Here is a 141,869-nt window from a genome sequence, read left to right as displayed (position 1 = left end):
TCACTTAAATATGATGTAAACATATCTATTGTGGAAGATGACAAATGAAAAGAAAGAAGTTTGTTTAACAGAATTTGATGATTTAATGTATCGAAAGCTTTCTGAAAATCTATGTACAGTATATAACCTCCAGTAATCTGACCCTTGTTTAGAGACGCACGTATTTGCTCATTGAGAAGCAGCAAGCCGACATAGTTGACCGCAAGTGTCGAAAGCCATGCTGGCAATCACTGAGCAGGTTATTATTTTCAAGGTGGTTAATTAGTTTATTATATAATATTTTTTTCAGGCTACTTGAAATGGTTGGTAGAATTGCAATTGGACGGTAATTGGAAATATTAGTTGGATTATCAGATTTAAACATCGGGGTGATCTGGGCGTTTTCCACATGGCAGGAAATACTGATTGTCTAATACACAAATTAACTAAATGATGAAGGAGTGGTATAAGAGTACTGGCATGAGTTTTAAGAAAAGTTATGTTTACATTATTCATAATTCTTGAACAGATGCAATAAAATACTCATTAAAAGAATTAGCAATTTTATCATGATCAGTAAGAAGAGTACCATTTATGTATATTTGTAAACTATTATTATTTTAAATTTTATTTTCACCAGTTATAGATTTCAATGTTCGGCATAATGTTCTTGGATTGGAAACTGTTCGACTAATTTGATTTTCATAATAAGACTGTTTTGCTTTGTATAATTCAAAATTACACTTATTTATAAACTGCTGTGAAAATGACTTAGCTTCAGGTGTTTTTAATAATCTGAAGGCTTTCAAGGAGAGCCTTCTTTTTTAGGAGCTGTAAAATATCAGGAGTTAACCAAGGTACTGTATTTTGTCTAATATGTATTTTACAGGTAGTTGTATATTTTGACGTATTGTCTCCACTCTCCTATGAAATTTGACAGTACATGATCTGGATTTTGCAAAAACATCTCGTTACTCCAATCATCCCTCCATCCATCCATCTTCTTCCGCTTATCCGGGGCCGGGTCGCGGGGGCAGCAGTCTAAGCAGAGACACCAGACTTCCCTCTCCCTAGACACTTCCTCCAGCTCTTCCGGGGGTACACCGAGGCGTTCCCAGGCCAGCCGGGAGACATAGTCTCTCCAGCGTGTCCCTAGGTCTTCCTCGGGGTCTCCTCCCGGTGGGACGTGCCCGGAACACCTCCAGGAAGGCGTTCGGAGGCATCCGGAACAGATGCCCGAGCCACCTCAGCTAACCCCTCTCGATGTGGAGGAGCAGCGACTCTACTCTGAGCTCCTCCCGAGTGACCGAGCTCCTCACCCTATCTCTAAGGGATCGCCCAGCCACTCTACGGAGAAGCTCATTTCGGCCGCCTGTATCCGGGATCTTGTTCTTTCGGTCATGACCAAAGCTCATGACCATAGGTGAGAGTAGAACGAGATTGACCGGTAAATCGAGAGCTTCGCCTGCGCTCAGCTCTTTCTTTACCACGACAGACCGGTATAACGACCGCATTACTGCAGGGGCTGCACCGATCCGTCTGTCAATCTCCCGTTCCATCCTTCCCTCACTCGTGAACAAGACCCCAAGATACTTAACCCTCTAGAGTCTAAGGTGTTTTTGGGGTCCTTGAGATGTTTTGACATGCCCTGATATTTGTATTTTTTTCAGTTGCTTATAAACATATTAATGGCAAAGGTGTAATTACACTCTATTTAGCACGAACATGACTATCATAATATGTGAGCAACATGTATGTACATGTTTGCATTTTTGAGAGAATATTATTTATGCGTGGTTATTCAAAAAAACTCAAACTTAAATGTTCTGATATAAGACCACAAACGACCAACTTCACATATTCCCACAATACTTTTGACTAAGGATCTTGTCGGCTAGAGTATTTACTTCAAAATGATCTGAAAATCATCCGGGCTAATCGTTCACATTAAACAATAGATTGATTTAAATTTGTAAGACACTTTTTGTTTGGAAAGGCATATGCAGGGGGGCGTGAATGATCCAACAAGGTCATGAATAATGTCCTCATTCACACCTGGAGACAAAGAAGACCTGCTAATGCTGCATACTAATGAGCCTTTCACTGAGTGTGTCACTGAGCCACACAGAATGCAAAGAATGCAAAGACAACACACACACACCACACACACATATATATATATATATATATATATATATATACATACATAATACATACATACACACACACATCTACAGAATTGGTTCAGAGTTGGAAACATCTTGAAAAAAAAGTGATTTTTCCACAAACTGTGTAGGCCTATGCTTGCAAATTGTATAATATCCAAGGTAAACATTTCTAGTAATTGTGCAGTTAATTCTCATTCGTATTTTCAGAAAGTTTTGGATTATGTAGGCTATCCTCTCCCCAAATTTGTCACTAATAAAACACAAAAATAATTTAAAGAGAAGGCTTATATTGACCTTTTAAGATATTGTTTGCACTTGGAAATTAGGTTTTGATGTGGCAGTACAAACTTTATAATCTATCCAGAACGAAATGTTGTCTTTCATATTTCGTCTGTAACATATCGTCTTTTATAATATAGCCTATTTTAGGGCATAAATGTTAATTTGCAGTTTAAAATGTTGCTTATACAAAGACATTTTATTTCAACGTATTCAGTCGATTTTTACTCATCTCAGTAGGCAATAGATATTTCATTCACACACACAGACATGCGTTTGTAACGTTAGTAAACAAACGCATGCACATGTGCCGTTAATTCATTCAAACACAGAAACGCGCGAGCTGGAGTTACAACAGCATGTGCCGTTCATTCATTCAAACACAGAAACGCGATTCAAATTTAAACAGTCTTTTGCGGATTACAGACACCAGTTCATATCGCGATTAGAACAAAGCACTTACTGATGATCTGCAGCTGGATCCGTTGTTCGGCTACTCCAGCACGTTTGAGGTAAAATTTCCAGGATAATCACGATATTATTAGCAGAGCTATTCCTCACAGCGAGTGTGTTGTCCAGCTGTTGTGGGCGTTGACTGGTTTGCATGTGTTGCTCCAGATAATCTGCGTTTGAATAGCGCGCGCTCTCGATGGGCGTGTCACATTAGCGGAGTAATGAGGTGCCAGAACGATAATGAGCACAGCTGATCTCTCGCTCTTTTTATATAGATTACATAAACAGAGAATATTTGTTTTAGATTTGAATTAGATAATTTAAAACTACACACTTAAATGATTATAGAGATATATAGCTCATGTCTGAGTGAATAGTATTCGCTGAGTTTTGTTTGAGTTTAGAGAAGTGCTTCAGAAAAAAAGTTCACGGAGACGGAGAGGCAGAAAGCACTCCCTGTTTACTTTCTTTATTTTACAAAAGCACAATGTTTTATTTCGATTGTAAGTGGACACATAAAAAAGTAGACATTTAACAGCTTATTTTTTCATATTTCTTAAGTCTGTATGACCAAAACCGACGGAGTATTTTAGGTCTATTTTGCTGCTATGTAAAAAAAAACGAGCAAAACGCGCCCGCGCGTTTGCCGACCTCAGGGGGTTAAACTCCTCCACTTGAGGCAGGAACTCTCCACCAACCTGAAGTGAGCAAGCCACCCTTTTCCGACTGAGGACCATGGCCTCGGATTTGGAGGTGCTGATTCTCATCCCAGCCGCTTCACACTCGGCTGCAAACCGTCCCAGTGCATGCTGAAGGTCCTGGTCTGTAGGGGCCAACACGACAACATCATCCGCAAAGAGCAGAGACGAAATTGTGTGGTCCCCGAACCTGACACCCTCCGGCCCCTGGCTGCGCCTAGAAATTCTGTCCATAAATATTATGAACAGAACCGGCGACAAAGGGCAGCCCTGCCGAAGTCCAACATGCACCGGGAACAAGTCTGACTTACTGCCGGCAATACGAACCAAGCTCCTGCTCCGGTCGTATAGGGACCGGACAGCCCTTAGCAAAGGACCCCGGACCCCATACTCCCGGAGCACCCTCCACAGGCCGCCTCGAGGGACACAGTCGAATGCCTTCTCCAAATCCACAAAGCACATGTGGATTGGTTGGGCAAACTCCCATGAACCCTCCAGCACCCTGTAGAGGGTATAGAGCTGGTCCAGAAAACCGCACTGTTCCTCCTGAATCCGAGGTTCTACTATCGGCCGTAATCTCCTCTCCAGTACCCTAGCATAGACTTTCCCGGGGAGGCTGAGAAGTGTGATCCCCCTGTAGTTGGAACACACTCTCCGGTCCCCCTTCTTAAAAAGAGGGACCACCACCCCAGTCTGCCATCCCAGAGGTACTGTCCCCGACCGCCACGCGATGCTGCAGAGGCGTGTCAGCCAAGACAGCCCCGCAACATCCAGAGACTTGAGGTACTCAGGGCGGATCTCATCCACCCCCGGTGCCTTGCCACCGAGGAGTTTCTTGACTACCTCGGGGACTTCAGCTTGGGAGATGGACGAGTCAACCTCCGAGCCCTCAGCCTCTGCTTCCTCAATGGAAGACGTGACGGCGGGATTGAGGAGATCCTCGAAGTATTCCTTCCACCGTCCGACGACATCCCCAGTTGAGGTCAACAGCTGCCCACCTCCACTGTAAACAGCGTTGGTGGGGCACTGCTTCCCTCTCCTGAGTCGCCGGACGGTTTGCCAGAATCTCTTCGAGGCCAGCCGATAGTCATTTTCCATGGCCTCTCCGAACTCCTCCCAGGCCCGAGTTTTTGCCTCCACAACCACCCGGGCTGCAGTTCGCTTGGCCTGCCGGTACCCGTCAGCTGCCTCAGGAGTCCCACAAGCCAACCAGGCCCGATAGGACTCCTTCTTCAGTTTGACGGCATCCCTTACTTCCGGTGTCCACCACCGGGTTCGGGGATTGCCGCCTCGACAGGCACCGGAGACCTTACGGCCACAGCTCCGAGTGGCCGCTTCGACAATGGAGGTGGAGAACATGGTCCACTCGGACTCAATATCTCCAGCCTCCCTCGGGATCCGGTCGAAGCTCCGCCGGAGGTGGGAGTTGAAGATCTCTCTGACAGGAGACTCGGCCAAACGTTCCCAGCAGACCCTTACAGTACGCTTGGGTCTGCCGAGTCTGTCCAGCTTCCTCTTCCGCCATCGGATCTCTTCCGCCATCGGATCCAACTCACCACCAGGTGGTGATCAGTTGACAGCTCCACCCCTCTCTTTACCCGAGTGTCCAAGACATACGGCCGCAGGTCAGATGAAACGACCACAAAGTCGATCATCGACCTACGGCCTAGGGTGTCCTGGTGCCACGTGCACTGATGGACACCCTTATGCTTGAACATGGTGTTCGTTGTGGACAAACTGTAACTAGCACAGAAGTCCAATAACTGAACACCGCTCGGGTTCAGATCAGGGGGGCCGTTCCTCCCAATCACGCCCCTCCAGGTTACACTGTTGTTGCCCACGTGAGCATTGAAGTCCCCCAGTAGAACGACGGAGTCTCCAGTCGGAGCACTTTCTAGCACCCCTCCCAGAGACTCCAAGAAGGCCGGGTACTCTGCACTGCCGTTTGGCCCGTAGGCACACACAACAGTGAGAGACCTATCCCCGACCCGTAGGTGCAGGGAAACGACCCTTTCGTTCACCGGGGTAAACTCCAACACATGGGGGCTGAGCTGGGGGGCTATAAGCAAACCCACACCAGCCCGCCGCCTCTCACCATGGGCAACTCCAGAGTGGTGAAGAGTCCATCCTCTCTCAAGGAGTGTGGTTCCAGAGCCTAAGCCGTGCGTAGAGGTGATACCAACTATCTCTAGTTGGAACCTCTCAACCTCATGCACAACCTCAGGCTCCTTCCCCGCCAGCGAGGTGACGTTCCACGTCCCTAGAGCTAGTTTCCGTGTCCAGGGATCGGGTTGTCGAGGCCCCCGCCTTCGACTGCCGCCCGATCCTCTCAGCACCGGCCCCTTATGGCCCCTCCTGCAGGTGGTGAGCCCACGGGAAGGCGGCCCCACGTCGCTCCTTCGGGCTTAGCCCGGCCGGACCCCGTGGGGGGAGGCCCGGCCACCAGGCGCTCGCATACGAGCCCCAACCCCGGGCCTGGCTCCAGGGTGGGGCCCCGGCTGCGCCATACCGGGCGACGCCACGGTCCTCGATTTGTTGCTCATCATAAGGGGGTGTGTGAACCGCTCTTAGTCTGACCCGTCACCTAGGACCTGTTTGCCTTGGGAGACCCTACCAGGGGCATATAGCCCCGGACAACATAGCTCCTAGGGTCATTCGGGTACTCAAACCCCTCCACCACGTTAAGGTGGCAGTTCAAGGAGGGGTTACTCCAATCAGTATCAGATGATCTCAGTTTAATGCTGAATTTGCTGTTACTCCAATCAGTATCAGCAAATTCAGCATTAAACTGAGATCATTTTGAATTCGGTACTTTTTTAATGTAATTATTTTTATGACATTTTGGTTGTTTAAAACATTTCCTAATGACATATACAGTATGAGTGAGTGATCTGAAACTGCTGTGTATATCACTCCTGATATGCCATACTTGGAGGGTTGATTAGTAAAAATAAGGTCCAAAATAGAAAGTGTTGTAAGTGACAATAATAGTAACTGAAAATTGATTTGTAAAATGAATAACTAATTGAAGTGACTCTGATACTGTTGATAGTTTTACTAAAGAATGTGCATATTTTTTATTTACATAAAGAGCAACACCACCACCAGTTCTATCAGTCCTGTCTTCGCGATATAATGAATAGTTTTCAATCGCAAGAAATGAGTCTGATATAACAGGAGTCAGATGCATAGAATGATGCATAGAATGCATTCCCCCTTTTTTTACATAAGAGAATAAATAAATTGTCATTGTAATTTTACAGAATATGGCAGGAGATTTTAATACAGATGAGGGTCCATCTACCTCCACACAGAATCTTAGCAGTGTAAGGAATGTTTCTGGAGTTATCCTTCCTCATTTAAATATTTGGTCTGTGTTTGTATTACAGATTTTATCAGTCATGTTTAATTATTCTGTCTTTCTAGTTGCCTGCCAAAGAGCTGTAAAGGTCCACCTTCAAAAGCAAATAAGAAAAAGTGACATGGAGATGGACCTTATACAACTTCAAATGGAGGAAAAAAGGCTTAACCTAAAAAAGGCCAGACTTGAAATGTAATTGCTGGAGCACCAGCTTAAGGTGGGAAACAGTATGTGAACATTAATCTGTCATTTGTTGTTGAATTAAATCTAAAGCAATAAATACAAATGTCTTTTGTTACAGGAAATAAAGAAACAATGAACAACACTTGACTGTTAACTGGTTTTAATTAAAGTGATTTTGGCAAATCATGTCTCGTACCACCCTGCCATCTCTTTGGTCTACTGGGTTCATTGGGGGTTCCTCTTGGCCATCTTCATCAAGAGAAGGGGGGCCCTCTCACCTCTCAGAGTGGCAATGTTGTGAAGAACAACACAAGCTGCTGTGATGTCACATGACCTTTCTGGACTGACCCTGAGCCTACGTAGGCACTGAAACCTTGCCTTCAGGATGCCTACAGTCATTTCCACCTTGACCCGTGTTCTGCTGTGGGCCAGGTTGAATTGTGCCTGTGGTCCAGGCTCAGGTTCAGGGTAGGGTGTCATCATATAGGGCAGACAAGGGTACCTGTAGCTCCCTCCAGTCAACAGACACGAACACAAGGCGTTCTTCTTTACGGGCATTTATTAGTCAAACATCCTCGATGCCATCAAACATATGCCGTGAGAACTAAATAAAAACAAACTCACATAAGTTACAGAAATAAGAATATTCTCACAGAGAATAGCACATTAATAAATAAACACAACGTTAGATTGACTGTTAATAAACTGTCACACAGTTATGCTTTACATTGATAATTACACATTAAAAGAACAATGTATACCTCATTGGCCGCGTTAACTCCAGGGAGTGTAAAACAGGTAACAAAGGCAACTTCTCTTCTGTGTGTCTCTCGGTGAACTTACAAATGTAATGATATTACTAATACCAAAAACTTTACGAGCCGCAGTTAGCTCGGCAGGCTACATGTTCCGATGCTGGTGTAACATCAATAAACGTCTGAACCAACTAAACCTCAGAACAATAGTTCCGCTATATAAGCCTACATAAACAAGTCAGCATGTACACATATTTCAAAGTAAAAGAAATGCAGATAAATATAAATATATTATGATGTATTTAAACGTGGTTACTTATTAAATTAAAACTATTCTTTTATGGAACTTAAATTATGCAACTGTCTCTGCTGGCAGCTACACTCCCACCAAATCACTGGTGATTTCTTATTAACTTAATAAACATAAGATTTCAACTTAAAATTATGAGACTTGTTTTAAGTGAGGTAGCAACAACCAAGACTGCATTAATCAGCTTCAAGCAGGGTTACCGTCTTGTGAATAGGCCGTTCTAGGTAAGTCTGCTTTGTGAGCCGCTTTCCTTGGTCATCCAGTGCTGATTCACTGATCAGCAATCGCAGCTTTCTCACATGTCCATCTTCACCAGGATACACTTCAGTGACTTTGGCGAGTTTCCACTCATTTCGTGGTGCATTGTCATCTTGCACAATCACTATATCATTGACCTGTGCATTTCTGCGGGTTTTGTGCCATTTTTGTCTCTCTTGAAGATTTAACATGTACTCTTTTTTCCACCTAGACCAAAACTCATTGGCTAAGTGCTGAACTTTACGCCATCTTTTGCGAAGATAAAGGTCTTCTTTCACGAAGTCTCCAGGTGGTGGCAAGACTATGGAAGACTTCATCGTCAAAATGTGATTAGGCGTAAGAGGCTGTGGCCCAGCTGGATCACTCAGCAAATGTGCTGTTCCGTCCTTCGGATGAGACGTTAAACCGAGGTCCTGACTCTCTGTGGTCATTAAAAATCCCAGGATGTCCTTCGAAAAAGAGTAGGGGTGTAACCCCGGCATCCTGGCCAAATTTGCCCCTTGGCCGCTGTCCATCATGGCCTCCTAATCATCCTCCTATATATACTAATTGGCTTCATCACTGTCTCCTCTCCACCAGTAAGCTGGTGTGTGGTGGGCGTTCTGGCGCAATATGGCTGCCGTCGCATCATCCAAGTGGATGCTGCACATTGGTGGTGGTTGAGGAGATTCCCCCCTTCTATGTAAAGCGCTTTGAGGTCTCAGATAAAGCGCTATATAAATGTAACGAATTATTATTATTATTATTATTATTATTAAAGGTCGGCTGTTTATAATTGTCATTACTTCGTAAAGGTAAGTTCTCAAAGATGAACTGTCAAGTCTTTGGGATGCCTGATCTAGAATGGACGTCAACACACTTCGTATTGTCCTGATCTGCCTTTCCCAGGCTCCGCCCATGTGGCTCGCAGATGGAGGATTCATGACAAACTCACAGCCCAATTTCTTAAGGCATTCCTGATCCATCTCTTTAACCGCTTCCAGGAACTCATGTCTTGCGCCAACAAAGTTGGTGCCCTGGTCAGAACGAAGTTGTCGAACATTACCACGCAGAGCAATGAGAGCACGAAGAGCATTGATAAAAGCATCGGTCGTCATATCATCAAGCACTTCTAGGTGCACTTCCCTCCTTCCATCTTTAACGTAGAATGGCCCGAAACAATTCATCCCACAATATGTAAAGGGGGGCGTTGTCTCCATACGTTCACGAGGTAAGTCTGCCATTCTTTGTTCCTCTGTACACCTTCTGAACTTTCGACACTTGACACACTTGTAGATGTAGGACGACACTGCATGACTGCATCCAATTATCCAGATCCTGTTAGCCCTTAGCTCATTCATTGTAATGCCACGTCCTTGGTGTTGCACTCGCTGATGGTAGTGTGCAACCAGTATCTTTGTTATGTGACTGGTCTTTGGTAAGACTGCCGGGTGCCTGATGTGAGGGTGCAGTGCAGCATGCTCTAATCGACCTCCCACCCTGAGGATGCCTTGTCCATCCACAAAAGGATTTAGCCTTTGCAGGTTGCCTTTGGTTATTTCCTCCTTGCACTGAAGACTTTGAATCTCCACAGAGAAGTTATTCCTCTGGACGATGCTTATGATGGTAAGTTCTGCATCCTCTCTCTCTTCCAGGCTGCTGGCTTCGTTGGTTCTTGATGTCAACCCTTTGAACTCTTTGACACATCGCTTAAGTCTAGCAATGGCTTTAACCAACCTCGTCCAGCTGGAGAACTTGAGAAAGCGTTTAAGCAGTGAATCTTCTGTTGTCGATGTCTTATGCACAAAGACCTTACGAACTTCTGGGTCTTCAACTGCAATGTCTCCCACCTTACTATCTCCACTGGGAAGTTCTTCACACCAAAGAAAATCTGGACCATTAAACCAGTTAGAAACTATGAGCTCTTTTGCCTTAACCCCCTGAGGTCGGCAAACGCGTGGGCGCGTTTTGCTCGTTTTTTTTTTACATAGCAGCAAAATAGACCTAAAATACTCCGTCGGTTTTGGTCATACAGACTTAAGAAATATGAAAAAATAAGCTGTTAAATGTCTACTTTTTTATGTGTCCACTTACAATCGAAATAAAACATTGTGCTTTTGTAAAATAAAGAAAGTAAACAGGGAGTGCTTTCTGCCTCTCCGTCTCCGTGAACTTTTTTTCTGAAGCACTTCTCTAAACTCAAACAAAACTCAGCGAATACTATTCACTCAGACATGAGCTATATATCTCTATAATCATTTAAGTGTGTAGTTTTAAATTATCTAATTCAAATCTAAAACAAATATTCTCTGTTTATGTAATCTATATAAAAAGAGCGAGAGATCAGCTGTGCTCATTATCGTTCTGGCACCTCATTACTCCGCTAATGTGACACGCCCATCGAGAGCGCGCGCTATTCAAACGCAGATAATCTGGAGCAACACATGCAAACCAGTCAACGCCCACAACAGCTGGACAACACACTCGCTGTGAGGAATAGCTCTGCTAATAATATCGTGATTATCCTGGAAATTTTACCTCAAACGTGCTGGAGTAGCCGAACAACGGATCCAGCTGCAGATCATCAGTAAGTGCTTTGTTCTAATCGCGATATGAACTGGTGTCTGTAATCCGCAAAAGACTGTTTAAATTTGAATCGCGTTTCTGTGTTTGAATGAATGCACGGCGCATGTGCATGCGTTTGTTTACTAACGTTACAGCTCGCGCGTGTCTGTGTGTGTGAATGAAATATCTATTGCCTACTGAGATGAGTAAAAATCGACTGAATACGTTGAAATAAAATGTCTTTGTATAAGCAACATTTTAAACTGCAAATTAACATTTATGCCCTAATATAGGCTATATTATAAAAGACGATATGTTACAGACGAAATATGAAAGACAACATTTCGTTTTGGATAGATTATAAAGTTTGTACTGCCACATCAAAACCTAATTTCCAAGGTGCAAACAAAATCTTAAAAGGTCAATATAAGCCTTCTCTTTAAATTATTTTTGTGTTTTATTAGTGACAAATTTGGGGAGAGGATAGCCTACATAATCCAAAACTTTCTGAAAATACGAATGAGAATTAACTGCACAATTACTAGAAATGTTTACCTTGGATATTATACAATTTGCAAGCATAGGCCTACACAGTTTGTGGAAAAATACACTTTTTTTTCAAGATGTTTCCAACTCTGAACCAATTCTGTAGATGTGTGTGTATGTATATATATATATATATATATATATATATATATATATATATATATATATATATATATATATATATATATATGTGTGTGTGTGTGTTGTCTTTGCATTCTTTGCATTCTGTGTGGCTCAGTGACACACTCAGTGAAAGGCTCATTAGTATACAGCATTAGCAGGTCTTCTTTGTCTCCAGGTGTGAATGAGGACATTATTCATGACCTTGTTGGATCATTCACGCCCCCCTGCATATTGCCTTTCCAAACAAAAAGTGTCTTACAAAATTTAAATCAATCTATTGTTTAATGTGAACGATTAGCCCGGATGATTTTCAGATCATTTTGAAGTAAATACTCTAGCCGACAAGATCCATTAGTCAAAAGTATTGTGGGAATATGTGAAGTTGGTCGTTTGTGGTCTTATATCAGAACATTTAAGTTTGAGTTTTTTGAATAACCACGCATAAATAATATTCTCTCAAAAATGCAAACATGTACATACATGTTGCTCACATATTATGATAGTCATGTTCGTGCTAAATAGAGTGTAATTACACCTTTGCCATTAATATGTTTATAAGCAACTGAAAAAAATACAAATATCAGGTCATGTCAAAACATCTCAAGGACCCCAAAAACACCTTAGACTCCAGAGGGTTAAGGCCTCTTGACGCATGGTCAGCTGGATTTTCTTCCGATGACACGTATCTCCATTGACTTGGTTTGGTACTGTCCTTGATGCGCTGAATGCGGTTCGCCACAAAAACATGGAATCGTCTTGCATCATTGTTGACGTATCCAAGGACGACCTTGGAGTCAGTCCAGAAGAATTCCTGGACCTCTGCTATATCCAACTCCTTTCTAAGCAGATCACTTGTACGCACAGCAACAACAGCTGCTGAAAGCTCAAGTCTTGGAACGGTTGTGACTTTCGTAGGAGCCACTCTGGCTTTGCCCATCACCAAAGCACAGTGAGTTTGTCCTGATGTCCCGATCACTCTCAGGTAGCTGCACTCTCCATATCCTGTGATGCTAGCATCAGAGAAGTGATGGAGCTCATATTTCCGGTCTTCTGGAAAACTTGCTGGAAGGTAACATCTGTCTATCTTGAGATCACCTAGATTCTGTAGGTCCAAGAGCCAGGATTCCCATTGTGGTCGAAGATCATCTGACAGTGGTTCATCCCATCCGACTTTGTCCCGGCACATTTGTTGAAGCATCTGCTTTCCGACTAGAACGAACGGTGCTACAAAGCCAAGAGGGTCATAGACAGAGGCAACGGTCGATAACACTCCTCTTCTAGAGAACAGTTGTTCACTCACCAATATTCTGAATCTGAACTGATCTGAGGTAACGCACCAGTTAACCCCTAGGGCTCTCTCCATTTGGTACTCTCCCAAGGCTAGGTCTTGATGTATGGCTGTTTGAGCACACTCTTCTTTGGGGATTGATTCTAGCACCTCCTGGCTGTTAGAAACAAATTTATGGATTCGTAGCTTGCCATTGCTACAAAGCTGTCTTGCTTCACTGACTAGCTGCTTCGCTGCTTCTTCTGTTGACACACTGGTCAGTCCATCATCCACATAAAAGTTTCGTTCAATGAAGCGGATGGATGCTTCACTGAAACGACCTTGCCCTTGTGCAGCAATGTGTTTGAGGCCGTAGTTTGCACAGCCAGGTGACGAGGCTGCACCAAACAAGTGCACTTTCATCCGAAAGACGGATGGTTCGAAGTGGTAGTCCCCATTCTCCCACCAGAGAAACCTTAGATAGTCTTGGTCTTCTGCTCTTACGTGAAATTGATGAAACATGCGCTCTATGTCGCACATTATTGCTACTGGACCCTTACGGAAACAACAGAGAACACCTACCAACGTATTGGTCAGCTCTGGCCCAGTAAGCAGATGATCGTTCAATGACACGCCTTGAAACTTTGCTGAGCAGTCAAACACAACGCGTATCTTGCCTGGTTTTTGTGGGTGATACACCCCGTGATGAGGGATGTACCAAGCAGGGCTCTTGTTGATTTCTTCTTCAGGAACTTTCTCAGCATCTCCACGCGTCATTGTTTCGTTCATGAAGATTAAGTAGTCCTTGTGGTACTGTTTGTCTTTCTCAAATCTCTTCCTCAAACACGTAAGGCGATGAACAGCACATTTCCTGTTGTCTGGCAGACTCGGCCTGTCTTCTATAAATGGCAAAGGCATTTCACAGTGACCGTCAGACTTGATCTTGATTCCTTCCTCCATTATTGAAATGAAGCGAAGATCTTCTTGTGAGAAGTGAGCATCCTCCACGCTTCTTTCATTAAAGTCTGACTCCAATATCTTCATAACATTTTGCGGAGTGACTAACTCCTTGACTTGTGTTCGACATATGTATCGGACTTCACTTGTCAAATTGGCAAACGACTGAAGGCATGGCATTACTTGTCTGACAATAGTCCTGTGGCTGCTTCCAATTGCATCTCCGTAGTCGACACAGGAACTACCAGGGTCAACAATATTCCAGCCGAGGTCTGTTTTTTGAGCAAAAGGCTCCTCGTCTCTGCCTGACACAACTTCTCTGGGTAACAAGGCTTGAGAACAATTGTAACCTATGAGCAGACCAACGTCACAGTCAATTAAAGGAGCAATCTCTTCTGCAAGATGCTCTAGATGAGGCCATGCTCTTGCTGTCTTGGGTGTGGGAATGTGACTTACATTGACAGGAATGAAGTCTCTTGAATAGGTTACCGGAAGAGTGATTTTCTTCGCTGAATAAAACCCTCTGATCTGCAACCCAGTTACCTTCTGACTTGGAATGACTGTACTTCTCGATGACAATGTTGAAAGTTTTAGTTGCACTGGTTCCTTCTGTGTGTCCAGAGCATCTGCCTTTTCTTTTAGGATAAAGGTGGTGTCACTTTGGTTATCCAGTAAAGCACATACGAGAACTTCATGCTCTGGGCTACATGTTGTTGACAACCACACTGGAATAACGGTGGACGTGTATGTTCCATTCATGTTTTGCACCACACGGTTAGATGTGGCTTCCTTATAAGCTTCCTTTGACTGCTTAGAATCTGTCCTTTCCATTGACCTCTCCTTCTCTTTGGCTTGGTTCCAACTCTCCTTTCTCTCGTCATCTCTGTGATCCTTCTTTCCGTCATCCCTGACCTGGTCTTCATGCAGACAGGTTGGGTGCTTCCTTTTACATGTGTCGCAGACACTCCTCCATTCACAGTTCTTAGAACGGTGCCCTGACTTCAAGCATCCAAAACACAGTCCTTTAGTTTGCACAAACTTGACTTTTTCTGAAATTGACTTTTCTTTGAACTTTCGACATGTTTGAATGCCATGGTACAACTTCTCACAAAAGACACATGTTTTAGGGTATGGGTTTTCTTCTGAGCTGCTTGCCAGCACCTTTGCACCAACATTTCGAGGCTTTGGTGTCTTAACCTTTTCACTATCACCAGACTTCAAAGCATGAAGAGATGTCACAGGGTTGCATGCTATCTTGGCTTCTCTTGCAACAAACTGAACAAATTCGCTAAAGCTTGGAAAATCATGTGTTGATTCTTCAATCGCCAGGACCTTTCTGTTCCATCTGGCTATTAGCCAATCAGGAAGCTTGTTGAGCATTCTTTGGTTTTCACCGCAGTCATTTAGGACAGCAAGACTCTTGATCTGCAACATTGCTGCTTCACAGCTTCGTAGAAAATCTGAGAATTCTCTTAGTTCAATGCTGTCTTTGGGTCCTATTTTTGGCCATGAAGTTATCTTATCCCTGAAGGCCTTGGCAATCACAAAGGGGCTTCCATACCTTTCTTCCATGATGTCCAATGCTGAATAGTAGGCTGCATTTGTGCCTAGCAGGAAGTAACCTTCAATAGCTTTCTTTGCAGGTCCTCCAACATACTTGCGGAGGTAGTAGACCTTCTCATTCACTGTAATATTCTTCCTACCGATCAATGTCTCAAAGGACGTTTTCCAGTCTTTGTACCTTAGTGGATCTCCATTGAAAACAGAAGGCTCTGGTATTGGGAGATGGCTTGCGTTGATCGACTCTGTTATTGCTTTGACAAGTGCTGTGGCGCTATCTTCTTGATGAGCAATGGCAGCAGGTTGCACAGTTTCCACAGTCTGTCTCACCATAGCAGGTTGTACATGTGTGGCGTTTTGTGGTGTTGTCACATGATGCACAGAAAGATTTCTTTGGGTAGTTTTAGCTTCGGTTTTCACATGCGTACTGCTATGGAGCAACTCTGATATCTCTTCGTCCGAACCCACTTCCTGTTCGTAGACCTGTAGACATGCTTTTGCAGCATTCATTTTCTTAACTGTCTCTAAGCGCCCTAACTGCCTGCGCTTCTCCTCTAATACATTTTTTCTTGCAGCATTTTCTTCTTCTTGTAGGGCAAGCCTCTTTCTGTTCTCAACTTCGAGGTTCCCAAGCTCTTGTTCCTTAACCCTCTGGAGTCTAAGGTGTTTTTGGGGTCCTTGAGATGTTTTGACATGACCTGATATTTGTATTTTTTTCAGTTGCTTATAAACATATTAATGGCAAAGGTGTAATTACACTCTATTTAGCACGAACATATCTATCATAATATGTGAGCAACATGCATGTACATGTTTGCATTTTTGAGAGAATATTATTTATGCATGGTTATTCAAAAAACTAAAACTTAAATTGTCTGATATAAGACCACAAACGACAAACTTCACATATTCCCACAATACTTTTGACTAATGGGTGCTGTCGGCTAAAGTGTTTACTTTAAAATGATCTGAAAATCATCCGGGCTAATCGTTCACATTAAACAATAGATTGATTTAAATTTTGTAAGACACTTTTTGTTTGGAAAGGCAATATGCAGGTGGGCGTGAATGATCCAACAAGGTCATGAATAATGTCCTCATTCCCACCTGGAGATAATTACACATTAAAAGAACAATGTATACCTCATTGGCCGCGTTAACTCCAGGGAGTGTAAAACAGGTAACAAAGGCAACTTCTCTTCTGTGTGTCTCTCGGTGAACTTACAAATGTAATGATATTACTAATACCAAAAACTTTATGAGCCGCAGTTAGCTCGGCAGGCTACATGTTCCGATGCTCGTGTAACATCAATAAACGTCTGAACCAACCAAACCTCAGAACATTAGTTCCGCTATATAAGCCTACATAAACAAGTCAGCGTGTACACATATTTCAAAGTAAAAGAAATGCAGATAAATATAAATATATTATGATGTATTTAAACGTGGTTACTTATTAAATTAAAACTATTCTTTTATGGAACTTAAATTATGCAACTGTCTCTGCTGGCAGCTACAGTACCCTCTGTCCCCCAGCAAGTAACCATTGAAGTGTCCTATAAAGATAGTTAAAGTGTATAATTGCATAAAAAAACATTGTGTAAGGCAAAACATATCAAAACATATCTGTACAAAACATGTACAGACCCCTGGCCATTTGGCTTTAACATTACAGTAGTGATGAGGTGGGTTGCATCACATATTACCTAGTTAGTGGGGACCAGTAATGAGGGTGATTTAATGGTTTAAAGGAGAACTCCGGTCAATTTTAACATTGAGCTATTTTTTTTGTAAATTTGGAGTGCTGTCAATGACTACTTTGGACTTCGACCGAAAACAGGATGTAAATACAGGTATGTGAGGTATGTGCGCTGGCTGAAATAATATCATTTTTATTCGTATCTTTCACATCTACTGCAGTCAGATTCACTCTGAAGGAATCATCTAACATGGCTGGGCACTTATATGAGACATCAAGGATGTTAAGAGGCTAAAAGCAGGTTTAAAACTTGCCCCATTGAAGTCAACAGGGTGCACATTTTAAAAAGAGGATAACACGGTGTAGGCAACACCGATTTTTGTCGTTGTTCTCTGTATTGACAGCACTCCACATTTACAAAAAAATTAGCTCAATGTTAAAATTGACCGGAGTTCTCCTTTAAACACCCAAACATTTAGCACCCAAAAAAAATCTATTGTCACCTGCACATTGATGCTATGGATTGACTTTCTATTAACATAGTCTCCTCCATTGACTGAATGAGCTTTAATGGGAATGTGGGTTCCATCAATGTACCCAATCACATTTGGGAACCCTGAAATTGAAAGTTATATAATTAGAAACCCACTCCTTGAACTGCCACCCAAACGTGGTGGAGGGGTTTGAGTTCCCGAATGACCCTAGGAGCTATGTTGTCCGGGGCTATATGCACCTGGTAGGGTCTCCCAAGGCAAACAGGTCCTAGGCGACGGGTCAGACTAAGAGTGGTTCAAAAAACCCTTTATGAGAAAAATAAAATCGAGGACGTGATGTCGCCCGGTATGGCGCAGCCGGGGCCCCACCCTGGAGCCAGGCCCGGGGTTCGTAAGCAAGCGCCTGGTGGCCGGACCTCCCCCCACGGGGTCCGGCCGGGCTCAGCCCGAAGGAGCGACATGGGGCCGCCTTCCCGTGGGCTCACCACCTACAGGAGGGACCGTAATGGGTCGGTGCTGAGAGGATCAGGCGGCAGTCAAAGGCGGGGGCCTCGACAAGCCGATCCCTGGACACGGAAGCTAGCTCTAGGGACGTGGAACGTCACCTCGCTGGCGGGGAAGGAGCCTGAGATTGTGCGCGAGGTTGAGAGGTTCCAACTAGAGATAGTTGGAATCACCTCTACGCATGGCTCGGGCTCTGGAACCACACTCCTTGAGAGAGGATGGACTCTGGATTTGCCCATGGTGAGAGGCGGCGGGCTGGTGTGGATTTGTTTATAGCCCCCCAGCTCAGCCGCCATGTGTTGGAGTTTACCCTGGTGAACGAGAGGGCCGTTTCCCTGCGCCTACGGGTCGGGGATAGGTCTCTCACTGTCATGTGTGCTTACGGGCCAAACGGTAGTGCAGAGTACCCAGCCTTCTTGGAGTCTCTGGGAGGGGTGCTAAAAAGTGCTCCGACTGGAAACTACGTCGTTCTACTGGGGGACTTCAACGCCCACGTGGGCAATGACAGTGTTACCTGGAGGGGCGTAATTGGGAGGAACGGCCCCCCTGATCTGAACCCGAGCGGTGTTCAGTTATCAGACTTCTGTGCTAGTTACAGTTTGTCCATAACGGACACCATGTTCAAGCATAAGGGTGTCCATCAGTACACGTGGCACCAGGACACCCTAGGCCGTAGGTCGATGATCGACTTTGTGGTCGTTTCATCTGACTTGCGGCCGTATGTCTTGGACACTTGGGTAAAGAGAGGGGCGGAGCTGTCAACTGATCACCACCTGGTGGTGAGTTGGATCTGATGGCGGAGGAGGAAGCTGGACAGACTCGGCAGACCCAAGCGTACTGTAAGGGTCGGCTGGGAACGTTTGGCCGAGTCTCCTGTCAGAGAGATCTTCAACTCCCACCTCCGACGGAGCTTCGACCGGATCCCAAGGGAGGCTGGAGATATTGAGTCCGAGTGGACCATGTTCTCCACCTCCACTGTCGAAGCGGCCGCTCTGAGCTGTGGCCGTAAGGTCTCCGGTGCCTGTCGAGGCGCCGAACCCGGTGGTGGACACCGGAAGTAAAGGATGCCGTCAAGCTGAAGAAGGAGTCCTATCGGGCCTGGTTGGCTTGTGGGACTCCTAAGGCAGGTGACGGGTACCGGCAGGCCAAGCGAACTGCAGCCTGCCGGTGGTTGTGGAGGCAAAAACTCGGGCCTGGGAGTAGTTCGGTGAGGCCATTGAAAAGGACTATCGGCTGGCCTCGAAGAGATTCTGGCAAACCATCTGGCGCCTCAGGAGAGGGAAGCAATGCCCTACCACCGCTGTCTACAGTGGAGGTGGGCAGCTGTTGACTTCAACTGGGGATGTCGTCGGATGGTGGAAGGAATACTTTGAGGATCTCCTCAATCCCGCAGTCACGTCTTCCATTGAGAAAGCAGAGGCTGCGGGCTCAGAGGTGGACTCGTCCATCACCCAAGATGAAGTCACCGAGGTAGTCAAGAAACTCCTCGGTGGCAATGCACCGGGGGTGGATGAGATCCGCCCTGAGTACCTCAAGTCTCTGGATGTTGTGGGGCTGTCTTGGCTGACACGCCTCTGCAGCATCGCGTGGCAGTCGGGGACAGTGCCTCTGGGATGGCAGACCAGGGTGGTGGTCCCTCTTTTTAAGAAGGGGGATCAGAGGGTGTGTTCCAACTACAGGGGGATCACACTTCTCAGCCTCCCTGGGAAAGTCTATGCCAGGGTACTGGAGAGGAGAATATGGCCGATTGTAGAACCTTGGATTCAGGAGGAACAGTGCGGTTTTCGTCCAGGCCGTGGAACACTGGACAAGCTCTATACCCTCTACAGGGTGCTGGAGGGTTCATGGGAGTTTGCCCAACCAATCCACATGTGCTTTGTGGATTTAGAGAAGGCATTTGACTGTGTCCCTCGTGGCGGCCTGTGGAGGGTGCTCCGGGAGTATGGGGTCCGGGGTCCTTTGCTAAGGGCTGTCCGCTCCCTGTACGACCGAAGTCAGACTTCTTCCCGGTGCATGTTGGACTCCGGCAGGGCTGCCCTTTGTCGCCGGTTCTGTTCATAATTTTTATGGACAGAATTTCTAGGCGGAGCCAGGAAAGACCAGGAACTTCAGCATGCACTAGGACGGTTTGCAGCCGAGTGTGAAGTGGCTGAGATGAGAATCAGCTCCTCCAAATCCGAGGCCATGGTCCTCAGTCGGAAAAAGGTGGCTTGCCTACTTCAGGTTGGTGGAGAGTTCCTGCCTCAAGTGGAGGAGTTTAAATATCTTGGGGTTTTGTTCACGAGTGAGGGAAGGATGGAACGGGAGATTGACAGACGCATCGGATCGCATTTGGGTCATGACCGAAAGGACAAGATCCAGGATACAGGCGGCCGAAATTAGCTTTCTCCGCAGGGTGGCTGTGCGATCCCTTAGAGATAGGGTGAGAAGCTCGGTCACTCGGGAGGAGCTCAGAGTAGAGCCACTGCTCCTCCACATCGAGAGGGGTCAGCTGAGGTGGCTCGGGCATCTGTTCCGGATGCCTCCTGGATGCCTTCCAGGGAAGTTGTTCCGGGCACGTCCCACCAGGAGGAGACCCGGGGAAGACCTAGGACACGCTGGGGAGACTATGTTTCCCGGCTGGCCTGTGAACTCCTCGGTGTCCCCCCGGAAGAGCTAGAGGAAGTGGCTAGGGAGAGGGAAGTCTGGGCATCTCTACTTAGACTGCTGCCCCCGCGACCTGGCCCCGGATAAGCGGAAGAAGATGGATGGATGGATGGATGGATGGATGGATGATTAGAAACAATTAAAATTAAAATTATTGTGACTGTATACTAGCCTAGAAATCTAGACGCACCCTAGCATGTATTTTGCAGCCAGGGCAGTCTAGCAACTCTACATTGACCTTCTAGCTGCAAAAACCTAAATTGGGTCGGGCCAATCATGTCGTGTATAGAGTAGGCGGGGGCGGGCTTAACATATGACGACAGAGTTGCGACGGCTGCCATTTGAAAACAAAGAATGGAGGCTGCGGATGGAGAACAGCGGTCTTTCGAACCGGCTTTGGCCGCGACTCTGGAGGACTTGGAATTAAGTTTTTCTTTAAGAAAAGAGCAAAGAACGGCACTTAAGTCATTCTTAAAAAAGGAAGAAGTGTTTTTGCTGGACCGGATCTTTGCCGCTCTGACTACGTCACCTTCTTCGTTCCTCTGGTTGGTTGTAGCGCTATCCTATTGCGTGCAGAGGGATTTTGAGAGGCAACCATTTATCCCGCGTCTATGGAGAGTTGCCAGACTAACATACCCTGAAAGTTACCTCCGTTTTTGGAACCGAAAGTTGAGGTTATCCGCTTACTTACTCTTAAACATACCCGGGTATGTCACATAACCTGCTTTCTGGAATACACCCCAGTGTTATAGTTTGGGGTACAGTTGTGGTGTAAATAAAGCAACAGCATTGCATAATCTCACAAATATTCACAGCAGTGATGTTCATTAGGCAAATTACATCTCAAGTATACATACATATTTCTGTAAATAGTAGAAAGCATTTTTTTTAGTGTAAAACAGTGGTCCTTTAATATTTTTTTCAAAAAATACCATATGATTATTATTATTGTTAATTTGTTATTTTATTCCATAGACGCTCTTGGTGAGAAGTAATCATCTTCATTCTTTAGGCAAGACTGTCCATCTCTGGATCTAGACTTCTTTTCTTTTGGCTCAATGAACAATAATACAAATAAATGAAAAAATAAATAAATAAATGCAAATAATAATAACATTAAAAAAAACAATACTTTTGTGACAAAATATTTGCCTGAATTGATGTGTATTTTATTTTGTGTAATAGGCTTCATATTCATGTTATACCTTTTTTAAAGAATGTGATTGTTGAATATGAGCTTGTGTGTGTTCCGAATCTGTGAGTGTAAAGGCACAGCTTGGAAAGGCTTGATAGGTAACATAAATTGTCATTCTCTCTCTCTCTCTCTCTCTCTCTCTCTCTCTCTCTCTCTCTCTCTCTCTCTCTCTCACACTCTCACTCCTCCCTTCAGCTCTTCAGCTCCCTCCTTCTCCTCCACACGTTCCATATCTGAGGTCATTTCAAATCCAGAAGTTCGAAGCACAGACAACATCTGTGTTAGAGGGTAGACAAAGACCTTAGCAGCTTGGAAGACAAGGAACGGAAAAGCAGACAGAGAGACAGAAGACAGTGACAGAAGATATATTCATCGAGCGATTGTCAGTAGTGAAATCATCCTGCCTGCTAAGGGGAGTGAGGGGCACAGGGTGAGAGGGGGGCGGATGCACACTCTCTACTCTCTTGCCCTGCGTTTCTGTTGCCCCCTCCGCCAACTTCGTCGGTCCTCTCCGCCACCACCACCTCTCATTCCATCGTCTGTGCCTGCTTCAGGCGCAAGTACCCCGTGGTGCGTCTGTGGCATGGAGAAAGAGAGGGAGGATGAAGAGATAGAGGGGAGGGAGAGACCAGAGCCGCTGACAGATGTGGAGCGAGGCATCATTCAGGACACCTGGGCGCGTGTTTACGAGACCTGTGAGGATGTGGGCGTCACTATACTGATCAGGTGCAGTAATTTGCCAAAGAACTGTTAGAGGTCTTGTTTTATTGTCTTTACACGGTGTTAAAATCGTTGTGATCTTTTAATGTATTATGATGTGAAAGTTTTTGGAATTGTGAAGTTCATAGTAATCAACATCAGTATTTTTCAAAAGCAGCAAAGACATTCTTCCAGTTTTTTTTTTCAATCATATGGACTTTACATTTTTTATTTAACCACAAATGTTCATTCTGCCATTAGATGTGCTTCGTGTACATTTGCAAATGACAGCATGTGCAGCTGCATGGTGGGCAGAGAAGAATACTGGCAAGCAGACTTTTCATGGTGGATATTTTAGCACACAGGGACAAGCCGCTGGCATACAAACACACAGATAGATCCACAGTACATACAGGTGACATTTTTTTAGGAACAATAATGATTCATACGATTTTACATAAACTATTATTCCGGGGGGCACTTTTTTGACACTTTTTGGTGTATTTTTATTTTTTTGCACTTGCAGCTGGCATTCCAAATTAGGCTTGATAATGGACAGATGCCAAGGGAAGATGTTCCATGACATCTTTTTCCACATGCTTTTTTTATACTCAGTACCAAAGCTTCTATAATATGCACACCATAGAGCAAATCCATCTTTACAGTAGCTCCTATTTTTAACACTCACCAAATAGAATTTAGCTGCTACAGTATTTCCTAATCCCTGCAATACCTTTGTATGGTTTTTGTGATAATTCTGTAGATTCTGTTAGAACGTGTTAGATTAGAACCAACTCCAGAGGTAGATTTAATGGGGTTTGCAGTACTCACAATCCCTTGTGAGTTTACAGTGGCGTATTGCATAAACTGAAATAAACCAAAAAAATGGGTAACACTTTATTTTAAGGGTCCAAAATAATGCATTAGTTAAGGATTAATTAATAATTAACTTGTTCACAATTATGCATTAGTTAAGCACAAATACACTAGCAATTCATGATTAACTTTCCATATTAAGGGTCCTGCAAAGGGATAATGTACATCCAGCCAGTGGTTCTCTCAAAATAACCCCCGACAGGGTGATCATGATCCCGATGCGATAATATAGTAATTATATAGTAATAGGTTTACGGGTACTTGCCATATAAGTAAATAATTAGACACAAAATATTGATCGGAGTTGAAATATATTTATAAGGTGTTTAAATGCAAAGCTTCCGCGGAGAGCAGTTGCTTGCTTGTTCAAACTAGACGGACATTTAAATAATATGGTTACAGCATTTCGCCACATAAATATAAATGAGAATAAAATATATTGATTTCAGATTAAACTGTTTTAAATTCATACTTGTTTGTATCTCATAATCAAACAGTGTACAAAACAATAGTCACACAATGAAAGTGCACCGTATATAAAAAAGTTATTGTCTTTCAAAAGTAAGAGTTGACTCTGAGTCAATGAAATTAATCGTTTTTCAAACGAGTCATAAGTCGTTCCGTCATGTCAAGACGAAACATTAGCATATTGCCCACCCAACTTTTAGAGAGATTGATTCATCCAGCTAGTCTTTTGAGAATCATTGAAAATCTGGTGATATGCAAATGTATATTATGAGAAAATTAAACCGTTTTTTTTATCTTTGATGCATGTAAACCTGTTGTAGGAAACAACATTGGGAAACTTTAAAATAGCATACTAGGGGCACTTTAACATATAGTAAGGGCATATTAGCCATTATTTACAAACTATTAAACATTTGAAAGATACACATTTTTGCAATAAATAAGCAAAAATAACATAGTAATTAATGATAAACTGAATGTACAGTAAACACATTTTAGCCATTATTTACAACTTAATAAGCTGTATATTATTTGCGCTTATATTTGTCACGATCCACACTCAAGGAGACAAGGGAGAAGATCCAAATGCAGTAAGTGCTTTTATTTGAGGGAAATCCGTTACTCACAATCCAGTCCAGGCAGAGGTCATAACCAGGGTAGCAATCAAACATAAACATACAACGGGAAATAACAGACTCAGAACTCAGAAGTGGCGTGATAATTACAAGGACTCCGTGACACATACTAAAACAGACAGGGTATATATACACAGGGAATAGACAATGATAATGGGGAAATGGCTGAGTGCAATGATCAGTGATAAGGAAACAGCCGAGTGCAATGAGAAGACAAGGATCGTGGGAAATGTAGTTCAATAGTGTGATGGACACCGTGGGGAAGGAGGACATCTAGTGGTGACCCAAGGAACATAAACCAGACACTGTGACAATATTTCTGTGTCATTCTATTAAAGTACTATTTACGCGTGGCTGGGAGCAGGTGTAGATTTCTTTCGTACCAACTAACATTTGGAAAATACGAACATTTTAATGAATCCGAAAAATTACGCCAGAACCACTTTACACACGATTTACACAAAAATGTATTCTGCTCGTGTTTCATGAATGAGACCCAAGGAGAATAAATAGGGAGAACAAACAAAGCAGGTAACGAGGGAGGAGAGGTGGGGCAAATTAATCAATAATCAGGTAACAAGATGGGAGGGGCTAGACAATCAACTGGAGAGCACATGGCACAAGGAAACATGCATGACAAGCCATGTGCTCACACCAAACATGACAGACACATGAGCACATGGCTAGCAAACACAAATCACCAGCCATGTGCCCCAACAAAACAAGACATGAACACGCAGCTAATGAGAACACTCATAAGCCACAGGTTCACACAAAACATGAAAGCACACAGCTAGTGTAAAACACAAGCTGCGTGCTACACAGTACAGGACAATAAATGAAAGCACATGAAACAAGGCACACAGACAAGACAACAGGAGTGTCAGGGCTCTGTCACAAAACCAAGAAATAGACCAGACAGAAGTGACAGAACCCTGACAGAACTAACAATGAGCAATACATTTGTCACAGTATTTATTAATCTTTGTTAATGTTAGTTAATAAAAATCCAGCTGTTCATTGTTTGTTCATGCTAGTTCACGATGCATTTAACTAATGTTAACAAATACAACCTTTGATTTTAATAATGTATTAGTAAATGTTGAAATTAATATTGACTAAGATTAATTAATGCTGTAGAAGTAAGTAACATCCACTTTTGTTCTGACCAACTAAGGGGAAAAAAAGTGTGATGGGGCTATAGAGGTACCTTTGAACTGCTTTTGACTACGCCACTCCAATTTTACTTGGGTAGGAGATCTCAAATGACTAGAGGGTTTCCCGCTCGACTATCCAAAAAAATGAATAAACTTAAGGCAAAAATTATTATACAATCAAAGAATCACTTTTATTAAATACCAAATATTGGAGTCTGGTCTCAGTTGATTTCACTCAACAGCTGGCTCAATTTACAGTGATAGTACGAGCAACTATGGGGGGTAACAACACTTAAGAAAAAGAAAATACACAAAATAAATAAATACAAAATCCCCCAAAAAATGAAATAAATTTCTTACACAGCACACTAAATGCACAAACACACACCAAAAACTCTTTCCACACCACACTTGTATGACTCAAAGTGAATATCTTCCCCCCCTAGTTACAATTTTGAGAGCTGTAGGTAATCCAGCTTTAGTTCACAAAATAAACCATAAGAAAAAGAAATCACAACTGATAAGTTTCTGGGCCTACAAACAAACAAAACAAATTAATGATGAATCTCAAACCCATAAACTATTTAAGAGACAAAACTAAAGGCAAAGAAAACAGTGGTCAGTTGCGCAGGACCACTCGAACTCTTAGTTGCCTTTTGGCTGATTTCTAAAGCCACATGAAGTACAACAGCTGTTAGCATCTATCCACCACTCTTCCAGCTTGACATAGCCAACGTGAGGGCCTTTAAAGCAACTTCTTTGCAGTATGCTGTAATGGTAATTCAATGTCCACCACTCAGCCAAACCTTGTCAGCATTTAGGACATTTAGACCACACGTCTAAAACAAAGCAACAGAGCTTGTTCTTCCAGCGACCACATGCCAAACAATTCAGGCACTGCAACCATTCCATTCAGGAAGTGGCATATTTAAAGGGATATTGCAACCTCTACAAATACCCTCAGCAGCGCCCTCTATTGACTTGGCTACAAAAGCATTGCAGTAAATTGCACTGATTAAATCTAACGCTCGCTTATATCGCATCAAACCTTGCAAATTATACTTTGTTCTCAAATTGTTCATGTTAACAACATCAGCATCAGCATTGCGTGACTACATTTAATGCCCTTCTGATATATATCCTTGTTTTCGCATGGGCCCGGTTGCAGTCTCTTTTTTTTCTGTAGCCACTCCGAAGTCTTTGGAGATTCACCCATGTAAAATACAAGTTGTCACTGGTGATTGTCATTTGAACCTTTCTGGATTCGCCATCAAACTGATAAGTTTGATTATAATTATATCAAGTGCTGTGAGAAAAGGCTATACGTTTCCACCTCCAACATCCTCACACGCAATATAGACTACTAGCTGAGACACCTTCTTTATGTGTACAGATGTGATGTAATGAGGCAAAGACATGCTCGAATTTCCTGCGGAAATCCACCAGTAGGCCTACCCACTGGAATTCTTTTTTTTTTCTTTTTTTACAAGCTTACCGTTTTGAATCGAGCTAAGGCAAGCAGATAGTTTTGAACACTGGCTGGTTATGTACTTGCTCAAAATTTTATTTTGGATAATTTTTAACCCAAAAAAGTTACAGAATGCAGCTTTAAGTTATTAATTCAGAAAAAGGGTATTCCGCTTCACTTCATGCATGTCTGTTCTGTGAGAAAGCAAGCGAGAGCCAATGAGCGTTTGACCATCACTGCCGTAAAACGTGTCGTGTCAAGCTTTTTGAGGCGGCAATCTTTGAATTCATAACCATAGACTGTAAAAAAATTTGGACGTAGTGTCAATGAAGTCACCCGTAGGTTTCTGAAAAGCATTTTTGAAGCCTAATGTGGGCGGTGATGGCAAGTTCAGCAGCTAAAATTTGCTGAGGTGAAGCGACGGCTAACAGCAGACAAACGGCTAATATTGACCTCAGCGGCAATCCACTTGTCACTCAAGTGGCCATTCCCTTAATTATGCAGAACTTCAAGGCTTAGTATAATTTAAATGGATGAGTTATAAATAAATTTACCCCCCTCACAGTTGCCATGAAGGGCAAAATTAGCTGTATAGACTAAAGCCACTTTTTGCTCCAGGCTTTAAACATGTTTTTTTTTCAGCTGTAAAGTTGGGCATTTTAACACGGGGGAGATACAGATTTGACTAACTTTTGCAGCCAGCCTCAGGCGGCCAGTCAATGAATTGCCATTTAATTAACTTCCGTGTTGGTTTCAAGAGAGAGGCAGGGAGGTTGCCGCTTGTTCATAATGAGCACGGGATTTGTTTACGGTCGCTGTTGAGGATGGAGATGAAGATTCCTGGATAAAGAATTTAATTTGGATCTGTTCCTCACAGTTGTATGGATTCTAAAGATGTGGATTACAGCGGATTAAATTGATGCATTTTGTGAATTTGTAGTATTTTCTAGTCCTGTGTCTGAGAAAACACCTTTTGTGTCCCACGGCAAACAAATTAAATATTACATGACAAATAATGGTTAAACAATTACAGAAATGTTATTCATTTTAAGGTTTTAAACGTAATCCTTTGAAACGAGTTTGCAGTGGATGTCACGAACAGAGCAGAATGTTTTTACATGTAATAATTTTTAGTGCTGTCAATACAGTGTATGAAAATCTAAGTACATGTATGTTTTGTAAAACCATACTTTATGTAAAAATACACATTCTCGTGAGATCACATCTGGTTTATTCTGCTCAATAAGGTCTGGTTAATTCTGGTCAATAAACTTAATAAAGTGCCATAATTAATGAGGATAAAACTATGACTTTAGAATAGGGGTCAAATTGTCTTTATTACACTATGTTATCAATTTGTAACGACAAAACCAGCAGTAATTAAACATAATTACTAGCTTATTGTTCAGGTAACTTAATATAATGGCACAGAAATATAATTACATCACTACAAAATAATAATATACAGCTTATTATGTTGTAAATAATGGCTAAAATGTGTTTACTGTACATTCAGTTAATGATTAATTACTTGGTTATTTTTGTTTATTTATAGCATAAATGTGTATCTTTCAAATGTTAAATGATTTGTAAATAATGGATAATATGCCTGTAGATGTGCACAAAACAGAGGAGTCGTTTGGTAGCTTTTATGACGAACTCACTTTTAATGTTACACAGCGAAGCCTCTCAAACAACTGCCTCGTCTCCGCCCCCCGACCCTATCCTTAGTAATATGCTGCACCCGTAAATATAAGAATAGGTGCGACCCCACATATTCTACAATGCCCTTACTATATGTTAAGTTAATCATGAATTACTATTGTGTCCATGCATAAATAATGCATAATTGTGAAAAAGTAAATAAGGTAAGGTAAGTGTCACAGGTGGTTGAAGCAGACAAGGAAGTAGGATCCATTTGCAGTGTTGCTTTATTACACAAACTCGAACAATACAAACATAAACTCAGGATCAGGAAACAGGCGAGGGAACAGAACAGAACAACCAGCAACAAACATTAAGGATTGACAAACTGAACTAGACACACAGGCTTAAATACAAGGGCAGACAAGCTAAACAAGATAACAAGGGGGTGTGGTTAATAGGAAACACCTGGGATGACTAATGAACCTAACTGGGAACTACTAAACATGAAACAAGACAGAAACACAGACTAGACTTGTGACAGTAAGATACTTTATTGTCCCAGAGGGAAATTTGTCTTGGGCTCAAAAGTACAGCCACTGCATCACATAAAAAAATATAAATAAAATACAAAATAACACAACACAATAACGCACATTAGAGGGAGAGAAAAAAAAAACTACTTAGTGTTATTTAATAACTTAATTGTAGAAGGAATTAATGCATTTTTAAACTACACCTTGGCATTCTTAATCTCCTTCCCGATGGCAACATTTTAAACATTTCAATCATGACATGACATTCCTTTTATATGGAAGAATTCCTTTTATATAAGTCACCTCGTTCCTCGTGACGAGGTTATGCAAGAGGACTGTTTCAGGAGTGGACTAGAACAGGAGATTAGCTTAAATTTACCAGAGGAAGACCCCAGCTGGACCCTGGCACAGTATATTGACATGACAATTGCATCAAAAATGTCATAATTGAGGGAATGACACTTAATGACAGTTGTCATAAACATGCATAAAACCTCCTTCATATTCATGACATGTCATGTCATGATTATGAAGGTGTCATGTCAGTCTTATGCACACCCCTTCAAGTAAAGTGTTACCAAAGGTTCTATTCTGCCCATGATCTTCATTGCAGTTTGAAAAAGATGCAAGCCTGGATTTCAGTCAAATTACCGTACAAAAGGTGTATTTCCTATCCAATCACATTCTCTAATACAGCTTGATAAAACAACATCATAATTTTACTACTGACACTATAAAGTTTGAGCCTTCTCAGAAAGTACCATCTTTGTTGTAAGAGTGCACAAATTGTCAACATGGACATGCCACGTAAGAGAACAGTCAAAATGAATACCCAGATATTTATATGAGCACACTTGTGATATTGGAACGTTATGAATATGTACAGGGCTATGGTCTCCAATTAACTTTGGATCGAATATCATCTCCTCAGTTTTCTTTACATTCACAAGGTGGTGGGCATCACACCACTTTATAAACTGGTCAATCTCAGAGTGGTAAGATGAGAAATCTTGATCTTTATATAGTAAGTGTAGCGTATATGCCTCGGACTCTGGGTCCGTATGAATTAGCTCAAATGATCTATAGGGAATTTTAATAACTAATCATGAATATGATTAATATTTTGCATATTACAGTTACATTAAATTATCGAAATTGAAAATGTATAGATTATATGAATATATGAATAATCGATCACAACGTCTTATAATTCCTCGTTCATATATCAATAGTCTTATTTAACTTCGATTATGAGACAACCTTTAAGGGAAATTCATGTAATGATCAAAGAGGTGTTTGTCCCGCAAAATCATCAAAGATCAATCCATCAATCCCTCAATAAAGTTATCCCTTATAAACTCCAAGAAATATTAACTTTCTGGTCGGTGAACATTAATTTTCCTGTGTTTATAAAATTAAACTACCTTAATGTAGTGCATACTAAGAGCGGGTAGCTTTGGATCTATCTCATTGACTCGTATTTATTAACTTTCAACAGTCAGAAACAGTCATATAATATATGGTTTTAATAAATGCACAACTACAGAATATATGGACTACTCAAGATACACCGATTATATGTTTGTACATATCTTACATGTGAACAAACAAGACAACGAATAACAGATGAGAGAGAGAAGGTGAGAGAGATAAAGTTCTGAGGAGGGGCGCGCCGTGCCGAAGCACGCGCTGAGGTTGTAGAGAGAGAGAGAGAATGGTCACGAGTGACCATAGAACGGCACAAATCACAGAAACCTTGAGAGACATCAATGCATCGAACCTTAAAACATTAAAACTCGTTAGAGTTTGATACTTGCAAAAGGATCGTTGTGTGAGTGTGGCTGAGACCAGCCTGCGTGTGCTCGCGGAGCAGAGCGCGCGTTCTCGTGCTGAGGCGCGTTCTCTCGTGAAGCCTCGGAGCAGGAGCAGCTCGTTGCCAGAGCACGTTTTCGCGGGAGCTTTGAAGGCTGTTTGAAAGTGGAGTTGCTGAAGGAATTTAGGCTTCGTTCGTTTCACTCTTGGGTAGAAGCGAACAAAGTGGAATTTGAAAATGAAACAAAAACTGAGATAAAGAAAATAAAGGGGGGGGGGAACTCCTGGAGGGAGTCCCTGACCAAAGATTTCACATGCTGACGACGGCAGGAAGAGCAGGATGCGAGAGAGATTTTGGGGGAGCTTTGGCTTTTTAAAGAATGTATGGCTCACGCCTTCTTTTGGGACAACAGCAAATCGGATCCTCTGATCTGGAGCGGGAAAGACGTTCCTTTGTTTGTAAAGACACGCCCACTTTGACTATGTCATGTGAGAGATCGAATTTAACATTCATATTTAGAAGTAGGGTATTTCCTAGAATAAATGCATATTATTGTATTATTGCAGTCAAGATTCGACTCCAACATGTTTCCAGATTCAAAATGGTATGAAACACCTCATGTTCAGATTATATGATAACAAAGTTACATAAAATATACAGATTAGAAGCATGTAGAGTTTGATTAGTACACATTAAAACTTAAATTAAATCCCAAACCTGTCATGACATAAAAATGGCAACACATAATACATTTGGTAATGTTTTAAATATGATTCGTTTAAGGAAACGTTTGTGTGTGTGTGCGTGGTGATAGAGAAACAGAGTTTCTTCTCTTTTATGGCATGTGAGTGTCCGGGCGTGAGGAATGTGGGGGGTGTCACATTACGTGTCTCTTTGTGTGTGTGTGTGTTGGAATGGACGAAAGAGACCACGCTCTCGTCTGGTCACACAACGAATGAAGTGTATTAGAGAATCACGATTCCCTAATTCGACCAGATGTCAGAGTCAATGTTGCTACATAAGCTAAGAATAGCAGAATCATCACAACATTTTACTAAGGACTGAGTTTGATGGCAGCGGGAGGTGTTTTTTCTAGATTTTCATGCTTCCAGGCCGTGCATCGGGGGCCCCTGGAGAGTCAAAATCTCAAATCTCAATGTACCACGACCCTGCGTCTACGTACAGTGGCCGTCCCATGGCCCATTTGTTGGCATAGTGGTTTCACGGATGTGCTTTGCTTTTTTGACCATTCGACCCCTGAACGAGGTTGTAGGTCCACCAAACTTTTCCCCCTGCTCCAGGTGGCTGCGGCGAGACGGAAAATGGCGCCCCCTAGTCAATCGGCCCTTTCTAAGCGGTGTCTGCGAAACCACTACGGCAAACGCATTCATTTAATGGGTGAGTGGGATTTTTATAGAAAGGTCTATAAACCCCTGGGCCCTCCCCAAGCAACATACTGAAAGCGCTAGGCTCTAGAGCGAAGGCAACAGATTTTCACCCTTTAACCCTTTGTGCTTTTTTTTTTTTACATAGCACCTAAATAGACTTAAAATATTCTTTCATTTATGGTCATACAGACTTAATAAATATGAAAAAATAATCTGTGAGATGTCTACTTTTGTATGCGTCCACTTACAAGCAAAATAAAACGTTGTGCTTTTGTAAAATCAAGAAATGAATCAGGCTGTGCTTTCTGCCTCTCAGTCAGAAAGCACAGAAAGTTCCCGTTCCTGCCGGCTCAGGAACGGGAACAGACACCGGCTCAGGAACGGGAACAGACACCGGCTCAGGAACGGGAACAGACACCGGCTCAGGAACGGGAACAGACACCGGCTCAGGAACGGGAACAGACACCGGCTCAGGGGCGGCCGCGACGTGAACGTCTCTGGATCAGCGGGCTCTGGCGCAGGATCAGCGGGCTCTGGCGCAGGATCAGCGGGCTCTGGCGCAGGATCAGCGGGCTCTGGCGCAGGATCAGCGGGCTCTGGCGCAGGATCAGCGGGCTCTGGCGCAGGATCAGCGGGCTCTGGCGCAGGATCAGCGGGCTCTGGCGCAGGATCAGCGGGCTCTGGCGCAGGATCAGCGGGCTCTGGCGCAGGATCAGCGGGCTCTGGGCGGGTTAAGATCATCACATTATGGGACTCGGAACTGGACGGGATCAGCGTTTCTAGTAACATGGGGCTGGACTCATTGACCAGAACTGATGCGTGTGTAGCCCACACACACAGAATCGCTGCAGACATCACCATCAGCGCAGTGTCGTCTTGGATGTACTCGCGTGCTGTGTGTTCAGTCACTGTCAGACAGGTGACGGGCTCAGCTTCGGATGGGCAGACTATGGGTTCTGGCTGATTGACGATGGGCTCTGGCTCTGTCAGATTGACAACGGGCTCAGGACATACCTGACTTGAAATAGGCTGAAGGGGAAGATCCTCTACCACGTAGTTCGATCCACACACCCATAGCGTGTGATCAACGAACTCCAGAAATGACAGATTGAGATCTCCCACCAGAATCAGCTGGGCAAGCGGGTTCTTCAATCCACCCCAGAAACTCTGCCTCAACTCTTCCTCTTCCAACGTCACGTCACTGTAGAGATCCATATACCGCCCTGTATAATCCTCGAGTGAGAGCTCACCTTGAAAAAGGATAGGTGTGTTAACTGGTTTTTCTTCCGGTGACATCTCCTCTGGCTCATCTTCGGTTATTTATTGAGGTTGGTCGTTCTGTCAGGTTTGGTGCACGATGCCGAAGACGAGGACACGGGTACTTGAATGCAGTTAGTTTATTAATTAAATGAACTCTCAGGAACAAAGGAAAACACTAAAGGACTTCAAAACACACTACCTTACAACGACGACGACCAACAAACACTGAGGGAAAACACAGGGCTTAAAAGAACTGGGGTTAATGGGAAAATTAACAAGACACAGGTGTCGGGAATTTCTAATTAAACAGACAGGGAAAAACTAACAGGACTAAACCAAAAATCACAAAGACAGGGGGAAACAAGATCACAACACAGAACAAAACACATTAACAATGTGACGTCACACATTTATGAGCTATATATCTTTATAAACATTTAAGTATGTAGTTTTAAATTATCTGATTCAAAACGAAAACCAATATTCTCTGTTTAAAGGTCCCGTTTTTCCTGCGTTTTTGAAGCTTTGATTGTGTTTACAGTGTGCAATATAACATGTGTTCATGTTTCGCGTGTAAAAACATTTTTCACAAAATTTACTTGTTTGCTGTTTTCACTGTCCTAAAAACGAGCTGATGACTTCCTTGTTCTATGAAGTCCCTCCTTCAGAAATACTGTGCCAGCGGTTCCTGTGTTGTGATTCGACAGCAGCTTAGCGCACGTTGAAAGGTCACGCCTCTTACCATAACGTGGAGATGCATGGCTCAGTGTTATTGTTAACATGGCCAAACAAAGGTGATTTGACTCCGGAATGAAAATAACAGCGTCTCGACGACATGGCGACAAACACTCTACAAACGCAACTCTTCCTTTTCTCTGTAGGAGCACAACAAGACTACGCCCCTAGAAACTGTGTGACTTTAGTGACGTCATTAAAGCAGGATGTAGAGGGATGTAGTCCAAATCGGCCGTTCGCTGTAGGCTTTGAAAGGGGACTTCTGTTAAATGATCTCACTTGACATTCAACTTTGAGCTTTATAATTTTACAGGTATTATTTATGCTCTAACAGCAACATTACACACTAGCTAAAGTTAAAAAAAATGGGATCACGAAGAACAGGACCTTTAAGTCATTTGTATAAAACCAACAACATATCCAGTTTCTCAAACGCTTGCTCATTAGTTTTAATGTGACCACACCCACACGCGCAAAAGATATTGACATGCAAATCGTCCATGCGTCACGCGAACGTACTCACTACCTCAAAAACAAAGCGCCAAACTTCATCAGTCCTCTGCTGTTCGTCGAGTTTGGAAGATACGCTGTGAGCATATTGGATTTACATCAGAAGAAGAAGAACCCGATTTGAAGACAAGAAAAATTTTAAGGTAAGAAATAATTCTGAATTATATTCAGATTTATATATTACATATTAATATATTATATATTAGTGTTATTGTTGCATAAACTTCACATTGCCATTGAACTGTTACTCAATGCTTCAGTGAATGTTCTCTGCGCGCGCTGTGAGTTTGAGTCAGTCGCGCAACGTGCGTTTGAAAAGCAAAAAGCACCAAACTATAGGCTTCATGGTTTTTACTCCAATCTCAATTCATAACGTCATATCGATTGTAAACATTTGAAGTAACATGATAATCTAAATATTTTTCTCTAGTGTAGTGTTACTGAAGAGTTCCTTTTTAAAGGGTTAGTTCACCCAAAAATGAAAATAATGTCATTAATGACTCACCTTCATGTCGTTCTAAGCCCGTAAGACCTCCGTTCATCTTCGGAACACAGTTTAAGATATTTTAGATTTAGTCCGAGAGCTTTCTGTCCCTCCATTGAAGCTGTATATACAGTATACTGTCCATTTCCATAAAGGTAATATAAACATCATCAAAGTAGTCCATGTGACATCAGTGGGTTAGTTAGAAGTTTTTGAAGCATCGAAAATACTTTTTGGTCCAAAAATAACACAAAATAAGACTTTATTCAGCATTGTATTCTCTCCCGGGTCTGTTGTCAATCTGCGTTCAGGACTCCGCAGTGACGCTGCTGACGTAAGACGCTGATGACGTATTATCTGGTGCGCCCGAGCTTCGTTTACAGTCTGAGGGAGACGCACGCTATATTCAAGCTATTCTACATTGTTTGCGTGGATATCATTTTTTTTAATGGTGCGTAAATGTGCATGTCGCGGATGAGACACTTTTACAGCGTGCGTTTCCCTCAGTCTATAAATGAAGCTCGGGCGCACCAGATAACACGTCATCAGCGTCTTACGCCATCAGCGTAACTGTGAAGGATTGACAACAGACCCGGGAGAGAATACAATGCTGAATAAAGTCTTATTTTGTGTTATTTTTGGACCAAAAAGTATTTTCGATGCTTCAAAAACTTCTAACTAACCCACTGATGTCACATGGACTACTTTGAAGATGTTTATATTACCTTTATGGACATGGACAGTATACTGTATATACAGCTTCAATGGACGGACAGAAAGCTCTCGGACTAAATCTAAAATATCTTAAACTGTGTTCTGAAGATGAACGGAGGTCTTACGGGCTTAGAACGACATGAGGGTGAGTCATTAATGACATTATTTTCATTTTTGGGTGAACTTGTCACGGGGTGACAAATAATCCCCGGAACTAATTCCACAAGAGAAGTGTTCCCGCCGGGGCGCTTTCAGTGTAACACTGTCCCCGGGCCGGTGTGTGTATCTGTTGTCATGACAACTAAACGGCAGATTGACAACAGGTGTGGGGACTTCACCTTGAGTGTCTGATTGAGGCCACGCCAGCATTTTGAGAGGATAAAACACAAGGGGAAGAGAAGGCTGGTGTTGTTCCTCCTCCGTTGATCTGGAGTGTTCTCTCGCCGTGTGGGCTTGTTGTTTCTTTGTCTTCCCCCGTCGATCTGGTGTGGTTCTCTCCCGTTGGGAAATGTTTGTAGAGTGTTGCAGCTGAAGGATTATCGTGAAAGAAGAGGAGTGTCGCTTGTGGGATCCGAGGGCAGTTTTGAAGAGTGGAATTCGTCGCCTGGACTGGAAAAGAGTGAGATGAGTGATTGACAAATTGAATCTCATAAACGCATGTTTTCTACACTAATTTGGATACTGGTTTGGAGTGCTCGGATCACGTTGTATACATCGCACTGAGTGAAATATACTGATTCCTTGTCGATCTCTAGCCTCTCCCTTGACCATTGCAAACAGCGAAGTGAAGCCCGCTTGTAGTGGTGAGAAAATTATTCACCACATCTGTCCCAACTCTGACTATCATCGGCTCTTCAGATCGAGACCTCTGGGTGAGTGTTGGCCTTATTTTGCACTTTGAAGAGTGGATTTGCAGTGCTGGAATTGACGTTTCCCATCACGTTGCATGTTTGGAGTTAGACTGTCGTGTGTGTGTGGTAGATTTATCTTTTAATCGCCGTGCACTCCCCAAGTGTCATGCTGGTCTACCGTTCATCATAAGAGCCTAGTGAGATCGATTGTAGTCACCTGTTGGATGTCAGAAGGAAAAGCCCCCCGTGTGCACACTACACATAAGAGCTGTTCACCTCTATCTGCAGTGTTGATTCTGTCTGTTCCAGTGGAAGCCCTGCTCAGCTTGTGACGCTGTCTCCTGCCACCCATGTGAGAGCTGTTCACCTCTATCTGAAGTTTCATGCTGTCTGTCCCAGTGAAAGCCCTGCTCAGCTTGTGACCCTGTCTCCTGCCACCCATGTGAGAGCTGTTCACCTCTATCTGCAGTGTTGATTCTGTCTGTTCCAGTGAAAGCCCTGCTCAGCTTGTGACGTTGTCTCCTGCCACCCATTGAAAGCCCTGCTCAGCTTGTGACCCTGTCTCCTGCCACCCATGTGAGAGCTGTTCACCTCTATTTGAAGTGGTGATTCCGTCTGTTCCAGTGAAGGCCCGCTCAGCTCGTGACTCTGTCCCTGCAACACATGTGAGAACGGTTTACCTCTGCTTGAAGTGTTATGCTGTCTGCCCCAGCGAAAGCCCCGCTCAGCTGGTGACTTGAGTCTGTTGTAGCTCTGCAATCCACCTGTTCGTTACTCACCACTGTGAGTCTGGCACCAGCGCCAGAAGGAAGTGAGCTCCGACCGTCTACTCACCTGGGATACCCACTTGTTCGTCACTCACCACTGTGAGCCTGGCACCAGCGCCAGAAGGAAGTGAGCTCCGACCGTCCACTCACCTGGGATACCCACCTGTTCTTCACTCACCACTGTGAGTCTGGCACCAGTACCAGAAGGAAGTGAGCCCCGACCGTCTACTCACCTGGGATACCCACCTGTTCGTTACTCACCTGGGATACCCACCTGTTCGTTACTCACCACTGTGAGTCTGGCACCAGCGCCAGAAGGAAGTGAGCTCCGACCGTCTACTCACCTGGGATACCCACCTTGTTCGTCACTCACCACTGTGAGTCTGGCACCAGCGCCAGAAGGAAGTGAGCTCCGACCGTCTACTCACCTGGGATACCCACCTTGTTCGTCACTCACCACTGTGAGTCTGGCACCAGCGCCAGAAGGAAGTGAGCCCTGTCCATAAACTTGCCACGGCGTTGCCTTGGATCCTTGGGAAGAGGAAGGAAGAGGAAGGAAGAGGATTTTAGATAGGATTTTCAAATTGCTTTTAGACATTAAATAAAGTTGTCATTCTTTTATTTCTGTCTCCTGCCTCCTCCTTTGACGCGCTCCTCAGGGTGATCCTGGTCCAGGGGTGGGTGCAGTCTGGCTTGGCCCACCTCGACCTGTGACAAACTAACCCTTTAACGATGCCTGCTATAGCTACTATTGTTATTATTATTTTATGCAGCCCTGCACGTATATGCCTACAAGCCACAACAAACCTAGTGTTCATTATTTAGAGTGCATTTTGTACATTTTAAAAAGCAATTTTAACCGAGTGGCGCGCTTCCCTGATTCTCCTGATGACCTGTGGTAACAGTGAGATCGGAGGGAAAGCGTACAGTGGGCAACTGGGCCAAGCTCGGGCCAGCGCATCCTCGTTCTTTGAAAAGAACCTTAGACAATGAGCGTTGTCTTTTGACGCAAAGAGGTTGGCTTTCGCTTTGCCAAAAAGACGCCACAGTGACTGGACTGTCTGCGGGTGCAGTGACTATTCCCTTGGGGGAACACTGTCCCTGGACAGTTTGTCTGGACCATCGTTCAGGTGGCCCGGAACATGCGCGGCTCTGAGCGAGCACGCTCATAGCCCTGCGATGGGAGAACCAGACATGGTTCCCAGAGTTGATGCGGCTGTCAGGTTTACCCCCATGGACGATCCCGGTGAGGAGAGATCTCCTCTCTCAAGCTGGCGGTTCGATTTGGCATCCTCATCCAGATCGCTGGTCTCTGCATGCATGGATAATCAACGGATACCCGTTGCTCTGCCAGAAGGGGTTGTGAACACGATCACGCAGTCTAGAGCTCCCTATGGTCTGTGTTTACTAAATGGTGCACTGACAAAGGTTTAGATCCACAAACTTGTGGGGTTTCGTGGGTGCTTTGCTTCCTTCAAGAGCTGCTGGACATGGGAAGGTCCCCCTCCACGCTCAAAGTATATGTTGCGGCCATTGCAGCGTTCGCAAAGTCGATGCACGGCCAGGCAATAGGAAGGAATGAGCTCATCATCCGCTTCCTAAAAGGAGCCAGGAGGATGAATCCCCCGCGGCCCCAAACCCTAACCCTGTTTGGCTCGAGGTCATGGTGCAAAGGACCCTAGGTTGAAATTACTCCAGACCATTCCTTTAATATCTCCAAAGAGATGATTTGTGAGAATCTTAACTTGATGTTCGATGAAATCCACCATGTCTGTAAACTTGATCCTACATTGTAACTTGTAACTCACAGGCTATGGCTCTCCATTTTCCCTGAGTCGGTAAGGCAGTTTCATCATGATGTTCTTAAGATTCGAAGAAACATTAATCTCATCCATATAGTGCAAGTATATCATCACATTGAAATACCCTCTTAGAAACAAAGCATGCGCTTGCAAACCACTGATGTCATCAGGTTTTATTGCAGGCCAATTCAAAGCCTTTTCCATGTAGGCTTTTCAACTCATGACCAAAGTGTTCCTTCAACAAATTCTTGGCCTTTTTGAATCCTTGTTCTATTAGCATATGCTGACAGCTTCTCACCAATTCTCTCGGTTGTCCTCTAGTGTATTGTTCTAGATAATGTAATACATTTTTAGGGCCCAAGCCCTGAAAGGGCGCAGAGCCCTATTGTTCTTCTAAGGGTTTTTTGTTCTTCTTCTTCTTCTTCTTCTTTATAATAATTTTTTTTCAAGGTTTTTGCCACTTTTGGGGGCCTTAACGTGCTCAAAAACTCTTGAAACTTTGCACACGGGTCAGAACCCGCGGCCATTAGAGCCAGACTGAAGCTGGTACCCGGGCGTGGCAGGGGGGCTCGACAGCGCCCCCTGGAACGGGGTCCGAAAACTTGGTCCATAAATCAAACACACTTGCATGAAATAATATGAAACTCGGTACACTTATAGATCTCACCGGTTCATATATCCTTCATGCTCTGACTTTTTACCCCAGCCCAACAGGAAGTCGGCTATTTGGCGTAGTTTAAAAAACACATGCAATGGAATTTAAAATACTCCTCCTAGACGATTCAACCAATCACCACGAAACTCGGTGTGCATGAAGTCAAGACATTGAGGATGAAAAGTTGCGAGGGGATTTTTGATATCTCGAACGGTTTGGCCGTGGCGAGGAAACGAATTTATGGCGAATATTGGAAACAGGAAGTGTGTTATAACTTCTGCATACATTAATTGATCTTGATGAAACTTCAGCAGTGTGTTTTTTTGTAAGAGGGCGATCACATGGATGTGACTATTGTGAGTCAAAGTTATAGCGCCACCAACTGGCAGCAGGAAGTGTGTCACTTTCAAAATGCTTTGAAATCACCCTCTTATTTTTACCCGATTTGCTTCAAACTTCATCTGTATAATGTAAACACACGACAGATGTAGACCTGTGAAAGGATTATTGATATCTTTAATACTGTCGCCATGGCAACGCTTTAAACTTTTATATTCTTTTTGGATGCATTTGAGGCTCTTAACATGCTTCAAATTGCATGAAACTCAACATGCATATCACATTTATTGCCTAGTGCACTTGTGCGAAGTTTCAGAAACGGGCGTGGTAAGGGGCTCAGTACCGCCACCTTTAGTAAAAAATGGGGTATTAGTTTTACCTACAGTAACCAAACTCGGTACGTATATTCTTCTCTTCGATCCGGACAACTTTCTAATTTACAGTCATTAGCTCCGACCAACAGGAAGTCAGAAATTTTGGTTTGAATGTGTACTGTTTGGAGCATTTTCCCTCTGCCCCTCTGTGTGTGTGTGTGTGTGAGGAGGGGGGCTAGTTTAGTTTAACCATTTCTCTGCTGTGTGCAAAATCTCTGGCACTTTTGAGGGCCTTAACGTGCTCGAAAACTCTTGAAATTTTGCACACAGGTCAGAACCCGCGGCCATTAGGGCCGGGCTGAAGCTGGTACCCGGGCGTGGCAGGGGGGCTCGACAGCGCCCCCTGGAATGGGATTCGAACACTTGTCCGTATATCAAACACGCTTGCATGAATTTAATCGGGCCGAACAACTTTCCCTGGGTCAAGTTTTACGCCAGCCCAACAGGAAGTCGGCTATTACGGGTTGATTGGAGAACGCTTGCTCTCGCATTTGAAACACTTCTCCTAGAGAATTCATCCGATGACCACGAAACTCGGTCAGCATGAAGTCAAGACATGGAAGATGATAAATTGCCAGGGGATTTTTGATATCTCGAACGGTTTGGCCGTGGCGAGGAAACAAATTTATGATTAAAAAAGGATGCATAAAGTGTGTTATAACTTAGTTATAGTTTTACCTACAGTAACCAAACTCGGTACGTATATTCTTCTCTTCGATCCGGACAACTTTCTAATTTACAGTCATTAGCTCCGACCAACAGGAAGTCAGATATTGTGGTTTGAATGTGTATTTTCTCTCTCTCTGTCTCTCTGCCATTCTCTGTGTGTGTGTGTCTGTCTGTGTGGGGAGGGGAGGAGAGGGGAGGGGAGGGGAGGGGAGGGGAGGGGGGATGTGTGTGTGTGTGTGTGTGTGTGTGTGTGTGTGTGTGTGTGTGTGTGTGTGTGTGTGTGTGTGTGTGTGTGTGTGTGTGTGTGTGTGTGTGTGTGTGTGTGTGTGTGTGTGTGTGTGTGTGTGTGTGTGCGTGTGTGTGCGTGTGTGTGCGTGTGTGTGCGTGTGTGTGCGTGTGTGTGCGATTTTGGTTGGGTGACAGTTATAGGTTACAGTTTGACAAGAGTTTATAGTTTAACAAAAGCACAATGTTGTGTTTCATTGCGAGTGTACACAAATATAAGGAAACACTTTGCATTTTGAATGATGTTCTGTATGAACAAAATGACGGAGTGTGTTTTTATGTCTCCATTGTTCGATCGAGCCTCACACACACACACACACACACACACACCACACACACCACACACACACACACAGCATTCCAGCATTGCAATCTTGACATCGCAGAATGTTCATTATAGCCTTAATAAAATATAATAATAAAATAGTCAACCTTACATATAAAAATTACACTGCTCTGTTTAAATAGTCATTTGTACAGTTTGTGCCGTTCATAGTAAGCACCGCTCCACTGTGATGTTTCCAAGCACATTTTTGCACATTTGAAGAGGATAATTTTTCTATATTGGAACGTGAGTGTACAAAGTGTACAAAGTACAAAGCCTATAAAAAGAATAGTTTAGCATCCAAAAATGTTAATAATATATATGTTAAAAATAGGGGGAAAAATAATTTACATTATTTATATATATATATATATATATATATATATATATATAATTAAAGCTGCAAGCAGCGATGGAGGGCCCAAGCCGGTGGCACCGCCACCCGGGTGGCGGTGCCACCGGCTTGGGCCCGCAATCGCTGCTTGCAGGTTTAATTTGAATTTGTGGTCTTTCTTTCAATTCCATGCTCAAAAGTTTTAATTAAAGCAGTTAACTGTAATGGATCTCCATCAAAGATTGGAATAACTTGAGAAGGTAAAGAAGCCATGTCACCCCGACGAGCAAGCTGCTGTTATATTTGCCTGTTGCTGTATGATGTTGTAAAAAATATCTTGTCCTGTATCAGTTTGTGGAGAAGATTGTGTAGAATGAATTCGTGATTGACAATACGAGACTGGATTATTTTGAAAAGCAGCTATGCCATCCTGTATACTTGAAGCTTGCTGTGTGGTTGAACCGTGCATTGCAATTTGAGTAGAATTCGCAGGCAACTGTACTTGTGAATTTTGATTCAGTGAATGTGATTTTTTACATTTTGAATCATCAGACAGTGCCCTTCTACTACTTCCAACATGCCTAGTTTTTAAAACGGACAACTTTGTTCTGAGTTGTTCTTTTTGTTTTTTGAGTCTTTCACTTTGTATGCGAAGTCTCTTCCTCTGCCTCCAAAACATGTCTCCTCTCCATAGCAGCAGCATGTTGTAATAATGCAGCTTTTTCTGCCATGGCCTTTATCCGTGCAGAAGAAGTTGAACTTGAAGTAGTGGTTTAACCTTTTGACGCTTTGCTATGATGAGATCAGTATTTCACTGCTTGTTATAGATGAAGCATCGCAAGTTTTATCCACATTCAAAGATTTTCCAGTATCAGCCAACAATTCTTTGATATCTTTGTTAAAATCCCTGATTTTCAGCTATTTTAGCACAGAATCAACAGCCGTTTTCACGGCTACCCAGATAAATCCATTAAAGAGTGCATTTTCTGGTGTCCCGGCCACGGCCGATGGTGTTTCTTGTGTAGTAAGACTGCCCACTGTAATGTGCCCATCCCTACACACAAACACGGCCCCACACACAGAAAATCGACCCAGTTCGATTTCGCGTTAAAAGTAGCACACGTGCCCACTACCCAGTGCTCACTAATGCTACCTCCTGCTCATCGCATGGTTTCTGTAAAAACGAAACCTGCGTGCAGGCGCTCCGCTCCGGCGAGCGATGCTATAAAGGTGGTAAACGTGCCTGGTCCCCAGTGCCCGCGTTCCCACACAAGCATCACGGTTCCTACGGAGCCCGTCCAGCCCTCCCTCTCCCGCCTAAATGCTGTCGAGGGGTCGAGCGCAGACATTCTGCCCGCTATCTTCAGCGCGGCCCCGGCCTCAGATGTTACGAGCGAGACATTTCTGTCGCAGCTCACGAAAGCCGCTGTATCGCGAGTCGATCAGAGCGCGCTTTTCACTCAGCCCCTAGCTACACGTGCAGATGCATGGGAAAAGCTTCCCGGGGTTTCAAAATGGGTGATAAATATCATAAAAGAAGGCTATTCGCTGCAGTTTCGCAGACGCCCTCGCCGCCACGCGTCGAGATTTCGGTAGATTCGAATGTAGCACACCTACTTCGAGCCGAAATTCAGAAACTTCTGAGAAAAAGGGCTATCGAACCTTTATCTCAGGCTCAGAGCGAAGGGGGGCTATACAGCAGATACTTCCTGGTACCCAAAAAAGACGGGGGTCTCAGACCCATACTAGATCTGAGGCAGCTGAAAAGAGCGCTTGTGAAACGCCAGTTCAGAATGCTAACGACCAGAAAAATCATCGCGCATGTTCGCCAAGGAGACTGGTTCGTGTCAGTAGATCTAAAGGACGCGTATTTCCAAATACATATTGCGTCACGTCACAGGCGATTTTTGAGATTCGCCTTCGAGGGCGAAGTACAAAGTCCTGCCGTTCGGCTTGTCTCTAGCACCCCGTACATTTACGAAGTGCATGGACGCAGCACTCGCTCCCCTCAAACTGCAGGGTGTTCGAGTGCTGAACTATTTGGACGATTGGCTCATTCTAGCCCGATCTCATTCAGAGATAGTGGCGCACAGAGCCCTGCTGCTGAGTCACCTCGAGAATCTCGGTCTCACAGTAAACTGGGAAAAGAGTTCGCTATCCCCCAGACAGAATATTTCTTTTCTGGGACTGGAACTGAACTCGCTGTCAATGACAGCGCAGCTGTCACAACAGCGCGCGCTGCGCATTCAGCGCACAGTCAGCTCATTCCGCTGCGGCGCTGTTCTCCCTCTAAAGAGCTTTCAAAAAATGCTAGGTCTGATGGCCTCAGCATCTGCAGTACTGCAGCTGGGCCTGCTGCGCATGCGCCCGCTGCAGATATGGCTCAAAGGGAGGGTGCCCTGCAAAGCATGGGCCACCGGTCGGCTTCGCCTCAAGGTCAATCAAGCTTGAGTTGCAGCTTTGAAACCTTGGAAGTCAAAAGACTGGTACCTGTCAGGTGTAAGCCTAGGGATTTCCTCGAGTCTGAGGGTGGTGTCTACGGACGCATCCAACGCAGGATGGGGAGCGCTGCTCGAGGGCAGACCGCTGTTTGGCCTTTGGTCAGAGCGAGAGAAGCTCTTCCACATAAACTGCCTCGAGATGTTAGCAGTGTGCAAAGCGCTCACTCGCTTTCGTCCCCTGATTATTGGCTGCCATGTACTAATACGTTCAGACAGCATGTCAGTGGTGTCGTACATAAATCGCCAGGGCGGCCTCAGGTCCCTGTCATTATACAGGCTGACCAGACGCCTTCTGGTATGGGCGCGCTGCAACCTCCTTTCACTAAGGGCGGCGGACGTGCCGGGGCACCTGAATGTTGGACCAGATGTACTGTCCAGGAACTGCGTTCCGGCAGGAGAATGGTCGTTACACCCACACACAGTACAACTGTTGTGGAAGAAATTCGGCAGAGCGGAAGTAGACCTCTTTGCGTCTCCGGAAAACGCTCACTGTCCAGAATTTTACTCAAAAATCACGGACGCACTGGCTCATCAGTGGCCGCGCCGTCCTCTGTATGCTTTTCCCCCTGTCTCCCTCCTGACCCAAGTGGTGGAGAGGATCAGGGAGGAAGGATGCTCAGTGCTGCTGATAGCACCGCTGTGGTTGAATCAACCCTGGTTCCCAGCTGTGATGCAGTTAGCCAGCACCGCCCCGTGGCCAGTGCCAGCTGAGGAGGGATCTCCTCTCTCAAGCAAATGGTTCGATTTGGCATCCTCACCCGGAACTATGGTCCCTTCATGTGTGGGCCATCAACGGGTATCCGCTGACCTCCCTCAGGGAGTGATAAACACGATCACACAAGCTAGAGCTCCGTCTACGTGACGGCTCTATGCGTCTAAATGGTCTGTTTTTTTCTGGCTGGTGCACGTCTCGTGGCGTGTCACCCCCAGACTGCGGAGTAACAGAGGTTTTGTCCTTCTTACAAGAGCTGTTGGATAACGGGAGATCCCCTTCCACGCTCAAAGTATATGTGGCGGCTATAGCGGCTTTTTCTGAAACCGCACACGGCCCGTCCATAGGAAGGAACGATTTAGTCATTCGGTTCCTTAAAGGAGCTAGGAGACTTAATCCACCCAGACCTCCCACTGAATTTGGGACCTTTCCACGGTGCTGGACGCCATGAAGGGTCCTCCTTTTGAGCCTCTTCAGGAGATTGATATGAAACACTTGTCGCTCAAAACTAGGGATGCTCCGATCCACCTTTTTTGTTTCCGATACCGATTCCGATACCTGCAATTCAATATCGGCCGATACCGAGTACCGATCCGATACCAGGGCAGTTATTTTTTTTATCAAGTAGAATTTCTATAACTATGTGTGTTGAACTGATAATCACTCTTTTGTGTGTTAAACACAATCTACTCAATACAGACAACTTCATTATACAAAGAAAAACAACAAATCAAAAAAAATATGACCATAATCTATGACAAAAAATGCTATTATAAACTAGAATAGTGGATAATTAAACAGTAAAATTTAGTCTAGAAAAATCACAAGTGCTCAATAATTGTATTAAATCTGAACATGAAAAAACATTTAGTGGGGAACAAATATGAGAATAAGTGTAACACTAAATCTGGTAAAACGTTACACAATGCTCTTTGTATTGTTGTAAAATACATTCATGAAAAACAAGATAACAAAAATCAAAAAGATTAATTATTTTATAGCCTACTATAAAATTGAGACATGTTTTAAATGTATAACACAGCGGTTTAATGAGGCAGCAACATGATAAGAAAAGCGGCACACAGCGCTTATGCGCATCCCGAGCGCAGAATGATGCGCTTGAAGCAACACGAGTCACAGCGCGCAGCGCGTCGAGTCCACATTGAAGATTTCAAAGCACGAAGGAAAGACATATTGATGCGTAGAGTATTATACAGTATCTATCTAATCAATAGTTTATTTATTATTTTCTTTTAACAGTTTTAAATATAATTTACTGTGCGCGTGAAGAACAGTTAGCTGCTATAGTGCTCTGACTCCAGTGTTGTGAGAGACAGACACCCGGTAGAAAGTAGTTAAGGTACAGCAATAAAGTCCAGCAAGATAAAGTTGTTTAATGCAAAACCATAGACCTTTATCTACAGATCAAGTATAATTATAGTAACATTGAATCATCTTGGAGAAAGTTTTTCTCCTGGCTCTCGCTTCAGTGAAGCGCGTTGGGGACTTACACACGCTCTCTGTGAGCGTGTCGTGCATGGAATTTGGGCCTAATGACTCCAGAGTTGTGCTCAAACCTAAGCATGGTTACGTTCCAAAATCCCTTAACACACTGTTTAGGGCGCAGGTTATTTCCCTGTCCGCCCTTCCGGTCACCGGGGACAATACGGACGATAATTTTCTCTGCCCAGTGAGGGCATTGAGAGCTTACGTGTCGCGCTCGTCTGTTTTCAGACAGACGGAGCAGCTTTTTGTTTCGTTTAGTGGGCGTCTCAAGGGACTGGCCACTTCGGAGCAGAGTCTATCCAGATGGATAGTAGACGCGATAGCTCTAGCGTACGCATCCAAAGGCATTCAGTGCCCTTTGGGTGTTAGAGCTCACTCCACGAGAAGTATGGCTTCTTCGTGGGCTTGGTCGAGTGGGATTGCCTTACAGGATATTTGTATGGCGACAGGCTGGGCCTCACCGTCTACATTTATCAGGTTTTACAACCTCGAGGTGCCCGCCTTACAGGCCAGGATATTATCGGTTTAATTAACCGTGTTTGTATTAGACTGAGATTTTCAGTCGCCGTTTTATGGCATTGTTATGCTGAACTGCTGAGTACAGTCAATTTTGTGCTGATCTGCTATGTGCAGTCAATTTTGTGAAAGATGGTGGTTAGAACCCACCTCTTTCAGGATTCTCTGTGAGTCCTACAGGTGATTATGTACTATATGAACCCCAGCTTAGTGCTCTGGGTCTATGGTGTCGGATCACTGCATACACGGCGTCTTACAGGGTGTTCCCCAATGCGTTGCTACGACAACGCAGTACGAGAGTATCTCTCGTAAGAGAACGTACTCGGTTACTGACGTAACCTCGGTTCTCTCTAGAGAGAGGAACGAGTACTGCGTTTCTTGCCGTGTATGCGCTCTGGTTGTTTCGCTTTAAAAATCAGAGTTCATAAGCTTGTGAGCGAAATATATAGCCCTAAGCCACGCCAGTTTCGGCGGGACGTGACGCAGGAGGGCGCGAAGCGCCCTCATTGGGTGTGACGTCACTCAAGGGCTCGCTCGATTGGCTTAAGCATTTGCCGCACAGCAGCCAATAGGCGCGCGAGCTGTCTCGCCTAGGTCTGTATGCTGTGGCAATGCGCTTTACATTGATACAAAATTAAGGATAATTTTTTTGCTTCAGTATTCTCGTGGAAAAGGATTTTCCCCAATGCGTTTGTAGCAGGGTGACTGAAACCACTTATGATGATTCCATTCACCTGTGCTTAGTTTAAGCCCCCGCCCCTTTCTTGTACGATATATGGGAGGTGTGGTTGCTACATGGTATGCGTCTTGGTATTGTCCTTGTGACGTCATCCGTGGTTGCCGCAAGCTTGGACTGTAAGCTGGCTTCCTCGTTTGCTGTGTGCTGGCTGCCCACACCTCACAGGTATTAGTAGCCGTTTTTTATATAACAAGAAGAAATTGATTGTGGCTGGTTACTTATGTTTTGTTTTTGGTGGCATTGATAGCATGTCATTGATAGCATGTGTTCCTGACTGAGCTGCTGTATTGCAATATGATGCGCGACTGCGAACCGGTTTGCGCGCCGGGATCACCCCGTGGTATGTAAGATTTTAGTTTTGTGTGTTAATAATTTGATTCTGTTTTTAACATTTATCTTTTTGCTCTGCAGGCTCCCCCTGCATAATTGACGGTCTCTTGGGCTATTCGTGAGAATCGAGTATCAATGTCGAACTGGGATCGCTTATAATTGCGACTGCGTCGCTGTTTTGCCTCGACGGCATCAGGATAGTAACTTTTAGTATGTTTCTGTTGCACGTACAGTACTTTTGAGTATTGTGCGACTCGTCTGACTGTGCGGGCGGGCTGTCTTCTCTGGCTGCCGCCTATTGAACTCCATTGATTTACCTAGATTAATTGTTTTTGTTTTATTTCTTTGTTTATTTCTCTTTGTATTTTTGATCACTAAAACCGAGTGGATTTTGGTTTCAAGTGGTATTCTGAGTTCTAATTTTAGGACAAGGGTTTGAATCCTTGTGGTATTTGACATCTTATCTTCCTGAGCTGTATTTGTTCGTTGTGTGTTCCTTATTGTTTTCTTTGTTGCAGGAGCTGGGGGTTTCTGGAGGGTGAAGGCGAAACTGCCATCTGTGTGGTGTGCTCACACCTAGTGCTGTGTCTTCTGGTATCTAACCTTCACGTGTGTGTGTGGCTGGGTATTTGTAGTGGACTATTGGGGGGGCAGGGTTATTTTCCAAATTGGCAGCTGGCCCTTACCTCCAGATACCTCTGCTCCTGGTTGAGTTTCTTTAAAAGTCAGTGTTATGTATGTATATGAGTGGATTCTGATTGATGGTGTTCCTTATATTTTAATGCCAGTGTAAGAGTTTTTAACTTTGAATTTCCAAATATTTATTCAACAATTACGGAGAAAATAAAGCTTTTCTACTTACAGTATATGACTCTGTCTTTTCACCCATCCAACAAAAAGAACCTGTGTGCCATTAGGGCGATTTCCCTGGTTTTCCGGGGTGGCGTAGTCGATCATATTTTGCTGTTTCTGTTAAAAGTGGGGTAATCCTCACTCCATTCTCATATACTCGCTCCTCTCTCTAGAGAGAACCGAGGTTACGTTAGTAACCGAGTACGTTCTACTGTTATGCTGCCGATATAATGAATTACACAACCAAGTAATGAAAAAAAAGCTTGTTATTTAGACCGTAACATTGACTTACCCGTCGAGAAGAAAGCAGACAACTTCAAAGTACTTCATTAGCTCTTTCCAATTGGGTAAAGTTATCCCGTTATTTACCCTCGGTTTTTGAATTCGCCGGTCACGTTTCCTTTTAAATTAAATTTTGGCATATCTCCTGTGGCTCGGCATAAGTATGATCCTGAATTATGAAGTACCGTGCAGTGCAACCTTTCCAATTTACCGGGGAAGTGACACGCATTACGCCTCTCTCATTGTCCGCTTCAGCTGGTGTCAGTCACGTTATGCTGGCTCTGGACGAAAACTAGGTAGTCTAGTGCTTTTTGTCCTAAAAGCTTGTAGCCTAAAAGTTTTTCAAGATGGAGGAACGATATGGAACCCTCCGTGGAGTTGCCTGTCCCATGTAAATAAAGATAAGAAATTATTCGCATACAAGGATAAGTCGGATCATTAGGAGAGGTAATTGTACACCATTGAGGACATATTTATGAATAAAGACATTGATTTTAGTTAATAAAATACTTAAACTACACATTGTCCCTTTAACAAAATTAAACATTAGCTTAACGGTTTTTTTTTTTTTCATGTCATATGTTTTATGCTATGCTATTCCTATGTTATGATGAAACTCTGTAGTGGACACCAGGACTAAAAAATAAAATGACATGAAATTATATGGATAGGCAAAGACAAGGTTTTTTTTTTTTTCATTCACCAATCCATTTTGGGGTTTCAGGATTTTTTTAACTACAATTTGTATAAAGATCATTCTCTACCATGTTATGAAAGATATAACGGAATGAATTGATACACGATTTTTCTTCATGCAAAATTTGGGTAAAATGGCCATAAATTAATATTTCCATCCAATGTAATATATGTATCTATACACTGTATCTAATTTGCATATTAATGTATTCTTGGAGCAACATTCACCTGTTGTGCCTTCAAAAATGCCTGATAAACATGATTTAAGTCCTGATATCCTCTACAGTGGACATGAAATCAATGCCCTGTTCTGTAACAGAAAGTCATATTTGAAACCCCATAACGTTTTCCTGAGATGTTGGTCTATAAAAAGCAATTTGCAAAGTTGTCCGATTTAAATTATTATTATTTCAATATATTATCATATTTCCATAACAGTGCTACATTTGATCACTAAATTAATGTTAGCCATTTTTAAAGAACAAGAAGAAGTTGTTTTCATGGTGAAACCTCCAAACATGGTATCTCTGAAAAGCCCTGAATGTGCTCTTTACATGATGAAATCCTGTAAAGGGAAATTCAGAGAAATTCACTAAAATATAATGTCCACTACAGTGGACAAAAGTCTCTTTCTGGGTCCTAGGATGATAATATATGTTATGTACAATGCCAATAATGAAAAAAAAAAAAGTTCCTCATGGAAGGTATACAATAATTTGATAGTCTCAAAAGTTATTTTAAAGTCAAAACACAAGAGGCATTGAACACATTGAGAGTATGTCCTAAAAATAACATGGATTATATTAATGAGCCTTTAGATAACTGTCCTTATTAATTCATTCAGGAGGGGGAGGTACGCAAGCACACAAGCATAAGATGTCATCCTTTACAAGTATGAAATGTGTTACCTACTACTCAAGGAGAAAGGCAGCAAAAAACATTGGGATTAACAACTCTCAGTATTTTGATATGTAGCCTAGTTTGTGCTCATATCTTTCATGCTAAATGTGCAGCTTGCATGAACCATGCTAAATCTCATTGAACAGTGCAGCATTGGTTATACTCTTGAGCACACAACGGTTGGGCTCAACGTCTGTGTTTCTAGGAGAATGAAGTGACAGCTGCGTAGGTTACGCTTGGCCAGCTATGAGCTGCCACACATTTTCATCTCCAGTCATGGGATCCAGGATGCATTTTAATGTTTTGGCTAAAGGCTAAAGCTAATAATTGAGCAAAATGCCTCCGGTTTGTCTTAGTGGCATAAAAGAACATCCAGAGAAATGAAATGAGGTCAACACGAAGAGAGCAGTGCACTGTGGAATTCTAAGAAAAGGAATACTAGGTTAATAGATTTATTCACAGGAAAAACATTAGTTGTCAGCAGAAGGACTCATAACAACAAGTCATATAACATGCACAGTAGCGCTATGCAGTGATGTGTGTTTGTAATGAGGTTCAAAATCTCCTGCCATCCAGCCTCTAGGGAAACCTTGAGGAGCCGGTCTTAGAACTGTCATTAAAATGGTTACTAGGACAACCCTGAGGAATACATTATCCCCACCATTGAAGTAATGCTGGAGGTGTTAATAACATAGTATATCCATCACACCAATGTTTTTCCCTAAACAGTAAGGATTAAGAAATAATGTTCAGCAATATAATGTATATGTGTATCAATGAAGCATTAATCATTATTACAACAAATCATTTCAAATAATTTAAGCAAATGTGAACCTTTCAGTATTGTTACCATTACCTGTTTAAACAGCCTTGATGATTGATATGTTTTCAAACTACATGATATAATGCAGCAGAGGCTATGAATCATATTGTACTATCAGGGCCATAACAACAGTTTGACATTTTTGAGTTGTGAGATAACATTTGAAATGATATTAATTAAGTGTCATCATAGAATAATTTCCTAACAACTTCTAGCATTAGTGCAAATTAATGTGTTAATTACCACAATGGGTCGAAGCTATGGAATTCAACTTCCAGCCATCTGCAACTGCATGGGATGCAACTGTACCAGATAATCTGGCGGATGCTAATCAGCCCACAAAGTCGTTTCTCCATAGTTAAAAGTGGCGTGTTGTCTACCGGATTTTCCTCCTCTTTGTTTACTTCCGTCAGTTCTGTTGGAATTAATTCTGTTAATTCTGACGGAATTTTCCCGCACGTTAATTCTGACAATCGAAGTGCAGTTATGAAAATACGTTCAAGACCCATCTGGCCAACGAGTGATGTGGATGTTGTAACGTGACTGCATTTTGGTTCGTTTCATCAACTGATTCGGACCAGAGCAATCAGTGTGGTGTGAAAAGGAACCAAAACGCCTGAAAAATGCTACAAAGTATAATTTTTCTCCCTTGGTCCGGACCAAATCAACCGAACTACAGATGTGAAACCACCCTAATTCCCTGGTTTCGCAGGAGTGGTGCAGCATCCATCAGCAGTGGTGGAGGAAGTACCGAATCTCAGTACTTAAGTAAAAGTACAAATAACCAGAGACCAGTGTTGCCAACTATTTTCAAAGGAAAGTAGCTAACGCCTTCCCTAAAAGTCGCTAAATGTCGCTAAAAAACACTGCTCATTCACGTCTGTCAGCAGCCGTGCGCTCAACAGATGAACAGGGTACACGCAGCTAACAGTGAGTGACGGCCGGGAGAAAGCAAAAAAGTCGGGGTCTGAAAAGTCGCTAAAAATAGCAACAAAGGCGCTAAGTTAGTACATTAATCCCACACATGCGCGATTCATGTGGCGGAGGGGTTAACATCTCCTGCTCTGACTGCAGCTGGGAGCGGCTGCTGCGCGAGGACTGGGCCGCCTGTGAGTGCTTTGGGACGCGGATGGGACCCACGGCAGCACCCGCTGTTGAGAAAATGATATTTGCTTTCACTTCAGAGAGTCGCCAAAAGTCACCAATAACACCAGAAAAAGTCGTTAGATTTGTCGCTAGTCGCTTTTTTGAAAATGTGTCGCTAGAGGGGTCTGAATACTCGCTAAATATAGCGACAAAAGCGATAAGTTGGCAACACTGCCAGAGACATTTACTTTAGTAAAAGTAGAAGTACCACAATGACAACCCTACTTAAGTAAAAAGTACCTGATTTTAAATATACTTTATGTATTAAAAGTAAAAGTACTTGCATAACAATTTATTCTCTTAATATCTATATTCTAATAATTAAAAATAAATGTTAATTAATTAATTCTATAATTATGTTCAATAATGATGGAAAAGCTGTTATTTTTTAAGATTAAGTAAAAAAAAAAAAAGAACATTTCTGAACAAGCTTACAATTAGGCAATATACACATCAAGCTTACTATATATCTTAATGTTTTCTTTTAGTTGAAAACATTAAACAATATGTGTAGGCCTAAACAAAAAAAATATAAACAAAAAAAGCATTTAATCTCAAGCAGCGCGAACAGAAAAAACGCAAATAAAGCAGACTTTCACAGATCGTACAGAACGAGTCAGCATATGGTTATCGTGTTTATATTGTTTCACATTCATGCAGCGCGGGCTGCCCACTCGATTAAGCGCGCCCCCCACCTCAAACGCTGCAAACACAGCGTCCATGTTACAGCACACGTTGCTCTCGCGTCGCCACCATTTCGCAACCAGGGCCCAGATTTCATTCTACCCCTAGTTACTCATAGCCTGGGTTTCCCCATACTGCCTTTGCGCAGCGAGATTTTATTCACGCTGAAAGGCAGTCTGGATACCATGGACCAGATTTTCGCCTCATCTAGGGAACCAATCACAGAACGGGGAGGGAGCAGCAAGACGATGACGACATCTATGCGACACAACTAAGCAGTTTGTTTATATCGATATATACCTTCGACCCTCATGTTTTTCTTGCACAAACGGCAATAGTCACTGAACGTCATTGTTTACAAAAAAATATCTTACCCATCGTCTTCTTCCTTGTCTAATTTCTTTCGCTCTACATACGTCATCTGGTATAATGGAAACGATTGGCTATGAGCTACGTACAGGCGCATTTGATAGACATTCTTAGCACCCAATAAACGGCGCCGGGCATTCGTAAACCACGCCTCAAATACGAGAAAATGAACATGTGGTTCCCAGACCCAAGTCTCAACGAGAATTGGGTCTGGCGTTAGCCAGGCTAAGTTACTCATGCGAATGCATGGGAAAAACTTCCCAGGGTTTCAGAGTGGGTGCTGAACATTATAAAAAGAGGCTATTCGTTACAGTTCTCGCTACACGGCGACCATTACACGGCGCGGGTCGAAACTACGGTAAAAACAGAAGTAGCACATCTACTTCGAGCCGAAATAGCGAAGCTATTGAGCAAAGGGGCCATAGAGCCTTTATCTCAAGCTCAGAGCGAAGGGGGTTTGTACAGCAGATATTTCCTGGTGCCAAAGAAAGACGGGGGTCTCAGACCCATTTTAGATCTGAGGCAGCTGAACAAAGTGCTTGTGAAGCGCAAGTTCAGAATGCTCACGACCAGAAAAGTCCTCGCGCAGATTCGCAGAGGGGACTGGTTTGTGTCAATAGATTTGAAAGACGCGTATTTCAAAATACAAATTGCGTCACGTCACAGGTGATCACCCCTGCAGTACGCCTCCTGGTTTGGGCCCAGCACAATCTGCGCTCGCTGAGAGCAGTGCACGTGCCAGGGCACCTGAATGTCGGCCCAGGCAGACTCTCACGGAACAATGTTCCTACAGGAGAGTGGTCTCTACACCCACAAACAATTTATTCCTCTCTATTCTCTATTCCTCTAAATGGTTTGTGTTCTCTGGCTGGTGCTCAGCCCAGGGCGTATCACCCCTGCAGTGCGGGGAAACGGAGGTTCTCTCCTTCCTACAGGAGCTGCTGGATAAGGGTAGGACCCCATCCACGCTCAAAGTTTACGTGGCGGCTATAGCAGCGTTTGTCAATCCAACGCTTGGCCGGTCACTTGGTAGGAACGACCTGGTTGTTCGTTTCCTTAAAGGAGCTAGGAGATTGAATCCTCCCAGACCTCCTTCAGTCCCCGTCTGTGACCTTTCTACGGTATTGGATGCCATAAAGGGTGCCCCGTTTGAGCCTGTGCACTCAGTTGATATGAAGCACTTGTCTTTCAAGACAGTGTTTCTTCTGGCTCTCGCTTCAGTAAAGCGTGTGGGGGATTTACAAGCGCTCTCGGTGAGAGCGTCGTGTATGGAGTTCGGACCTAATGACTCAAAAGTTGTACTAAAGCCGAAACATGGGTATGTGCCTAAGTCCCTCAACACACCGTTCAGGGTTTAGGTTATCTCCCTGTCGGCTCTGCCGGCCTCCGGGGAAAAGAACGACTCTAGCTTCCTTTGCCCGGTTAGGGCGTTAAGAGCTTACGTGTCCCGCTCTGCTGTTTTTAGACAGACGGGGCAGCTCTTTTTTTCGTTCAGCAGACGTTCCAAGGGACTAGCTGCGTCGAAACAGAGCCTGTCCAGATGGGTAGTGGATGCCATAGCGCTAGCCTACGCATCAAAAGGACTGCCGTGCCCGTTGGGCGTCAGAGCACATTCTACGAGGGGCATGGCCTCCTCGTGGGCTTGGTCTAGTGGAATCTCGTTGCAAGATATCTGTATGGCGGCAGGCTGAGCCTCCCCGTCTACATTTATAAGGTTCTATAACCTAGAGGCTCCCACCTTGCAGGCCAGACTGCTCTCGGTCTAAAACAGACACATATGGTGTTTCTGCCCCGTTCTGTTACGGCCCAGATTGCCAAGTTGTTTTAAGCATCACTCACTGACAGTTATGTCTTATGAGCAATGTATTGACCCACAATATATATTTATATACATATATATGCTGAAAATCCCCCTCGGGGCACTACTTATAAAGGAATGATGCTTATTCTAGCCCCTCTTTCCTGGAACTCTGTGTGAGTTTTTTCTGGTGATCATACACTATGTGTGCCCCGGGCGCGTGCCCCGGGTGTTACAGCACGGCAACACGAGCAGTCTTTTTTCTTTTCTCTCTATCTTCTCTGTCTTTTTAGTTTTTTTGTCTGGTTTGAGCAAACAAAAAGCTGTTGTAACAGCTGGTAAGGTGCGCCGTCAGAACGCTCAAAAGCTGTTTTTACAGCTGGTAAGACCTAGAGAGAGAGAGAGACAGCACACAGATAGGTGCACATTCCTGTCTGTGTTCGCAGTGACTGATCCCCTGCGTGATTCAGCACCAGTGAGAGCAGACCCTAAAAGTGACGGGCAACCCAGAGATGGAAGGGAATCCTCACCACTCTCATCCGCCTCCTCTATCGCCAGCGGGCAGCAGCGTGCGGTTCGAGAATGCAACCTCCTCCTGCCCCGTGGAACCAGGTATGTGTTGCACAGCACACTCAGACTCCGCTCCGGGTAGCCTGTGATCCCTGTGTTCCACCTCGCTGCCCCACTCCAGGTACACCTAGGGTCCCTTGCACGGTCTCTGCGAGCCTGGTTAGCGCTCCCCAGTCCGTCTCGCTGGCTTATTCGGACCATCAGGCTAGGCTATGCGATTCAGTTCACCTGCCGTGCCCCCAAGCTTGGGCCATCCGCTCCACTACTGTGAGAGCAGCCGATGCCCATGTCTTGCATGCGGAGGACGCGATAGAGTCGGCCCCTCCAGCCAATATGAGGTCAGGACACTACAGTCCCTACTTCATTGTACCCAAGAAAGGTGGTGGGTTACGACCGATCTTGGATCTGCGAGTTTTGAATCGGAGCCTCCACAAGCTACCATTCAAAATCCTCACGAAGAGACGCATTTTCGGATGCATCCGTCCCCAAGATTGGTTTGCAGCAATCGACCTGAAGAACGCGTACTTTCATGTCTTGATTCTTCCTCGACACAGGCTGTTTCAGTGCTTTGCGTTCGAGGGTCGAGCATTTCAGTACAAGGTCCTGCCCTTCAGGCTGTCCCTGTCTCCCCGTGTCTTCACGAAAGTAACGGAGGGGGCCCTTGTTCCCATGAGAGAAAAGGACGTTCACCTCCTCAACTATCTAAACTAGCTCATACTAGCACACTCTCGAGATCAGTTATGCGAACACAGGGACCTCGTGCTCAGGCACCTCAGCCAGCTGGGCCTTCAGGTCAACTGGGAAAAGAGCAAACTCACCCCGTGCAGAGGATCTCTTTTCTCGGTATGGAGTTGGATTCGTCGCACAAACAGCGTGCCTCACAGAGAAGCGCGCTCAGTCGGTGCTGAACTGCTTGAACACGTTCAAAGGCAGGACGGCGGTCCCACGGAAAAAGGCTTGTCCCCAGTGAGCCTACTTGCACAGACCTTATGCAAAGTCAGGGAGGACGAGGAGCAGGTCCTTTTGGTGGCTCCCTACTGGCCCACCCGGACTTGGTTCCCAGACTCATGCTCCTCGTGACAGTCCCTCCCTGGCCCATTCCTCTGAGGAAGGATCTTCTGACTCAGAGACGGGGCACCCGCGTCCAGACCTCTGGAAACTCCATGTCTGGTCCCTGGATGGGACGCGGAGGTTCTAGGTAACTTACCCCCAGAGGTACTTAACACCATCACTTCTGAAAGAGCGCCGTCCACCAGACATGTGTACGCTTTGAAGTGGAACCTGTTCATCGAGTGGTGCTCTTCTCGCCGAGAAGAACCCCGAAGATGTTTTGATAGGGTCCGTCCTTTCCTTCTTGCAGCAGGGGTTGGAGCGAAGGCTGTCTCCCTCCACCCTCACAGTTCATGCTGCCGCTATTTCAGCTTATCACGACCACATAACAGGTCGGAAAGCACAGACCCTATCAAAACAGTTGGAAAGCACAATCTGGTCGTCAGTTTCCTTAGGGGGGCGAGACGATTAAATCCTCCTCGACCCCACTCCATACCCTCTTGGGAGCTTTCCCTGGTGCTTCGAGCACTTCAGGATGCTCCCTTTGAGCTGTTGCAATCAGCAGACTTAAAGCTTCTCTCCATGAAGACTTTGTCAAGAGGGTAGGGGACCTGCAGGCATTTTCGGTCGACAAATCGTGCCTAGAGTTCGGGCCTGGCTATGTGGTAGTGAACCTGCAAGCGCTGCCCCTGGAGGAGGCAGACCCAGCCCTGGCTTTGGACTGTCCTGTTCGCGCATGTACGTGGACAGAACTCAAAGCGTCAGGACCTCAGACCACCTCTTCATCTGTTACTGAGGCCAGCAGAAGGGAAAGGCTGTCTCCAAGCAGAGGATGGCCCACTGGACAGTGGATGCCATCGCCTTGCACTCTTCCCAGTGTTATCTAATAATCTCACTGTATGGGTTATCACGGAACAACAGTGACAGGCAAGAAGGTGTAGAGGCTTGCACAGGGCACTGGATGGGGTGCAGCAGCAGCAACATACGTCATAGTGACCGACTGATAGGGAACGTCTCGTTACCTATGTAACCCTCGTTCCCTGAAGGAGGGAACAGAGACCTATGTCCCGTCACCACATCAGCAAAAAACTACAGTGCAATCACCCAGCTGCTTGTTATATACCCGCGCTGCGAGGCTGCGCAGCTGATGCAAATGATTGCACGCCAATGTGTATTGGCTTGTTTTAAGTTTCACTAGAAGTAGATTGGCCTTTCTAGCGAGATTCCTATTAGTCGGTCGCGACATACGTCTCCGTTCCCTCCTTCAATTTCAAAGCAACTGAAGAAAAACAAAAAATTTCAAAACAAAGCCGTACTTCATCAAACAAATCAGTGTTGGCTAAATATGTTCATTATTACAGCTTTAAAAAGACTTGAAACATTTTAGTTAGGGCTGCTCGATTATGGAAAAAATCATAATCATGATTTTTTTGGTCAGTATTGAAATCACGATTATGTAACACAATTATTTCACATGACTTTGGGAACGTGTTGCATTATTGTACTTTTTGAAATATTAAACGGACCTGCAAACTCACAAGTGGTGAAAAAGGCAGTGCTTTGCTTCAAGTAAAAAAAAAACTTTTTCACAAAAATTATGCATTATCTTTCATGTCAGATGAAATATAAATCAAGACAAAAAAATCAATGATGCCTTTAAACAATAAACCAATAGGTGGCGGCAAGTGACCGTCTTAACAAATGAATCATTGAGTCATTCATTAAAACGATTCGTTCAAAATGCATTCAATAACAAAACACAGCTCTTAATGTTGCTTTTCTTTTGTAACTATTATCATCGGTGAAATAGAACAAAACCAGTTAATATTGCATCTAAATTGTAAGTGACTAACTTACATATTAACTAGGCTACTTGTTTATTAAACTATACATTCAATGTAACATTTGCAATCGTGATATTATAGAACAGCTCCCTTAGTCGTGTTATGTTACTTAACTATATCATTATAAATAAAAAAAACTCAACATTTTTACCTCTGGATTTCTCCGACAGGCAGCACAGTGACCAGAAATACACTCTCCATTACCAATCGCGGTTTACACTGACTGACTGTATAAGATCAGAATCATTCTCGCGTTTCGATCGGTCGGGCAAGTAAAACTCTTTCACTTGAAACTTTTAAAAAATCCACTTTTCCCGGACAAGCAGACAAGTGTTAATGTCGAGCCCTGTGTTCATTCTCTTTTTTTTCGTGCTGTAAAGCGTAACAGATGATGAGGTCATGTGCACTCGCGCTGCCGTTTGCTTGAACTGAGGCGCTGCGCAGTGATCGAGCAGGAAAAGATTGCGACTATATTAAATTAGACAATTTGCTTTTGGCTAAGCCACGCCCTAGAATGTAGATTGACCAATCACAGCGCAGCCAAGAACGAGCTCCCACAGAGGGTCCGACACTTTTTCACAGCGCTCCATTGACTTTAACACAGGCATCTCATATTTTTGATCTCGGCAGGCTATTACCGTCGTAGTTTTATCAAAAATATGGTTAAACGTTGTGCCTGGGGCATTTGTAACACAGATACACGTTTCCCAGAGAGGTTGGAGGGGGGTGTCCGTTTTTTTCCCTTCCCAAAACCGAAGTAAAATACTGACAAGTGTCGTTTTTGGATTAAACTGTGTGGACGTCCTCAGTCAGCGAAAACCAAGGATCAACAAGCACACTTTTGTGTGCTCTATTTTTGCTTTTAACCTTACTGTGAAGTTATACTAGTTATACAGTTTTATGCTGTTTAGGTTATGATTTCGGTTCTCTACCCTAATTGTTGATACGCTAGCACACGCTGCTAATAAATACAACTTTATACTCGCGTAGTCCGTTTGCTTTGTAATAACGATTATAGAAGTGAAGAGACCTACCCAGCTTTGCATGAACAGTGTTGCTCCTGATATTGTTAGTCACAGCCTCCGTCTCGATTAGAATATGCGGTGGTTCATTTTTTTAACTGTGACCGTTATGCTTTTGCCTCTATTTGGATGCCTTGTTGTTGCTTGCGTTTCACCTGTATGTCTTGAATATAGCCTTCGAACACATACTGCAGCCCCTTTTGCCTACTTCTATCGGACACATTATTTGCTGCTTTATAAAAGTTTGTTAAAAATTTCAGCAGGAAGAGCTGTCACAGCATAAGCCATGTTGATACCAAACCAGAGCCCAGATGAAGTTGTCGGAGGTAGCAACAGTAACTAAGGGGGGCGGGGCTTAGCCAAAGGTGAATTGTTATTGTCAAGTTTATTGTGCTTGCAATTTATGACTGTGCTGAGAGTTTATGGCGGGAGGGGCAGATGTGCGCGTGTCATTCAGAACACAAGACAAAATAAGACTGTTCTTGCAAAACAGAACATGACAAAATAATCGTTTTTACTCAATTGTACTATTTTGGTGATCGTTGGGAGCTAAAATCGAAATCGAACTTCAATTAATTGCACAGCCCTAATTTTAGTTGACTAAAATAAAAAATAAAAATAACACTAACTAAAGTAGGCTATTGCTTTATTTTCAAGGTTTACATAAAGTCTCATGAGAGTATTTATTTATTACAGGTGTTTATTCCCTGTGCGATTTAAAATGAGGAATACAGAATCTTATTTTTGCAACATTTTACATTTGTATTGCCAAATTAATTTTAGTGTTGCTGTGTACAATTAAAAAGAACAGAATGTTAAGAACAGAAGTTTTTCTTTTCCTCTCTCTTTCATGGTGGATAAATACTGGATCTTTTTCAGCAAGTTTCTCTGTCTCCCCTGCTGACGCGTGCCTTGAAAGAGCAGCAATTTACACTTTTAGCTAGTATTGTCCTGCACTCCCACCGTGAAGCTTCTGAACTCCCAGTCCCTCTGTTCGGATAGGATTATCTGAGGCTGACTACAAACAAGAGAACTCGCAAAAGAACTATTCAGACTTTTCTAAACGTTAGGCTAATATTATTGAAGTGTATAGGCTAGGTAATGAAGGAATTAAAAAATGTACATGTCATTGTATTTTTGTCATAAAAGTTAAATATTGTTAAATATTTAATTATTCAATGATTGAAGAATTCAAACAGAATCAGGTTTGGTTTATTAATAAGGTGTTTACTAAATGTGGTCTTTTAACATCACTGTCGTAGTACATTAAGTCACGTTAAGCGTTTTTCAAGTTAAGCGTTTTAGAATGTCCCCAACAGCAGCTATACTGAGCAATGTTGTAAACTGTACCTTTTCGCCAGCTGGTGGTGATTTCACGAACTAATGTTCTATTTAACATCGAGGCCTGCGGCAATGGTACACATGTCGGTAATAGGCGTTTTGGTTGACTACCTACTGTATATACACTGTTGGACACTTGCATTAGGATAATCAACACACTGGGACTCATTCAAAGTGCAAAGTGTTGTTTTAAGTCTAATGTGAACATTGTAAATACATTGTTGGTTTTCACTTTACAACTGTTGTCTGTTTCATCCTTTAAACACTCTCACACAGTATAATCTGACCCCATTTTAATTTATGTAAATTAGACCGATATAAGGCAGAGTGTTACAACTTTAGTCCCCTGAAGCGAATGCATGGCAGAGACTTGGCAAACTACCTCCAATCAGGCCACGAGCTACTGGTAGCTCGCGAGCGACATGTTGGAGACCATAGCTTCTGTGCACGGCACCATCTCAGCAAGAAGCAGGGGCGCCAATTTGCCTTATAATTAAATGATAGATAATAGAAAAACACTTTGCGGCGCAGAGGATTTTTTTTTAACTGCTCATGTCCCCCATGTGACATGAAAAAATGCCGCCCCGGGCAACCGCCCGTGCCCAAAACCGCTACTCGTGCTAAATTTCTTACTGACACTACCGCCACACTCATAAACTCTGGACAATCCGGAGCGTTCCACTTATTTACGACTTTGTGGTGGCGTTGATGTGTATTCAACTCGTAAAATATGATCTTTCCGACATGACTTGAACACACTAACATCCATGCTGATATAGAGCCAAATTTGCACGACTGTGAGTGTGATATTGCTTATCAGTTTGATGGCAAAATTATGTAAATAAATAAGAAACAACCACAGACTGTCTTAAAGGCCACATTTACACATAGCCGGGTATTTAGAGAAACGAATATTTCCCCCCCTCCGTTTTCAATAATAACATTGTGCACACAACCCGCATAAATACGCCGTCGAGCGCCTTTATAACTATGCCAAACCTATAGGCGGCAGTGTAGGGAGAAGGATAAAGCCATGCAAGCCAATCAGAATCCTCAGAATCGACAAGAGAGAACCTAAAACCCCGTTTCTCCCAGTTGACACGACAACATATAACCGGCGTTTTCAGAAATCTCCACTTTGGCCGGAGTTTTTAGAAATAATCGTTTTCTGGGATAAAAACGGCGTTTTCGTGTAAATGACAGGCCAAAACGCAGAGAAATATCTGCGTTTTCCCATCGTGTAAACGGGGCCAAAAATATATCTTGTGAGGGGCCTCTCAGCCAATCAGATTAAAGGACCATCAAAATGAACTATATTATAATAGCTAGCACTTTCTGAACAGACCATAGCACTCTTTGCAAATATTAACATTCTGTACATTTTTGTATGTTACAGCTAAATATCTAGTTTTGTAATGTTTATGTAGCTAAAAGTTTGCAGTCATCTTTTAACAGGATACTGCCAGGCACAAAGCTGTCAATTTTAGGAAACAGAGTAGTAGTTGTCATTAATGACAGATTTGCACTCTTGAATATTAGAGTATAATATGTTCATTATCAATGCTGAGGCTCTTAATCCAACAGAGCTAAAGCACTGTACTGACTGTGGTTGAGTTTGAACTCTTACTCTCTCACTCTCTCTGTCTGTGCACCTGCCTCTCATTTTCCCTGCTGTGACTTAATGACATCCTTCTCATCAGAGCCACTTCAGCTCTGCACTGCAGTCTTACACCACGCTGCCATTCATTGCCCAACATTTCTTTCTCTCTCTCTCTCTCTCTCTCTCTCTCTCTCTCTCTCTCTCTCTCTCTCTCTCTCTCTCTCTCTCTCTCTCTCTCTCTCTCTCTCTCTCTCTCTCTCTCTCTCTCTCTCTCTCTCTCTCTCTCTTTCTCTCTCTTTAGCTATCTTCATTCCTCCTTCCTAGTCTTCCAGTCTATAATTTTTCATAATTTGCATTTATTGGCTTGTGTCTATCTGATTTATGCAGCTTGTGCTCTCTGGATTCCAACGGTATAAATACTCTATTTCTTCTTAGCTGTGAAGTGTACCCATGGGCAAAATGTTAACGAAGAGTGATGGCTTTGGTTATCATGGGCCTTAGAAAATGTCTAGTGTCTTACTGTAATAAACTGATAAAAATATGTCTTAGCTTCTGAGGCCAGTATGAATTTAAACATCTCTACTACAATGTTAACACATTTAAAACTAACAATTAAAACGCAAACATACAGCATGTAAAGATATATCTGTGACACAATATTAAAGCAATTTTCATCAAAGTTTTCTTTGAAAAAGCCACAGTTTGTGTTACTGCTGGATAATAGAAATACCTTCTTTTGAAATGTTCACTTGGGAGTCTACTAAACTCTGGTTGCAATATTAGATGGTCTTGTTTCTGTGTTTCTCAGATTTTTTGTGAACTTCCCCTCAGCAAAGCAGTACTTCAGTCAGTTCCAGGATATGGAAGATCCAGAAGAGATGGAGAAAAACTTTCAGCTGAGGAAACATGCCTGTCGTGTCATGAATGCCATCAACCAAGTTGTGGAGAACCTTCATGATCCAGAGAAGGTTTCATCTGTGCTGGGATTAGTGGGAAAAGCACATGCCCTCAAATACAAAGTGGAGCCAATGTACTTCAAAGTAAGAAAGATAAGATTCAAGAAAATAATTTGTCCACTGGCACAACGTGTTTGCAGTAGCCAAATTATTAAATGTCTGGGATGACAAGTTTGAGAATTTTATCTTAATAAGGGATGACTCCAGGTTAGACATTTTGGCCCCGTTTACACGATGGGAAAACGCAGATATTTCTCTGCGTTTTGGCCTGTCATTTACACGAAAACGCCGTTTTTATCCCAGAAAACGATTATTTCTAAAAACTCCGGCCAAAGTGGAGATTTCTGAAAACGCCGGTTATATGTTGCCGTGTCAACTGGGAGAAACGGGGTTTTAGGTTCTCTCTTGTCGATTCTGAGGATTCTGATTGGCTTGCATGGCTTTAACCTTCTCCCTACACTGCCGCCCATAGGTTTGGCATTGTTATGATGGTGCTCGACGGCGTATTTATGCGGGTTGTGTGCACGATGGTTTTATTGAAAACGGAGGGGGGGAAATATTCGTTTCTCTAAAAATCCGGCTATGTGTAAATGTGGCCTTTATCTCTAGCTGTTACAAACCTTATGGTTTCAGTAATTTATATTTTCATGGCACAAAACATGCATTTTCTTTTTTTAATGTGCATTAAATCGATTGCTTTATGAAATGAAAATTCTCCAAAGCATGAAAAAAGTAAATTAAATGCGACATCATAATAGATGTTGTTGTGGTCTAAAGCATTCTCTGGATACGATTACATTCTGCACCTAAGAGATGGTGAGTTTAGATCTTGACAAAGCATTTAATTCACGTGTATATTCAAGGGATTAGGGTCTTGAAGTGGCAGTTTCCATCTGACATGCAATAGTTTAGGGGTTTGTTTTTAAAGATAACATCATAAGATAAGATTATTATTATTAATTAATTAATAAGCAGCTTTACCAACACGATCTCATTAAAGTGCTTATCTATACCACGAATGTTATTTCTTGTACCATTTATACTCCAAAAAATTTTTTTTGCGTGCATATGCTACGCAGTGAAAACCCTTGGGTAGGATTAGGGGTGGGGAGTGCGTGCATATTACACGGCATAACGTGCGTATCATATGCACGCGGAAACTGCGTATCATATGCATGCAAAAACTATTTTTGGCATATAAATGGCACGAGGAATAACATTTGTCGTATTGATTCACACTTTCACCAATATGCACTGTAAACCAGGGAAAAGCTAGATTCCTTACTAAACCAACCAATTGTCTATTTGTGCTTCTCTTTCAATATGTTACTTTATTTCTTTTCACAACAGATCTTAAGTGGGGTTATTCTGGAGATACTTGCAGAGGATTTTGGAGAGTGCTTTACCCCAGAGGTGCAGACATCATGGACCAAACTGATGGCAGCATTGTACTGGCATATCACGGGGGCCTATACTGAGGTGGGGTGGGTCAAACTCTCCAGCTCAGCAGTCTGAGCAGGCCTGGAGCACTTTCCCACTGCACATGAACATTAGTTGGCGAGCCAAAAGACTGAATAATATAGAAAAACAAAAATGAAATGAAATGAGGCTGTAATCTGAAATGTTTTTCATCATAGGTGTCATTCTCTTTTACCCAATTTTATACATATTATTTTTAGTATATATAACGCCAACCTCAAAGATGTTGTCTTCGCTGTATAGTGTAGTGCTTGTGTGTCTTTTAGGGCAAGTATCTTGTGTTTCAATATATATCATAAAACAAATCACAATTGAACACAATACAATTCATTATAACATTGCAACTGAATCACAAAACCTATACTAAAGCCCAATGAAAGTGAATAGCATAAACCTGCTGTTCATTTTTCAACTTTATCAAGAGTTCTTGACTCTTTCTCCAAACTGCAAACCACACAATTCTAGATTTTGTAGTACTTTATTCATGTTTATTGAACGTAAGCTTCTCACATATTAGAGGTAAGAGATCACACTTGGGTGCAACAGGGCTAAAGGTGCTCCTGGTTAAAATGCGCTTTTTATTTTCCTCATAACCACTAAATGTATTAAATTAAAGCATCAGATAAATTAAAAATACATTTAAAATGTATTTTTTAAAATAATGTTGTTTACCGTATGTATTTTTTAAATATATTTTTATGTTAACATACTTTAATTTGTTTGGACTTTGTTTTCGTTTGCACCATTTCTCCCTGCCTTGTTTGTTGTAATAGTTACAGATTTGATTTCATCATTCAGTGTGTGTGTGTGTGTGTGTGTGTGTGTGTGTGTGTGTGTGTGCGTGTGTGTGTGATCATCATTGTTTTCAGTTAATTTGACAAGAAAGCCATTAATTAGGAAACCTTATTGGAACAAAGAGTTAAAATGACTGTGGCAATCTATGTGTAAAGCAGAACATGTTTCTGAACTGCTCAAATAATTATACAGGTGCTGGTCATATAAATAGAATATCATCAAAAAGTTCAACTTAACAGGTGAAACTAACATATTATATAGACTCCAGTGTAATAGAATACACTGGAGTCTATACCCAAACCATCACTGACTGTGGAAACTTTACACTTACTGCACCCACACACCGGACGCGAATAGCGCGTCAGGCGCGAGTCATTTCAATGTTAAGTCACTGCAAAGACGCGTTACGCGCGTAAAACGCGTGTAACGCGTCTTTGCATTGACTTAACATTGAAATCACTCGCGCCTGACGCGCTATTCGCGTCCGGTGTGTGGGTGCAGTAAGTGTAAAGTTTCCACAGTCAGTGATGGTTTGGGTTGCCATGTCATCTGCTGGTGTTGGTCCACTGTGTTTTCTGAGGTCCAAGGTCAACACAGCCGTCTACCAGGAAGTTTTAGAGCACTTCATGCTTCCTGCTGCTGACCAACTTTATGGAGATGCAGATTTCATTTTCAACAGGACTTGGCATCTGCACACAGTGCCAAAGCTACCAGTGCCTGGTTTAAGGACCATGGTATCCCTGTTCTTAATTGGCCAGCAAACTCGCCTGACCTTAACCCTATGGAAAATCTATGGGGTATTGTGAAGAGGAAGATGTGATGTGCCAGACCCAACAATGCAGAAGAGCTGAAGGCCACTATCAGAGCAACCTGGGCTCTCATAACACCTGAGCAGTGCCACAGACTGATCGACTCCATCCCACGCCGCATTGCTGCAGTAATTCAGGCAAAAGGAGCCCCAACTAAGTATCGAGTGCTGTACATGCTCATACTTTTCATGTTCATACTTTTCAGTTGGCCAGCATTTCTAAAAATCCTTTTTTTGTATTGGTCTTCAGTAATATACTAATTTTCTGAGATACTGAATTTGGGATTTTCATTAGTTGTCAGTTATAATCATCAAAATTAAAAGAAATAAACATTTGAAATATATCAGTCTGTGTGTAATGAATACACAAGTTTCACTTTTTGAATGGAATTACTGAATTAAATAACCTTTTTTTATGATATGCTAATTATATGACCAGCACCTGTAAAGAAAATAAGAAACTATTAGAAACCTTCAAGATTAGTCAGAATAGGTTTGATAAAAGATACAGATTCTACAAAAGACGTTATCAAAGAGGACAGGTATTACACTTGAAGAGAATCCAAACGTCTGACCCTAAGAGGTTTTGGGCAGAAATTAATAAACTAGAGCCAAGACGTAGTTGGAAAATACCCATGGAAGTGCTGGGGTATGATGGTAATTTAATGACTGAGCTGTCTGATATAATCAATAAGTGGGAGAAAGACTTCAAAGGTCTCTTCTCTAGTGAGACTTTTGATTTTGATGGGGGGTACTACGAGGTTATATGTCAGAGGAAAAATGTAATAGAGGGCCACATTTAAAAGAGGAATATTGGATAAATGAGGATCTTTATAAGAGTATTACAAAAGAAGTTCAAATGGCCATTAAAAAAGCTAAATTGGGAAAAGCGACGGGGGTAAAAAATATATCACACTGTAAAAAAATGTTTACCTCTCCAAGTAAAAATATTCTAGTGACTGGTCACATCTAAATTTTTAAATTGGCCCAAGTGAAATTCTGTAAAATAAATTGAATTAATTGTTACAATAGTCTGTTAACTTTGGTTCAATGAGAAATAATATGTCAGACTAATTGAAAAATTTAGATGAGACCAGTCACTAAACATTTTTGACTTGGGGATGTAATTTTTTTTTTCTATATTTTGTTTGATTTATTTTAATGGTGCTATGAATCCGGCAAAATACCATCTATGTGGCTTAAATCTATTATTAATCCGATACCAAAATCCCAAAATGAGGATCCGAGGGTGCCTTTGAATTATAGAGGGATTAGTTTAATGAGCACAGTTTATAAAGTGTATTCTACAATACTTAATGAGAGGCTCATGGTGTACCTAGAGAAAGAAGAGCTCCTCGTGGAAGAACAAAATTGGTTCCGTAAGTCAAGATCATGTCTTGATCACATTTTTGTGATATAAATCTACAATTATAACTAAAAGAATAAGTGAAAATAAGCCTACATATTCACGCTTTATTGATTTTCAGAAAGCTTTTGATATGATCAATAGGGATCTGTTAGCATATAAACTTATTGAGTACGGGGTAAATGGACATTTTTATTGGGCTGTGAAGTCTGTTTATCACAAGCCCATAGCCTGTGTTAGATTAAATGAAGGCCAGACAAACGGGTTCCCAACATCATTAGGGGTAAAACAGGGTTATGCTTTGTCCCCCTACTTTATTTGCAATTTATATAAACGATTTGGCAAAGGAAATTAAAGCATTGAATTATGGGATAACCTGTGGAAATTAAATACTTATTATTCTGTGCGCGGATGACATAGTTTTACTGTCACCCTCTGAAGATAATATGCAGCGGATGCTCTCCTATATTGATGATTGGTGTAATAAGTGAAGACTGTTTATCAATAGAAAGAAAACAGAAATAATTCATTTTAGAAAACCTTTAACTATAACTAAATTTAAAATTGGGTCACACAAGCTGAACTTTGCAGACTCATATAAATATCTAGGTTTCTATATTGATGAACATATGAATTTTAGAAAAGGTGTTAAAGTTCTTTCTGATTCAGCATGTAGAGCTTCGGGAGGAATTATTGGTAAAAGCAAGAATCTGAAAGACATAAGTTTTCAAACTTATTCTAAACTGTTTGAAGGTTGTGTGTGCCCTATACTTGATTATATTGTGGGGGTTAGAGGACTTAGAAACATATCTAATTGTGAATTAGTGCAAAATAGTGCCAAAATATATTTTTTGGGTGTACACAAATATGCTCCAACATTGGTGATAGTGGGAGACATGGGTTGGGAATCATGTGAGGCTCGTAGAAAGATATGTATGGCCCAGTTATGGAATCGTTTATTAGATATGGACGCAAATAGGTTGACGAGGAAAATATTTATCTGGGATAAACACATTCTTGGTCCTTGGTCTAAAGATATATGCAAACTGTTTTGTAAATATGGGTTTGGGGAGTTGTTTTCTAATAATGAAAAGCTGAATATTGGTTTGTTTAAAGAATATGTGTTTGTTAAAGACAAAGAGCAGTGGGCCGACGATATATGGGCTAAGCCAAAATTGTGTATTTTTGTGATGATAAATCCGGAATATGGCACAGGGAATTATGATGTATACAGTAGTGGTTTTGGGCACGGTCGAACCGGGCAGTCGCCTGGGGCGGCATTTTTTCATATCACACGGGGGGTGGCACGAGTAGTTAAAAAAACCTCTGCACCGCAAAGCGCTTTTCTATTATCTATCATTCAATTATTGGCAAATTGGCGCACCTGCTTAATGCTGAGAAGGTGCCGTGCACAGAAGCTATGTCAAGGGGTTCTACAACACGTCGCTCGCGAGCTACCAGTACCTCGTGGCCTGATTGGAGGTAGCTCGTATATTACTTGTCAAAAAGGCAACGATCTCTGTGTGCTCAAGTGAGATCTGGTGTTTTACCTTTGACAGTTGAAACAGGGCGATATGTTAATTTAGAAGAGGAAAAACGGATCTGTCCCATGTGTTGTTTGAATGATATAGAAAATGAGTTCCATTTTGTTTTCTACTGTCCATTATATTTTGAACAGCGTGATTTTTTGTTTCGTAAGATAAAATCAGAGATTGATTTGGTAAATATGGATGATGCTCAAAGACTGAGATGGCTGTTCACATGTGAAACATAAATTAGCCAATTATCTTGAGAAATCCTGGGAGAAGAGAAAAAAAGCTCTTTATCGAGATGATCTGTAGATGAGGATTTGTTTGTTGTGTGTGTGTGTGTGTGTGTGTGTGTGTGTGTGTGTGTGTGTGTGTGTGTGTGTGTGTGTGTGTGTGTGTGTGTGTGTGTGTGTGTGTGTGTGTGTGTGTGTGTGTGTGTGTGTGTGTGTGTGTGTGTGTGTGTGTGTGTGTGTGTGTGTGTGTGTGTGTGTGTATTTGTATTCATGTATTTCTCTGAATGATTTGTATATGCGACCGGAAGATCTTTGATAAATACATTTGTGGTGTCTTGCAGGCCAAATATTTGGCATGACACAGAAATAAAATGTAACTAACTACTGTAACTAAATAACTAACTACCGATAACTAACTAACTGTATAAAGGTTTTTGTGTGGTCCGTTTTTTTCTTTTCTTGTGGTGCCTTGCTTTGCTCTTGGATTTGGATTTAATTATGGATATTTTTAAACAGTTTTGAACTTTAATCTTATTCTTCGTGTGCTTACTACTGCTACACAACCGTAACATAATGACAAATATGAACAAATAATTGAACAAAAATGTTCTTTATTAATAAAAATAAAAATAAAATAGTACTAACTTTGCTAAAGCAATTGTTCTGAACAAGTATTAACTTAAACATTATTAAAAACATTATTTTAGCTAAAGTATTTGTAACAATACTTTGTGCTTTTTGGCCTATGCTGGTGAGCCTTGGTGCTAGTGTGTGTGGTGATTTATTATGATTTATTTTCACACAAAATCTGTTTCTCCAGCAATGTTCAACACAAACTTTTTTTTTCTTCTGCAATCATACACTATGGGATGAGTGAAAAGCACTTTTTTTAAGGTGTGCCTTTACCCCTGTTGTACTCTATTATTAAAAAAAATGTATGGCCAAGAGATGACCCAATATTCTCATATCTGCACTCTAATGCTGTCTCAGGCCCCAGAGATCTCAATTACTAAATTAACTCCATCTTTTCAATACAAAACACACATTTCATTATTATTAAGTATTTATTGCTGATAGATAAAAATACATACGCATTCCAACACACACACATTTACATTGCATTTACATTTATTAATTTAGCAGACTCTTTTATCCAAAGCGACTTACAAATGAGAACAATAGAAGCAGTTGAACTAACAGTAGGACAACAAAATGCAAGTGCTATGACCCTTCACAGTTTAATCTAACGGAGAACACGTAAAGTTTTTTTTTTCTTTTTTTCTAAATATTATAAGAGTGTGTTAGTATTACTGGATCAAGTGCTGCCGAAAAAGAAACACACACACACACACACACACACACACACACACACACTCTCCATCATTCCAAATAGTGGTGCAATAATACACACATATCCATACCTGACTGACTCCAGCAAAACAGTAGTCTCTTTCTTTCTAAGACGACCTCCTTCTCTTTACCAGCTTTTCCATCACATTTCTCTTCTTCCTCCTCTTTGTCTTCACTCTTAAAATTTCTCTCTTGTTCTCTCGTTCTGTATTACCATGACATATTTTTGCATTATCTAGCCAATTCCACCTGCTGGCCGTGAGCCTGTCTTTGTGCGACGGGCTGTGCTAGGTTTTCTTTGAATCACACACATCGACAAATGAACACAAACAATGGTCCAGCTGTATAATATTGAAAAATGCACTATGTACTAAAACTGACAGCAGACAAAAACCTGTTTTTCTGGGCTTGTACTCAACATAGTATTTATATATTTCCCAAAATCTCACACACACACACACACACACACACACACACACACACACACACACACACACACACACACACACACAAAATATAGGGTACAGAAACTAAGCAGAGGGATCACATATTTCAATTTTAGCCACCTAACATGGATGTTCTGTGGTAATCTATCATTTTCAAAGTATTATAGTTTCTAAATTTATTAAGATGAATCGCAATATCGACAGACTGTGCTCTTTTTTTCTTTTGGTACATAACACTAATCTTGGAGGAGTCATATATTATACAAAATAAAATGAAGATATGAATAATAATATAATAAATACTATCTACAAGCATGTGATGTGTCATCTGTTATTACAAATTATACAGCCTTTGAATTGTGACGGTCAGAAGCCTCTCTTTCTCTTTTCTTTGACTTCTGCCACATGATGAGCTACATGTCAAGCGGTCATCACTCTTATCTTAGTCCGATCTTTTCTTTGCTGACTCAACATTTTCAAAGAGTTACAGAGATTAAAACTAGCAAGCCTTATTAATAGTCCAGACAAAAATAATGTTTGGCTGCATAGCTTACTAGTGTGCAACTAAAATCTACAACCTTGTTATCTCAAGATACATGTGTATAATATCTCTATCTATATGAGACTCTTTACATATAAATTTGTATCTAACACAAAATGTAAATCAATTAAATGAACTAAGAACACTTAAAGGATAAGTTCGGTATTTTACACTTAAAGCCCTGGTTTCAGATAGTTTCTGATGAAATAGAACGGTTAAGATTAAAATTTGGACAGATGCTGCTGTCCCGAGAATTTTCATTTTCTTTTGCTTTCCCCCCCACCTCCACAATGGCTGCATAGGTGCACAGGAATAATCCTTCCTAAAACGCATTAAACTTTCGTTTACAAAGACGTGAAACTCAGAGTGGTCAGGGATGTTCACTGATATGCTCACACAAAAAACGCTGCAAAAGATGCTTTCCAACAGGTTTTATCGTAGTTTTTCAAGCTCTCAACGGAAGAATGGGTGTGAGGCGTTTGAAAAAAATAGGTCCACAGTTTTACAACGAATGGTAAAACACCTGTTGGAAAGCATCTTTTGCAGCGATTTTTGTGTGAGCATATCAGTGAACATCCCTGACCACTCCAGACCGTGAGTTTCACGTCTTTGTAAACAAAAGATTAATGTGTTTTAGGAAGGATTATTCCTTTGCACCTATACAGCCATTGTGGAGGAGGTGGGGGGTCTCGGGACAGCAGCATCTGTCCAAATTTTAAACTTAACCATTCTATTTCATCAGAAAATATCTGAAAAAAGTAGCCTGGAAATACAGACCAAAATCTGACAGATTTATGGTCTGGTGTCGATTAATGCAAATCGGCCAGCTCGAGGGGCGGCACCAAGCGTGCATTTGAAAATCTCACTGCACGCAATTGGCTAACACTACAACCAATCACAACAATACACGGGGTGACGTTTCACTAAGCCCCGTTACCAGCAGAGTAGTAGTGGGAAGTTCGGATAATTTTACTGTAATTTCGTTCACTTCAGCATAATATAATTAAAATGTCATGTTAAATAGCCCAACATATCTAGTACTTAGGAAAATGTTGATTACCTTTGAAAAGTTGGGTCCAACTTAAATTCAGGCTATTGCAGTCTGTTAATTCACCTCACCTCCTGATCCACGGCGTTCTTTCTTTTGCAACTTCACATTTAGCCTATCACGTCTACTCTTTTCCCCGCCTCTCGTGTCTGTCTTCGGGTTCGAACTTGAGCGGAGCTAACTGGTAGATTATACTCTTGCCGTATCCGGTCGGCAAAACAGCAAAAACTTCCTTCTTGCAAAGGAACGATTTGAGCGCCGTCTTCTGTTCCTCTTTTAGGGATAAAGGCAAGTCTAAATCTTTCACTGTAGCGCCCAAAGCCGTTTCAAACAACTGGTGTTCATCCATAGCTATCTTGCAATGTTTACTAATGACTTCGACGTCACAGCGCTGTCGTCATCTGTTTAGCTCACCTCTGGCCCGCCTATATCAGATAACCAGATGTGATTGGTGAGTCTATGGAGCTAGACGGCTAAATTTGTCTCTTTCACCCAATTGCCGTTGAGAAATCTCAGATTTGATTGTAGGTTTTGCAAGTTCAACATGGGTTATAGGTCGAAAGTTGAATGAACGAGTACTTATGTCCTTTCGATTTCTTACAGGTTGAGTTGTTGTTGCCCATAACATGCTAGCATTCTGATAATGAATGCTGATTGGTCAGTGAAGGACTGATTACTACCAGAGATACCGCTTGATGGCATTGTGGCATCCGAAGCGGGTCTAGAATGTCTTCTAGCAAAAACTCTTCTAGCACGTGAATTTACCTGTGTCAGCTGTGTTGTCGATGCCTCGAGAGACAAAGTGCAGAGCGCAAAAGCACCAAAGTGACTGAAGGATTGCCGTAAAGCAGTATCTCTGGTCTTACGAGGAGTATGACGTCATTGGCATTTTAAAAGACTTTTTAAAGCAAATAAGTGAACACCCAGCAATGTGTCATTTCTTTGCCTCTCCTTTCGAATACAACATTCAATTACTAGACAAAAAATTATATCCTGAGATAAGTGGATTTTGAGGCGTATAGCTCCATAGACCTCCATTTATTCTGCACTCGTCCTGTGAGTCCCCTCATATGGAACCAGAGTGGAACTACCAATCAGAACAACCAGTTCAGAAGCTGGAAGTTTCCTAAGAGTGGCAGTTATTATACATTCTCTGGTTCTATGTTGCGTCAAAACGAGATTGGGGAGCAATTAGGTCTTCATTGTGAAATATACATTGGGCTCTTATGAGATCAACTTTTGATTATGGTTGTATTGCTTATATGGCAGCAGTTGAAACTAATCTAAAAAAAAAAAAGAGGATATAGAACAAGCTCAAGCCCTAAGAATATGTAGTGGGGCTTTCAAAACACCAATGAAATGGGATAGATGTCGTTGGGTATTAAAAGACTTAAAGGGGTGGTAAAGTATGATTTCACTTTTCTAACTTTAGTTAGTGTGAAAGGTTGCTGTTTGAGCATAAACAACATCTGCAAAGTTACAACGCTCAAAGTTCAAAGCAAAGGACGATATTTTCTTTTAAAGTAAAGGACTACAACAAACGGCATTCCTCACGGGTTAGTGACATCACCAACCCTAAAATGTACATAAACCCACCCCCGGGAACACGCAGTCCATGTTGAGAAGAGGAAAAGTTGTTGTACGAGTCAGCTCAAACTTTAGCATCCATCTTTTCACATGCAAAGTCACTCTGTGCATCTCACAACAGTTCCTATACGAGCGATTTATAGATTATCATGACAGAATATCCTAATTGAAGATAGTAAACTCCACATAAGCAACATAAATTCATCAACTAACCATTCAGAGACGTCCTGTTGCATTCTATATGTTGTCACTTCTTCTTAAGTATCTCCATCTTTGTCTGACTCTGTTAAAGGCAGAACAGTTTCTGTCATTTTAGTGTGTCTGTGAGGTAATCGCAGCTGCTAACACACATGAGCTCTTGAAACCCCGCCCTCTGCAGCAGCTCATTTGCATTTAAAGGGCCAGGCACAAAACGCTGTGTTTTTGCAAACCCTCAAAAAGTGACAATTTTAACATGTAAATATCTATATATAAAATAAAAATATAAAAAATATAGGTAACACTTTACAATAAGGTTCATTAGTTAACATTAGTTAACTACATTAGTTAACGTTAACTAATAATGAACTGCACTTATACAGCATTTATTCATCTTTGTTAATGTTAATTTCGACGTTTACTAATACTTTATTAAAATCTTGTTAACATGAGTTAATGCACTGTGAACTAACATGAACAAACAATGAACAGCTTTATTCATATTAACTAACATTAACAAAGATTCATAAATACTGTAACAAATGTATTGTTCATGTTAGTTAATACATTAAATAATGTTTAATAAATGAACCTTATTGTAAAGTGTTACCAAAATATATGTGGGGTATTTTGTGCTAAAACTTCACACAGACACTCTGGGGACATCAGAGATTTATTTTACATCTTGTTAAAATGGCATTTTACCACCCCTTTAAACTTATGCTAGCATATAAACCTGCACAGGCATAATGAATCCCATCCTGCAACGACTGTAGTACAGGAGTGTTGGGAATATAGTAAATCTAATTTTAGGAGTTTGGGATGGGCTGTGAATGAAAAAGCAAGGAAAATAGGTTTGAATACTATATTGTCGTCCTGTCCCATATTCAAATATCCCTCCTTGGATGTTTATAATGCCACTGATTGATTTACAAAAACACGAGGAAATCAAATATAATTTAGAGCAAATTCATGTCTGGTTTGTTGTCCAAAGCTACTTAATAATGTTATATATTTCATTATTTTTAAAATAATTTTACTAATAAAATAATGATATTCACAGATGCTTCCAAACCTACAAATCGACATACAGGTGCTGCAGTGTACATCCCACAATGTGGAAAATATATCAAGAAATGAACAACAGATACACTTTCAGTTTATACAGTGGGACTGCAATGGGTAGAAGAATATAACCAACAAAATGTTTTAGTTACATCTGATAGTTTGTCTGCACTCACAAGCATAAAATCAGGGAAATCATGCAGGCCTGATATGCTAATTGAAATGTATCAAACAATAAAGATTACATAATAAATGTTTGAGTGTATGGTTTGTTTGGGTTCCTGCACATGTTCCTGCACATGTTGGTGCGAAAGGAAATGAAGATGTGGATATGTTGGCTAAACTATCTCTTAAATCACCAACAGTAGATTGGCAGATTGCATTAAGTAAAACTGAGGCTAAAGAAATCAAGATCAAACTCAAAAAATATGGCAGGAATATTGGGATATTAATGATAGAGGAAGACTTTTGTATATTCAAAGCTCTGTTGGCATGAAAAGGGAGATGAGTAAAAATCAAAGTGAAGAAAGGATTATCACTCGTCTCATAGGACATACAGGGCTCAACAAGACAAGATATATATATATATAAATAAATGTATTTTGTTTTTCTTTCCCTTGTACCTTTATAGTAACATATCTTAAAGGATTTGGAAGAATCAAGGTGCTTACCTATATGAAGATATAAACTATTTCAAAAGTTTTTGAGTTTTTTCATCTATGCTCTCCCTTTACGAGTCACAGATTCTCCATGTTTGTTTGACCTTCTATTCTCTTTAGCTGTGTGTCTCGGCTCCACTGAACCAAGTGCCTACTGTCAGTTCATTTTGGTCTGTTTAATGTAGCATAGCAATATCACTGTGATGAAAAAAAAACATTGTTTTGCATTCCTATGTTTTGCTTTATGCATCTTAAAAGCTGGTGTGTACTGATGACTAAAGTTGGCCAAATCATAATTTTTGTTTGTTTTCAAAGTTTCATGCATGAAGAAAGATGTTAATGTGGGTGCAATATTCACAGAGTAATAACACTGTGAAAATCATTCTTAATAAAAGTAGAATTTCAGAACTCTATTTTCATGTCAAATAGACATGTCAAGGTTCTGTATATTGTCCTGTGTTATATCAACAGAATAATTTGTCTCTGAGACAAAAATGCTTTTTTCCCCATTCATTCATTAGGGCAATAGAAAATTTAGATTTTATGTTTAAATCAATCATGGATATCACATATTTAAAACAAAAATACATCAATTATATTTAATAATTCATTTAATTAATTTGTGAGGATCTGAATCTGAATCTGAATCCTTTATTGTCACATCACTAACAACAAATGTGCCGTAGTGAGTGAAATTCTTAAGAGCGTGCTCCAGACAGCGCAGAATACAATTTACATAGAAGACAATATACAATTACAATTAACATATATGAGCAATATACAGATGACAATGTACAATATGCAGTATAGCTTAATATAAATAGTAGCAGATAACATACTTTACAGTTTTTTAACAGTGTAATGTTATACCCATTATGTACAGTATACATAATAATATATAAGTTAGGATTACAAATATAAAGATATACACAGTACAGTATGATGACATGATTGGTATTTCGGTGATATGGATTATTGTATTGATCAATGCAGTGCACTGTGTGCTGTGTAGTGCTGCTGCAATAAATGCAGTGTGTGCTGCTGTGGAGTCCAGTGTTGAAAAGAGGTGTTGAGTAAGTGCAATGTATGGCAATGTATGCAGGGGATATAGTGGCGTGTGTAAGATGTATCAGTTCTGGCTGTTCATTAACCTGATAGCCTCAGGAAAGAAGCTGTCTCTCAGTCGGCTGGTACGGGATCGAATGCTGCAGAAACGTATGCCTGATGGTAACAGAGAGAACAGCCTGTGGGACGGATGGCTAAAGTCACTGATAATCTTCGAGGGAGGCAAGCTCACCTCCTACAATGTGGCTGGTAGTTCGCACGACCCTCTGCAGAGCTTTGCGATTGCCGGCAGTCGCATAATGCGGGTAATTATGCGTCTGCCGGCAGCCGCATAATACAGTGTGGTATTTTTTACCACACTGTAAAAAAATATTTTATTTTCATTAATTGATTGAATGATTGAATATTATAATTTTTAATGAAGCTACTTCAGACCAAACCATTTTAGATTTGCGTCGGACGCAAGAGTCATTTATCACGCCGGTATAATCGCAACAGCACCAGGGATCCGCCCACAAAGTTACTAGCGTTTCGCGTTTGATACTTGCGTTTCAGATCGTTAAAATAGGGCCCATTACCTGTCTGTCTCCTCCTGTGATTATGACACTACCTTCACATATTCTCCATATTTGTTTGACCTTCTATTCTTTTTAGCGGTGTATCTCAGCTCCACTAAACCAAGTGCCATACTGTCAATTAATTTTGGTCTGTTTAATTTAGCATAGAAATATCAATGTGATGAAAAAAACACATTGTTTTGCTTTATGCTTCTAAAAAGCTGGTGTGTGTACTGTGTACTGATAACTAATTTTTTTTCAGTTTCATGCATGAAGAAAGATGTTAATGTGGGTGCAATATTGCAATATATCACAGTTATAACACTGTGAAAAATCATTCTTAATAAAAGTAGAATATAAGAAGATAAGTTTACTTTGCAGCTGAAACTCAATGAGGCCAATTACAAAGGAATATTTCTAATGTCTTAGACCAGGTCATGAGCTGTGTTCGCTCTTGAGCCAGCATTGCAGCAAGACAAGGGAAATGACAAGGGATCATACACAAAAGGCAGGATTATAGTTGAAAAGGTAAGGTTTTTTGGTAACACTTTATTTTACAGTGTCCTTGTTACATATATCCCATTTACTAATAACAGTAAATTATACATATGTAGTGGGTTTGTAGTGTTCATTTGTTTTTACTATTTTGGTTGATGTCACGGCAGATTGCGTCCCGCGTAATTTCCACCTAAACGAGTTAAAGGCTGTGCGGTGCGATACTGTGGGAGACACGCACATGGTTGTTTGGCATGGCACTGGTGTGAGTGTGGAGAGCTTCTGCAAGCTGAGTGTACTGCTTGTATCGCCCGCTCACCTGTTTGTATTGCTGATAATACCGGGGTTGGTTGTTTGACTTATTATGTGCAAAAAGGAGAATATTGTTTGTTCTTGAGCATGTATGTTTGTTTTTTATTGTAGTAAAATATCTGAAATCCCTTTCATTCATTTGGAGCTGTTTGTCTGGCATCCGTCACATACTGCTCCGAGACACAAAGGTTGAGGATCCAAATGCAGTATTTATTGAATAGGGTAATCCAAATCCAGGCAAGGGTCATACATAAACAAGCAATCCAAGCAATAACAGAAAAGGGCTGAGGCAAGGAGAGAAATCCGAGGGAACAGGCAGAGAATCAAGGTAACCAAGAAACAGGACACAAACATGCTCAGAAATGTAGTACAAACACTTAACAAGACTTTGCAGAGACTGAAAGAGAAAACCAGGCTTGTATAGGATGCAAGGATTAAAGTGAAAAAAATTCTTCTGACTGAAATTTTTTTTCAGGCCAAGTCATATTCCTTTAACTTTATTTAAATAGTCGAGACCAATAGCGTTTTAAGGGGAGATGTTTTAAACCACTTTAATATTGCCAGTTTGCGTATTTTAAAAGCTATTTTAATCTATGAAAAAATATATACTTAGCTTGACAAATAATCAACCATCTACATAACTTTTCAGTGCATGTTTTTATTTATCTTATAAGACCAAACAATGTTTTGTGAAACTCTTAATTAACAGAAAAAAAGAAAAAGTAACAGCACCACCATTAAAGTGCTATTCTTGTGCAAAAGTCTCTAGAGTGCTTTTCACTTTTTCTGCCTTTTGGCGGTGTAACCATATTCCTGAAGCTTGGCTACACCTGACACCCGTTTCAGTGTTTGACTAGCTACATGTGCAGGAGTTGCTACAGGAGAGGTGGAGGCTGTAGCAGCAGTTTTGCCTTTAACTCCAGGATTGGAGGTGGTAGAGGCTGTAGCAGAAGCAGATTTGCCTTTAACTCCAGGGGTGGAGGAGGTGGAGGTTGTAGCAGCAGTGAGTTTAAGTCCAGGGGGGGAGGAGGTGGAGGCTGTAGCAGCAGTGAGTTTAAGTCCAGGGGTGGATGAGGTGGAGGCTGTAGCAGCAGTGAGTTTAAGTCCAGGGGTGGAGGAGGTGGAGGCTGTAGCAGCAGTGAGTTTAAGTCCAGGAGTGGAGGAGTTTAACTCTAGCTACATGTGCAGAAGTTTCTCCAGGAGAGGTAGAGGCTGTAGCAGAAGCAGTTTTGCCTTTAACTCCAGGGGTGGAGGAGGTGGAGGCTGTGACAGCAGTGCGTTTAAGTCCAGGGGTGGAGGCTGTAGCAGCAGTGCGTTTAACTCTAGCTATATGTGCAGGAGTTGCTACAGGAGAGGTGGAGGCTGTAGCAGAAGTAGTTTTGCGTTTAAGTCCAGGGGTGGAGGAGGTGGAGGCTGTAGCAGCAGTGCGTTTAAGTCCAGGGGTGGAGGAGGTGGAGGCTGTAGCAGCAGCAGCTTTGCCTTTAACTCCAGGAATGGATGAGGTGGAGGCTGTAGCACAAACAGAAGAGGTGGAACATTTCTTTACTTTTTTAACCATAACTGCTGAGAGGACCTTCACAGCTTCCCTCAGTTTCCTTTCCTTTTGCTTGTCAAGGTTCTCCTTTTTCTTCAATTGATTTTGGTATGCTGTCAGGAACAGCAACGGACACCGGCTCAGGAACAGCAACGGACACCGGCTCAGGAACAGCAACGGACACCGGCTCAGGAACAGCAACGGACACCGGCTCAGGAACAGCAACGGACACCGGCTCAGGAACAGCAACGGACACCGGCTCAGGAACAGCAACGGACACCGGCTCAGGAACAGCAACGGACACCGGCTCAGGAACAGCAACGGACACCGGCTCAGGAACAACAACGGACACCGGCTCAGGAACAGCAACGGACACCGGCTCAGGAACAGCAACGGACACCGGCTCAGGAACAGCAACGGACACCGGCTCAGGAACAGCAACGGACACCGGCTCAGGAACAGCAACGGACACCGGCTCTGCTCAGTGTCCTGAAGCTCAGGCTCGGCAGGCGTGACGTGAAGCTCAGGCTCGGCAGGCGTGACGTGAAGCTCAGGCTCGGCAGGCGTGCTGTGTCTCCTCCAAGCACGCAGTAGCAGTTACTGCATAAAAAAGGAAGACAGCCTTCTTTGCCGTGGCAGGACTGACGGGAACAGCCTCCGGCACAGGATCAGTCTCTGCATCAGCAGACGTGACGCGAACAGTCTCTGGATTGACGGAACTCATGTGTTTCCTCCATGCACTCAGAACAGGCAATGTATAAAAAAGGAAGACCACCTTCTTCGCCATGGCAGGACTGATGATGGGCAGATCTGGGATGACCCCTGGGACGACAGCGGGTTGCACAGGGACGGCTTCAGGGATGACAACAGGATGCAAGGGGACGACCACCAGGACGACAGCTGGCTGTTCGGGCACGGCCTCCAGGACGACAGCGGGTTGCAGGGGACGGCCTTCAGGACGAAAGCGGGCTGCTCGGAGGGGACGGCCTCCGGGACGACAGCGGGCTGCACGGGGACGGCCTCTGGGACGACAGCGGGCTGCTCAAGGACGACCTCCGGTTCTTTGGGGAAACTGGAGGTCTTCCCTCAAAAAATTGTCTCCTCTCCCGCTCGGTGGCTGGGGAAGAGACATTAAAAAACATACCGCTGGATCTTTGCATGACGGAATCCTTCTGTCACGATCCACACTCAGGAAACACAAAAGATCCAATAATGCAGTAAGTTTTAATGGGGAAATCCGTACTCACAAAACAGTCCAGGCAGGGGTCAATATCCATATAAGCAATACAAACACAAGTAACAATGAATAGACAGAAACCTTCAGACGTGGTGTGATAAAAGACAAAGACTCCGTAACAAACACTAAAACAGACAGGGTATAAATACACACAGAACTAACAAGGTGACGGGAAACAGCTGAGTGCAATAATCAGATAAGTGACAGAACAGAATGCTGGGAAATGTAGTCTAATGTGAATGACACCGTGAGAACGAGGACCTCTAGTGATAACCCAGGGAAACATACAGAAATATACAGCTGAGTATCGTCGGCATAACAGTGAAAGCTAATTCCATGTTTCCTAATGATATCTCCTAATGGTACAGAGTGAACAGCAGTGGTCCTAGTACTGAGCCTTGTGGTACGCCATACTGAACTTGTGATTGATAAGACATCTCTTCATTTACTGCTACAAACTGATAACGGTCAGATAAGTATGATTTAAACCATGCTAGTGCAATTCCACTAATGCCAACATAATGTTCGAGTCTATTTAAAAGGATGTTGTGGTCAATGGTGCAGCACTAAGATCAAGTAATACTAATAGAGAGATACAACCACGATCGGATGATAAGAGCAAATCATTTGTGACTCTAACGAGAGCTGTCTCGGTACTATGGTACAGTCTAAATCCGGACTGAAAATCCTCGCAGATATAATTTCTTTCAAGAAAAGAACACAGTTGTGAGGATACTGCTTTTTCTAATATCTTTGACAGAAATGGCAGATTAGAGATCGGCCTGTAATTGACTAGTTTTGTAGGATCAAGTTGCTGTTTTTTAACAAGCGGTTTAATCATAGCTAGCTTAAAGGTTTTTGGTACGTATCCTAGAGACAAAGATGAATTAATGATATTAAGAAGAGGATCTATGACATCTGGGAGCATCTCTTTCAGCAGCTTAGTCGGTATAGGGTCTAACATACACGTTGTCGATTTAGATGATTTGACGAGTTTGCAAAATTCTTCCTCTCCTATAGCAATGAATGAATCAAATTTTCCCTCAGAGAGACTACAATGCACTTCCTGATGCGATACTGTATTAGACGGTTGCATAGTTATAATTTTGTCCCTGATATTATCGATCTTATAAGTGAAGAAGTTCATAAAGTCATTACTGCTGTGTTTCTTGGAAACTTCTGGGCTTGAAGCTTTCTTTTTCGTTAGTTTAGCCACTGTTTCAAATAAATACCTAGGATTATGTTTATTTTCTTCTAATAGGGTTGAAAAATAAGCAGATCTAGCAGCTTTTAAAGCCTCTCTGTAAGCAATCGAGCTCTCCTTCCATGAAATCTGAAACACCTCTAGTTTTGTTTTCTTCCAGTTGCGCTCCATTTTTCTGGCTGCTCTCTTAAGGGCCTGAGTGTGCTCGTTGTGCCACAGCGTTGGACTATGTTCTTTAATCTTCTTTAAGCGCAGCGGAGCAACTGTGTCTAAAGTGCTGGAAAAGAGAGAGTTAAAAGTTTCTGTTGCAATATCAAATTCTTCTAAGCTATCCGGGATGCTGAGATGATGAAACTGATTAGGAAGATTATTGATAAAGCAATCTTTAGTAGCAGAAGTGATCGGTCTAACATATTAATAACACGGAGTCAGCTTTGCAGCCTTGGCTAAATGTAATTTACATGAGACTAGATAATGATCTGAGATGTCATCGCTCTGCTGCAGTATTTCAACGGCATCAACATCTATTCCATGTGATAGTATTAGATCTAGAGTGTGATTACGGCAATGAGTAGGTCCTGACACGTGTTGTCTAACTCCAATTGAGTTTACAATGTCTTTAAATGCCAATCCCAATGCATCTTTTCCATTATCAATGTGTATATTAAAATCACCAACAATTAGTACTTTATCTGCAGCCAATACTAATTCAGATAGAAAGTCAGCAAATTCTTTGATAAAGTCTGTATGGTGCCCTGGTGGCCTGTATACAGTAGCCAGCAGAATTTTCAAACGTGATTTATCGTTTACACTATATATTTTTACATTAAGCACCAACACTTCAAAAGAATTATATTTAGGGGCCAAGCACGAAGGTGCGGGCACCTATTGTATCTGTTCCGGTTCTTCTTCTTCTTTTTCTTTTTCTTCCGACTGTGCGTCTATGGCAGCCTATAGAACCGTTTGCGGGAAACTTATTTTGGTTTGACATTCTAATAGAGGACAGTCCCAACAGTAACTGCACCAATTTTGGTGTCTCTAACTCATTCCCTCTAGCGCCACCACCTGTCCAAAGTTTAACTTATATTATGCTAATAACTTTTAAACCGTAAGGCCTATCAACAACATTCTTTTTTCCTCTGATTCCTGAGCTCATGACGATTCGATTGCACCCTATGACGCAATTTTCTGTCACAAAAATATGTCCACCATTTTGAATTATCCTAAAAATACTACTTTTGCGAACTCGTCCTAGACAGTTTGTCCGATTCTCACCAAAATTGCACCAGATCATCTTCAGGCAGTGCCGACAAAAAGTTATGGAATTCAAGTTGATTCGCTTAACCGTTTTTGATAAACGCACATACAAATTTTACATAGTACTTGCAAAAACAGACGTAAGGCTGTATCTCCACAACGCTTTATTGGATTCAGACCAAATTTGGTACATGTCATCACAAGCATGACCTGAGGTGACAAGCTGCGTTTCGGCGCAGCGCCACCTACTGGTCCGGAGATATGAAGAATTTATGTTTTTGCTTATAACTGCTGAACGGTTTGTCCAAAAATCATAAAAGTGGTCTCGTTAGATTCAGGGCGTCATGCTGAGTCGACTGATATCCAATTTTTGGCCATTTTGGCTGTCGGCCATTTTGAATTATGTGCTAAAATGCTGTATTTTATGAACACATGAACGTATCGTTACCAAACTCAGTATGGGTCATCAGTACAAGGCCCTAAAGGTACTCAAAAGATTATGAGACAGCGCCACCTTTTGGTCAAAAGTTGTAACAAAATTTCCCAAAATGCTAATAACTTTTGCATACATTTGCCTATTGTAATGACACGGGTCTTACTAGATTTCTTGGGTTATGCTGAAAACATAGATACCAATTTCGCCATAGTCAGCCAAACTTCCTGTCCGCCAACTTTATTTCCTTTTAAAACTTACTTTTTCGAACTCCTCCTAGACCGAACGTCCGATTTTCACCAAAATCAGATCTTGTCATCTCCAGACCGTGCCGAGTAAAAGTTATGGATTTCGTGTCGATAGACAATACCATGGTTGTATACCGCAGATGCAAAGTTGAGGCATGATGCCAAAATGACTATTCAGGCTTTATATCTGCAATGCCTTGACATATTGACACCAAACTTTGTATGTGTCATTGTCACTTCACTCTGACCACATCACAACAGTTTTGTAACTGCGCCACCTATACTATTGGTCGAAAGTGATAATCTATTAAATCATATTTTTAAGTTAATGCATGTGATTTTTCAACCATTTTGCCAAAATTCATCTTTAAATGTCTTCAATTGCTCCTTGCTGCATTTGGTCTCACACTTGCAGCCACTTTGGCATGTCTTGTCATCTTGCTTGCGCTTGGCCCCGGTGATTGCTGCTTGCAGCTATATTTTGTATTATATCTGTTTTTTATTTGTTGAACATCAATAAAAATTTTAACCTTAGATGGGTTTGAAAGTTTTTGGGATTTCCAAGTTCGGGGAACAGACACAGTCTCTATATGATGATATCTAGGTGAAAGAGGCTCTATGTGATGGGATTTATCTGACCTTGGTGACGTGAGGCCACTAGCAGACGGTCGGTTAAGCCAGTCTGTCTGCTTCCTGACCTGAGGCCCAGATTGTCATGTTTTATCTCTAAGACTATGAGCCAAATTACTAGAGAGAAGAGCAGCACCATCCCAGGAGGGATGAATACCATCTCTTTTCAACAGGTCAGGTTTGCCCCAAAAACTTTTCCAATTGTCTATGAATTCTATATTATTTCGTGGACACCACCCAGACAGCCAGCCATTGAGTGAACACAATCTACTAACTATCTCATCACTCCGGCGAACAGGAAGGGGGCCAGAGCAAATTACAGTGCTTGACATCGTACTTGCAAGTTCACACACCTCTTTAACCCTCTGAGGTCGGCAAACGCGCGGGCGCGTTTTGCTCGTTTTTTTTTTTACATAGCAGCAAAATAGACCTAAAATACTCCGTCAGTTTTGGTCATACAGCCTTAAGAAATATGAAAAAATAAGCTGTTAAATGTCTACTTTTTTATGTGTCCACTTACAATCTAAATAAAACATTGTGCTTTTGTAAAATAAAGAAAGTAAACAGGGAGTGCTTTCTGCCTCTCCGTCTCCGTGAACTTTTTTTCTGAAGCACGTCTCTAAACTTAAACAAAACTCAGTGAATACTATTCACTCAGACATGAGCTATACATCTCTATAATCATTTAATTGTGTAGTTTTAAATTATCTAATTCAAAACTAAAAGAAATATTCTCTGTTTATGTAATCTATATATAAAGAGCGAGAGATCAGCCGTTCTCATTATCGTTCTGGCATCTCATTACTCTGCTAATGTGACACGCCCATCGAGAGCGAGTCGCACGCTATTCAGACGCAGATCTGAAGCAACACATGCAAACCAGTCAACGCCCACAACAGCTGGATAACACACTCGCTGTGAGGAATAATAATATCGTGATAATCCGGGAAATTTTACCTCAAACGTGCTGGAGTAGCCTAACAACGGATCCAGCTGCAGATCATTAAGTGCTTTGTTCTAATCGCGATATGAAATGGTGTCTGTAAACCGCAAAAGACTGTTTCAATTTAAATCGCGTTTCTGTGTTGATGAATGAACGGCACAGACGCATGTTGTTGTTTAGCTACTACAGCTCGCGCGTGTCTGTGTGTGAATGAAACTATCTATATTTCCAACTGAGATGAGTAAAAATCGACTGAATACGTTGAAATAAAATGTCTTTGTATAAGCAACATATTAAACTTCAAATTAACATTTATGCCCTAGGCTAATATATATTAGCCTATAAAAGACAATATGTTACAGACGAAATATGAAAGACAACATTTCGTTTTGGATAGATTATAAAGTTTTTACTGCCACATCGGATGATTTTCAGATCATTTTAAAGTAAACACTTTAGCCGACAACATCCATTAGTCAAAAGTATTGTGGGAATATGTGAAGTTGGCCGTTTGTGGTCTTATATCAGACAATTTAAGTTTGAGTTTTTTGAATAACCACGCATAAATAATATTCTCTCAAAAATGCAAACATGTACATACATGTTGCTCACATATTATGATAGCCATGTTCGTGCTAGTGTAATTACACCTTTGCCATTAATATGTTTATAATATAAGCAACTGAAAAAAATTAAAATATCAGGGTCATGTCAAAACATCTCAAGGACCCCAAAAACACCTTAGAACCCAGAGGGTTAGGGACTGTTCGTTATTTATTTATGGGGCCACCGGAGGAGTTTTGAGATCAATAGTCAAAAAAGACTTGACCCTCCCTTCGCCAGCAATAAATTTTTCTATGACCCTCCAAAATGATTGTGAAAAAAGGCATGACCCTCCCCGATCATTTATTGATTATTACTTCTGTACTGGTTTGCGCTTGGCAAAGATGTTCAGATATCTCTATGCCTAGACCTACTACACCAAACGTTCATTAAAAGACTCCTGCACACCCGCCTTTTTCAAACTGGCGCAGCGCTGACTCGCGATAGGTAGAAACTGCATGATTTGATTTGTTAAACATGAGGATTATCCGTCTGGCATCGCCGCTCACTCTAACATTAACTTAGATAATTGTTCGCTGTTCTTAGGCGCATAACCAAGTGTGTGTTTTTTTGTTGTTTTTTTTTTAACCAAGTGTGTGTGCGGAGTGTGTAGCGCGCACTGCATGACATGGAGGCGCCGATGCGATCAACAGTGGAAACAATTTAAAATACTCTATTTATGGCCATACAGAAAAGAATAATGCATCAGTCGCAATACTTTTATTTGTGTAAACTCACAATAACAAGAATACGTTTTGCTTTCGTAAAATAAAATAAAACAACCAGGGCGCGCTTTCATGGTCTCCGTGAACTGTAGCGCGTCAAAAAAAAAAAAAAAAAAGCAGAAACATATCGTAGGCTATATAGCATACTAGCCTCAAATATATGAAAAAAATATCTATATAAAGCTTGATATGTCCACTTTTAAAAACGAAAAAAATCAAATCGAAAGCAAATATCATCTGATGTAATCCGTATGAAAGATGCATTTCTCTTAAAGGCGCACTTTACAGCGGAGATGTATGGAGACATGTTTGCAGCGGACACTGATTTAGAAAAAAAGAGTTTATTAATAAACAATTAAAATGCATCGTTATTTTTAAATACATATTTATTTTCATTAGCCTGTTTTTGCGGCAAGATTATACATGCGCTTGAGCGCAGAATGGGCTATATCCCTCCATGCAGTAGGCTATAAGCAGAAATTAACGTGCGACTAGTCAAATATTTAGTATATGGCAACAATACATTTACTATATTTGACATTATTTAATTAGTAAGTATCCAAAAGTATTTTGGAAACTATAGGCCTACATTTTTTCATGATTTTTTGATGAATAAAAAATGAAAAAGAAAAGCATTTATTTAAAAACGAAATATTTTGTAACATTACACATGTTTTAATGTCACCTTTGATAACTTTAATGCATCCTTACTGAAAAAAAATTCTGACTAGCCAAGTAAACCAACACATTTTTGAACGGCAGTGTACATTCAGTAGGTTATTATTTATTGCAATATAAACACTGTCAGATCAACAAGGTATCTCTTCATTTACCAGTCGAAGACGGAGAAACTTTCTGCTCTTAAGTTTACTCCGTGCACTGTCAAGGTCTTCATCGTATTTCTCGGTCTTTGCAGCAATTATTTTACCGCAAATACTGCATCGCACGCTGTTGGCATCGAGTCTGGAGAAATGTACCCACACTTTTGATCGACTTTTCCACATCTTTAAGGTAGCCTATTATGTGTGTGTCCTCGCGTCTCATATGAATATGTGCGCGGAGAGTTTGTGTGTGTGTCCTCGCGTCTCATACAAGTATGCGCGTCGAGTTTGTGCGTGCGCACGCGTCTCATATGAGTATGTGCGCGGTATCGAAATCTGGAACCGACCAACATGCCATTTTTCGATACTCGATAGTATCTAGGCAATTCGGTCGATACCTAAAAACTATCGAGACTCGGTACCCAGCCCTAGAAAAGACCAGGTATAAATGCCCTCCGAAACGCATTCGAGGCGGATTTGAATCCGAACCACTTCAGGGGAGGTCTGGGCCACATTCCCGACAAAACTGAACAAGTGTAAATGCATCTGGTTGTTCAAACCACATATGTAAATTGTACTCCTCCCAAAAAATGCAATAAAATAAAAATAAACGTGAGAGCGTGTTATAGGCTTTATGTCATGTTATAGCCAGACATGACGACGCTACTGCAACACGCATCACTGCAGATGAGCCAACATGCAAACTATTTGAAGAATTGAAGATAGGATTTAAATCCGTTTTGCAAAAACGCATTTATGCGACCACACCAGGTGTAAATGGAATCGTTTTGATAAATTAGATAGCTATCCGATCTGAGAAAACGCATGAAGTGGCCAGGTGTAAACAGCCCCAATGTAGCACGCGTCATTTGTGTTTGTTTTCAGACATGATAGCCTAACAGTTGTTTTATACTTGTCCTTATGCCATATCACAATTTTTGATGGATGATTTAATATCTCCACGATCTGCTTTTGAAGAAATGTGGTAGTATCGCTATCACACACACTACAGCGCACATTCTATCAGCTGCAGTTCTGGCGCCTCAGTCCCAAACTCGACGTATAGGCTACATCGACGTAGGACACACTCACAGGACACTGCTTGTGATTCGCAATCACAAAAGTTTATTATTTGCTCGTGGTAAACATTTAATTGGCGTTCTGTTCTGACATGATGCACTTTTTCTGAGCGCGTGCGCACTGTCAAACAGCGCCAAACTGGACTTGATCTTTCCATCTTTCGCGTCTGTTTTTTGTTGGGTCAGACCCATCTGCTAGCTATGGGGGGACCGAGACTGAGAGAGCTACATGGAAAAATATGCACAAAACAAGCCACTTTGAAAGTTTGTTGTTTTCATGAATACAAAAGTTGGGTGACCCTCCCCCTAGACTAAAAAAAGTTGGATGACCCTCCCCTCAACAAAGAATAAAAAGGCATGACCCTCCCCTATTTTCCTCCGGTGGCCCATTCCATAAATACCGAACGGTCCCTTAATATTAATTTTGGTGATCTCCGACTGACGGAGTTGAACATCATTAGTGCCGACGTGAATAATAATCTTAGAGAATTTACGTTTAGCATTAGCCAGCACTTTCAAATTTGCTTTGATGTCAGGTGCTCTGGCTCCCAGCAGACTATGGTGGCTGGTGTCTCTATTTTCACGTTCCGTGTAATAGAATCGCCATTAACTAGGGCACAATCAGAATAATTCTCAGTGGGTGTTTCACTGAGCGGGGCAAATCAATATGTTATTTTTTATTTTTTCAAAGTGTTTTTTTGATCCGCGACTAGAGCGATCTCTCACTGTCACCCATCTGTCCTGCTGCACGGGCTCTACTTCAGCCGGAACCGACTCATGTAAAGAATTTACTAGGCTAGGCGCATCCAAAATAGTATCTAAAGCTCTAGCACTCTTCTTACTATTCTCGATTAAAGTTTGGATGCGTGTCTCTAGTTCTGAAATCTTCTCCGTCAGCCTGACTGTCTCCTTGCATTTATCACATATAAATCCTATATTGCCGACAGAGAAGGCTATGGTAAACATGTGACATGAAGTGCAGGTGACAATAACAGGAGAAGACATTACTCACTGTGTTTGTTGACTGATTCTTACTCACCTGGGCTTTTATGAACTCAAAGGCGCGGGCGCGCGAGAGAAAAATAAATAACTGAGCGCACGGGTGGTGCGTTAAAAGGCTAGCGAGTTAGCGTGTGCTGACAATAACGGAAGCTAGCAATGTCAGGTTAATCTGAGATGTTGAGTAAGCTGTATTTAGTAGTATAAACAACTAGAATTTATAATAAATTATGGTTCAAAACAGAAAGAAATACTAAGCTAATACGAGGCTTAGACGCAGCAAACAAACTCACAGCAGCAGCAGTCACAGCGAGGCAGACAGGAGCAATTGATCCTCCGATTGATCCAGTGAATCCTAGATTGAGGGCAGATGCTGGGTTGCCACTTTACCCATATCCTCATCAAAGTATCGGAAAAAAAAACATTCAGAATCCTGTCCATGTTTCCATCTGTTGACTCATCTACATTTAAAGAAAACATCTTAGTTTTCAGCTTAGTTGACAATTCGTTTTTCCAGTGAAGAGTAATGCCATGTGTGCACAAGTAGGAGGCGTGTGCATTAGATACAGACAATCTTGAAAGTGCACTCTTGTCTTTGACAACTGATTACATTAAATTGACTAGCGGTTGTGAGACTGTGAACGACAGGTCATGCTACGCTATGAAAGAACATATGCGCACTTTTAGATCGCACACATGGTCGGCCATAGATGCATGAACCTCCGTTGTGGTACTTGTCACACCAGGTAGGGAGCATGTGTACTGTAGAGCACGAACGGAAGTATTGTGACTAGCTTCTGATTGATGGCGAGCTAGCACTTTTTTGCCATTATATGATGTTTTATTAACAAAGTTCGGGAGGAGCACGTTAAAATAATTGATCCAATTATCACATCATTCCAACCAGCTGTCAACAATCAGTAATCAACATTTCTATCCAATCAGCATGAGTGGAGACCTATATACATTCTCATTTGACTCACCAACGTTCCTCGACAGTTTTTCAGCATCCCTCCACCACCCCATCTCCTCACACTCACCTGGTTACTTCCTAAACCAGCAATACGGGGGGAGTAGGGGAGAGCGGGGCACAACCTAACGCATTTTGGTTTTGGCTCAATTATTTATAAAATAATTAGGTTAGATTAATTTTTTTTTTTTACACAAGAAACATACACATCTCTGCTACAAATGAACACTTAAAGTTTTTTTCTAGGACCTTCCAGTTTCGTACAGTTGCACTGAAAGTGACAGAAGTGCAAATGTTACAACTTACCCCATATGCGGGGTTAGTTGTAACAGACAGAGGGGTTAGTTGTAACACTTGTGTGTAACACACATAATTCAGTACTATTTTATCTGTATAGTTTGATATTGTTTGTACATCTGTATAGATAGATATCCATACATCCATCCCTCATCCAATCATCCTTCTATTATGGATCAATATCATGGATAGAGATTTAGGAAAGGGCTGAACAGTTTTGCATGCAAAATTATTATTATTATTAATAGTAACAGTAATAATAATAAAAACAAGCTTAAAATCACATTTTAAAGTGTTTATTACATGAAACAGGCAATATTTTTAATAAATAAACAAGTGATCAATATAGTAAACAAATCCCATAGGCTACAATATTGTGAACACTTGGCGGCTTAGTTGTAACACTGTGTTACAACCAACCCCGCTGTGTAAAAAATATTTTAAACCTAGCTAACAGTTGCTAGGAGTTGCTGACATGTTTCAAAATGGTGCCATGTTTTAGCCAACAAGACAGTGATTAAGGCAATATAAAGTTAGATTTGGTGACGTACACACATAACTCAGAAACAGAAAAATACGTATGATGAAAAAAAATACTTAGATGGTGTCAAAACACTCTTTGTCCCGTATCTTCACAAAATATTACCAAAACTTTTCACAAATCCACGGGAGACCGTCTTCTGGCAGCGAGAGGAAAAGAGCGTAAACACAACCCACGCGGCCCTGAGTAACTACGTAAAAGGTCCGTGTTACATTTAGCCCCGCGTTAGGTTGTGCCCCGCGCTCCCCTACTCTGGGTTCGGGCCGAATACCGAGCCCGGAGCCCTCTCCTCGGACAGCACGCCAAAATGCATACCATTTATTCTATCTAACTTATTTGTAAGTGTGAACTCGTGAATGCCATATTGAAGTTTCCTTTTACATACTGTGCAAAGACACGTACCTGGCTGTTTGATTTTTTTTAGCCCACGAACTAAAAGGCTTGCCATTCTCCCCCATTTCGCTAAGCCAAGCCCATCTCCATTTATTTTTTACACTTTTATCGATCTCTGATACATCGGAGCCTTCCTGCATTATAAGTGTGTCCATGGTAACTGAAATATAGTTCCCTTTCGTTGTCACTTCGAGTTACGTCGAATGACGACGAATGGGGTTCGCTTAGAAGCCTATCCTCTTCGAACAGTAATAAAACGAGCCAATGGCAAGCAAATGCCATGGGTCTGCTGAATTTGCATAGCGTAACTCCGCCCCACTGTGTGGGTATATAAGGAAGTGAGCCGGCAACATGCAGATATGTTTTCTCTTTCGGAGCCAAGTTTATTCTTCACTCCACAAGCCATCCTGAGTTTAATCTCTACATTCCTCTTCGAGACGAGCTTCCCTCCAGGTGTTGGTGTGACAGCGAGTTCCAGCGAGTGCACATTCCCTGCGATCTGAGCAGTGATCTGCCAGTGTGTGTGTGTTCTCTCCCTGGTCGCTTCAGCATCTGCGGGGATTTTCCTTCTCTCTAAAAGAGCAAAGCGCGTGGCACGTCTTTTTAAAGATGCATCGCCCGTGCCCTTCTGGTTGTGGTCACTGGCTGTCTGATTTAGATGGGCACAATCGCTGTTTTGCGTGTTTGGGCTTAGAGCACGCTAAAACAGCGCTTGTGGATGACTCATGTTTTCATTGCGGAAACATGACCATCGCGACACTACGGTCGAGACTCAATGATCTCGAAAGAGTGAGAGTCCCCTCATCCACACCCCGATCTACCCCCTCTAGTGCAAATAGAGCTGGTACTTCGGCTGGTGGCCAGGGTGACCTGAGGGTGACGGTGTGGCAACAACAACCGACGATTCGTCCTCGGGCCACATCCCCCTCTCAAGTGCCGCAACCCGCGAGCCGACCGGATGATACGCTCGATCAGTCCTGGCCAACGGTCGCGGGCGGGCCGAGCGCGCCGTCTGGTGCTCCTAATGACGATGCTATGTCGATCACAGCATCACAAGGTGGGCAGGAGTCCTCGGGAGATGAAGGGTCAGCTGTGCTGCTGCCTTTGGGCGCATCAGCATTGCCCGATCCTGATCCTGAGCTGACGGCCATGCTTTCCCGGGCGGCCGCGAGCATCGGGTTAGAGTGCAATCCGCCACCCTGCCCCGAGCGCTCGCGTCTGGACAATTGGTTTTTGGGGGCGGCCGCCGATTCACATCGGCGTCCGACCCCAATGCCTTTCTTCCCGGATGTGCATGAGGAGGTCTCGAGGTCCTGGAAGACACCCTTGTCTTCCCGTGATCGCTCGGCGACCTCCTCCGCCTTTCCTCCTCTTGATCAGGCGGCTGTTTACGGGTACACTGGGGTACCTATGGTTGAACGCTCTGTTGCGATGCAACTGTGTCCTCAGAGCGCTTCTTCCCGTGGTGATCCTAAGCACCCCTCCAAGGCCTGTAGGTTTTCGTCGACCCTGGTGGCGAAGACCTATAGAGCTGCGGGGCAGGCAGCCGCCTCGTTGCATGCCATGGCCACTCTGCAGGTCTACCAGGCCCAGATGCTCAGGGACATGCACGAGGGGAGGACTGACCCAGGGCTCTTCAATGAGCTGCGTGCCGCCACTGACCTCGTCTGCTCGACGCCCCCATATCCCAGGCTGGCCTCTTCGGCGGAGCGGTTGAAGATTTTGCCCAACTGTTTTCAACCGCCCAGAAGCAGAGTGAGGCTATCAAGCATATTCTGCCCCAACGGCCCGCTGCTGCCTCCACCCAGCCGTCGGCTCAGACGCCTCAGCCTGCTCGCCGCCGAGGGCGCCCTCCCGCGGCTCCCGCACGGCCCCAGCAGCAGCCTTCACCCGGGCCGCGTCGTGGAGGAAGCCGCAGGAAGGCGCTACAGCCCTCTCCAGCCCCGCCCCCAGCTAAACGCCAGGCCAAGCGGCGCTCCTGAGACGGGCTGCTCAGAGATGGCGACCAGTTCTTTTCAGGAGATGGTAGCAGGACCACTCCTTCCCCCGGTGGAGGGCCGGGGGAGAATCTTTTGTTCTCCACCCCCCGCTGCTCACCCACGGGTGGGCAGCACCCTAATGTGGTTAAAGAAAGAACTGATATCCCCATCTCTGAGCCCCCAGAAGGGAATGACAGCGCGCGCCGCCCACGGGCCCTGCCACTCTCATCCCCTTCTGTCGCCAGACCCCTGCCAGAGCACGCCCCCACGGCTAATGACCGTGCCCCCACACCGGGCCGCTATGCCACCCACGTCCGGGCCGGTCATTCCGCTTCGCTGCACCCCCGGGGGGAAGTCTGTCGTTCGCATGACCCCGCTGGCACAGTCCTTGGGAGCCTGGTTAGAGCTTCCCAACCTGTCCCGCTGGCTCGCGCGAACCATCAGGCTCGGCTATGCGATTCAGTTTGCGCAGTCTCCTCCCCACTTCAGGGGAGTCCGCTCCACTATGGTCGGTGGCAATGCCCCTGTCATGAGAGCGGAGGTCGCCACTCTGCTGGCGAAGGGTGCGATCGAGACTGTCCCTCCAGCCGCTATGAGGTCCGGCTTCTACAGCCCCTACTTCATTGTCCCCAAGAAAACCGGTGGGTTACGGCCAATCCTGGATCTGCGCGTCTTGAACCGTTCCCTTCACAGGCTTCCGTTCAAGATGCTCACGGCCAAGCGCATTTTCGAATGAGTGCAGCCACAGGATTGGTTTGCAGCGATCGACCTGAAGGACGCCTACTTTCATGTCTCCATTCTTCCTCAACACAGACCGTTTCTGCGGTTTGCTTTCAAGGGGCAGGCATACCAGTACGCGGTTGTCCCATTCGGGCTGGCCCTGTCTCCTCGCGTCTTCACGAAGGTCGTCGAGGCAGCCCTTGTGCCGCTACGGCAACATGGGGTTCGCATCCTGAATTATCTCGACGACTGGCTAATCCTAGCTCACTCTCGGGACCAGGTTTGCGAACACAGGGATCTGCATAGGATCTCTTTTCTCGGTATGGAAATCGACTCGGTCGCCATGTGCGCGCAGCTTACGAGTGAGCGCGCGCAGTCACTGCTGACTTGCCTGAGACAAATCGAGGGCAAGAGTGCGGTTCCACTGAAACTTTTTCAGAGGCTCCTGGGGCATATGGCATCTGCAGCCGCGGTAACGCCACTCGGATTACTTCATATGAGAAGCGGTGGTGGCTACCATCACTTCCGCTAGAGCGTCATCCACTAGACATGCCTACGCATTGAAGTGGAACCTCTTCGTCTCTTGGTGCTCTTCTCACTCAGAAGACCCCAGATCATGCCCGATCAGTGTCGTGCTTTCCTTCCTGCAGGATGGGTTGGAGCGAAGGCTGTCTCCCTCCACCCTGAAAGTATATGTTGCCGCTATCGCCGCACATCACGACACAGTTGATGGTAAGTCCGTGGGGAAGCACGACCTGGTCATCAGGTTCCTGAGAGGAGCGAGGAGACTACATCCTCCTCGCCCTCCTCTCGTTCCCTCTTGGGACCTCTCAGTGGTACTAACTGCCCTGCAGAGTGCTCCCTTTGAGCCTCTGCAATCAGTGGAGCTTAAGTTCCTGTCAATGAAGACAGCGCTCCTGGTTGCATTGGCCTCCATCAAGAGGGTAGGGGACCTGCACGCATTTTCTGTAGACGAAGCGTGCCTGGAATTCAGGCTGGCCTTTTCTCACGTGATCCTGAGACCCCGGCCTGGATATGTGCCCAAGGTTCACACCACTCCCTTCCGGGACCAGGTGGTGAACCTGCAAGCGCTGCCCCTGGAGGAGGCAGACCCAGCCTTGGCATTGCTCTGTCCAGTACGCGCCCTCCGTGCTTACGTAGACAGAACGCAGTGTTTCAGGACCTCAGACCAGCTCTTTGTCTGTTATGGTGGGAAGCTGAAGGGAAAGGCTCTCTCCAGGCAAAGGCTGTCTCACTGGATAGTGGACGCCATTGCTTTGGCTTACCAGCAGCAAGGTCGACCGTGCCCCCTTGGTGTGACTGCCCACTCCACTCGGAGTGTGGCCTCCTCTTGGGCTCTAGCGCATGGCGCCTCGCTAACAGACATCTGCAGAGCTGCGGGCTGGGCGACACCCAACACTTTCGCCAGATTCTACAATCTCCGAGTGGAGCCAGTGTCCTCCCGAGTACTCGCTTCAACCAGCCGGTGATTGGACCCACTCAGGTGTCTTCGCTTGCTCGCCATTCGGCCACGGACTGGATACGTGCGATATTTCCTCAGCTGAGCCTGATAAGCCCTGAGTTCCTCCAGCGCTGTTGACGTCAACGCCAGAGTTATGCCTCCGGCAGCTTTCGCGTTGGCTAGGTGCCACCATGTGCATGGTTCCCCCGCTGGGTGACCCCCACGTGTGTATTTCCACTGTAAGCCTCTCTCGAGCATGTGTCTTTCCCTTGGCAAGCCAGTCTGCCACCCTTGGGGTTGAAATACTCCACCCTACGGGCTGGACACCCCAGTGTTCTCCGTATGCACCGCCCTCCGGGTCATATGTGTTTTCTTAAGTCCCCCCTTCGGGCGGGCACTGATTGCATATTTCCACTGAGATATGCTTCCCAGTGTACCTTGGTACTCCTGTGTTAAGTAGGAGTCCTTTGTCCGTGCTAGTCTCACGACAGGGAGCTCAGACTTACGCAGGGCACTGGAAGACAGCCGAGGTGGCGTGATTGGACTGGGAACCCCATTCGTCGTCATTCGACGTAACTCGAAGTGACAACGAAAGGGAACGTCTCGGTTACGGATGTAACCCTCGTTCCCTGAGTAGGGAACGGAGACGTTGCGTCTTCCTGCCACTTCCGCTGTACCGCTGGAACAGCCTGAGTTCAGCTTGGCTCCTTCAGCAAAGAAACATATCTGCATGTTGCCGGCTCACTTCCTTATATACCCACACAGTGGGGCAGAGTTACGCTATGCAAATTCAGCAGACCCATGGCATTTGCTTGCCATTGGCTCGTTTTATTACTGTTCGAAGAGGATAGGCTTCTAAGCGAACCCCATTCGTCGTCATTCGACGTAACGTCTCCGTTCCCTACTCAGGGAACGAGGGTTACATCCGTAACCGAGACGTTCTACCTCAGCGCTCAGCTGTAACTAGCCTGACATGCATTTCTCCAAAACTAAGATTAATTGAGTGAACACGGAGCAGTTTTTAGGTGAGCGGGAATTGAAAACCCGGAGTGGACTATGAGCGGCGTGATTACAGAATGCTTAGAGTGCAGAGAGCAACGTGCTATTGCTCCACTCCAGGCTTTGATCACATCCCCCTCAGCAGGGTGAATACACCTCGTCTTTCCTTGATTTAATTTAATTTAAGACTAAAATTAAGACATTTATTACACTATTTGAGGAATGAAAGCCTATTTACGGCCTTAAAATTATGAAAAGTGAATTTAAGACATTAAATTGACAATTGACGGAAATCCGTCATAGACTTGCTGAAATTAACGGAAATCCGTCGTAGCGACGGAGAACTGTAATCCCTGGGGATGAACTAAACAAGGTAATGATGGTGCGTTCAAGTCCTCCTGGGAAGTTCGTACGCACGATGTGGGAAGTCGGGTTTACAAAGGCTGGTGCGTTCAAGCATAGCGTTCACTTTCGTCGGAGTAAGATGGCGGAGTACTTTCTCTTAATTAATTACACAAAAATAGTGAGGTTCTTAAACTCTTGTTCTAAAAAATGAATAACAAAGATTTGCATAAGGTGTGCTTTGATTTTTTAAAATGTTTTTAGTTAATTTATGAAGCCACTGCAAACTTTATCGTTGTATATTACATTGTTATTTTATCATGCTATCATATTCTGTGCAGGCAATTAGCTTACTGCGCTGTAAATAAAAAAGCCTGAAAAGCAAAATACTTTGTATTGTGGTATTCCGCCATGTTTCTCAGTGACACGCCCAAAACTCGTAAAGATCGGGGCTTAGAGAAAATCCCGAGCTTCCCACTGGTATTTACGACATTGTGGTGGTGTTCAAGTGCTTTCAACTCGTAAATACGATCTATACGAGATGACTTGAACGCACCATGAGACACAGGTGAATGTGATATTGGAGGATGGTCTGGGCAAAGGATTATGGGGAATGGAGTCTGTGGATGTGATTATTAAAAAGTCATTCTGATTCAAATAATCGTATATGGGTTGGAGTGCCCTCAAAAAGCAGTGCATTGTTTGTTCTTGAGCGTGTAGGCTATGTTTTGTTTGTTTCGTTGTTGCAACAAGCTTGGCATCACGGTCGTGATTTGTGATATGACATGTTCAGGACATATTGTGGAGGTAATTTAATGTTTTATGTGTTTTTATATTTTATAGAAAGATGTATAAATGTATGGTCTAAAGGTAATTTAATGGTATATTTTAATGGTATATAAATGTAGGTGTACTGAATGTGCATTATGTTTTGGCAGATTCATCTGGCAGCTGATTGTATACTAGACCACTGTTTTTTCCAGTATTTAAAGTTTATTTACAATTGTGTGTTTGTTTTGTCATGTGAATATTGTATAGTTTATTTGGTTTATTTATTTTTGCTTTCTTTTCCATTTGGCTGCTTTTTGTTATATACATATTGTATAGTTCATTTGTTTTGCTTTTATTTTATTTTTGCTTTGGCTGCTTAGGGGACCTTGTACTGGATGAGACTATATCTCAGCTACTAGGGGTGGTGTGATGCAGTGATAACACTATAATTAGATTTTTGGTTGTATATTATATTGCACATGAGTAAGAAGTGTTCAGGGTTGTACTATAAATAGCTGAGACTTTTACTTCCAGTCTAAGACTTTGTCTAACTAAATCAATCTGGTCCCCCTTACTGCTGCCATTTTTTCTTGTTTGTATTCTGTGTAGGGTTATTTTGTTTTGTATTGCCAATATTTTGACTTATGTTTATTTCTTTGTGTAGCTTTCTTTTAAAGAAATAAAGAGACTGTGTACTTCACCAGTGCCCATAAATTTATTTAATTAAACAACTTTTTATTGATTATAGATGGAAGGGTGTTACATTCCCTGTTACATTTGGCATAGTTCGGCAGGGTTCTAGTACTAAGGCCGTGTGTGTATGGTGCACGGTTTTTCTTTATTTTTTTCCTTATATGGTGTTGTGTACTGGGAAAAACAGTGGTTAAAGACCTGGATCATCGTCAAAAGGCGATGAGCATCGGCTGGTAGCAGCAGATTGTAAATCTTTTGGGTTGGTAGACATGTATTTTTTTCAGTCTCTTTTTTTTGTCTCTTCTTTATTACAGTATGGCAGAGGAAATGGCAGCACAATTTAATTGAATTGAACTGAATTGGTACAACAATTGCAGTCAGAAAATTGCAGGCTTAAGATCAACTTGGAGAGTAGTAGCTGCCCCTGCTAATGATTTGCTGGAGGTTCCTTCCTCTGCCTATTCCTTCAACTAATTCTCTACCAATTCCTGTGTCTATACTACCTCTTATGGTAACAGAAGAACGATATGTTTATGTCCCAATGGAAAGAAATTGTCCTTGTTTCTATGGAAGGGCTTCCCAGTATTCTTTAGGAATAGAGGACTGGATAGAGGAGGTGCGTATCTCTTTGACCTTACGTCATATGTCAGACACTGAACAAGCTTTTTTTGTGTTTGATATACTGGAAGGCGAGGCAAATGCTGAGATGAAGATTAGGACCCCTGCAGAAAGAAATACTCCAAAAAAGATCACACGGAACGTGAAAATAGACACCAGCCACTGTAGTCACATGTTTGCTAGGAGCCAGAGCGCCTGACATCATAGCAAATTTAAAAGTGCTGGTTAATGCTAATCGTAAATTTTCTGCGATTTATTATTCACGTCGGCACTAATGATGTTCGATTTCGCCAGTCGGAGATCACTAAAATTAACAGTAAAGAGGTGTGTGAACTTGCAAGTATGATGTCAGACTTTGTAATATGCTCTGCACCCCTTCCTGTTCACCGAAATGATGAGATACTTAGTAGACAGTCCTCACTCAATGCCTGGCTGTCTAAGTGATGTCCGCAGAATAATATAGGGTTCAAAGACAATTGGAAAAGTTTTTGGGGCACACCTGACCTGTTAAAAAGAGATGGTATTCATCCCTCCAGGGATGGTGCCGCACTTCTCTCTAGTATTATGGCACATAGTCTAACGGCCATTTCACACCGCAAGTGTGAGCAAACTACATTGTCAATTCAGCTGCAGACGCACGCGAGTATTCACACTGGAAGTGTTTGTACAGCATCACAACAGCGGCTCCCAGGCTACATATAAGCAAGCATTTATTTACAAAGACTTTTGTTAAATTTGTTTTTAGAAGTTGGTCATAAACTTGATAGACTTGAAGTTTAAGATGGGGAGGTGAACAATAATTGTATTGATGAAAATGATAAACAACAAAAACATCCCAGAAAACAGCTCTGATCTTGTCGTTTCAGTCATACTTCAATATGTTTACAAGACAGCAAACATTAAGAAATAATAATAATAATAAAAAACAACACTCTGGTTTGATTTAGGTAGTGCTATAGACGGGTTTCTGTGCAACGTCATTACAGAGATGCGCGTGCAACTAGGCGGCAGAAAGCAGCACTCTTTACAGCATTTCTAGCAGAAACCGAGATGACATGGAGCTCTTGTGCACAGTGGTGGAAAGAGTACAAACAAATTATACTTAGGTAAAAGTATTGCTACTTAAGTAATAATTTACTTGAGTCTTATTATTTGTCAGTACATCTACTTGTACTCTACTGATGAATCAGTAGAGGATGAATCAGTACTTCTACTGATTCATCCCTCACGCAGAAAGTCTGCAGGTGAGATTCATAGAAGTATTAAACTTATGCCATTTCAGGAAATGCCTTATATGGATATAATAACATGCAAATAGAGACATTTTGACTGATGAAACATGAAGACAAACAGATGATAGCGATAATATATCTGTGTTCATCAAGCCATCTCAGGTATTTACATAAGAATGATGTATGCCTTTAAAGGGTTAGTTCACCCAAAAAGGAAAATTAGCCCATGATTTACTCACCTTCAAGTCATCCTAGGTGTATATTCTTCTTCTATCAGACAAATACAATCAGAGTTATATTAAAACATTTCCTGGCTCTTCCCAGCTTTATAAAGGGCAGTGAATGGCTGGAGAAAATTTTAAGCCTAAAAAGTGCATCCCTCCATGATAAAGGCCTTCTGAAGTGAAGCCATGCATTTATGTAAAGAAAATACCCATATTTAAAACTTTATAAACTATAATCTCTAGCTTCCGACAGACGGCCGTACGCATCGATTTACGGTGGAAGACTAACCCCTGCCCGACACACAGCGTAATGACGCACGTGGAAGCTCAGAGGACAAATGCGGAACAATTAGTTCTACCAGAAAGACTCGGGAGATAAATTGATATAACAGCGTATATTTATTAACAGCCCAGCAAGCATGAATTTATAAAGTTCTTTGGCGTAGGCCCCGTCCTTAGAGAGCAATGCGAGGGTAGCAGAATCTGCATATCCTGCCTGAAGACGAAGGCAGGGGCGCAGCCGACCCCCCTGGAGGTTAAAGGAACACTTCACCCATTTGCATTAGACTTAGTATCTTTAGAAACCCAGTCACATTTTCGAATGGTCATGGTTTATTCCCTTATTTTCCCCTGAGATGGGAGAAATAAGGATTTAAGTGTTTCACTTCCTGCTTTTTATGACGCAAAAATCGCCATTTTGCGTCATAAAAAGCAGGAAGTCAAATTTCTTTGAATAAGGGTAAGACTACAAACACTAGCTCATCATTTATCCAGTAGAAGGCGCTGTTCCGCATGTTTTCAACCCGCCCATAGAGGGATCTCACTCACAGAATGTATAGTGTCAGCCATTCTTTATTTGGAAGCTAAGCTAACAGTTTCTTATTCTGTGGAGAAAGCTGAGTAGTAGCGGTGACCATCCTCTTTTTCCCGGACATGTCCGGCCGTCGAGATCGTCCAAAATGTCCGGGATTCAGCTTTTGCTTTCTGCAGTCGCCATTCATTGTTTACATGCACAGCTTTTGTTTCAATCTAACTGAATTCATTCCGATTGGTGAATCTGAATGTAGTGTTTACATGAACGCTAAACAAGTGATCGTTTGATGTGCGTTTTAACATTGCTAGCAAAATTCCCGCTCCTCCGTGAGAGATACGAGACAGACGGTGCGTCTCACAGGCGCCGGCGCCACTCATCAGTAATCACGCCACCGGGCTCGCATCGTTCTCCGCGGCCGTCAGTCTCGTTCCTGCTCGTCACAGTAAACATGAGGAATGGCGACTGAAGAACGCAAAAGCCGAATCCTGGACATTTTGGGCGACATCAAAATACTGGGCAGACTCACTAGTAGCATAGCCTTGTTGTTTACTGCGATCTCTTACCGGTAGGCGTGGCCTCCTAGGGCAGCGAAGCAAGTGCATTCTGGGAGTTGTTGTCTTTCATCCCCATAAGCCAAAAATACATTTTCTGGCTTTTCTCAGTCTAGAAGGCTCCAAATTCAAAAATAATTTCACATTTCTTCTACATAAATGACCCATTTTAAATACACATTCATCTTTCCAGAGGTGAAGTGTTCCTTTAAGGAAGGGACCATCCTGGTGGTGGTGGGGAGGATGAAGGGGAAGGTACCATCTTGGTGGTGGTTGGGGAGGATGGAGGTAATTGGCAGCGTCACCATCTGCGAACTCAGACGAATGTAAGTACCGATCTTTTATACTGTGAGTGTTAGCACATGATTGGTTAGAAGTGAAGTATTACGTGGCACGCTGATTGAGTCTTCCTGGCAGAACTTACGCTAAAGCTTTCATTTCTACCAGAAAGACTCGGGAGATAAATTGATATAACAGCGTATATTTATTAACAGCCCAGCAAGCATGAATTTATAAAGTTCTTTGGCGTAGGCCCCGTCCTTAGAGAGCAATGCGAGGGTAGCGGAATCTGCATATCCTGCCTGAAGACGAAGGCAGGAGGCAGTGACACAGTAGGCCACACGGCCATGGGAGACCACAGAGACGAGACCGCTTAGGAGCCACAACGGCCGCTAATGCCACACAAAAGACGAGTTTCACGAGACAAGGCCGCTAGGCCACACGAACCAGGCCGCGATGGACCGTGAGGACAGGGCCATAATAGGCCACACAGACCATGGCTATGATAGCCTACTTGGGACAAGACCGAGCTCGGCCACTAGGCAGAGGAGGATCACACAGAGACGAAAGACAGGCTGAAACAGCCACACGGAACAGAGCTGCGACACAGAGACAGACGCGATGTGGTTTATCAGAAAGTGCGAATTAGGGCTACTGCTCAGTGAATGGGTGATATGCAAACGTAACGCCACCACCACCAGTATTTGCATGAGGATTTACCTGGATTGTTACTGGAGAGCTTGCTGAGCTTCAAGAATCATTTTTGAATCGGTTCTTATATAGGATTCAAAAGCAGAGGAAGACCATCTTCCCATGATCTTAATGGCTGATGTAGAAACTCCTCGTTCAGCTGCTGTAGTGGCTGCCCCAATTCTGGAGGAATGGCCAGTATAGAGAAGGGGATAGACAGCAGCTTTTGAGGACAGCAACTAAATGAGCCCTGAACCAGGCTTCAGATAGAGGTGCTTCGTTAGGTTGGATAAGAGGGGGAGTGATCTGAGAACTTGGGCAGATTTTAAGGAATTTAATCATAGATGAGAAGGAACAGAATTTATTGCTAATTTTGGAAATTGTTAATGTGATAACAGAACTTGAATTCTAGAGTACATTCTGCAAAGTTACAACACTCAAAAAGGTCAACCATGGAAGATTTTCATTTAACGAGATTGCTTTAAGGACTACGACAAACGCTGAGCGGCATTCCTCCTGGGTTTGTGGCATCACAAACCCTAAAATTACATAAATCCAGTCCCCAGAATATGATTTATAGATACCAAAACAGAATGAGCAAATCGATGACTAGAAGATAACTACGCATAAGCTGTATAATCATGAACTAACCGTCCTGAAGTGAGGTCTACATGTTGACACTTCTTGGGTCTCTCCATCTTTGACTGACTCTGATTTGAACAAGCTAAAAGTTTTGAAATTTGTCTGTGAGGGGTAAGCGAAGCTGTAGTACAAGCTGTTGAAACTCCGCCCCCTGTGCTGGGAGCAGTAGCCTGACTGCATCCGAGGGATAGACAAAACTGTGTGCTTCACTCACCCTAAATGACAATTCCGGCATCCTATACGAAAATATCTGTGGGGCTTTCCGAGCCAAAACCCCTCGCACACACCCTGGGGACACCGGAGACCTACCACACATAGATTTCTTAATTGTAGACGAGGAAGGAACAACCGGCCGTGATCAGGATGGGAAATAAGAGGAATCTGAAAAGATAAGCGAAACATTATAACAAATACTGCAGAGTCTGAGCTTTTAAGGTGTTGGGAGCCATGCCTTCAGTGAAATATGGTCTAGCTGGATTGACTTAATTTACATGATCTCTGTTAGAGGAGGGCAGGGTGATGGATCCGGGTTGCTGAAGGGCGAAGCCATCTGAAGCTTGAAGACTAAAGCTTGAAAGCGCGTAGATATGGCATTGCAGTGGCCAGGAATGAGCGCGACCTTAATCATGAAATTAGAGACTACTGATTGCCAGATAAACATTCAGAAATAGAATGAACGCCTGACAAGGTCTGCCTTAGTGACGCAACAGAGCTTCGTTACTTAGCACATACAAGTTTTACCACCACTTCAACCCAAAAGGACGTTAGCAGCCGCTATAGGATAAATCTGTGAAGCGTGGATGAATGAAGCCTGAGTAGGCTTGGTAATATGTCTGACCTTAGCTGTTCCGAATGCCCAAATCTGAGATTGGACATGCACCCTTCGTCTAGCTGAATCGGGTCGCTTAATTCGCCACTGAGTGGGCCAGCGTTAACCTTCACCAGAGCGAGGACGCACTGAAGCGTTTTTTTTTTATATAGTTCAAAGTTACTATCAGATTTAATGTTATTACCTTGACAAACTATACATCATTAAAAAGATATAAGTCTCACGTTTCAGTATTTGACCACTATTGTATTCTGAGAAACTTATAGTGACAGTTATGTCTTAATTTGTGTCAGGATTTATGTATTGAAAAAATGAGTCGATACCTTTAATATGAATTATGAGCATCAGCCGCGTCCATTAAAAAAAAACTCCCGTGTTGTCATGAGAACGCGTGACAAAACAACGTCCCTCAGGGCTTTTGGCTCAAAAATGTGCAGATTTGGAGAAATATTGATAGATTCTCATAGGTTTACATCATATTTCTATAGACAGGAATAATATTTATTGAATTTATATCCAAATGTGTCGATCTAAACATAAAGAGCGCTGGATACTCTGATGTACTGTGTTTTCAATCCATCCAGCAGCCTGAGGGCGATCTATGCACAGAATTTTTCCAAATATGGTGCACAGTGCACTCACGAAGAAGAACCATAACCTGTGACCTTCCAGGACGTCACTCACATAAACAACGCTATCAGAGATCGCTGTAACATGCAGATAAAGATGTTTTGAAGACAATAAACATGATTGCAATGATATTTGATTTACCTGTGTTCTTCGAGTCATGTCAGGTATTTTTATAATAATAGATTATATTTATAATGCAATGCTAATCGATATAGACTTTAGCATTGTGCAGAATACGATAACATAATATATGTTCTGTCTGATTTTCTTTTCTGAAGCCAAATAAGATCATAGAAGATTATTTAAAACACTCGACTTGCGCTATAAAGTAAGTTTGGAGCACACACATGGTTTTAATCTCATAAATTGTCGTGTATTGATGGTGTGCTAAGCTAACATGCTAGCTAGCTCTCTAGTTGCACCTGCCATCTAGCTGTTATTTTTTATGATTTTTTTCTAAATCGGAATGCTTACTGAAATATTTCTTTATTTAAGAAAGGCATTTGATACAGTTTCAAATGTGAAGTGAAGATTATGAAAGAAATTAGGGGGTGAAAAACCGTGAATAGCCAGTCGTTAGGCATTATAATGGAGACAAAGGAAAAGCATATTTATGGTCATAAGCAGGCTGGAGAGGTGTAAATGTGAGCAGGAGAGAGACTGTCACTGAATGGGTCTCGTTTCCACCACAAAACAATAGAGACAATAGACTGAATAGATGCTAATAGATGACAATAAACACAAGTTTGCATTTTAGAGTCAATTCAAAATAAAGTCATTTGAGATGATCTTGAAAAACATTTAACAAAATACAGAGTTTTAGACTTATCACCTTCAAATTTTAAATATAACATGGTCAGACATGTGTCTTTAGCTGGAGTGCATTTCTAGAGTGCTGACGGGCCAACTTCAATTTAATTTTCATGAAGATGTTTCATAAAAATAAATTTCTAATAACTTACACAACTTTGAAGCTATTCATATTTTTTTTTTCATTATGACAATAATTCATTCTACATTTCCAATAAAGTGCCAGGTGTCAGCTTTCAAATGAGATCATGCTTGTGCTTTTAGTACAAAGCGTCAATGAACTGAATCTGTTTTCGGTTGAGAATGCAATTTCTGGGGATTTTTCAAAAGTGGCGCTGAAGGCTAACAGGTTAATAGACAAGATAGATGCCCTGCTAGAATAGAGATACTCATAGTGAATTTTCGATGACCGAGCAGAGAAGCATATACTAGTGGTGTCAACAATAATCGATTCGGTGATGCATCGCAATGCGGGGCATGCACGATTCAGCATCGATGCGGCAAAGTGCCATAATCGATTATGCCACCGTTTATTTTCTGGCCTTGGGTTGGACAATAAAGTTGTGAAGTTTCAATTACTTCCGGGGGCATAACAACAACAACAATCAAGATGGCTAAGGCGGAGGGAGATGACCGCGATAGACGGGTAATTAAAATCGCACCCAAAGCTTGGAAAGCGAACATCTGGGCACATTTAGGATTCTACGAAGTTAATGGGAAACGAGACAAAACTTACGCGATGTGTAAAGCCTGCCACACTAAAATCAAGCACGTTGGCAATACAACAACAACAAAAAAGTTGGCTGTTATTATTGCACTATTTAATTTCAAATGGTTCAAAAGCAGAGAAGAGAAACATTTCTCGTTCAAAGCACTGAAAGCAGTGATTTATGTTTTCTTTTTCAGGTTTGAAAATGCCATATCCAATACCCTGTACCATTCAATATTATTTTGTTTAATGACATTTATGTCAAAGATACAGGAGAGTGATAATACACACATAGCAGCCTATAAAATCTGTTGTTCAATATATGACTGCTTGTATTGGCTCATGACTGATGAAAAATTTGCCTTGTTGTGTGCAGTAGAATTTTGATGCATCGCAAAGCATCGTAGAATCGAATTGAATCGTTACCTGGTGAATCGTAATCGAATCGAATTGTGAGGGCAGTGCCAATGCACGCCCCTAACATATACTAGAATACAAACTTTTTTTATTTTTATTTTTTATAGCACTAAATCTTAATCTTATAATCTTAGTACGATACTTACCTGAAGTAAGGTATCGGTATACCGATGAGATACTACCTCGATACACTTGATATTGTGTTGTTGACTTGAGCGTAGAATACATTTTTCAGCTGCGCAGCATATATCTGACATTACTCTTGAGTTGCTCTTGTAGGAATTAAGTTTTATCCACGGCCGGGAGATGCTGGCCATAACCACCAAGTGAGTCCCTTGGATAGGAAAACATATATTAACATTTAAATCATGCAGATGAGTAAAACATAATGTCACTTGAGTCTCTTGACTGTGGTTTGTTCTGGTGATGGTTTGAATAAAATAATCTAACATACAGCTGTTAGATCTACGGTGTTAAGCACGTTGACCTTGACCTGAGCATCTTAATAATGTTTTCTTTGTAAATTCGTATCAATTACATAAATATATCTATGACATATGCTATCAGTGGATTAAAGTAGTCACCAGGAAAACTTGTTACAACGATTGTACCATATCTGTTATTGTAGAACTTAATTTTTTGGTATTAAAGATTTGAATTAAGAAAAAATAGTATAAAACATTTGTTAGAGAATTTCTAGCACTTGTAAATGTATAATATACTGTCTTTGTATAATATACTCCTACTATACACATACCTACATAGCCATATTTAATACTGCATATGCTTAAATATAGTGACCAACTGTTCTCTTAAGCTCAGCTTTTTTCCTTTATAGATATGGTGGTCCTATATTAACATGAAACAATTTAAATAGCCGGACATCTCTGTAAATGCCGAAGCTGATGAATTAAGAGAAGGCATTACGAGTTGAATTGGGTACTGCTCCTTTAAGTGGAACGCACTCTCTGGTGATTGGGCAGCCGGTATGAGACGAGAGCGTGAGCTTTGAATATAGCATAAGTGTAAGCCGGTTAATATTTGTGTTACTCTTATGCTTGTTTATTTCTATTCAGTTGTCGTGAAGTATATGCGAACTGCCCATGTGTGCGTGGGATCGACGATGCTGAAAATACATTAACACTGCGCTGCCTGTGGGATATCAGTTACGTGAATCTTGCTTACACATGCTACAACCATTCAGCGAGCTATCCGGCCCTACTGTAAAGCATAACAGTATGTTGCGTTGAAGACTGCAATATGTATCCGCAGTTAAGAAAACTGCCACGTCACCACAGTCACGAATGAACTCCACCGCTGGAGAAGGAAGCAGCTGAGTAGCCAAATTAATATACTTAACTGAATGAAGTTTGAATGTTTGATCATGAGTAATTTTAAACGTGAGAACCGACTTGAAAGCGTTGAAAGTGAAATTTGAACTTGAACTGAAAACCATGTTAGAAGATCGTCTCTCATGAGAGGAGTTTCCTGCATGCGTGTCTCGCACACTCGCGCGCCGTCAGAGTTTGTAAAACAAACGATATGATTTTGTGTTGGAATGATTGGAATCAAGACGCGGGTGAGTAATTGGCAGCGTCAGCATCTGCAAACTCAGACGAATGTGAGTACCGATCTTTTATACTGTGAGTGTTAGCACATGATTGGTTAGAAGTGAAGTATTACGTGGCACGCTGATTGAGTCTTCCTGGCAGAACTTACGCTAAAGCTTTCATTTCATGTGTTCATGACCTCAAGGCTAGATTATTGTAATGTTCTACTGGGTGGTTGCCCTGCACGTTTAACAAACAAACTACAGCTAGTTCAAAACGCAGCAGCTCGAGTTCTTACCAGAACCAGGAATTATGACCATATTAGAGGTAGAGGTGTTAGTGTGGCCAGCAGGGGGCGCTCACCCTGTGGTCTGTGTGGGTCCTAACACCCCAGTGTAGTGACGGGGACACTATACTGACAAAGAGCGCCGTCCTTCGGATGAGACGTTAAACCGAGGTCCTGACTCTCTGTGGTCATTAAAAATCCCAGGATGTCTGTCGAAAGAGTAGGGGTGTAACCCCGGCATCCTGGCCAAATTTGCCCAGTGGCCTCTGTCCATCATGGCCTCCTAATCATCCTGTTATATATATACTAATTGGCTTCATCACTGTCTCCTCTCCACCAGTAAGCTGGTGTGTGGTGGGCGTTCTGGCGCAATATGGCTGCCGTCGGATCATCCAGTCAAGTCAAGTCACCTTTATTTATATAGCGCTTTTTACAATACAGATTGTATCAAAGCAGCTTCACAGTGATTATGTCACAGTGTCTGGTTTGTGTATTCCTGGTGTCCACTAGAGGTCCTCGTCCCCCACGGTGTCTGTCACATTATGAACTGCATTCCCCACAATCCTTGTCTGCACTAATCACTGTTCACTGCACTCAGCTGTTCCCCGTCATCATTGTTCCCAGCTGTTCCCTGTTTCATTGTTAGTTCTGTGTGTATATATACCCTGTCTGTTTCAGTGTTTGTCACGGAGTCCTTGTTAATGTCCCCACACTTCCGTTTCTGTTCCTGCCTGTTACTGTTCGTGTCTTGTGTTTTGGATTGCCTTATTGGACTTTCGACCCTTGCCTGGACTGACTGTGAGTACGGATTACCCTTCAATAAACTACTGCACTTGGATCTGTCTTCTCGTCTTGTGTGTGATCGTGACAGAAGGACTCCGTCACAATGCAAGGATCCAGCGGTATGTTTTCCAACTTCTCTTCCCCAGCCATCGAGCGGGAGAGGAGGGATTGTTTTGAGGGGACCCGCCTAGCCATTTTTCGTGGGACCCGGGGAGGTCACAGAGGAGGAGGTGGTCGAGAACAAGGCCAACACCACCCTCCACCTTGGCCCCCCTTCGTCCCTGGACTGGTGAGGGACGGATTAGAGCCACCATCTCGCCATCGCGGGCGGAGAAGGGGAAAACGCACGTCTGCCCAGCCAGAGTTTGTTCACGTCCCGTCTGCCCAGCCAGAGTTTGTTCACGTCCCGTCTGCCCAGCCAGAGTTTGTTCACGTCCCGTCTGCCCAGCCAGAGTTTGTTCACGTCACGTCTGCCCAGTCAGAGACTGTTCACGTCACGACTGCCCAGTCGGAGACTGTTCACGTCCCGTCTGCCCAGTTTGAGACTGGTCTAGAGATGCCCATTTGTGGGGCCGCCAAGGGTATGTTGGACTATTTGGAGCGTCTGGCTCGGATCCTGGACATGCCAGTGTCTGCTGTTCCTGGGTCGGAGCCAGTGTCTGCTGTTCCTGGGTCGGAGCCAGTGTCTGCTGTTCCTGGGTCGGAGCCAGTGTCTGCTGTTCCTGGGTCGGAGCCAGTGTCTGCTGTTCCTGGGTCGGAGCCAGTGTCTGCTGTTCCTGGGTCGGAGCCAGTGTCTGCTGTTCCTGGGTCGGAGCCAGTGTCTGCTGTTCCTGAGTCGGAGCCAGTGTCTGCTGTTCCTGAGTCGGAGCCAGTGTCTGCTGTTCCTGAGTCGGAGCCAGTGTCTGCTGTTCCTGAGTCGGAGCCAGTGTCTGCTGTTCCTGAGTCGGAGCCAGTGTCTGCTGTTCCTGAGTCGGAGCCAGTGTCTGCTGTTCCTGAGTCGGAGCCAGTGTCTGCTGTTCCTGAGTCGGAGCCAGTGTCTGCTGTTCCTGAGTCGGAGCCAGTGTCTGCTGTTCCTGAGTCGGAGCCAGTGTCTGCTGTTCCTGAGTCGGAGCCAGTGTCTGCTGTTCCTGAGTCGGAGCCAGTGTCTGCTGTTCCTGAGTCGGAGCCAGTGTCTGCTGTTCCTGAGTCGGAGCCAGTGTCTGCTGTTCCTGAGTCGGAGCCAGTGTCTGCTGTTCCTGAGTCGGAGCCAGTGTCTGCTGTTCCTGAGTCGGAGCCAGTGTCTGCTGTTCCTGAGTCGGAGCCAGTGTCTGCTGTTCCTGAGTCGGAGCCAGTGTCTGCTGTTCCTGAGTCGGAGCCAGTGTCTGCTGTTCGGATTTCGGTGGTCCGGAGACGGAGGAGGAGAAGGAGAGGAGCCTCTTCATCGGGTCGTCTGGTGGGTGCTAACCCAGAGACCAGCCCGGAGGTAACTGCCATCCCTGCCGCCCCGCCCGAGCTGCTCGCCCTGCCGGCCCCGCCCGAGCTGCTCGCCCTGCCGGCCCCGCCCGAGCTGCTCGCCCTGCCGGCCCCGCCCGAGCTGCTCGCCCTGCCGGCCCCGCCCGAGCTGCTCGCCCTGCCGGCCCCGCCCGAGCTGCTCGCCCTGCCGGCCCCGCCCGAGCTGCTCGCCCTGCCGGCCCCGCCCGAGCTGCTCGCCCTGCCGGCCCCGCCCGAGCTGCTCGCCCTGCCGGCCCCGCCCGAGCTGCTCGCCCTGCCGGCCCCGCCCGAGCTGCTCGCCCTGCCGGTCCCGCCCGAGCTGCTCGCCCTGGTTCCTGAGCCGGTGGAGCCGGTGTCTTTTGCTGTTCCTGAGCCGGTTGCTGTTGTTGTTACTGAGCCGGTGGTGTCTGTTGCAGTTCCTGAGCCGGTGGTGTCTGTTGCAGTTCCTGAGCCGGTGGTGTCTGTTGCAGTTCCTGAGCCGGTGGTGTCTGTTGCAGTTCCTGAGCCGGTGGTGTCTGTTGCAGTTCCTGAGCCGGTGGTGTCTGTTGCAGTTCCTGAGCCGGTGGTGTCTGTTACAGTTCCTGAGCCGGTGGTGTCTGTTGCAGTTCCTGAGCCGGTGGTGTCTGTTGCAGTTCCTGAGCCGGTGGTGTCTGTTGCAGTTCCTGAGCCGGTGGTGTCTGTTGCAGTTCCTGAGCCGGTGGTGTCTGTTGCAGTTCCTGAGCCGGTGGTGTCTGTTGCAGTTCCTGAGCCGGTGGTGTCTGTTGCAGTTCCTGAGCCGGTGGTGTCTGTTCCAGTTCCTGAGCCAGGGTCTGTCTCTGTTCCGCCTTGGTCTTCACCGCCGTGGCCGCCCGAGTGGTCGTCTCCGCCGTGGCCGCCCGAGGGGTCTTCACCGCCCTGGCCGCCCGAGGGGTCTTCACCGCCCTGGCCGCCCGAGGGGTCTTCACCGCCCTGGCCGCCCGAGGGGTCTTCACCGCCGTGGCCGCCCGAGGGGTCTTCACCGCCCTGGCCGCCCGAGGGGTCTTCTCCGCCCTGGCCGCCAGATGGACTGTCGTCTCCGCCCTGGCCGCCAGATGGACTGTCGTCTCCGCCCTGGCCGCCAGATGGACTGTCGTCTCCGCCCTGGCCGCCAGATGGACTGTCGTCTCCGCCCTGGCCGCCCGATGGACTGTCTGCTTCGCCACGGCCGCCGGTTAGATTGTCATCCCCTGTTCCTGTTCCCCTTCATGGTCCTGGCCCTCCATCCCTCCCCCTGATCCTCCACCATTCTACCTCCCGCCTGGACTCTTGTTTTGTTTTTGTTTTTTTGTGGGTCTTGGAGCGTCTGGTAGCCGCTCCGTAGAGGGGGGATTATGTCACAGTGTCTGGTTTGTGTATTCCTGGTGTCCACTAGAGGTCCTCGTCCCCCACGGTGTCTGTCACATTATGAACTGCATTCCCCACAATCCTTGTCTGCACTAATCACTGTTCACTGCACTCAGCTGTTCCCCGTCATCATTGTTCCCAGCTGTTCCCTGTTTCATTGTTAGTTCTGTGTGTATATATACCCTGTCTGTTTCAGTGTTTGTCACGGAGTCCTTGTTAATGTCCCCACACTTCCGTTTCTGTTCCTGCCTGTTACTGTTCGTGTCTTGTGTTTTGGATTGCCTTATTGGACTTTCGACCCTTGCCTGGACTGACTGTGAGTACGGATTACCCTTCAATAAACTACTGCACTTGGATCTGTCTTCTCGTCTTGTGTGTGATCGTGACAGATTACATGAAAATAATACAAAAAACAATTTCATTATCGTTCACCTTTAAGGCAGATCTATAATATTGTTGAATATTAAATGTCCCCAACTAAGCAAGCCAGAAGGTAAGGCAACAGCGGCAAGGAACCAAAACTCCATCAGGTGACAGAATGGAGAAAAAAACCTTGGGAGAACCCAGGCTCAGTCGGGGGCCAGTTCTCCTCTGGCCAATGAGTGAACAGTGTATGAAGTTCAGAATGAATCAGAGTATTTGTCCAGTTCCGGTTGGTTAAAGTCGGAGTGGAGAGGAGAGGAGGAGAGACTGGTTGACACTTCAGGTCAGCGGCGTCGTCGTGTCCTGGCACTGGTCCTTCATCAGATCTGGATACGGCCTGGTTCCGGTGGACAGCGGTAAACCTCGGGATAGACAGAGAGACTAATATTAGCGTAGGCGCCATCCTTCTTATGATGTACCAAGTACATCAGGATTTACGGGAAGTGTTCCCGGTCCCGGCTGTTCTAAACTATGCAGCCTAATTATAGAAGTCTATAATGTGTTATGTGTATGCTAGGCCGAAGAGATGTGTTTTTAGTCTAGATTTGAACTGACAGAGTGTGTCTGCTTCCCGGACAGTGGTAGGAAGACTGTTCCAAAGTTTTGGTGCTAAGTAGGAAAAGGATCTACCGCCAGCAGTCGATTTTGATATTCTAGGTATTATTAACTGGCCGGAATTTTGAGATCGCAGTAGACGTGAAGGACTATAATGCGTTAAGAGCTCGCTCAGACTATAATGCGTTAAGAGCTCGCTCAAGTACTGCGGAGCTAAACCATTTAGTGCTTTGTAAGTGATCAGTAATATTTTAAAATTTATACGATGTTTAATAGGCAGCCAATGCAGTGTTGACAGAACGGGGCTAATATGGTCATACTTCCTGGTTCTAGTAAGAACTCGAGCTGCTGCGTTTTGAACTAGCTGTAGTTTGTTTATTAAGCGTGCAGGGCAACCACCCAGTAGAGCATTACAATAATCTAGCCTTGAGGTCATAAACGCATGAACTAATTGTTCTGCATTATTCACTGAGAGCATATGACGTAATTTAGATATATTTTTAAGATGGAAGAAAGCGGTTTTACAGATACTAGACACATGATTTTCAAATGAAAGATTGGTATCAAAGAGCACACCCAGGTTCCTAACCGACGACGAAGACTTAACAGAGCAGCCATCAAGTGTTAGACAGTACTTTAGGTTATTACGCGTGGAAGTTTTTTGTCCAATAATTAGAATCTCTGTTTTTTCTGAATTTAGTAGTAGGAAATTACAAGTCATCCAATTTTTTATATCAGCTATGCATTCCGTTAATTTTGTGAATTGGTAGGTTTCGTTAGGTTTTGAAGAAATACACAGCTGAGTATCGTCAGCATAACAGTGAAAGCTAATTCCATGTTTCCTAATGATATCTCCTAATGGTAGCATATACAGAGTGAAAAGCAGCGGTCCTAGTACTGAGCCTTGTGGTACGCCATACTGAACTTGTGATTGATAAGACATCTCTTCATTTACTGCTACAAACTGATAACGGTCAGATAAGTATGATTTAAACCATGCTAGTGCAATTCCACTAATGCCAACATAATGTTCGAGTCTATTTAAAAGGATGTTGTGGTCAATGGTGTCAAATGCAGCACTAAGATCAAGTAATACTAATAGAGAGATACAACCACGATCGGATGATAAGAGCAAATCATTTGTGACTCTAACGAGAGCTGTCTCGGTACTATGGTAAGGTCTAAATCCGGACTGAAAATCCTCGCAGATATTATTTCTTTCAAGAAAGGAACACAGTTGTGAGGATACTGCTTTTTCTAATATCTTTGACAGAAATGGCATATTAGCGATCGGCCTGTAATTGACTAGTTTTGTAGGATCAAGTTGCTGTTTTTTAACAAGCGGTTTAATCATAGCTAGCTTAAAGGTTTTTGGTACGTATCCTAGAGACAAAGATGAATTAATGATATTAAGAAGAGGATCTATGACATCTGGAAGCATCTCTTTCAGCAGCTTAGTTGGTATAGGGTCTAACATGCACGTTGTCGATTTAGATGATTTGACGAGTTTGCAAAATTCTTCCTCTCCTATAGCAATGAATGAATCAAATTTTCCCTCAGGGAGACTGCAATGCACTTCCTGATGCGATACTGTATTAGACGGTTGCATAGTTATAATTTTGTCCCTGATATTATCGATCTTATAAGTGAAGAAGTTCATAAAGTCATTACTGCTGTGTTGCTTGGAAACTTCTGGGCTTGAAGCTTTCTTTTTCGTTAGTTTAGCCACTGTTTCAAATAAATACCTAGGATTATTTTTATTTTCTTCTAATAGGGTTGAAAAATAAGCAGATCTAGCAGCTTTTAAAGCCTCTCTGTAAGCAATCGAGCTCTCCTTCCATGAAATCCGAAACACCTCTACAGTGTTGCCAGATTGGAAATGTCCAAGTATCGTACCAGAAGCTCAAAATTATCGGGTCTGAATAATTCGCTTGGTTGGGTCCTTACCATAGACTGTAAAAAAATAGGTCCTTACATGCGCTTCGTGAGGCACACACGCACACTAGCCATAGACAGTATATGACACTAGCACACACACGCAAGGTCTCTCGCTCCCTTTCTCTGCTGTGCGCGCGCTACCCATGCGCGCTCTTGCTTGATCGATCTAGATTCCGGGAGATTTTTTAACTAATTTGCGGGCAATTCTGAAATTATCGTACATTATGGGATTTTTTTCATTATTGATCGTACATCGTACAGAGGTCAAAATTATCGTACAAATACGATAATTATCGTACGTCTGGCAACACTGCACCTCTAGTTTTGTTTTCTTCCAGTTGCGGATGCTGGATGCTGCACATTGGTGGTGGTCTAGGAGATTCCCTTCTTCTATGTAAAGCGCTTTGAGTGTCCAGAAAAGCGCTAAATAAAATGTAATGAATTATTATTATTATTATTATTATTATTATATTAGCCCCGTTCTGTCAACACTGCCTATTAAACATCGAATACATTTTTAAATATTGCTGATTACTTACAAAGCACTAAATGGTTTAGCTCCGCAGTACTTGAGCGAGCTCTTAACGCATTATAGTCCTTCACGTCTATTGCGATCTCAAAATTCCGGCCAGTTAATAATACCTAGAATATCAAAATCGACTGCTGGCGGTAGATCCTTTTCCTACTTAGCACCAAAACTTTGGAACAGTCTTCCTACCATTGTCCGGGAAGCAGACACACTCTGTCAGTTCAAAGCTAGATTAAAGACACATCTCTTTGACCTAGCATTCACATAATGCATTATAGACTTCTATAACTCAATGTTAGGCTGCATAGATTAGGTCAGCCGGAACTGGGAACACTTCCCTTAAATCCTGATGTACTCGTTACATCATAAGAAGAATGGTATCTACGCTAATTTTAGTGTCTTTGTTTATCCCAAGGTTTTCCCGCAGCCTGCCGGATCCAGGCCGTATCCAGATTTGACGAAGGACCTTCGCCTGGACCCGATGACAACGCAGTGCTGAAGTGCCAACTAGCCTATCCCTATGGAGGATCTCTTTACCACTCTACAGATAAAGCATTGTGGAAAATTTGCGTATCCACCCTGTAGTGATAAAATAAAATTCTGTATCAAATTGATAGGCAGGATAGTAGTTTGTATAGGCTTGGTTTGTAGAGAATTACAAACATGCGCACATATATTCAAACACATAACTATAGAATTAATTCTTGAATCGCACGTGAGCGCCATCAGTGTTTCTCACAGGTTCGCGTTTAAAGTCTGTGTAGAGAGAACGGTGGCGTCTTAGCGGCCCCTAATTTAATAACAAATTATCCTTTCGACGGAAGTGAATCAATCAAAACTAACTTTAGCTGGAAAGTAACATTATTCAAGAACCGCTATAAAGCCAAAACAATCTGTTACCTTAAAGGTAGGGTAGGTCAGAATTGTCTAAAAAAACTTTTATTCAAATTTGTTTAAACTGTCTTTATATACCAATACATAATTAAAATGCTAGTACTCTGAAATAGAGAGTATAAAAAATTGAGTGACTATAGTGTATTTAATCTTCAATAAACACTCATTAATTCCATTCAGTCCCACCTAAAAACGGGTGCGCTAGCGGCGGTAGTCATGGCGACGGAGAGTGACAGTCGTGCAAGCCAATCACTTGTTTCGTCTCGAATGGAATTAATGAGCTGTGTTTTTTGAAGATTAAATACACTATAGTCACTCAATTTTTATACTCTCTTTTTCAAAGTACTTACATTTTAATTATGTATTGGTATATAAAGACAGTTTAAGCCAATTTGAAAAAAAAAGTTCTTTAGACAATTCTTACCTACACAACCTTTAAATTAGCTCTGTAAAGCAGCTTTGAAACAATCTACATTGTTAAAAGCGCTATATAAATGAAGATGACTTGACTTGACTAGAGGAAAGAGCAAAAAAACAACAGTCACGAATTAGCAATTTTGAAGAGACATGTTGGAGGATTTCTATTTAATAGAAGAGGAGCTTCAGTTTGTAACACAGACATATTTGTTTAAACCGTGAGAAGCGTCTAAGCTTACAATACTCCTACGTCATACATGTGTCACGGGTTACTCTTGTGGCGCAAGTCGAATTGCGTAGTATGTATACGGTCGTCTGGCGGAAGCTAGTTATTTTAGATTAGAAAGTTATAAACATGGATATTTTTCTTACAAAAAACCCATGGCTTCACTTCCGAAGGCCTTTATTGACCCACTGGAGCCGTGTGGAGTAATTTATTTTTTTTCAGCCATTTTTAATATAACTCAGATTGTATTCATCTGAAAGAAGAATGTCATACACCTAGGAATAGGATGACTTGAGGGTGAGTAAATCATGGGCTAATTTTAATTTTTGGGTGAACTAACCCTTTAATGCAATGCTAATCAACATAGAATTTAATAAAATAATAGGCTATATTCTCACTCTGTGTTAAGAAGCAACATGAAACCACAGAAGTAATTTCAAACACGATTGACATGATTTTCGAGCAAAACATGATATTAAACTCATAAAATGTAATGTTTGACGGTATGCTAAGCAAACATACTAGCTTTCCCTGTTGTCAAGAGCAATTGTTTTATTACTAATTTTGAAAAGTAAGTCCAGGTAAGATCATTGTTTTAATGTTTTCATTTGAATCATTTCATGAAAGCAAAGAGGTCCGTTAAAGAGAGATTTACAACAGTATGAATAAAAAAAGTGCCAGTAAAAAAATGGGTTAACTGACATGTTAAATTAAATTTTTTTTTTTTTTCGTTCTTCCGAAAATGTGCTGGGAACCCACTGTTGCTATAGTAACGAACTACACTTTTACATGCATCTGATTGACAGAAATAATGAATGCGATCTTATTTCACTGTTGTCAAGGTTTTTTTCAACTTTGTACAAAGTTTGCTTCGTACATTTAGTTTAACTGTAGGCTATTGTTAAAGAGGGCGAGCTTTACCATTAAATTGAACTGTGTGCATGTATTTAAGACACTTACATTGTTTTTCCTCCGTCCATGCTGTAACTACGCAGTCGGCCATGAGCCGAATTTTTTACTTCAACTGCTCAATGCTCTGGTATTATCAATGGGATGACTCATTTCAGGAGTTGACATAATTAAAATTTAAAATCAGAATATAAGCATAGTTCACCTTACATTCACTGAAATATTGAAACGTTAGCGATATTACTGACTCAAAACACGAGCGCCAGTGATTGAATGTCAAAGCGCGGTTTCCAGCCGAACTGGAAGTTTTGATTGGTTTTGCACCCGAGTCAGACTTTGTCAGTTATTGGCTGAACTGCATCAGTTCTGTCAGTTATTGGCTGAAGCGCAGGGCTCCACCGCAGTAGTTTGAAAAGTGTCTGTGGCTGCGTTTACTTGGCATTAACATGCGATCACCATGATCCGATCAAGCAGATCGGATCATTAGACAATCAGGACACGGTGCATTTACATTTGTTTTTTGAATGAAGGAATACTTCCAGAGTTGATCATACAAAAATAACTGGGTTGATCATGTTAAACTGTCACATCATGATCATCGGTGTTTAAGGTTATAGCGTGCAATGACTAGGGGAAAGTGGGGTGAGTTGTGCCAGTTTTTACTCAAAGTGACTTTAAAGTGAGGCCATGACAGTAATGCCTTCAACTTAAGGATGTACATATATTTCAGGATGTGGTGCATCCCTGAGAACAATAACTTTGGATCTGAAATAAAAAATTTCAGAAATATAGCTTTTGGGAAAAAAAGTGGTCTCGTGGCACAACTTGCTAGCCTGGGAAAACCCAGACCACTTCCGACAAATTTAGATTTGCTCTGCAAGTGGGTCTGGCAAAGAGCCCATTGAAGCCCATTTCCAATCCGTCGAAATCGCGGCACCAATCAGAAACGTTGGGGCGGGCTTTACACGATGACGACAGAGCAGAGACGGTGACGCAGATTTTGTACATTACAAAGATGGATGCCGCCGTGGAACATCACAACATCACTCGTTTGAATCAGCTATCGCGTCTGTTTCAAGCGATTTAAAATTGTCATTTTCGTTAACACAAACAGAGAATTACTGAGAGTCTCGAGATGTTTCTCCGTCGCTCTGCATACGTCATGTCATTCATCGCTCTGATTGGTTTTAGATCTATCCGACGTCCGTTGGTGACGCCCCTGTGGAAATGAATTGTCTATGGAGCTTTGCCAGACCCTAACTCAGTTACAACTGAGAGTGGTCTGGGTTTTCCCAGGCTAACAACTTGCCCCTGGTGCGGGGTAAGTTGTGCCTTTGGGGGAATATGTTGGGGGTAAATTGTGCCAGTGATTTCTGAAGTAAAACAGAACATTTTAATGTTATGAACTGTAATGCTATATAAAAGCAAGACAAATTCAATACAAAATTACTAATTTAAGGTTTATTTAGATATTGTCACCCTATTAAACTGTTAGAATACCATAGCATGCGTTTTTCCAATATGGTAAATTTTGTATTGAACATAACTCTGGATCACAGTGTCACAGAGACAAGAGGGCGGGCTCATTTTACTCAGACGACCAATCAGTCTCTCAGGATCATTGTGAAGCTATCAAGCCACGCCCTAGCAACCATTTAGAGCACCATAGCAACACAATTTATGATATTTGTGAATCATTTCAGGCAAAAAGGCTGTGGCAATAGATGCCTTTTGACATAGAATGCTGTCTGTCAATTATGTAACATATAAGAATAAAGTGACTAGGCTAATTTCTAAACATCCTGTGATTTAGGCCACTTAAAAACTTAATAAAACTTCTCTTTGATAACATAGTGCAAACTCAAAACTGAAATCAGTGTTAGCTAAATTAAACAAATGGTAGGTAGGCCTAAGTCAAACACTAATGATGAGGCATACCCATCTCCTCACTTCTCCAGATTATCCCCTGTGAGTATGTAGGTATAGGTGGTATGGATCTGGCACAACTTAACCCAGGCCCTTTGGCACAAATCACACCAGACCCACAAGTTTGAAAAACTAGCATGATCCAGCAGTTAAGAGCTAACTTTATGCTAACTGTATATACTCATTGTATAGCATGCTAAAGCACTAAAACACATGTGAAATGTTTTCAAACGTGTCTATACTTGTTAAGACACTACAATCAAAAAACCTTAATCATAGAAATTTTACTTTGAAAGGAAAAAAACTGTTTTTTGAGCTAAAATGTGTTTACACTCATGCCATGTGTCTCTCTTCTTTGGAGGATGAGTAAAATTTATTGCATTTCAAAATGATGTGGTCAAATGACCAATTTCTCCCATGGTTTTCCAGAAACAAGGGGTGGATCTACTTCCCCCCTGGCACAAATCACCCCACTCTCCCCTATATGGGATAAAATAAACATGCTGAAACAATAAAAACATTCAACATTTAAAACATTAAAAAATAAAGTTTATTCCCATTATTCCTCTGGCAAAGCAGCGCACGCTCTTCATTAATATCTCATGACTCACAGTGATTGTACGGCGTGTCTAGGCGATCACCTCGTTCAGATAATGTTGCACGATTAAAATGAAAAAATGACACACACAGTATCATGTAAGTCTAAATAAACAGTTTTAAATATTGACGTTTATTGTAAGGTTCAAATAAGTTTAATTGGTCTAAACTGCGTCTGGCCATTATAGCGATGTTCGCCGGAGTCAAATGTGGCGTCACGATATGGGCGTGGGCGCGAACTGGTTGGCAGATAGAACCAAAACATGTCGCAGCAGTCTACCTGTGTTTTGTCAGCATATGCTAATTCTTTGTCCGAAGAACCAAAAAGGAGATATAAGGTTAAGCTTTTATATAAGGGTTCATGTTCTCTGTGTGATGTGTAAATTGCAAAATTGGTTTGTTTTTGAAATTTACAATTGCAATATGTTCCCTGCGCTCACGCACTACAGTTTCACATGGTTTTAAGTCATAATATAAATTAACCGATTTAATCGAGGCAGTGAAATTATAATCAAAGCTTTTTTGTCAATTGATTAGCTCGATTCATCGTTTCAGCCCTATAACAAACAATATGACTAATCAGCATCATCATTTTCATTTATTTCAGGCAATGGCACAGACCATTCAAATCATTGTAAAGTCATGCCACCAACTTTGGCTGGAGATTGCATACTGCAGCACATACATATAGTCACAATGCTGTCAGCGTGTGGAACCATATGCATACTCATGCTAGTACTTAATATGTGAGTTTTTTATCCTCTCAATTGCTCTCTCGACATGTACATGGGCAATCTTCCTGGTCTGTTCCACATCTCTTGCACTAAGCTGAGTTTTCCCTCTGGTAAAGGCAGGAATGACTAGAGTTGCTCCATGATTGGCTAACTCCTCAGCAGGAAGCCTCTGTCTGCCATCACTTGGTCCCCATACTGAAGCTTGTCAAGAAATCCACTCCGAAGTGTTATCACTTTGTCGGATGTCCTCCCACCAAATGCTTTTGAGACAAAGGATATTGCACCTGTTGGTGTAATGGACACTAAAAACTTTATGGTGTTTATAATTGGACCATGTCTGTGCCCTTGCTGTAAGTTGTCCAGGTCGCTGAATATAAACTTCAAAGCAGTCAATAATACTGCAACACTTTGGATATGATGCTTTAAAGACACAGGGCATGTTCTGTATCAGGTTTTCTTTCTCTGGCCACTGAATTAGAAAGCACAATTCTTTGGCTAACATGGGTAGACCTTGATTAATAATAGGCTATCGGAAACTGTAGTGAGAGAAACCCTGAAACGATAAGCCAAGTCCTAGTGTTGTAAATTTAGTCTTAACTTAATTTATATGCACAAAAGAACACTCTTAGATGACATGACTTTGCTTGTTGGCAGGTCGTTGGTTACATATGAAACAATCCACTGAAACAAAGCCATAGATGGAAGTCCAGTATGAAACAGCAGCCTGCGGTCACTCTGGGTGACTTGCTCCTCGAAACACACCTGTCCCAATTTCCCTTTGAGATCTGCGTTCTCAGATTGAAGTCTCTCCATTTTAGAGTAAAGTTGTTGGTTCTCCATTCTAAGTTTAGCTATTTTTCTCAAACAACTGTCATGCTGATATATATCAGATGGACCTGGAATTGTATGGACAGATATTAATAAAATAAATCTGTACTGAAATTATGTTGATATATATTTGAATGTGATGGAATTTAAACACACCTGGCAATTCTGGTTCTGCAGAAGTAGTCTCCTCGTCCAAGAGGGGCAATGCAACCTCATTGTGCTTTCTCTCAGTCTCCCGCTTTTCCGCTCTCAACAATCTTGCCTTCCGTTGTTCTGGATTTTTTTTATCCTTGTCATATCCCATATTAACAGATGGCACATAATCAGGGGATGACTGATCATTGCTTTTCACACCTGCATATGACAACAATGTTTTTTTAATACCTTAACTTGTTTAAAAACAACAACAACAATTGCACTGTCAACAACATGCTCACACCATGGAAGTATAATCAATGTTATTATACTTCCATTGCTCAGTCACACTAGCATGCACACAAAAAGTTATGTAAACAAAGACTTTGACTTGTCTTCCGAGGTATTTTGTACAGTTATTCATTAATTAATTAACCCATCAATGCGATAGAACCTACTAGTATTTTTTTTTTACAAAATTAGTTCTCTTACGAGAGATACTCTCGTACTGCGTATTAAACTACGCTATGGGGAAAATCCTTTCCCACGAGAATACTGAAGCCAAAAATTATCCTTAATTTTGTATAAATGTAAAACGCGTTGCCGCAGCATACAGACCTAGGCAAGACAGCTCGCACGCCGATTGGCTGCTGTGCGGGCAACTGCTTAAACCTATCGAGCGAGACCCTGAGTGACGTCACCCCCAATGAGGGCGCTTCGAAATGGGCGTGGCTTGGGGCTATAAATTGCGCTCGCAGGCTTAACTCTGTGATTTTTAACAGTGAAGCAAAAACAGAGTGCATGCACGACAGGATACGCAGTACTCGTTCCTCTCTCTAGAGAGAACCGAGGTTACGTTAGTAACCGAGTACGTTCTCTTACGAGAGATACTCTCGTACTGCGTAGTAAACTACGCTATGGGGAACTTGATGTAAAACGTCGTGCGTGCTGGGATCCAACACCATAGACCCAAGGCGACCAGCCGGGGTACATAGAGTGCATAATCACCCAGGGGACTTATAGGGAATCCTGGAAGAAGAGGGATTCAGCCTTTATCGGCCCTGCTATTTATAATAGCCATATATAACAAGACTGAACTTCAGTCTATCCCCTTTTGGCCATAATCAGACCTATAGTAACCTGGCTTGAAGAGCGGGAACCTCTAGGTTATAAAACCTTATAAATGTAGACGAGGAGGCCCAGCCTGCCGCCATACAGATATCTTGCAAGGCAATCCCACTTGACCAGGCCCACGATGAAGCCATGCTTCTCGTGGAGTGCGCTCTGACACCCAAAGGGCATTGCATGCCCTTGGCTGCGTAAGCTAGCGCTATTGCGTCCACTATCCATCTGGATAGGCTCTGTTTCGAAGCGGCTAGTCCCTTAGAACGGCCACTGAATGAAACAAAAAGCTGCTTGGCGAGCGAGACACCTACGCTCTCAATGCCCTGACCGGGCAGAGAAAACTCACGTCCTCATTTTCGTCCTGCGCAACCTCGGGTTTGCATATAGTTATGGTATGAAGCTTTTTAATTACAGTCCAAGTATGAAACCATATGAAAGTAAAACATATTTATTTATTTATTTTCTTACCCAAGGGGGCAAAAGGAACGTCTTTGCACATTATTCTTCACTCCAATTGGAACGGTAGAACTCGTTGGATTCTTCAGGCATGCTGAACAAGTGTGTTTTCCCTTTGTGAGTAACCCGGAGCCTTGCAGGGTACAAGAGACCAAATCAGTCATAAATTTTAATCGGATCTTGTCCTTCCAACTTTTCAGGGATGCCCACAACTCTCGTATTAGATCTCCGTGAGCGATTTTCGAGATCGTCCAGCTTTTCCTTCAGTGACACATTCTCTTTCAGTAGTGCATCCATTGAAGCCTCGACATTCACCAGCCTATCACTGTAGTCATTTAGTCCATCTTCAACCTCGCGAAGTCGTTCGTCATGAGCTTCGTAATATGATTCAACTTGTTCCAATGTCGCGTTCACAGGTGACAATGCACCAGCCAGTTCTCTTTTTAAAAGAGAGTGAACAACTTGCAGAAAGAAAGAAGCACTAACCGGAGCCTTTCGAGATCTTCAGGTAAAGCCGTTAAGCCCTCAGGGGATGGCGCCATATCGTCGGTCTTGCTCGAAGCTTCGCCGTTTTTGTCTATCCTACACAATTATTTGCTAACATTCACTTATTTTTCCACTTAGAAGCTTATTTCACACACAATAAAATTATTGGTACCAAAATCAAACATTTGGATCAATATTTGTATCTGAGGATTGATTATTTTCAAAACCATGTCAGTATCGAAAGTATCGATACTTCAGGATCAATCCACCCACCCCTATCCCTTAGTCTTCGTCAGTTGTGTTAGTATGAGTTTCCTGTTCTGATATCCTGATTTTTTTCATTAAATACCATTATAATTGTTCTCATTCGTCTCCGTGTTGTTTCCACTACATGTTATGTAACAATAATAAAAAACAAATTTTAACAGTGCAATTGTGGATGTTGCGAATAGATAAGAGACAGTGTTTTCTGGTGGCATATGTTTTAATTCTGTCACATGCTGTACAATCTGCAAAATCAATAGACAACACAATTAGTTTCACAGTTGCCTTGGCTGGCTTTGAATATTCAAATCTGTTTGCGCTGTCGCTGACCCAGAGTATGACTCAATATATAGGTATGAAATAGCTTCACTTTCACAGTCTTTTCAACCACACAGTATCAATATTTCTGTGCGTTCTCCACTGCTTGAGATACAACAAGGCAGGAGAGGTTCGAAATTCTCCCAATGAATTTAGAAATGTTGATTTTTCCTTCAGAAAAATTTACTTTTTTTGCAGAAATTGCTAAATAATATGCTGAATTTGTTCACATTACCAGTCTGTTAAACTCATTTGACAAGTATAAGAAATAAATACAAAAAGGATTGTTTGAGTACCAAACCCTCAGGTAGTGGTGATGGTTCACTTGGAGCAAATAACAGGCTTTGTTCAGGAAATCTCCCCCAAATGTCTGCTTGCTTATTTGCCCTGTGTTGAGCCGGATCTTTCATTTACCAACTTGCACTGTTCCAACAGTCACATTTAAATGTACAGTCTTCAACAGTTTTAGCATTGATCTTGCCTTATTTGTTGATATCGAGAAAGCTTTGCTTACCCTACATATAGTACTGGATCATAGTCTGTGTTTCTCCCACCTGCCAATTATCTCCTCAATGATACTGTAACCGATGATGGGGGTTTCAGCCACGCTAGCACCGCTTGTCACAAGCATGGGTACTTGCCCTTTTGTGTCTGTGTCATCTCAATCGGAAGCTCACTTCCACCCATCCTTCAAAAGGGATCTCTATGTGATTGGCAGCCAATCCAGTCAGTGTTCCTGGCCCCAGGAGCTCCTCAATTGGTCTGACGGTGGTATGCGGTAAGTGTCATTTTCTCCAGTCCACATTGATAATACTGGCTTGGGTTCCTTTGTCCCATAAGGCTTCAACTGCGACATCATTGAGCTGGCAGTAGGCCGATTGAGCCGGCAGTAGGCCGATTGAGCCGTCAATCCGATTATAAGGGTCCATGTAAATGGTTTGTGCCTCTGCGCTAGTGATTTGTCAACAGAATTAATCTCATCTGTGTTGGGTTGGGTTTTCTTTTCTTTACTGTTTTGCTTGCTGTGTTGCGTACAGGTCTGGATGTCTGTAGCACTTCTGAGCTCACTTGGGACCCGAGGACAGAATGGACAACTGGAGGGTCCAGTTCAGCAGGCCCCTCCCGTTTCCTGATGCCAGTCTTCATTGTCAACAGCCCAGTGACAGATAACCATCTTGTCCGCAGCGACAAGAGTGCCTGCACTTTTCACCTCTTTGGGCCTCCTGGCATGAACGCCAGCCTTGGGCGTTCTTTCAGTTCGTAGTGGAGGCAAGGGTAGATGAAACTGTGATCTGGTCGCTTCCATTGTCTCTCTGAACACTTTGGTAATTCCCATGACGTTTGCTCGGAGGTATTCGATCGCTTTAGTATAGTGTCGTTGTCAGTCTCTTTGCTTTATACTTGTGTGACCACCCTGAATTTAGTTGGGACACAGGGATACTGGATTGTTTGTGTATATTTCTTTCATTACCTACACATGTCTATTTCAGTTTACTTGTATATATACGTTTTATTATTGTAGTGAGTTTACATTTGGCAGCTCAGCTGCTTTTTCCGAATTCTGGTTGGCAGTTGAGAGAGTGGAGTTGCCGTGACGATTGCATTATTCTACAACAAAGAGGACCTTTAAGCAACCACTAACTATTCTCTCTCTCTCTCTCTCTCTCTCTCTCTCTCTCTCTCTCTCTCATTTACTGTTAAGGTTAGTTATTAAATTAATTAATTTTAATATCAAATGTTTATTTACATGTTTTAATGTCAAGTTCAAGTTCAAGTTCATTTATTTATATAGCACATTTAAACAGCCGCTTCGACAGACCAAAGTGCTTTACAGAACACACATAAGAAAATTAAAAACAGCAAGACAACCCATAAAACACATAAAAAACAGCAGAGCTACGAGTAGCCTTATCAGAGACTCAGATAAAAAAATAATAGAAATAATAAAAAAAAAAAAAAAAAAAAAAAAAAGAAGAGATCAATATGATAAAGAGAACAGGTAGGTTTTTACCAAAGACTTAAAGATAGAAAGATTGGGGGCCGTTCGGATCTCTAGGGGCAGGGTGTTCCACAGACGAGGCCCTGCCACTGCAAAAGCACGCTCCCCTCTACGCTTAAGTCTGACACGAGGGACTACCAGCAGAGCCTGGTCATGTGACCTTAGGCTCCTGGACGGAGTATAGTGATGAATGAGTTCGGAGAGATAGACAGGAGCTAAGTTGTGTAAAGATTTGAAAACAAAAAGGAGGATTTTAAAATCTATTCTCTGCCGGACTGGCAGCCAGTGTAGCGATTTAAGAATTGGGGAGATATGGTCATATTTGTGACAGTTAAAAATAAGTCTGGCCACAGCATTTTGGACCAACTGAAGACGGGCAATTTGAGAAACTGATATCCCACAGAAAAGTGAATTGCAGTAATCTAGCCGACACGTGATGAATGCATGAACCGCCATTTCCAAAGTTATCGGAGTAAGAAAACCTTTGATTTTAGAAAGTAAGCGAAGTTGGTAGAAACCGGAGCTGATGACAGATGATATGTGTTTGTCAAATTTTAAAGACTGGTCAACAAGAACACCTAAGTTCCGCACTCCTGTAGATTTAAAGGGAGATAGACTCCCCAAGTCTGGACTTATACACTGGGACCTTTCACTCGGGCTGAAAACAATGACCTCGGTCTTATCATCATTTAGAGAGAGGAAGTTTTGAGCCAGCCATGCCTTCACCTCCTCTAGGCATAGCAGAAGAGAGTTTAACGCTGCAGGGTTATTTCTCTTGAATGGAATGTAAATTTGGGTGTCGTCCGCATAAAAATGAAATGATACACTGTGTTTCCTTAAGATAGCGCCCAACGGTAGCATGTAGAGAGAAAATAGAGAGGGAGCCAAAATGGAGCCCTGTGGAAGACCACAGGTTAGAGGTGCCATGGAGCTGGAGAAATTACCCATCTTAACTAAAAACTTTCTGTCCGAAAGGTACGACTGAAACCATGACAGGACAGAAGCTTTTAGGCCTACCCCAGTCTCAAGTCTAGCCAACAGAGTAGGGTGGTCAACAGTGTCAAAAGCTGCCGAAAGGTCTAAGAGAACTAGAACCACAGAATCACCAGAATCAGTGGAGATTAAAATGTCGTTTAGCACCCGCAGAAGGGCGGACTCAGTGCTGTGAGCAGTCCTAAACCCAGATTGAAAAACCTCATAGATACAGTTATTCGACAAAAAGTGCTGGAGTTGATTAAACACAATTTTCTCCAATAACTTGGAAATAAAAGGCAAGACAGAGATGGGTCGGTAATTTTGTAAAACAGAGGGATCCAGTGAAGGCTTCTTGAGCAGAGGAGTGACCGTAGCCACTTTGAGATTAGCTGGAACAGAGCCCGTATTGAGACACTTGTTAAAAAGAGATACCAAACCTGGACCCACAGAGTCGATGATTAACTTTAGAAATTTCGGCTGAATGATATCATTTGGACAAAATGAAGGTTTGAGCTTGGTGCTCACATCCTTTAGTGTCTGGAGGTTGATAGGATCAAAAACCACCCAAACACAAGAAGTAGGTGACACGAATGGGGGGAGAGTTAAGTTAGGGCAGACACTAAGTCTTAATTTAGTGATTTTGTTAACAAAAAATCTCAGGAAATCTTCACATAGAGCATCATATGTCATATATATATATCATATACATACATGCTTTTGTCATAAAGAAGTACATTCGTGTATATTTACGAATTCAGCCAGTTGTGTAGAGCATGTCTGTACATATGATTAAGGTTCCTATCTTGATTTATTTACTTATTTATTGTGATTTGATTTAAGTATCTATATGTTATATGTATTTCAACGTATTTATGAATCCTGTGCTTCAAAGTGTCTTAATGATTCTAAAGTACAATGTTGATTAAAAGACAACAAAGAGGACCTTTAAGCAACCACTAACTATTGTCTCTCTCTCTCATTTACTGTTAAGTTTTTTAACTGCTTACAGTCCTCCCGACTGCCCGGGACCTGTAACACTTGTTTCTTCTTGTCTTTGCCAGTGATAATGTCTTTCATTAATGAGTCTCTCTTCTGGTCGTCAGTCTCAATCTCGCTGATCATATGTCACTCAGTTCCACAGATGTGTTCTACTGCTTAAACTTCACTTAGTCTGAGAGGTTTTGGAGTCGCTGCTTTCTTTAAATGAGAGTAAGACTTATTAGAAGTCAGCAGGCATAGGCAATATACAGAAAACAAAATGTTCAGAAGGAGTAAGTTATTTTAATCCAACCAATCACAACGCTAGAATAATCATATATGAACTGTTACTTACCTCAAATCTTTCTGAGACTCTTTACAGCATTTAGGCCCACATACACACTTACAGCAAGTGTAACGTTATGGCTCACAGCTTAAGTGATTCACAGGTAGGCAGCTGTGATAAATTGTTGCTTGCAAAGATTCATATGCTTTGTTTGTATATGCTTTTTTTTAAAGAAAAAAAGATAATATTCCACAAATGTTGTAAAAAAAAAAGGACTGCATTTATATAGCGCTTTAACTGACCCATGGCCACCAAAGCACTTTACATATTGCCTCACATTCACCCATTCATTCACTCACTTACTCATTCATACACCGACCCCGGTGTCAGCCATGCAAGGTGCCAGCTTGTTGGGAGCAGCTGGGGTTAGGTGTCTTGCTCATGGACACCTCGACTCTTGGTCAGGTGGAACCGGGGATAGAACCACCAACCTTTCGGTTTGTAGACAAACTAGGCTACATGAACTGTACATGAACCACTGAGCTAATTGGTTCAGCAAAAGTTATTTTAATAACTACACAAAACAAAAAATCCTTCTATGTTTTCACAACATTTATAAGATGTTTGTTACATTATTTTTGAATTTAGCCATAGTTTCTAAAATGTTTTTAAAACATTCTGTAACATTACTAATTAAACTTTGTGGATTTTTTTTTTGTGTTTGCAGGGTATGTCTTCTTGAAGATGCTTATTGTTTGATATTTTAATTTAAATTTTGCTGTTATCACATAAATTAAATATAACAACGCATGTTTTTATTTCTCCGTTATGTTGCCTGTACAATATTCAGAGCAGCTCCCTGTGTTTGTACATTATGCACACAGTATTACACTGGTTATGCGAGACATTACATCATTCGCTATATTCTTTTTTAAATTCAAACGTAAGTTATGAAAACTGTAATGTGTGAAAACAGGTGACAAGTGTTATAAAATTGTATGTTTGTTTTGAGAGCTGAAGATAATGATTTGGGATTTTGGGTTTATAGAGTCCGTTTTAGTGTGCTAGTTCAATCAAGAAAACTAAGTTATTGAAATTATTATTGTTAAATGACTGGAAGGGGCTTTAGCTCCCTCATAATTCAAACACTGCGATTGTTGGCCTTTAACAACAATAGCATAAGACATTTAGTTTGCTTGCTGTTGCTTCATCTTCATTCTGCACCCTTTTCACAAGCAACTCTGAGTTCATGAGAATACAGTGCTTCATGTTTTCATCCTCATCAAAAGTAATCTGGGCACTTCATAGCCTTCTACATTAAAGAAGCACCACATACTCAAGGTGTTGTAGAGCTGGCCACTCAAGGTGTTGTAGAGCTGGCCTCCCTTCCATAGAACATGACGTTCCTGAGTGCCTGAACTAATCTGTGGGAGGTAATTAGCATTCTCAATGAACATCATCCTCTTTAAAAGCTGCAATGCTCAGCCTCCCTTTTCGAAAGAGAGAGAATGCCACACTTTCATTTTTTCACCGTTCTGACCCCTCTGGAATTGCTGGGCTCACCCTGCTTATGTGAGGCTAAGTAATTATCCTGGGGCCACTGTTCCTGTTTTCCCCCTGTGGAGTGGAGGCTGAGTGGTCTTGGGTTTAGCTCTGCCCTGTGCAGCTGCATCAGCAGAGCTTTTAATTACCTGCTTTACACAGATTAAACACTGACACTGAATAATTCATGTTCTAATCCTTCTGCGAGAGATACAGAAAGAGAAGAAGCAGGGATTGCGAGTGCTTCCTAGGAGTTAGAGAATAAAACCAACCATTAAAAAACTTTATTATCACTAACATAAAACAGACACCTTTGATATTTTGGCTTGTAGCATTCTATGACTGGGCATTAACTACATATGTGAGCCATTCACATCTTATACGGGCTCATTATTAGCCAGTATAAAACCACAGCTCCATTAACCCTTCTTCCCTGTGTTTTTTTCCTCTCACTTTTTTTGTGCCATAAGAACATTAAGTTTTTTTCATCATTAAATTAGCTCTTGGGTGCACAGTCCTCTTAATGGCAGGAAGAAGCCTGAGTTAATGACTGGGGGCCTGATGGATAAATGCCACATACTCTCAAAAAAGGCATTGAAATGTGCGGACACATTGGGATATTGGGATTTCTAAAAAATAAACTAGGTGTAAATATGTGGCCACCGTACGGACACTCCTCCTGTCTCACACGCTGATCGATTGCTGCTGGTTTGCATCTTTATGCTCCGTATAGCTTTCTGCTTTGAATCTCTATTTACTATCATTCCTTGTTGTTTATATTGCTAAATATAACTTACTCATCAACATATTTGAGATATTGTCAAATATTGCCTATAACATTAAATATAACATTTAATTTAATATTCAACAATAATATTGATCTGCCTGCATTGACACTATTATACAAGAACTGAACTGAGCAGGACAATGACATCACGGTTTACTCCAGAGTGGCTAAACATATATATGTTTCATTTTTGTTTAAAAAAAAGTTTTTTCTTTAAACAAAAATTAAACATCACTGAACTTACTTAAGCTGGACTGTGACACTATTTTCTTCTGGAAACAAACTTTTTTACATTATTTTCCTGTTATCTCTGCAAAGCTGCTTTGAAACAATCTGTATTGTAAAAAGCGCTATATAAATAAATGTGACTTAAATTGACTCCATGCGTATGAAGTTTTTTACTGGAGTGAGCAAAGTGATGAAGTAAACAGAATGATTTAAACCGAGTTCACACTGAAATTTCATGAAATCATTATCCAGAAGTTACAAGATTTTTATATTAATTTAAATATAAATATTTGTAGTGGATGCGCTGCTTTTGAACACTTTTCCTGTGGAATGCTGTGTTTTAATGGTTTAACTACAGCGAGGATTGCTTGGTGCATGATAATTCCGCTATGAATTGTGTTCTAAATAGCAGAATTCTGAATATGTTCTGAGAAAATATTTCCGCGTGAATATTGATCGAAATGATAATGTCATAATCATTTGTTAACAAAAAAGTATTCATTACCTCAATGAGCTCATTGTTTCTGCCTTAATTTATTACATTGTTTAAATTAGAAAATGTTTAGCTAACAGCTGTGATTTGTATATGTACATTTCTGAAATACATAACTTATACAGTTGTCTCTCATAACAGATCAATCTAAATTGTAATGTGGACTCATGAATTTTCTATAAAGCTGCTTTGAAACAATGTTTATTGTGAAAAACGCTATACAAATAAATGTGATTTGAAAAATGTAATGATCAATTATGCGCACTTACATAAACAAATGGATTAGAAACAGTAGGCATAATGACAGACACTGAAGTACTTGCTTAGTGATCGAACTGTCCATTGGTCGGTTTGAATGAGGACAGTCCGATGACAGTAGGTTGAAAAACCTCTGCTGCACACAGGTGTCGAGCACAGACAGACAGTAACATATGAAAACCATTTTTGAGGTCTTCCCAATATTATGAAAAATACTATTGTATTTGAAGGATATAATTTGAAGGAAACGGTAAGATATGCACGTTTTATTTTTTTAAATGTTTGTCAGTGAAGCGCTGAGTCAGACAATTATTTACACTGCAAAAAAATAATGCTGTTTCCATTAAAAAATATAAACCATCTTAAAATATATGTTTACCAATTTGATCTGCTTAAAGGAATTAAAAAATTGCCTACTATTTGGCCAAAGGTTGAGAGTAACTCTTCTCTGAAAACTTAATTGGAAATGTATTTTATACAATATTGATTTATTTATTTTAAAACACAGCAAGGATACTGAATGATTTTTAGTAATGTAATGTGATGGCACATAGTCCTGTTCTGGCATACACATGGTTTTATAAATCTGAAAACGGTTGTGCGTAAGCAAAGTTTAGCTTTTGTGAGTACACACACTTTTAGGATGAAATCTAGGGAAGGTTTTATACACGAGGCCCCTGGTCTTTGATTTGCTTGTTGCACTCCAAAACAAACTTTTTATCCAGTTTCTCTGGCCCTTTAAAAAGAAAGAGAGACGCTTGAGACATTTCAGTTCTTTATCTTTCTACAGGGTAACACATGACTGTTATACATCTGTACACATAACCCTGGTTTTACATCTATTAATGTTCATTGTATAAAGTGTTATTGTGATATAATGTTAAGTACTGTAGCAGACAAGAGGCCTATAGAATAGCATCCCCAGTAATTGCCTATTTGTATTTGAGTACACTGCATGTTTACCGATTCCTCAACGGCAATAGAGCTTGTTAATTTCCACAGCAACAACCTGTGCAGTCCTCAAATGGAGACAAACATAGGCTATGTGGCCTCATCACCATGACAATATAGGGAAAATAACAACAAGGACAACACAGATTGGATAGTTAATTTATCTAATCAGGGAGGAAGCCTCCAGCAGGATCTCATTTGTGCAGTGTTGAAATTGTCCAGAGCACTAAGTAATGCAGCCAACCTGCAGCAGTGAGGGACTCATCAGTGAGGCTACCTTTACATGATACACTTTGTATTGTTGTTTTTTTGTTTTGTTTTAGTGATACAACTGATGTTGTTTTAAATTGACTTGGTGATACTGTATGTTATTTCCATGTTTCTGTGTTCAACGTCAAAGTGACAAAGCATCAAATTGCAAAAAACAGTCATAATTTTTAGCGTTCTCATAAGATTACTCAGTAATGCATTTACTGACAAGCCATAGTGTTGCATTGTGAACTTATTTGTCAGGAATTTCTCAAGAGATTTTAGCATTCCCTCTCTTCAAGTGTCCCTTAGTTTCTCATATTATGCAAGCAAGAACCCATTAGCTGGCCAAAGGTCACATTTGATCATACACAATGCTCTATAGCATTTGGTCTCCCACAAGAAATTGTGATAAAGGGGAATGTCAAAACTGGATTTGAAGGCAGCTTGGTTTTGGTCAGTAAATACGGTTTTGGTGAGTCATCATTCATTGGTTTTGTCTGGGGAATTTCTCCAGAGGTGCACACTGCAGATTACACAAAATAAATTAATGGATTGTGGAAGCAAACCTATTTAACAGTCATGCTAAGATCATTTTTCAGTATACTAATTCATTTTCCATAGGAGGGAATAGCACATGCCAATCTAAATAGATGCAATTGAAAAAGGCCTTTCAATTGACTACAAATGAGATAAGGGACAAAAAATTTAATTACCCAATAGATCCATTGAGAAATAAATGTGATTTAAAATACAGAGACCGGCTCTGATCTGAAAAAATGAGTGTATATATTTCCTAAGAAATCTCCCAAACAAACAGCTGACTTACCAGCTGTCTGACCATATAGTTGAGATTGCCCTCGTTACTGTTAAACATTAAAACAATACAAATATACACCCAGAACCAACAAATCACAATACACCCCAAAAACAGACGACAATAATGGAGAAGTCAGTCAATATAAACCAATTTTTGGATTATTGGAACAACCTGAAAAAAAAAACTGATCATGAAGAATTCATGAAGAAATATGGGAAACCCATTTACAAACACTTGTACTTAAAAAAGTACAAACAGACATTGATAAGTAAAATTAAACAACCATTAAATTGGAAAAACTAGAATTGGCATTCAAAGATCATCAAAACAAACACATAGAGGAATTTATTTTTTGAGACTATAAAAACTGTTCTCTTTTCATTTGTATATTAAATAATGTAAAATGCAGAACCACCACAAAAATAAATTGGTAACACTAAGACAGATTGAAAATGTGCACACACACACACACACACACACACACACACACACACACACACACACACACACACACACACTTGTAAGGCTATACAAAAGTCTTATAATTTGTCAAATAAAATCATACAAAATGGAGAACCATCACAAATATAAATTGGTGACACTGACACATCGACAATGTGCACACACACACACACACACACACACACACACACACACACACACACACACACACACACACACACACAGACACACACAACAACAACAACAACAACAACAGTGAAGTGCCAAACCTGCTCCAACCCTGTCTGCAGAAGTCATGCGGTTTACCATGCATACTGCCTGCAGTGCACTGTAAACGAGAAAACTTTGACAAAAAGTATTTTATTTTCGTTAGAATTGTGATTTTATAATATTTTATATATGAATCCATAGAAATTTAAATTTTATAGAAATTTAAAAGATATCATAAATCCTCCAAAAACGGAACAAATGTTGAGTAAAAACATTAATAAAGAGAGTAAAATAATATTTGTAAAAAATAAAAATAAAATAAAAATAAAAATTCTGTTACAAAATTAAATGTTATTGTCTGGGAACCAATAGACCCCAAAGACCACGAGTGTCACTCCAAATGAAGACCACCAGTGGGTTAAGTAATCCGTATGAAAGCAACGAGAGGTACAGTTTCTCAAACGAGTGCTAATTATTGTTACAAACCCTTGTTTTTAAGATGCTTGTTGAGAAAGGGGTCAGCAACATAAAAGGAGACGCGAGGCAAAGAGCAATTTAAACATTTATTATACGACAAATAAATGATTGCACAAACTCACATGTAAAAATAACACTTAAAGGGGGGGTACAATGGTGTTTCATGTATTCAGAGTAGTTTACAGTGTTAAAGAGATGGATTCTCATGCTAATAATGGCCAAAGTTTGAAAAGTTATTTTGAACGAATAACAGAGAATTTCTGTGCTGAAAATCATACTTCCGGGTTGCAACACGTTTCGGCTGTTTTTTTTCTATCGTAGATCTAATCAGTGGTGTAGTCTAGTTTTTTGTAGTGAGTATACTGTGATTACATATACTGTACACCAGCCCCCCCCCCCCCCTCCCCCTCCCCAGCGCCTCATACTAACCCGTCCCATCACCTCATAAGCACCACCACACTCACTAATGCATACAGTATGCAACAACATGTAATTGAGAGCATTATGAGACTTAAGTGTTATCAACATGTCAATTTATTATAAGCAACACAAGACTTTAACAATGACATTTACAGACTGGACTGATTTTCTACTGTTTAGTGTTAATCACCATCTAACTCAGGCAATTAAGAGCTACATTTAGCCTTAGATGCTATATGAATATAGTCCCTGAAGCACAGGTTTTATCAGCTGACAATAAAAAAAAAATAGCCTAATAATTAAAACATTATAGGCACAAATACATATTTACTTTTAGAAATGGTGTTTTTGTTTTGGCAAGTTTACTGTTTAAAATAAAACAAGTATGAAAACTTGTTTGATATTCCTTTTTAAAATAAAATTTTAGATTTCATTATTATTATTTTGAAGTAGCTACATTTTACTGTGCAATTTCTTTCATCATTTCTTTGAGTTAGACCGAACTTTTATTTTGGTGGGTTGTAGACATTTGAGTTTCAGTGTGTTTTAATAAACTATTATTATTATTAGGCCTACTTGAAGTATACTCCACTGTGCAATAGTAATATATTTCTGTTATAATTTCAAGTTATACCGAACATTTATTTTGACAGGTTGTAAAGACATTACAGTTTCTGTGTGTATATGATACGAATGAATGACGACAGTTTTATCAAATTAAATGGTGAAATTCTCATGAAGGGACTGTCATTGCAGCTCTGCGATGAAGTGCACATGTGTAGCTACATCATGTCCTCATAGCTACAGTGAAGCGCTGAAAACACCACAAGCGTCACGCGCGCTTCAGTGAGTGTGTGTGTACATTGAGCGCTCATCCCAGAGACGCGTAGAACAGCTGCAGTCTCTTTGAGCTTTAATATTCACAGACACTAGTCCATATCGAGATTTGATTAATTCATTCAAAAATGACCAAATTTCGTGACGTTCTTCTTTATACAGTAAGTTCCATATGTGAGTGGATTACGCGATTCGATCCGTGTCGCTTCGCAAACACAGACGCGGTGAATTCATGAATGATAGTGTGAAAGTTCTGAAACAAAACGAAGTTGTTGCGTATCCTCACGCTTTTTTAAGTGGGTATACGGAAATACTTGGCATTTCCTAGTGGGTATACGGCGTATACCTGCGTATCACGTAGACTACACCACTGGATCTAATGACGTAGACCAGAGTGGAACTCCTTATATGAGCATTGCTCTCGGAAAAGCGCGTTCACGCACACGTCGAAAATCATCATCAGCAGCGCTAAATAGGAATGGTTGTCAAGAATGTCTCCAAAAAAGTGTGTTTTGGGATGTGAGGGAAAGTTTTCGTTATTCAGCTTCCAAAGAACCAGTGTTACTGGAACAGTGGATGCAGTTTATATTTCCGGGACAGCAAAGGAGTGTGGCAAGTGCGGTTTTGTGCTCTGGTCTTTTCAGTGACGACTGTTTTATTAACAAGGCCCAGGTCGTCGCTGGATTTGCAAACCGGTTGCAATTAAAACCTGGCGCGGTCCCAGTGATAAAACACCCCATTCATGTAAGTACAACGGTATCAGATTTATTTCTTGTGCTGGAAATCAGCAAGTGAATATGTGTTAATGGGAAAAAAACGAAACATGAGTATTATTTTTTATCTATTGATTGTAACCTTTCAAATTGATTATGTGAAAGTCATGTTACAACTGAATAACTAATTATTTTATTGATTTATTAGAGCGCATCTACTAACAGAGAAGACATGCCTTCAGTAAAGCACAAAGAATGTCAAACAGAACACAGATGTTCTGTGTCTGCTGAAGTGCAAGTCAGCCCACTAAAGATATCTGTAGGCACTCAGTGTACCTTTGTTCCATCTCAAAAGACAGTTGCCACACAGTTCTCCTTCAGTAAGCAGACAGGACATTTACGGAGCAAAGGTATGTAATTCACGAGTTCACACTTACGAATGATCAGAGAGTAAAGGTTTATGCGTATTTGGCGTGCTGTCCGGGGGGAGGGCTCCGAGCTCGGAATTTGGGCCCGAACCCAGAGTACTCCCCCCGTCTCTGGTTAGGAAGATAGCCATGCAAGTGTGAGGAGATGGGGTGGTGGAGGGATGCTGAAAACTGTCGAGGAATAAGGGTGAGTTGACTGTGAATATTTATAGGCTTTACTCATGCTGATTGAGTGGATCTGTTGATTACTGATTGATGACAGCTGGTTGGAGTTACTTGATTGCTTGATCATTAGAACGTGTTCCTCCCGAACCTTGTTAATAAAACATCATTTCACGAGTTCACACTTACGAATGATCAGAGAGTAAAGGTTTATGCGTATTTGGCGTGCTGTCCGGGGGGAGGGCTCCGAGCTCGGAATTTGGGCCCGAACCCAGAGTACTCCCCAAAAAGCTAAGTGAGCAAAAGGACAGCCGCCAGTTTAAAGACCCCCCGAAAAGAGCGTAGAGATTGGCGGGCTGGCATTTCAAGGAAGAGCCTGGTTGTTTGGCCAGGAGAGCTCTCGCAGCGTCCGACGGGGGTTCAATATGTAAAGTCTTGGGCGGGTAAGTTCAGCAGGCATGCGGGAAGGCAAGTATGGATGTTCGAACGGGAGGGTACTTGTGGCAATTGTCACGGCATCG

The 141,869-nt window shown here is 42.3% G+C and overlaps 1 protein-coding gene across 1 annotated transcript; it reads left to right on the top strand.

Moving 5' to 3' along the window:
- The first annotated feature begins 22,220 nt into the window (after positions 1-22,220).
- Positions 22,221-67,547, top strand: cygb2 (cytoglobin 2). The gene is made up of 3 exons (XM_079628511.1): positions 22,221-22,705; positions 64,857-65,088; positions 66,355-67,547. The coding sequence occupies exons 1-3, from the start codon at positions 22,425-22,427 to the stop codon at positions 66,517-66,519; spliced, it is 678 nt and encodes a 225-aa protein (XP_079484637.1). The 5' UTR covers positions 22,221-22,424; the 3' UTR covers positions 66,520-67,547.
- The last annotated feature ends 74,322 nt before the right edge of the window (positions 67,548-141,869 follow it).

This window comes from Phoxinus phoxinus, assembly GCF_949152265.1.
Source record: "Phoxinus phoxinus genome assembly, chromosome: 11".
Classification (NCBI taxonomy): Eukaryota; Metazoa; Chordata; class Actinopteri; order Cypriniformes; family Leuciscidae; genus Phoxinus; species Phoxinus phoxinus.
The sequence above is the reverse complement of the archived record's forward strand: the minus strand, read 5'-3'. Positions and strand labels throughout refer to the sequence as shown.

What these genes read in the sequence shown, in the direction of transcription:
- cygb2 (XM_079628511.1), top strand. Translation starts at nt 22,425, where the DNA reads ATGCACACTCTCTACTCTCTTGCCCTGCGTTTCTGTTGCCCCCTCCGC. An exon ending in GGCGTCACTATACTGATCAG is followed by an intron (nt 22,706 to 64,856) that starts GTGCAGTAATTT and finishes TGTGTTTCTCAG; the next exon opens with ATTTTTTGTGAACTTCCCCT. An exon ending in TGGAGCCAATGTACTTCAAA is followed by an intron (nt 65,089 to 66,354) that starts GTAAGAAAGATA and finishes TTTTCACAACAG; the next exon opens with ATCTTAAGTGGGGTTATTCT.